This window comes from Oryctolagus cuniculus, chromosome 17 (assembly GCF_964237555.1).
Source record: "Oryctolagus cuniculus chromosome 17, mOryCun1.1, whole genome shotgun sequence".
NCBI classification, from domain to species: domain Eukaryota; kingdom Metazoa; phylum Chordata; class Mammalia; order Lagomorpha; family Leporidae; genus Oryctolagus; species Oryctolagus cuniculus.
The window spans coordinates 41681956-41788749 of record NC_091448.1 but is presented as its reverse complement, the minus strand read 5'-3'; the positions used below and the strand labels follow the sequence as shown (position 1 = coordinate 41788749).

General features: G+C 49.9%; 3 protein-coding genes across 36 annotated transcripts; 2 read left to right on the top strand and 1 right to left on the bottom strand.

Annotated features, from left to right (window-relative positions):
- The first annotated feature begins 3095 nt into the window (after positions 1 to 3095).
- Positions 3096 to 47365, top strand: RHBDL3 (rhomboid like 3). Of its 2 annotated transcripts, XM_051824656.2 has the most exons (9): positions 3096 to 3522; positions 4868 to 4891; positions 19298 to 19456; positions 21430 to 21654; positions 26648 to 26796; positions 29842 to 29954; positions 35727 to 35827; positions 42376 to 42436; positions 45137 to 47365. In XM_051824656.2, the coding sequence occupies exons 1-9, from the start codon at positions 3412 to 3414 to the stop codon at positions 45406 to 45408; spliced, it is 1215 nt and encodes a 404-aa protein (XP_051680616.1). In that variant the 5' UTR covers positions 3096 to 3411; the 3' UTR covers positions 45409 to 47365. The 2 variants fall into 2 exon arrangements, with proteins under 2 accessions (XP_051680616.1, XP_051680617.1); XM_051824657.2 differs by lacking the exon at positions 4868 to 4891 and having other exon boundaries at positions 3271 to 3522; positions 45137 to 45556.
- Positions 47366 to 50768: 3403 nt separating this feature from the next.
- C17H17orf75 (chromosome 17 C17orf75 homolog) lies at positions 50769 to 64048 on the bottom strand. Of its 4 annotated transcripts, none has more exons than XM_051824658.2 (10): positions 63797 to 64048; positions 63102 to 63182; positions 61118 to 61243; positions 60114 to 60257; positions 58264 to 58321; positions 56370 to 56489; positions 54651 to 54715; positions 54396 to 54532; positions 53607 to 53710; positions 50769 to 53080 (listed from the first exon to the last, which is right to left on the bottom strand). In XM_051824658.2, the coding sequence occupies exons 1-10, from the start codon at positions 63934 to 63936 to the stop codon at positions 52865 to 52867; spliced, it is 1191 nt and encodes a 396-aa protein (XP_051680618.2). In that variant the 5' UTR covers positions 63937 to 64048; the 3' UTR covers positions 50769 to 52864. The 4 variants fall into 4 exon arrangements, with proteins under 4 accessions (XP_051680618.2, XP_069917189.1, XP_051680619.2 ...); XM_070061088.1 differs by having other exon boundaries at positions 50769 to 52990; XM_051824659.2 differs by lacking the exon at positions 56370 to 56489 and having other exon boundaries at positions 63797 to 64009.
- Positions 64049 to 69539: 5491 nt separating this feature from the next.
- On the top strand, positions 69540 to 96155 carry ZNF207 (zinc finger protein 207). Of its 30 annotated transcripts, none has more exons than XR_011383583.1 (17): positions 69540 to 69717; positions 71090 to 71216; positions 74776 to 74914; positions 76024 to 76194; positions 76323 to 76398; positions 76881 to 76928; positions 78031 to 78101; positions 80574 to 80731; positions 82158 to 82250; positions 83251 to 83493; positions 84489 to 84648; positions 84798 to 84981; positions 85200 to 85282; positions 88473 to 88527; positions 92769 to 92831; positions 93338 to 94955; positions 95610 to 96155. XR_011383583.1 is itself a non-coding variant. In XM_070061080.1 (13 exons), exons 1-12 carry the CDS (start codon positions 69677 to 69679, stop codon positions 84956 to 84958), a joined length of 1488 nt encoding a protein of 495 aa, XP_069917181.1. In that variant the 5' UTR covers positions 69540 to 69676; the 3' UTR covers positions 84959 to 84981; positions 85200 to 85300. The 30 variants fall into 30 exon arrangements, 9 of the variants coding, with proteins under 9 accessions (XP_069917181.1, XP_069917182.1, XP_069917180.1 ...); XR_011383582.1 differs by having other exon boundaries at positions 92766 to 92831; XR_011383580.1 differs by having other exon boundaries at positions 92766 to 92831; positions 93338 to 95804.
- Positions 96156 to 106794: the final 10639 nt, after the last annotated feature.

The window sequence follows — 106794 nt, the reverse complement described above, 5'->3', positions numbered from 1 at the left end:
GACAGAGAGAGAGAGAAATCTTCCATCTGCTGGCTCACTCCCCAAATGGCTGCAATGGCCGGAGCTTCCTCCAGGTCTCCCACGTGGGTGCAGGGGCCCAAGGACTTGGGCCATCTGCTACTGCTTTCCCAGGCCATAGCAGAGAGCTGGATCAGAAGTGGAGCAGCCGAGACTCGAACCAACACCCATATGGGATGCCAGCACTGCAGGCAGCAGCTTTACCGGCTACACCACAGCACTAGTCCTGGACCCCACCACCGCCCCTGCCGCCTTTCAAGGCTCACCTCCACAGCGAGCTCCTACCCCTTAGAACTCAGTTTGGCCCTTTGGAGTCTGAACCGCCCTGCCCCAAGCCCTAACCCTGTTCTGCTGTGACTTAGCATGACACAGGTGGGGAGGGCTTACAAAATGAAGGGCAGGCCGGGAATGCCACTCAGCCTTGCTGTCACCCCATGCTGGACCCCAGGGCTTCTCCCAGGGCAGGAGTAGGGCCCATGTGCAGCACACCCCCAGGCACCTGTGACTGCCTGGCCCACAGCAGCCATTCAGGGACAGTGAGCAGACTCCACACCCCTCGCTCCTGCTCCTCTTCCCCCAACTGGCAACAGAAGGTGCCAGTCCCTAGGCTGTCTTAGATGGAGAGGACCAAAAGCCATTAGCTGTCCCAGCACCCCCCCCCATTCCTCAGAGGCTCCAGGCTTGGTTCCCAGCCCCAAGTCCCACTGTCTGCTGGCTGTAGGGTGTACCTAATTGCAGATTCCCTGGGGCCAAGGGATGGGGCGGGCTGGCTGGGAGGCTCGACAGTATTGAGGACCCCAGGTGGACAGGGTGGCCTCTGGTCTGCAGAGGACGTCAGATGGCCGTCCTCCCAGCAGCGGCCAGGGAGAGGGAAGCAGTCTCCTGCAGGGGGATTCTGGGAATGCTGGCTGTCGAGGAGGGGCAAACTGCTCTGGGGCAGAGGAGGAACGAGTCGCCCTCCTGGGCACTTCTCAGGTCCTGCTCTCCCCTCATTCCAACTGCTGCTGCAGTCCTGCCCTTTGCCTTGGAAGGCACCCACCTCCCATGTCCCTGTGCTCAGGCCATGATTCTTCCTGTCCAGCCTCTGAACGACAGCCACAGGGACCTTTTCTTTTTTAAGATTTATTTATTTATTTGAAAGACAGAGTTAGAGAGAGACAGAGAGACAGGTCTTCCACCCGCTGGTTCACTCCTCAATTGGCTGCAATGGCCAGAGCTGCGCTGATCCAAAGCCAGGAGACAGCAGCTTCTTCTGGGTCTCTGACGTGGGTGCAGGGGCCCAAGGACTTGGGTCATCTTCTACTGCTTTCCCAGGCCATAGCAGAGAGCTGGATCAGAAGTGGAGCAGCCGGGACTAGAACCGGTGTCCATATGGGATGCTAGCACTGCAGGTGGCTTCTGTCTTTATTCACTAAACCACAGCGCTGGCCCCCCAGGGATCTTTTCAAATGCTGCTCTCTGCTCACCGTCCTTCAGTGGCTCCCAAATGCCCTCAGGATAAAGTCCAAGCTCTTCTCCACGCCCCTTCCAGGCGAGGCTCCCTACACTGAGCACCTTGCTCTGGTTTCCAGCCAGGACAGGTTGCTGGCGGTTTGCCTCCCATGTGCAGGCCTGGCCATACCCCATACTGTCCTCTCTGTTTGGAACGTTTCCCCTGTACCTGTCCCCAATGCCTGCTTCTGGGGCATATCCCTTGGGACGCCTTCCTGGACCTGGGAGGACTCCATCCACCCCCTGGACCTTCTCTTGAATCCAGCACTTATCCTTGTGCTGGCCATCTTGCCACCCCCAATTAAGCTGTTTCTGGAGGGCAAGCTCTGGGTCTTATCCATCTCTGCATTCCCAGTGTGGCAGCACTGGCCTGTCCCAGGAGCCTGCTGAGGCCCTTCCCCTGCAGGCAGACGCCAGAGTCGGACATGTGGCTAAGCGCTGCTCCTGGGCTGGGGAAAGGGCAGAGCCCAAATGGCACCTGGGCAGAAGGCTGCAGCAAAGCCAGCGCCTCTTGTGTTTTCAGAATCACACCCCGTGCAGACAGTTTTATTTACAAGGAGATCTTGGCAGGATCTTGACTTGTTAGTAGAGTAGGGGTGGGGGTTGGGTGGTGGAAAACAAAAATAGTTGAGCCCGATCACACTTTCTGAATCCGCGATGAAAATCGGTGTCTGCAGCGAGCTCCCCTAATGAGAGTGGAGTGAACGTCCTTTCTTCTTGCTGGGTGGGCCGGCCACAGGTCGGATGCCGCCGCTGGGGTCCTGTTCGTTCTGGGAACAGGAATTGCAACGTTCACTCGGGCAAACAGCCTCAGTTTTCGAGAGGCAAAGGCGAGCGTGTGGGTGTGTGGTGGGAAGACTACGGGCGCAGCCTCGGCACGGGCTGGGAACCGCAGGGAGACAGCCTCTGGCCCCGGAGGCGGCTCCTCCCAGGGGCTCTGGCCTGTAGGAAATGCAGCTCCCCTAATCTTGCGCTGACTTCCCTCCAGCGGGCTTTAGTGCCTTCACCGCCTCTCCCAGCGCGGGCTCTTCCCTGGGCTAACCTCTGTCCACGTGGCAAGGTGCAGCCTGGGCAGTCCTGCGGCTCCGGGTGCGGGGAAGACAAGACGCGGGGTTTGGGACCCGGGATCCCCCAGCTGACGTCTCCCGTCCCTAGCTAGGCCTCCCGGAAGCTCCCGGGACCTGAGACGGCGGCGCACGGGGATCTCGGGGTGGGGGTGAGGGGTCCCGGGCCCGCAGCACCCCCCCCCCCCGTTAACCTCGACCTTGCCAACGCGATGAAAACCTCGCTTCTGCCTCCTTTTCACACTTGCCGCTTCCAAGTGCTCATCAGGCAGATGGGAGACAAACCCAGGCCCGGAGTGGACGCCGCTGGTTCTGGGTGGGGGGTGGGCGACGCAGCGCAGTCCCCGAATCCGCCGCTCCAGGGACCGCGCGGCTCGGACCGCTGCGGCCCCGGCGGGGGCGTGCGGAGTGGCGGTGGGGGCGGGGGCGTGCGGTCCCGGCGAGCAGCCCCGCCCCCGCCCGCGCACCGCCCCGAGGAGTCCGCGGGGAGGAGGAGACTCCGGCGCAGAGCGGGGGCCGCGGGAAGCGGGAAGGGAGCGCGGGGACCAGCCGGGCCGGGGCCGGCCCAAGGGCGCTCTCGCCTCGGAGCTGGGCGCGGGGGCCGGGGTGGGGGGCAGGCGGAGGCCGAGGCCGGCGAGAGCGGAGAAGTTTGGCGGCGCTGAGGCCGGGCGTCCCGGGGCTGCAAGCAGGCGGCTGCGGCGGCGCGGGGGCCGGGGCCATGGGGGCAGGCGCCGGTGGCCGGGCTGGCGCGGAGGCGGCACGGCGTGCACCGAGCCCTGCGAGCGGAGCGGTCGCCGAGGCGCAAAGTTAGCCCGGCGCCCCGGGACCCTCCTCGGCCATGGGCGAGCACCCCAGCCCGGGCCCTGCAGTGGCCGCCTGCGCCGAAGCGGAGCGCATCGAGGAGCTGGAGCCGGGGCCGGAGGAGCGGCCGCCTGCCGCGCCAGAGGACGTGAGTGCCCCTCCCCAGCCCGGGCAAACTTTCTAGGGGGCGCCGAGGGTAGGGCCGCCCCCGCGGGGCAACTTGGAGGCGTCAAGGTGACGCGGAAGCGCCCGGGATTGGACGGGTCCCCACGGGAGGGAGGGGCTGCGGGCCCCGGGTCCCCGGAGCGCACGCGTCACCCCGGCTCGGGCGCCCACGGCTTCCCTGCGGGACACAGGCGCGCCGCTGCGCCGGGGACTCGCCGGCCGCGAGAGCCCTCGCCCCGTGGCTGGTGCAGTGCCCGGGACACGGCGTTTTCCCGCAGAGGCAGCCGCGTCACAGCCGTGACTCCCCCCCTCCCCCCGCGACCTGCAGGCGCCGCAGAGTCCCCGGGACCCGGCCCCGCAGATTGCACTGGCGACCCTCTGCTCCGCCCCGCGCCAGCCTTGTCGCGACGTTGGCTGCAATGCAAGCTGGCCTCTGTCGCCGAGCCGGAGCAGGGAGAGGAGTGCGGGCAGCAGGGTTTGCGCCTCGCGAGGGGCCCAGCCCGTGTCAGTGTGGGCGACGGTTCCCGGCGCGGGGGGGGGGTGTCAGGAGGGCTTCCCCGCGGGCTTCCCCGCCATCAGCCGCTTGGGTCCCCGTCGCGCCCGCCGTGGGAGCCGGCCCTGAGCACTGGGGTGTCTCAGCTGCTCCCTCCTGGAGTTACATGCACACCGCAGTGAAAGGCGGGCAGACCCCCCATCCTGCCCATCTCTCCCCCAGCGTCGTGGGGCGAAAGCGAGGCCACATCCCGCAAGCTACGACCTAGCCCAAGTCAGGGCTACACAGTGGGGCCGGCGGTTTATGATTTTCTCTGTTTTCTGCGGGTAAACCTGTCCCTGCCTGCCTGCCCTGGGCCCCTGGTAGAATCACCTGTTCTCAGCACCTCGACTCAGACTCGGAGAACTGCCTGGTGTCAGTAGGGAACCTCCATCCCCCATCTCCCACCCCAAGCCCTGAACAGCCGTGCGGGCTGAACGTCCCGAGGAGGGGTCTCTGCTGCCCACACCTGGGGCGGACCTCAGCTGTCGGTAGCACAAGTTACTCCAGGCACCTGGCCGGAGGTGGGCGCCTGGAACTGGCGGTTTCACCGCGGGTCTGCTCGTCCCTCGGCCTGCGGGTCCGGTCTGCGCCCCCAGCCCGCACCTGCGGTGCGTTCCCTCCTCTCTCGCCTCGGGCACTCATTTGCCCAGCTCTTCCCGGGTTCTCCCTGGGCTCTGCGGGGCAACAGCTGGGGGGCTAGGTCAGAAGCCTCAGGGGGCTGCCGAGACCTTGGTGACCACTGTGTCTCTCTTTCTCTCCTCTTCCTCCTCTCCTGCATGGCTCGCTCTACCAGCACTGGAAAGTCCTGTTTGATCAGGTACGTGAGCGGTTAAATCCCCCCGCCCCCCCCGCCTGCCTTCCGGCCCTGCCTGCCTGCGTGGGCTTCCCCAGCTCTGCGCTCCTGGGGCCGTGTGGCGAGCCGGGGGCGTGGCCTAGTGCGTCTTGGGCGGAGCCACGCCCCTCTCCAGGTGTCTGGCGGAGGCGCCTGGCTACCCTAGAGGGTCTTTCTCTCTGCAGCAGAGCGGGAGGAACGGCACCGTGTGTGTTGAATGCCTGGGAAGCGCGCTGAGTGCCAGGCGATTGCAGAGGCGCGGGGCAGGGCTTGGGTCCGCCATGCGTCTCCTTTCCCCCTCCGTCACGGGTCCCTAGCCGTGCTGGAGTCAAATCCCGCCATCCTTGGGGGTGACTCACAGTATGGGCTCCCTTGAAGGCTGACTCCATTTTTTAAAATTCTCTCATGGGGTAGGGCAGTGCTGAGAGGTTGCACGTGGGAAATGGTTTATGGTTATTTGCAGTGTCTGAGAACCCGAGGGGTGGGGAGTGGGGGCGGGGTTCCAGGTGTGGCCTTTTGAGCCTGGAGATGGTCATTTGACCTTCAGATGCTTCTCTGCTCTGCACTCCTGTGGGGCGCCGTTGGCATTTTCTTCTTCCTGTCTGTCCGCTGGCGCGGAAGGAGAGGAGGCGGGCCAGGTCCCAGTGTGGGGTGGCAAGCACCGCCTCCCCGGTCCAGGGCGCGGTAGATGGTGCCCTGAAGTTAGTGCGGCTGGAAGAGAACTGGCATGAGTCGGGCTGGAGAGGGAAGTAGAGCTGAAGAAGTGGCTCGAGCCAGGCCTTGGCTCGGGGTGGGGGGTGGGGGGTGGGGGGGCTTTGGAAGCACTCTGGGAGACCGGGTTGGAGGAGCGGTGGAGTGCGGGCACTGGAGGCAGTGCAGTGAGCCGAGAACGAAGAAGAGCTCACTGGGGCTGGGTCCTGAAGGGAGAGGGGAGGGAGGGAAGGCTGGCAACAGTGGCAGCTGTGGCTGGAGAGGGCTTCAGTTTGAGGAACCCGGGAAATGCAGGCACTCAGAGGGGCTGAGACACATGCTGGGGGCCTGGCCTGGCTGTGGTTTTGGAGGGGCACCCACTGCTCCTCTCGGGATCGGATGCAGCCTCTCTTCCCTCCTCTCCTGAGTGCCGCCCACTCTGCCTCCTGCTCCCAAGCCCGCAGCAGCTGCTGCCCTGACACGGGAGCTGGAGGGAGCCGTGCCACTGCCGCCGGGCTGCCAGCCCCGCGCACCGCCTGCTGCATTTAGCACCGGGACCCAGAACACAGCGTATCGTTCCCTTCCTTGCTGTGTCTTTCTCATTTGGGCGATTTTCCCTGCCAATTCCTATCTGTGTTTACATTTTAAAACAAACCGAGTGACTAGAGGAGAACTTCTACTCGGAACAGTTTGGAGCTGGAGGAAGCAGAGAGAATGCATAGCCCCTATATCAGCTGGGGCACCAGAAAATCCAACTTCTCCCAGTGGATGGAGGACCTGGGTGTCAGAAGAGCACCCCCGCCCCCGCGTCTGGGGAGACAGACTTAATTCTAGGAAGAACTAGCAAGCCTTACCCTGGACAGTTTTCTCTCGTACTAAGCTTTTCCGATAGCTACCCACCCCCCACCCCCCGTCCCCCTGCCGCTGTGTTTATCTCTTTTCTTTCCTGCCATCAGGCTTTGGGTTTAAGGAGGCTCGCTGCTGAGCAGGGCTGTCGCCATGACAGGTGTCTGGGTCTTCTGCGTCCATCACCGCTGCTTGGTTAAGCCACCCCCCATTTTCCCCCAGGAGACCTAAAGGAAAAGTGGGTCTGAAGCTTCACAGACATCCGACCTCAGAAGGCTGAAACCTTTCGTCCTTTCTGCCTCTCCCTCTAGACCTGACAGTTGGATTTGGTGACGGATAAACGGGCGAACTTGGGGAGGAAAACCTGGCTGGGGTTCCAGGCAGCTTCCCTTGCGTTTGATACAGAATTAGGCAGCCTAGATGAGCCCCGCTGTGGAGAGGGATCCGACACATGTCAGAGTCCCCGCAAGCAACGTGGGGTTCACCTTCTGGAGGTCAATGACCGGGAGGCTGGAATGAGCCAGGGATGTGCCCGTGTCCTTCCTGGGTCAGAAGGATATAGGTGGTCACCCAGTCTCAGCTGGAGCGGAGGGCGGTGAGCCCAGTCCCGTGGAAGTTTTCCCTGAGCCCCTGGCATTCTGGCACCTGCATGGCCAGCTCGGGCAGGGGCATGGCAGGGCCACCATGCCGTCCGTCCTCATCTGCTCCCAGATCGCAGGAAACCATGGGGTCCATGTGTCCGTTGCCCTTTTTTTTTTTTTTTTAAGATTTTTTTCCCCTAAGATTTATTTATTTGAAAGGCAGAGTTACAGAGAGAGGGAGACAGGGAGAGAAAGAGAAATCTTCCATCTGCTGATTCACTCCCCAGATAATTGCAACTGCTGAGGCCGGACCAGGCAGAAGCCAGGAGCTTGGAAGTCCATCCAGGTCTCCCACATGGGTAGCAGGTGTCCAAGGACTTGGGCCATCTGCTGCTGCTTTCCTGGGCGTATTAACAGGGAGCTGAATTAGAAATGGAGCAGCCGGGACTTGAACCAGCACCCACAGGGGATGCTGGTATCTCAGGCAGTGACTTAACCCACTGTACCACAACCCTGGTCCCTCTGTTTTCCTAGAGGAAATTATCTCCTCATATCATGAGAATCTTGATGGTTTTCCTAAATATTGGAAAGTTGACATTACCATAAATACGAATGTTGTTATAATCTCGTGCTGTGGTTTACATGTCTTCTTTTTCTGTTACTGAATCTGTTGTGCTTTTCTTGTATGGTTCTTTTGGTTGCTTTAGACCTGACACAGTTTTCTTCCTCCTTTTTAAGATTTTTATTTACTTATTTATTTATTTGCCAAGGAGAGACAGAAAGGTCTTCCATCCACTGGTTCACTCCCCAGATGTCCACAACAACCTGAGCTGTGCTGATCCGAAGCTGGGAGTGTCTTCCAGATCTCCCATGTGGGTGCAGGGACCCAAGGACTTGGGCCATCTTCCACTGCTTTCCCAGGCCATAGCAGAGAGCTGGATCAGAAGTGGAGCAATTGAGACAAACCAGTGCTCACATGGGATGCTGGTGCCACAGGCGGAGGCGTAGCCTACTGTGCCACAATGCCAGCCCTGCTTTTGTTTTGTTTTGTTTTCCTTAATTTGAAGGGAAGGGGGAAAGAGCATGCACATGTGCACACATCTGTCTGCTGTTCACTCCCCAAGTGGCTACCACAGTTAGGGCTGCGCCAGGCTGAAGCCAGGAGCTTGGAACTTGATCTGGGTCTCCCACGTGAGTTCAGGGGCCCAAGCACTTGGATCATCTGCTGCTTTCCCAGGTGCATTAGCAGGGAGCTGGGTCAGAATCATAGCAGCCGGGACTTGAACTGATGTTCACATGGGATGCTGGCATTGCAGGCAGTGACAACTCACTGTGCCACAAAGCTGGCCCCAGCCTCTTTTCCAGCTCTCGCAAGTGTGCCCTTCTACCTCTTATGACTTTTACTGTGATTAAAAACATCACAGACAGGCCAGTGCCGCGGCTCAATAGGCTAATCCTCCACCTGCGGCGCCGGCACACTGGGTTCTAGTCCTGGTTGGGGCGCCGGATTCTGTCCCAGTTGCCCCTCTTCCAGTCCAACTCTCTGCTGTGGCCCGGGAGTGCAGTGGAGGATGGCCCAAGTCCTTGGGCCCTGCACCCCATGGGAGACCAGGAGAAGCACCTGGCTCCTGGCCGGCCACAGCGCACTGGCCATTGGAGGGTGAACCAACGGTAAAAGGAAGACCTTTCTCTCTGTCTCTCACTGTCCACTCTACCTGTAAAAAAAAAAAAAAAAAAAAAAACCAGACTATATATTTTTGAAATTTTTAAAAAAAGATTTTATTTATTTGAGAGGTAGAGTTACAGACAGAGTGGGAGAGATGAGAGAAAGATCTTCCGTCAACTGGTTCACTCCTCAAATAGCTACAATGGCCAGTGCTGAGCTGATCTGAAGCCAGCACTTTCTTCTAGGTCTCCCACGTGGGTGCAGGGGCCCAAGGACTTGGGCCATCTTCTACTGCTTTCCCAGGCCACAGCAGAGAGCTGGATCAGAAGAGGAGCAGCCAGGACTTGAACTGGGGCCCATATGGGATGCCGACACCACAGGCAGAGGCTTAACCCACTACGCCACAGTGCTAGCCCTGCAGACTCTGTATTACACCTGGATCTTATTCCTGTCTAGTTATGCTGGCCTCCCATCCTAAGAACCCTTCTGCTGCCCATTGACAAATGTTTTTTTGGTGAAATTTTACGGGGCACTGGACTTGTTTCTGATTTCTGACCTGTCCCATTGGTACTTGTAATATTGCTCAGGTCATGGACCCTCGAGTTGTTGCTGGATGTTTGTTCAATAGATTTCTTAAAAGCTTCTCTTTTTCAAGTTAGCTTTGATAGTCTCATTCTCAGGTGCTTCTTGAATCCCGGGGAGGTTTGATCCAAGTCCAAATAGTGGGGCTCTGGCAGATGCGGGATTGGAGTCCAGTTAATCCCCAAAGGGCTTCCTGGGTTAAAAAAACCATCTCCAGGCTCACCCTTAAAAATGTCTCAGCCATCTTCAAATGCTTACTGAGCAGGATTTGGAGCAAAGTTCTGGTTAGTCCATGAAGCATAGGTGCTCTCCAGCTTCAAAGAGCGAGGGAGAAGACAGGCTTTGCAGAGCCGCAGGTTAGGCCACTGTTGGGACATCTGCTGCCGTGTCAGTGCCAGTTAGAGTCTGGCTCCGACACCTGCTAACGCAGCAGGTGCAGCAGGCGATGGCCCGAGCGTTTGAGTTCCTGCTGTGCACGAGGGACACTCTCCTGGAGCTCCTGGCTCCTGGCTTCTTGGCTGTAACAGGCATTTGGGGAGTGAACCAGCAGATGGAAGCTTGGTCTGTCTCTCTCCCTCTCTCTCTCCCCCTCCCCTCTCCCCCTCCCCCCTTCCCTCCTTACCCTCTTCTTCTCCCCCTCCCTCCTCGTCTCCCTCTCCCTCCCTTGGTCTCTCTGTCTTTCTCCCTTTCCTTTTCAAATAAATGAACAAACACATAAATCTTTATAAAAGAGGGGCAAGAAGGAAAAGGAAGAAGTGAAAGTGACATGTGCCTCCCTTCTCCTCTTCCTGCTGAGAGCGAGCGTTTCTCAGATGCTGGGAACGAACACCCCGCTTTGCTAATCTCCCGAAAGGAAAGCAGGGAGGTGTCAACAGCCCCTCCAACCTGACAAACATGTGCTACACAGAACGTGGGGCGGCCTAGGTGAGCTCCTGGGAGCAGGACATTGGACTTGGAGTCATAGACCTGGCTCCAAGTCGTAGTGACTTTGTGATGGGAACAATGACATGAGCTTCCTGAGCCTCAGTTTCCTCCTCTGTGAAATGGGGGTGACAATCCTGACCTCCAGGGTAACTGTGAAAATGAAATGGATACCTCGCCCTGTACCTCGTTCCCAGCCGGCACTGGACAAGCGTCTCTTACCTGGGAATCAGGTGGCACAGGGGCCCTCTGGGGAAGGTGGCTCCCTGAGAAGTCCTGCTTGCCCTCCCCCCGTGGCCTCTCTGCCCACCCCTCTTCTCCAGGCTGGAGGCCTCCCCTGGGCCTGAGCCTGAAGCCTGCCTCATTCGTAGTCCCGCAGGCTGGCTTGGGGCTGCTGGGAGCTGACAAAAGCCTCGGCTGGAACGGCTGCATGGATTAGTGAGGGGCCAGAGGAAACACCTGCCCCGCAGACAGTGGTCGCAGCCCCCAGAACAATTGAGTCAGCGGCACAGCGAGGTTCCCAGCGAGGGACAAAGCCATGGGCTAACCCGGAGCCCTCGCTGGGGCTCTGTGCCCCCAACCCCCTGGGGGCTGGAGATGCCCCTGCCCCAGTGATGCTGGAGTGAACCCTGTGAGCAAAAAGCATCCAATAGCACTTGGGCAGGAGGGCCGGGGGCCCCAGAGCGTGCACCTGCTGACTGGCCGTGGGACACAGCACAGGTACCCATGTACTAGAGTGAGTGGCAGGTCAAACTCCAGCCCTGGGTGCAGTGTCCCGAGTTGAACGCCCTCTCCAGTAGGTCCCGACCTGGACTGCCACACCCACGTTGACCTCTTGGCCGCTGAGTGGCTGCTGCCACCTCGAGAACCGTGGGTTCTCAGAAGACCCATAGCCACATCTTGTCCCACTGGCTCGTTTTGCAGGCAAGGGGACAGGGCAGTGAGCTTCTGAGGTTCCTTGGGGGAACCGTTCCTGAGCTCCTGTGTTCCCCCTGCAGACCCCTACTCGCTCGTGTGCTGCTCTGAGTGATGACCAGGGCGGGGTGGGGGTGGGGGTCCTTCAGCAGGGTCCCATGTGTGTCGATTGCCCGCCCTGCTCCAGCTAGCTGTGGGGTGATGGGCCAGCTGGGCCACCTCTCCAAGCCTCGGTTTTCTCCTCTGCAAACCACTCTAGAAGGGTGGGACCCGGCGCAGCGAGTAGTGAGGTTGCGTGTTGCTGGGATTTACAGAAATAAACACCGCTCTCGGGACAGGCACCGGCATGCAGCGGACCTGGGTCTCGCATCATCGTCCAGTTCACAAGCCAGTCCCTTCCCCGCGTCAAGCTGCCTTCTCTGGGGCAGACACTGGAATGCTGGGACTTTCCAGAGAGAAAGGAGAGGAGTTCTAGTTTTTGCACAAAGGCTGCCTGAGGAGTGCCGGTGCCCAAGTTGCTCCCTCTGCTCACCTGGCCTGTGTGCCTGCCTGTGCAGGTGGACGGTGAGAGCCAGGTGTCTGGGCAGCAGGTGCGTGGGGCTATACGTCTCAGTGGCCACCAGACCTGGAGTGTGGGCAGTCGTGAGCGCAGCCAGGACACTGTCTAGTGTTGCAGAAACGAGTCGGTGTGGTCCTTGAGCTGTGAACAACCAGGGCGACACCCAGCCCCAGCCCCCTGGCTTTGTGAGTTGGGAAATATTTGAGGGAGTGAACTCTGAGTGTTTACTGTGCACATCTGTGTCTGTCATCTCGTTTTGATTTCCCAGCAGCTCTGTGAGTTGACTCATGCTGTCCCCCCTTTATTTATTTTTAAAGGTTTGTTTATGTATTTGAAAGAGGGAGGGAGGGATCTTTCATCCACTGGTTCACTCCCTAAATGGCTGCAACAGCCCAGACTGGACAGGCTGAAGCCAGGCTTGGAACTCCATCCAGCTCTCCCATGTGGGTGCAGGAGTCCAAGGACTTGGGCCATCTTTTGCCACCTTCCCAGGTGCATTGGCAGGGAGCTGGATTGGTGGAGCAGCTGGGACTCGAACCAGTGCCCAAATGGATGCTGTGCTACAACACTGGCCCCGTGCTGTCCCCACTTTAGATAGGAGACTAAAGACCAAGTGGAGGGCCCGCCCAAAGACACAGGGTAAAGAGGGACCCCTGCAGCCGGTACATTGGTCCCCAAGGCTTCTGGTGGCTTCTGAAATGATGAAGTGCAGGGCCCCTTCATCCCGCCTGTCTGTTCCTGGGCTGTGTCCTGTGCCCCTCCCCCACACATCTCAGCTCTGTTTTCTGGGGGAACAGAGGGGCTCTTTGGTGGCTGCCAGGAGAAGCAGCAGGAGGCAGGGGCTTAGGCTGCTGGGGAGAGATGGGGCAGATGTCAGAGCCCCTCCCTGCTCACACAGGCTGGCTGCTCCCTCCAGGCTCCTGGGCCTTATGGCCATGACTCGGCTCAGTCCCCGGGCAGCCTTGTCCAGCTGGGCCAGATGAGTCAGCATGGGCAGCCAGCCTTTGTGCTCCTGGATACCCAAGGGTCCTGCCTCTGAGTCACAGCCGTCGCCTGCCCCCTCAGCGCCTGCGATGTGACAGAGGCAGGGGCACTGCCTGCTGGGAAAGGGGAGCCAGCTGTGTGCTGCCAGGTCTTGGGGTGGCCCTGGAGGGGGAGAAGCAGGGCCTACCTGCCGGGGTGTGCTCTCAGAAGCGTGAGGGCCGGGGCCTGGTGGGAAGAGGCCGTCTCCCACCCCTCATTGCCCACCTGACCGCAGCTTCCTCCATGCTGGGGAAGGCCGGGGTCTCTCCTTCCCCTGCTCTCTGGGGTGGAGAGCTGGGTGGTTTTCTGGAAGCATGCCCATTGTGCAGCATCTCTGCCTGGGCTCGGGCCAGGAGGCCCGCTTGTCTGCTGGGGGAGGAATGCGCTAGCTCCCTAATCAGCCTGTTGGCCCCAGAGCCTGGGCTCAGCTCTCTGCCTTGGCGAGAGGAGAGAGGCCCAGGAGCGCAGCTGCAGGAGTGGTGCGCCCCCGTCCTGGGGTCCCCAGGGCTCCCCCAGCTGCCAGCACACGTCCTGGCCACATCCAGGGCAGCAGGGAGCATCAGGAGCCCTGGAGCCTCCGTTGGGGGGGAACTGCCCCTCCCCTTCCTACTAAGGCTTGCAATCTTTGAACGTGCACTCCTAGGCCCACCTTAGGGCGGGCCAGACAGGCCTGGTTCTCCTCACTCAGTGTCTCAGGTGGTCACCCAGCTCTGAGCACCTCAGTTTCCATGTCCGTCAAGTGGGACTGCTCACACTCGCCCTAGGGGTGATGTGAGAATAACAACAATGGCCGTGTGACGCTCAGTCTTGTAAAGAGAGAGAATGGGGTGGTCTCCTCGGTGGGACAGTTGGCGGCGTCATGTGCAGGAAAGGACAGCTGGAAGAGAGAGTGCTGCTCCCATAACTGGCCGCCTGACCCTGGCAGCTGCGCCCGCACCTAATTTATGGGGCTGTAAATAACTGTGAATGGGCCAGAGTTCCCTGGTGGGCTCTGCCTAGAGGGGTGGGGGCGGCCAGGCGGAGCCATAAACCCTTGGGCAGCTCAGAGGCCGGGTAATGATGCAGGGAGCCCCGCGGATGAGCCTTGGTAAGCCCCCCCGCAGTGGGGAGGGGCGGCTGTGCGCACGCCCAGAGGTTTCCCAGGGCACAGAGGACACAGCGGGGATGGGAGCCTCTCCTAGATCCCGGCTCCTACCTTCTAGACCTGAGGGGTTTTTAGCAGGATGGTAACTGGTTTGTGGGTCCCAGGTGCTGCTTTTGGGGTCCTTGCAAGTGCCCATGGACCCATCAGATCCAGCAGGAGGAGAGGGGCAGCCGGGACCAGACACTCATTTGCCGTGGACCGACAGCTTGTGTGGGTCACACATGCATAATAGATGTAAAGTAAGCATGTCCCCCTCTTCCACTTAGGCTCCCTTGCTGCCGGCTAAGTTCCCGAGCCCTGGCCCTGCGGCTGGCCTGCAGCCTGGTGGGGAGAAGCCGAGCTGCTGTCCCGGGTGCTGAGCAGGCAAATCCCTGGTCCCGTGGGGTTTGTTCCCTGTGAGCTCAGCTCGGCAGCCCCATTAGGCTGGTCGCTGATGCTTCTGCCTCTTCTGGGGCCGGGTGTCCCCGGTCAACCCTTTGGCTGGGCCTGGACTCTGGCAAAGTGGCCCTGTGCCACTGCCAACCTGGGGGTGAAAGGCCGGTCGCAAGCCACCAACAGAGAGGCTGCGCTTCAGCAAAGGGCAGTAGGAGTCTGCCCTGCACGTGGGCGCTTTCCCCACAGCACGCTCTGTGGAGGTTGCCCGTGGAACGGTGCCACGGTCACACGTCCTGCGAGCCGGGAGCCTGCTGGGCTGGGCGAAGCCAGACGGCGTCTCCTGGCTGCGGCTCTGTGCATAGTGCCCCTGCAGAGGGGGCTTCCCAAACCCAGGGGTTCCACAGAGCCCACGCAGGGAAGTGCTGTGCTCCTACAACAACTGAACACCACAGAGGAAAACCGGGGGAGGTGGAGAGGGGGTGCAAGCCTAGGGCCAGCGCACCCAGTGGAGGCAGCCTGAACTATTTCCGTCTGCGCTGTTGTCTCGCGCTCTGACCTTGAACTACTTTCTTTTGTTCTCTCCACCTGTTTCGCCATCCGCACTATGAGCGTGATGCCTGTGCCCCAGCTGATCCTCAGTGACTGTTGTTAGATGAATGGGTGAGAGGGAAGGCTGGACTGTGACAAGCTCTGCTTGGCCACCACAACCTAAGGATGGGAGACAGCAGAGACTCCCAGCCCTTCTGCCCGAGCCTCCGACCCTCTGCACTGGTTACAGGCTGTTCAAACTTGGGCCGCTTGGCTCTTGGTGCCTCAGTTTCCCCCTGTGAACTGGGCTAAGAATAGTTGTGTGAGCTTCACGTGGAGGGGAGGGGACTGTATACTGTGTCAGCCAAGCTGGGCCACTTTGAGAGAGAGAGGGAGGCACTGTTAAGAATCACGCTGGGACGAGAGGCCTAAGCTGGCATGGTCCCAGGCCAAGCCGGGCAGGTGACGAGCTGAGGCTCCAGGGCGTAGCACGCACTCCACGTACGTCAGCTCTCCTGGTGAGGGGGTTCAGCCTGACAGCAAGCGCAGGTCAGTGTATATGAACAGGCTCAGCGTGGAGCTGCTGTCCTGCGGAGGGGTAGGGGCTGCTCAGAAATCCCCTCCTCACTGCCTCTGGCCCTTGGCGGCCCCTCCAGCTCCCAGGACTCTGCAGTGTGGCTTCCGGCTCTCCTGGACCGTGATTTATGATTCCCTGATCTGCTGCCCATCTCAGCTAGTGTCAGCAGATCCCCCTGACAGCACAGACCTGAGTGGTCCCAGCCCAGTGTCAACCCTGCCCCCCATGCAGAGCCACCTCATTCTGACCCCAGATTTCCTCTCTGTATCCTAACTGTGCCAGGATTGGGAACAGATCAGCTGCCTGCCTGGGCTGGGTGGGTTGTGGGTTGCTCTTTCCATCCCCCGTTCCCACATGGTTATTGATATGCATGGGCTAAGAACCCCCTTACACCTGCCTAGGCAGGGACAGCTCCTACCGATCAATGGGAAAACTGAGGCAGCAGCTGGGGGTGGCCCCAAAGGGAAGCCTGGGGATCCTTTCCCCAGCCTGGGTGGTCTAAGTGTCCAGGGCCAGCAAAGGGAGATGGTTCGTGTTTGTGAGGCCTCAGGCTGGGCAGGGTCAATGACCCAGAGGATTAGGGGCCAAAGAGCTGGGTCCAGGGCTGGGGCAGCGGGAGGGTGGGGGATTAACGGGCTGGCTCCTCCCTCTGCACCAGTGTCCTCCGCGCAGGCTGAATGTGGACTTGGCTGCCCCCTCCTCAGCCCAGTGCTGGGCCCTATTCAGGAAGCAGCTGAGAGGGTGCTCCCTGGCTCCCCTCAGATCAGTCCCAGGCAGGCAGCCTCAGGAATGCCCAGCCCAGACCTTGTCCCAAGGGCGCCCCACGGCCAGAGTGGGCAAGTCCAGGGCATGTACCCCTGCGGTTGGGGGAGGACCTCCAGCACTTTGCTCACGAGGAAACCCTATGCATAGGTCTTGTTTCAGCAGACTCCTCCCCCTGCCCAGGCTGCGAAGGAGGTCTGAGAGCAGGGTGCACTCCCCGAGAGGGCGCCCCCGGCTGTGCAGGAGCCTCACCCCTCACCCCCGATCTGAGTGAGGCAAGTGGAGCTGGCCCGTGCGAGCCCCTGTGCCCTAGTGAGCAGCTGCCCCGTATCTGCTTCGTTCCAGGGAAGGGTCACAGCTCGAGCTGCTGGCCACAGTGACACAGTGCTGGTGTGTGGCGGGGCGTGGGGTTTTGCCTGTTCCTTGCTGCCCCTGCCTGTGCCCCACAGTCTCTTTCAGGGGTTCCTGGATCAATGGCACCTGTCTGCCTCTGGCTCTCTGGGGGTCTCTTTCTCCCTTTGTCTCCCTCTGTTTTCCCCCCTTACCTTCGGTGCCCCATGCCCATTGTCATTTTCTTCCCGGGTATCTGGTGGTGGTCACAGTGGGGTCCCGTGTGCATTTATGGAGCCAGGGCAGTCTCTCCTTCCCCCCAGTCATCCAAGGGAGTCCCTGAGGCCTCGTCATTAGGGTAGCCGTGACCCCCCCATTGTTGGGCCTGTCTGGCCCTGGCATGAAAGGTAGAGCTTTGGCAGAGAACAGAGACTCGGCTGGATTCCAGCTTGTTCTCCGCAGTCTGGAGGCCGTAATGTGCTTGGGGCTGGGTGGGCAGGCTGTGGAGGGGGCGGGGGCTGGAGGAGCCACAGGGCAGCCCTGTCACTAGGACAACAGCAGGGATCCTGGATGGGGACGGGGCCAGGGAGGAGAGCAGGTGGCTCTTTGTCTGGAGCTGATCCCACCCCCACCCCCACCCCACCGCCCTGCCAGGCGAGGAGGCCCGTGGGAGGGGATTGGTGTGTGTGCTCCCAGCGCAGGCAAAGCCATGGGGCTTCCTCCCCCATACAGGGCACCAGACCTGTCCCCTACAGGCTTCCCAGGATGAGCCCCCCGACACACACACACACACATGCTGGCCGCATGTGAGGGCCATGTGGGACCAGGCAGGGCCAGGCTGGTGCGTCCCTGGGGTGGAGCGGGCAGGAGGGGCCCCTCACTGGCTGCCTTTGCCTGCTTCCCTCTGCAGGCTGGGTTTCCTAGTCTGAGCGCTGACAGCTCAGAGCTGTCGCTGCGGGGGGCTCGTCCCTCCTCAGGCCGCCTGTGTGCAGCAGGGCTGCGAGCTTCCTGGTCGGCACTCACCTCTGGTCCAGGAGGCGGTGGTGGGTGATGTCACGGCAGCGCCAAGCTGCCTGCAGGTGGAATCCTGGCTCCGCCACGGGCCAGACCGGTCACCTCGGCTCTCTGTGCCAACTTCTCCGTGCCTCTGTTTCCTCAGAGTCTGCTAGGGACTCTTGTTGTGGGGCTCGAAGCAGCAGTGTATAGAAAGTACTTAAGCAGTGTTTGACCCCATGAGAACACTAAGCAAAATTAGGTGCTAGTATTCTTCTTTAAAGAAGATTTATTTATTTATTTATTTATTTGAAATGCAGAGTAACAGAAAGAGATGGAGAGGGGGAGAGAGAGATCTTCAAATCACTGGTTCATTCCCCAAATGCTTGCAACAGCTAAGTCTGGTCCAAGCTGAAGGCAGGAGACTGGAGCTTCATCCCGGTCTCCCACATGGGTGGCAGGAGCCCTCATTGTGCTAAGAGCTGCCGTCCCTGGCACATGAGCAGGAAGCTGAATTGGAAGTGGAGTAGCCGGAACTTGAGCTGGCACTAGTATGGCATGTGTCACAGGCGACGGCTTAACCCGCTGTGCCACAACGCCCACCCCTGGGTGCTTGTTCCCACGTATCTTTCCAGGGGCCAACATTGTGGCCTAGTGAGTTAAGCTGCAGCTTGTGGTGCCAAAATCCCATGTGAGCACTGGTTCAAGTCCTGGCTGCCCCACTTCTGATCCAGCTGCCTGCTAATGCGCCTGGGAAAAGCAGTGAAAGATGGCCCAAGTGCTTGGGCCCCTGCACTCACTTGGGAGACCCGGAAGAAGCTCCTAGCTTTGGCCTGGCCCAGCCCTGGCTGCGTGGCCATTTGGAACCAGCAGATGAAGATCTCTCTCTGTCCATCTGTCTCCCTGGTTTGTCTCAGAAAGCTGCGCGTACAGTCCACTTCCTCAAACAGCCCCTCTGACCTCTGCAAAGGGGCACTGTGGCCTGGCTTTCCAGCCTCTCTGTCCCACACTCGTATCTTCCCGTGCCTGCCTCTGAGAGCTCCCGTGTGAGCCACGCAGGCTGTTTCCTGGCAGGGGTGGGGTGGGCGTTGAGTGGACTCTGTGGGAAGATGGCAGAGAGGTTAGAGAGTTAGACCCTGCCCTCCCTAACTGACCCGATGGGGCTCCTCACGTTGATGCGTGGCATCGGTGTGTCCACGTCTGTTCCCCTCTGAGCTGTCAGGTGTGTGGTGACGTAAGTGCCAGCCACGTCTGGAGGAGCCTTCCTGAGCAGGGCATCTGGGCAGTGGGGCAGGGTGAGCAGCTGTCTCCCCACCCACACGAGCAGAGCTGCAGAGAGTAGAAGGGGTGACACGCACTTGCACACGCATGCTCATGGGCACACACGTGTGCATGAACCTATGCACGGCGCCAGAGCAACAGAGCAGGCCCTGGCAGGCCTGAGCACATGGATGCTTGTGTGAGTGCAGGCCTGGCTGGGGGCAGGCCGGGTGCAGAGGACTTGCCAGGTTGGGCTTCCTGCGTAGGGGGCGGGGCCTCCGAGGGTCCACCCCTCCCTCCCTCCTGCCTTGCCTGTCACCCTGGAAGGTTTCCTCCTCCAGTGTCCTGCGGCCAGGCCCCAGCAGCTCCTCTGGGTCAGTCCTCCTCGTGGTACCTTCCACTCCTGCTTTCCTCCCTGCAGTCGGAGCTGGGGCTGAGGCCACGGCTTTCCTCTCTCCCTGCCCCCAGGGCGGTTGGGTTGGGCCTCCCTGCAGGGCCCCTGGGATTGTACATGGCTGCCCGTGCCCTGTGAGGCTTCCCGGGGGCCTCGGCAGGGTCCGTGACCCCCGCTGGGCCTCTGTTGGCAGAGGGGTGGGGGCCGGGCCCCACTGACCCTGCTGCTGTCGGCTTCTCCCCCAGTTTGACCCTGGCAACACGGGCTTCATCAGCACTGGCAGGTTCCGGAGCCTCCTGGAGAACCACAGCTCCACGCTGGACCCCCACAAGAGAGAGGTGCTCCTGGCCCTCGCCGACAGCCACGCCGACGGGCAGATCTGCTACCAGGATTTTGCCAACCTGGTGAGCGCTCGGGGGGGGGGGGGGCCCTCGCCACTGGGAGGGGCCTGTGCCGGGCTGTGGCTTAGATGCGTTAAAGGGATATGGGTGATGAAAGGTCTGCTGGCCCAGAGCTTTGAGAAAGGTGGGGCTTCAGCAGGTGTCGAGGTGCCACAGGGGCCACTTTCTCTGTCTCTCAGTCCTGCCACCCACCGAGTCAGCCCCTCCTCAAAGCCCCTGGTCCTTCCGCGCCCTCCCATTGTGGCAGCAGAGAGGCAACAGTGGTTCCAGCCCTCGCACCCTTGGCCTACACCATGCTCACAGAGATCTACTAGGTCAGTGGGAGGTGCTGATTGACTCAAACCAATCTGTACCTGGTCCCTGCAGCGGGGAATGGGGGTCCCACCAAAGTGAGGTTATTGTGAGTGGGAGAGGGGCTGGAGCGTGCCTGCCGGCAGCGGCCTTGGCTGTCGGGCTCAGACGGGAGGCCCCTGAGTCCCGCCCAGGGGTCTGGTATCTGGGAACAGAGACCTCTCCTCCCTGAGGGTTAATGCTGTGTAGTTTCAGGGGCTGCTGTTGGGGAGGGTGTCAGAATGAGGTTCACTGGGCTGAAGCAGGCGGCGTTTCACCCACTCTGGGATGGACAGGGCATCCACTGGTGAATACGAGCAGGGTGAGCGCAGGGCCGCAGTCTTCTCATGGCTTCCTGTTGGTGAAGTGGAGACGCCACTTCCCTTCATGTCCCCCAGGAAGGCGTGGGAGGGAGACGAGCTGTGTGAGGTTCCCCAGGCGCCTAGAATTCAAAGGCACCGGTGATGGGGCAGCCGGCACCACCTGCACCTCTCGATAGGCCGTAGGAGCTCTCTGGTGCCAGGGATGCAGAGGCTGCAGAGTTGGCTTAGCGGCCTTAGGGCTGGCCGTGGCTCCGGGGTCGGCAGGCCCGCAGGGAGTGTAGGGTCAGCAGGCCTGTAGGGGTGGAGGACTCAGGGAGCAGACCTCGTGGAGGGCAGGGGACAGCTGAGCTGAGGAGAGGCGGTGGGGACAGTCGGGATCCATGGGACAGGCAGCGGAGGTGAGCTCCGTGACACAGTCCGAGCCCCCAGCCAGCACGCCAGCCCGTCTGTTGCAGCAAGTCACCGTTCCCAGTCTCGGGTCAGAGAGAGGCACACGGGCCAGGGCATCTCCCCTCCAGCCGAGGGCCTGGTTGCTGCCGGGATTGCTCTGTTCACGTTCGGAGCAGGGTTCCTGTGGAAGGCGCTGCCCTGGAGAGCAGGCTAAGAGGGGCTGGCGAGGGAGGCAGCTGCAGGTCGGGCAGGGCCCTGAGCTGAGACTGCTGCCTGCTTTCCTTTTCTTTTTTTTTTTTCTTTTTCTTTTTTTTTTTTTTTTTGACAGAGTGGACAGTGAGAGAGAGAGACAGAGAGAAAGGCCTTCCTTTGCCATTGGTTCACCCTCCAATGGCTGCCGCGCTGATCTGATGGTAGGAGCCAGGCACTTCTCCTGGTCTCCCATGGGGTGCAGGGCCCAAGCACTTGGGCCATCCTCCACTGCACTCCCTGGCCACAGCAGAGAGCTGGCCTGGAAGAGGGGCAACTGGGACAGAATCCGGCACCCCCACCGGGACTAGAACCTGGTGTGCTGGTGCCGCAAGGCGGTGGATTAGCCTAGTGAGCCATGGCGCCGGCCTCTGCCTGCTTTTCTATCTTAAGCGCCTCTGTCTGGCATGTGGCCTGGTAAGGAGGCTGGCGTGTTGTTGGCTGTTCAGTAAGTCATGATGGACAGGTGGTGGAGGAGCACACGGAAGGGAGTGCTAGGCTTCCGGGAGCTCTCCGTGCCTCGGTTTCCTCACCCCATAGAACGCGGGTGCTCCTGGTCCTTGTGTAACAGGCCGACCATGGCAAGCCTCAGATGAGCCCCTGAGAGGTGACGGGGACGCACTGTGGCAGAAGAAAGGAACTACGCCCCGGCCCTGACCTCTCCCCGCCCGGTTTCCCTCGCAGATGAGCAACAAGCGTTCCAACAGCTTCCGCCAGGCCATCCTGCAGGGCAACCGCAGGCTCAGCAGCAAGGCCCTGCTGGAGGAGAAGGGGCTGAGCCTCTCACAGCGGCTCATCCGCCACGTGGCCTACGAGACCCTGCCCCGCGAGATCGACCGCAAGTGGTACTATGACAGCTACACCTGCTGCCCTCCACCCTGGTTCATGATCACAGTCACACTGCTGGAGGCAAGGACGGGTGGGGGGGCGGGGAGGGCATGGAAGGAGAGGCCCTCAGAGGCCGTTGGTGATGGGGGGAGAGCCGGGTGGGGGAGGGGCAGAGGGTGGGGGGGCAGCTGGCGGTGCCCATCAGTCCGCTTAGGGAACCCAGCGTCGTAAGCCTGGACTGCAAGCAAATTCCAGGGTTGTCGCTTGGAGCAGTGTTCACTGCAGTGAGGTCCCCTACAGCCACCAACGCCAAGCCAGTCCCTTGCGCTGCTGGTTCCCCCTTCTCCCACCTGCAAAGTGGGCATGAGTTGCCAGCCCGCCGTCTCCCCGCTGCCTCCGTTTTCGGTGAGGATGGCTGCTTGTGCTTCCGCAGCTCACAGGTGCCACACGGGTGCACCTGGGAGGGAGCGTTCGTGGCCGAGTGAAGGTGCGCTCGGCATGTTTTTCAGGAACGTTCTCCCCGTGGGGAGCCTCCTGTACCCTTCCCCTGGCGGGAGGGCCCCAGAGGGGCCATTGGCTGCAGCTCTCGGTCACGTGTGCTGTCTACCCCAACTCCAGCTCCTGGTGACACGAGCCCGGTGACCACCTCCGCACGTGTTCTCCTCAACAGGCTCGGGGAGCTTTGTGACACCTTCTTCTCCATCTCCCTTTTGTCCCTAAATCTGAAGAGCTAGTGTGCGGTGGGAGCCCCTGCACCTGTGGCCGTGGCCTTGTCCAAGTGCCTACTGCCGCAGCTGTTTGAGATGTTCTTGGCCTCCGCCCTCAAACGCGTGCTGTGATGGTCTATTTATTAGCTGCTCTTTGAGGACCAAGAATCCCAAGGTGCTGTGGAGGCTGCACTTGCTGCCAGGCCACCGCACGGTGTCAGGTGGACAGAATGGCTCCTCCGGGAGCCCAGGAGCGTACAGCTGCCTGGGCCTGAGCCGGGCCCTGGCTTAACCCAGAAGGCTTTAACTGGACACTAATTATAGCTTTCTCTGAGTGCGTGCCAGGCATAGGGCTGGCTGTTTGTGTACCTCATCACTTTAGTTTTTTTTTTTTTTTAAGATTTATTTATTTATTTGAAAGGCAGAGTGACAGAGAGAGGGAGTTAGATCTTCCACCCACTGGCTCATTCCCCGAATGACCACAACAGCTGGTGCTGGGCCAGACTGAAGCCAGGAGCTCAGACCTCTATCTGGGCCTCCCACGTGGGTGCAGGAACCCAAGCACTTGAGCCATCTTCTGCTGCCTTCCCAGGCACATTAGCTGGAAGCTGGATTGGAAGTGGAGTGGCCGAGACTCAAACCAGGTACTCTGATGTGAGTAGCTTAACTTGCTGAGCCACAAAGAGTTTTAAATATTTTATTATTTAAAAATGTTTAAATTTATCTATTTGAGAGACATGCAGACAGAACTCCCATCCTCTGGTTCCCTCCCCTGAACGATCACAGTGGCAAGTGCTGGGCCCAGCCGAAGCTGGAAAGCAGGAAGTGGATCCAGATCTCCCAAGGACATGAGCCACCCCTGCCGCCTCCCAGGGTGTGCAGTAGCAGGAAGCTGGGATTTGGAGCAGAGCGAGGACCTGAACTCAGGCATCCAAAGTAGCAGCGTGACCATTATGCCAGATGCCTCCCTTTATCACTCTTTTTTTTTTTTTTTTTTTTTTTTTTTAAGATTTATTCCTAGGCCGGCGCCGCGGCTCACTAGGCTAATCCTCCGCCTTGCGGCACCGGCACACCGGGTTCTAGTCCCGGTCGGGGCGCCGGATTCTGTCCCGGTTGCCCCTCTTCCAGGCCAGCTCTCTGCTGTGGCCAGGGAGTGCAGTGGAGGATGGCCCAAGTGCTTGGGCCCTGCACCCCATGGGAGACCAGGAGAAGTACCTGGCTCCTGCCTTCGGATCAGCACGGTGCGCCGGCCACAGCGTGCTGGCCGTGGCAGCCATTGGAGGGTGAACCAACGGCAAAGGAAGACCTTTCTCTCTGTCTCTCTCTCTCACTGTCCACTCTGCCTGTCAAAAAATAAAAAAAAAAATATATATATTTATTCCTTTATTTGAAAGGCTGAATTAGAACGGGGGTGGGGGAGAAATTGGTCAATCTGTCAGTGGATCTTCCATCTGCTGAGTCACTCCCGAAATGGCTGCAACAGCTACGGTTGGGCCAGGCCGAAGCCAGGAGCCTGGAACTCCATCCGGCTCTTCCACGTGGGTGGCAGGGACCCCAGTGCTTGGGCCATCTTCTGTTGCTTTTCCAGGTACATTAGCAGGGAGCTGCATTGGAAGTGGAGCAACTGGGACACAAACTGGCGCCCATATGGTATTGCCATCATTGCAGGCAGCAGTTTAACCCCCTGTGCCACAGAGCTGCCCCCCACCCCTCCCCCACATCGCTTTTAAACTTCATGGCTGAAGCCTAAGCACTGGTGCCCAGCTCCACGTAAGGAAACTGAATACCAAGGAATTCAAATCACTTGTCCAAGTCAGTCCAGAAAGGCTAGCCTTTGGGTCCGGATTCGTTCAGAGTTCCAGAAGCCTCAGCTGTGTAAGCTTGAATCTAGAAGTAACTGGAAACTTCTCCAATAACGGAAGTCAGTGTCTCAAAACCCTGCGCTAAAGCCCAAGCAAGGCCTTGTTTTATGTACAGTTCTGTAACGTGATTCTCAGATTTCACAAGATACGACAGCTGGCAATCTGGCAGTGAGGGCAGTGGCAAAGAAAATCTAAGAGCTGATCTGAGTTGTGGAGAAACACAGGATTCGGGCCATTTAGGGAAATGAAAGCCTCATCTTTTAGCTCGTACAGCCCAGGTCCGTACTGAGACCTCCTTAAGCAACCACGCATCTGACTTGATCTGATTAAGAACACAGGGAGAGGGGCAGGCGCTCTGGCTTATGACAGCGGAAGCTGCCCGTTAGCACACCCACCTCCCACATCTGCTCTCAAATCTCGCCTACTCTGCTTCTGGTCCAACTTCCTGCTAATCCATCCTGAGCAGTAACAGATGATGGCTCAAGTACTTGGGCCCCTGTCACCCACGTGGAAGAGCCGGATAGAGTTCTAGGCTCCTGGCTTCGGCCTGGCCCAGCCCTGGCTGTTGCCGGCATTTGGGATGTGAACCAACAGATGAAAGCTGGATCTCTCCCCCCTCCTTCTTCTTTCTCTCTCTCTCTCTTCCTCTCCTCTCTCTCTCTCTCTTCCTCTCTCCCTCCCTTTGTCCCTCCCTCTCTCCCTCTCCCTCCTTCCCTTCCCATACCCTCTCTCCCCATCACACCTCGCCTACCTACCTTTCAAGTAGTTGAAAATAAATAACACTTTTTTAAAGAAAGAATACACAGACACAAGTGATACATTTTAGAAATATTTACAGAAAAAAAAAAACTAAGCTAAAATAAATGCCCGTTTAGGATTTAAACATGAACGCCTGAGTCATCTGCAAAACCCATGCCTGGGGAGTGTTGTTGAGGATGTGAGGAATTGGAAGGCTGTGCGCTGTCGGTGGGGCTGTAACAGTGCAGCCGCGATGGAAAACAGTCTGCCCCCCTCACAGAATTAAACAGATTCACCATGTAACCCAGCAGCTCCACTTCCCAGTGTACTCCAGAAGACTTCAAAGCAGGAAATCTTTGTGTGCCCGCGTTCGTAGCAGCCTGATTCACGATTCTCAAAAGGTGGAAACTGCCCAAGTGCCCATCAGCAAGTGGATGGAGAAGCCAGATACGGTCAGTGCTTGCAAAGGAATATTATCCAGCCTTAAAAAGGAAAGAAAGTGGGACTCATGCTGCAGCGTAGAGTACACGGAGAAAACGGGCCAGTCACGACCAGACACATGTTGTGTGATTCCCACGCGCGCGATCAGGCCCTGACGGGAGGTGATTCACAGAGGCAGAAAGCAGAACAGGGGCATGGGCTGGGGGGAGGGGGTTGTGGGTTCTACAGTGGATGCAGAGCTTCAGTTTAGTCGCGCTGGCATTGTGGCATAGCAGATAAAGCTGCCACCTGCAGTGCCGGCATCCCATCCAGGCGCCCGTTCAAGTCCCGCTCTCTGCTATGGCCTGGGGAAGCAGTAGAAGATGGCCCAAGGCCTTGGGCCCCTGCACCCAGTGGGAGACCTGGAGGAGACTCCTGGCTTCGGATCGGCGCAGCTACAGCTGTTGTGGCTATTTGGGGAGTGAACCAGCAGATGGAAGACCTCTCTCTCTGTCTGTGCCTCTGCCTCTCTGCCCTTCAAATAAATAAATGTCTTAAAAAAAAAAGACACTAAAGGAGGTGAGTGGGTGGAATTTGGTGGCACCAGCACAACAGCGTGAATGCACCGAATGCCACCGAGTGTCCACTGGAGATGGTGAAGCTGGCCCGTTTGTGTGCATCTCACCAGTTATTTTTAAGAATCCACCTGTGTAGGGCACCGTGGTGCAGTAGGTTAATCCTCTGCCTAGGGTGCTGGCATCCCATATGGGCACTGGTTCTAGTCCCGGCTGCACCTCTTCCAATCCAACTCTGCTGTGGCCTGGGAAAGCAGTAGAAGATGGCCCAAGTCCTTGGGCCCCTGCACCCATATTGGAGACCGGGAAGAAGCACCTGGCTCCTGGCGCAGCTCCAGCCGTTGCAGCCATTTGGGGAGTGAACCAACGGAAGGAAGATCTCTGTCTCTACCTCTCATGTCTGTAACTCTCTCAAATAAATAAATAAAATCTAAAAAAAGAAAAAAAAAAACTACCTGTGTAGAATGTCATCCCACAAGCAGGTGAGTGAGCTGTTAATGGAATTAAAAGTTGAAAATCCTCTAAGCCCCGCCCGCTGGGGAAGAGTGGCTGAAGAGACCAGGTGCCCACCTGTGACCACTGGAGTTTCTGCCGCAGGTACTCCAGCGGAAGTGGGGTGAGGGGTGCCTGCATGCCACGCGGGGTGCCGGCTTCCCCCCACTGTCTGAGAAGAGAAGACTTGCGGGGGAATTCCCAGGCCGGCACACGAGGATGCCTCCTGGGCAGTTCCGCACCTGGTGACAGGCCTTGCCCGCCCTGTGCTCCCCTCCAGGTGGCCTTTTTCCTCTACAACGGGGTGTCCCTGGACCAGTTTGTGCTGCAGGTCACCCACCCTCGCTACCTGAAGAACTCGCTGGTTTACCACCCACAGCTCCGAGCGCAGGCGTGGCGCTACCTGACCTACATCTTCATGCATGCCGGGTGAGTGCCGGGCTTCCTCACCCCACCCAGCATCCCTGTGGAAAACTGTTCCGCGCGACCTGGATCGAAACGTGGTTTTTTAGTCTGTTTTCATCTACCTGGGTGCAAGATGGGAGATGGTTGCTGGAAACTCACCTAATAGCAAAATGCACAAATAGTTGTTGAGAGTATAGGGGGAAGGGAAAATATAGGGAGGAAAATGTAGAAAACCAGTGGTAAGGTCAGGACACACACGCACACACACACACACACACACACACAACATGGGATTCTATGTACTTCACAGAAGTAGGTAGAAAAGTTGTTAAGAGCTTCCTAGTAGCCAAAGCGAAGAGGGACATGGAATCCAGCCACCAGCTTTGTTGTCCGAGTGATGCCCCCCAAACCAAGTAAGAGGTGAGCTCACTGGAACCCCATCCTCCCTGGGGGCCCCAGTGCATGGTGAAGGTGTCCTTGAGGTGCTCTGCAGCAGCTGTGTTACTCTGACAGAGCCCTGGAGCAGAGCCCCTTCTCACTGGTGCCTCAGGATAAGAGCCTGCCAGCTGGTCAGGTGACCCTGGGCCTTGCTGGCCCTGGGGTTGGAAGTGGGAATGGGAGCCCTGTGGCCACGATGGCCCCTTCATTCCTGTTCCCCAGCAGAAAGACCTACGTGAGCCTCCCTTCCTCCTGAGCTCACAAGCAGGCGCCAGCGGCTGGGGCGAGCGGGCGCTTTAGCGGGAGGAGACGACTCCGGGTTGCTGATGAGTCTGCTCTGGGCACAAGGGGCCCCTCGGGCGGGGCTGCTGACCCTGCCAGTTCATGCCGGGCTTTGAACTCATGGGACTAAGGAGAGAAGGAGGGCTGTGGCCTGCTCTGGCCTTCTCAGGAGCCAAGGCCTGAAGGCAACAGAAGCAGGGAGCATCCCTGGCCAGGCTGCCCAGTCCAGGGCTGCCCGTAGGGCGGGACCACCTGCCTTACAATCGGGACTACCACCCTCTGACCTCCCCCCGGCCCCTCCCAGTGAGGGATGGGGGTGGCCGCAGCCTGCTGGAGCTGGAGGCAGCGTGCCGGCCACGGAGGCCCGCAGGTTGGCAGTGGGTCTTTATCCAACAGTAGTTTCCGATGGGGTGGAGGCTGCTGGGGAGGGTTCTAGGAAGGTTCTCCTAGGTCTGGCTGTTGAGCATGGGGCTCGTGGCTGGTGTGATGAAGACAGGCTCACAGTGGACAGGAGAGAGAGACAGCTGGCCAGCTCACAGGGAGCTCCCAGCACAGTGTCTGGCTGCTCAGAGGCGTGGGAACCTGGAGTCACCGGCCGAGGGAAGGGAGGGCACAGGCTGGGTCCTCCCTGGCCTCTTCTAGTCTCAGGCTCTGAGGCCAGAAAACTAGGGCATAAAGCCAGAAACCCTCTAAGTTCCCTCTGACAATGCACCTGTCTCCCAGCTACCTTCCAGTGAATTTTTCTGACAGTTCTATTTGAAAGTGTGCTTATTTATTTGAGAGTTAGAGAGAGAGTGAGCTCCCATCTGGTTTGCTCTCCAAATGCCTACAACAGCTGAGACTGGTCTAGGCTAAAGCCAGGAGCCAGGAATTCAATCCAGGTCTCCCACGTGGGAGGCAACAACCCAACTCCCTGAGCTGTCTCTGCTGCCTTCCAGGGTGTACCTTAGCAGGCAGCTGGGACTTGAACACGGGCACCCAACACGGGATCCTGGCAACCCGAGTGGCATTTTAGCCACTAGGTCAAATGCTCTCCTCTCACACTGCTAGTACCTTATAGAATCTTTCAGCAAGTACAATTAGTGGAAGGTGGAAGATTCCAGCATGAGCTGAATTCAGGACCCGGCCCAGTCCGTCAGGGTGACCTTGCAGGTGCCCACGTGGCCTCCAGGCAGGTCCTGAGCCTGCATGCCAGGAGCAGAGCTATGACCCCACTCCTCCCACCCCCCCAGCCAGGGCCCAGTCCCTCTGGTCCATGCTGTTACCCTGTGACTTAAACCGTCCCCAGGGAGCTGTCCAACACCGTAGGTTCAGTTTAAATAAGATAATGGACGTTAAAGTGCTCTGTAGACATGAAAGCATCACATTGATTTAGTCATAACCCTGTTCCAGTCCTTCCTGGTAATACACGCACTTGGCTAGACACTGCACGCTTTTATGGCAAGGTCTGGCCAGAGGGCTCAGTGGCGAAGGAAAACGCTCACAGGATGGGAGAGCCTGGAGCCCTGTCTCCCACCCCGGGAGTTTGGGAGCCGAGTAGCTCCGGGAGGGAGGAGAATTTTGGGGCGATCTGAATTACTCACTTCTGGGAGGCCCCTTCAGTGCTTGTGCTTGTCTTTTTTTGTTTGTTTGTTTGTTTGTTTTTGACAGGCAGAGTGGACAGAGAGAGTCAGAGAGAAAGGTCTTCCTTTGCCATTGGTTCACCCTCCAATGGCTGCCGCGGCCGGCGCACCGCGCTGATCCGATGGCAGGAGCCAGGTGCTTCTCCTGGTCTCCCATGGGGTGCAGGGCCCAAGCACTTGGGCCATCCTCCACTGCACTCCCGGGCCACAGCAGAGAGCTGGCCTGGAAGAGGGGCAACCGGGACAGAATCCGGCGCCCCGACCGGGACTAGAACCCGGTGTGCCGGCTCCACAAGGCGGAGGATTAGCCTAGTGAGCCGCGGTGCCGGCTGTGTGCTTGTCTTAAGAGTCTCTTTCTTTCACATGTGCTGCAAAGAGCCAGAGCCACCACATGGTGTGCCAGGCAGATGAGAGACCGGGGCCGTGGTCCCAGCTCAGCCACCAGTCAGGGCTCCTCGCTGAGCCTCAGCTTCTCACGTGTTTAAAAAAAAAAAAAAAAAAAAAGGAAAGAAAGAAGGTACCCAGTGGGTCTTGACTGTGGTTCGTTCTGCTCACTGTGGCAAAGGCAGGCACTGCCGGTGCCCACCCTGGCCCTGTGTGCTGTTCCTGTCCCCATCTCCCAGGTGATCCGCCTGCATCGTCCCGAGATGGTGCCGTTCGCTGTGGCGTCCCGGGGTAGGGCGAGTGCGCAGTGGACGGATGAATGAGTGTGGTTTCTGTGTCACAGGATCGAACACCTGGGACTCAACGTGGTGCTGCAGCTGCTGGTGGGAGTGCCCCTGGAGATGGTGCACGGAGCCGCCCGCATCGGGCTTGTCTACGTGGCCGGTGTGCTGGCAGGTATGCAGGTGGGCCTTCATCTGTGGGGTCGACCCACAGGGTGGACCCCAGGCTTCCAGGGCATACAGAGGACCCCCGACATCACCAGAGCTCCTGCCTACTGGGGTTGTGCCCCGTGGCAAACCTCCCCGCCTCCCCAGGGGCTGGAAGGGGGCTGCCGCCCACAGAGGAAGGGGTGTGATGGAACGGGCAGGGATGGAGTCTCCATCCTCCCGCCGCCCCGCTGTCACTGGCTGAGCCTGGGGTCAGTTCCTGGGTCTTTTCTTTTTTTTATTTTTATTTTTATTTTTTTTTTGACAGGCAGAGTGGACAGTGAGAGAGAGAGAGACAGAGAGAAAGGTCTTCCTTTGCCGTTGGTTCACCCTCCAATGGCCGCCACGGCCGGCGCGCTGCGGCCGGCGCACCGCGCTGATCCGATGGCAGGAGCCAGGAGCCAGGTGCTTTTCCTGGTCTCCCATGAGGTGCAGGGCCCAAGCACCTGGGCCATCCTCCACTGCACTCCCTGGCCACAGCAGAGAGCTGGCCTGGAAGAGGGGCAACCGGGACAGAATCCGGCGCCCCAACCGGGACTAGAACCTGGTGTGCCGGCGCCGCTAGGCGGAGGATTAGCCTAGTGAGCCGCGGCGCCGGCCCAGTTCCTGGGTCTTTTCTTGCCCCCCCCCCCCCCCCCCGAGAGGGGACTGCTGAGATCTGCCTGCAGAACTGTTAGGAGGCAGAGCAAGACGGGCGGGTGTAATTCCAGCACTCTGCAGACCGTGCCAGGGGCCAGCAAGACCTCGTGGGGGCTCCTGAGGTGTGCGTGCAGCCCGGTGTGCTTCCCAGGCACTGGCAGCTCCTGTATCCCAGGGGAGCTCCTGCCTCCCCCCGGACCAGCCACCGTCCCCTTGACTGCTGACAGGAGAGTCTGCCCCATCTGGGTCCAGGGCCTCTGGCTGGCTGGGCACGCTGGGGCCGTGGCAGGTGCTCAGCGCCTGCCTCTTCCGCCCCTCCCCCACGCCGGGCTTCTGTGCAGAGGGAGCTGCCTCGTGACGCTCCCAGCTTCACCGCTGGCTTTTTTAAAACAAGGTTTGCCGCCGCAGCTCTTCAGCTTGACAGCTGGGCCCAAGGGAGCTTTGTGTGTATGTTTAAGTAAGATCTTAATCCTTTCTGAGTGGCATTAAAGTTGTCGTCGTGAGAGCCGGCCAGCGCCGGCCTTGTAAACAACAGTCAGGCAAGGACCCTGGGAGGGACTGAAGGGGTTTCAGAAATCGGAAGGGAAGGGGCCCTCTGCCCCGACGTCAGGCCGGTCCGTGAACCCTGGGCTGGGAGATCCACCCAGCACTCTTGCCTCCGCCATGTGCCGACGTTCAGAACTGTGGCCACCTTGGACAGCACCCCGCAGCCTCTCCCCGGATCTCCATCTCCACATCCTGTAGCCAAGGCCTCCTGAGCGTCCCTGTGTGCCAGACTCGCTCAGCCACCCACACACCCCCCCGCGTCTGGTGGCTGGGGATTGTTGGCTGCGTGTTCCGTACCTCGATACCCGGAGTCCCAGATGTTAAATGGCGAGCAACAGGGAAGCCACTCGTAACACTTCCATCACCCAGGAGTGCCGGTAGCCTAGAGCAAGGTGCGGGATGACTCAGATCTCATCGGAGCCAGATGACACGCAGTGGGGAGACTGTGCAGGCGTCACGGCCCGTGGTGCTGATGCAGAGTGGGGAGGTGCGCTCACAGAAGCGGGGGCGAGGCTGTCTCAGACGGCCAGTGGCGTGTACCTTTCTGAGTCATCGATTCAGACCAGAGGACACTCTGGTCACTGCATATCACGTCATTGATCACCAACACTGAGGTGATTGATCCGCTGGCTTGCCTCCTCAGAGAGGGATGCCCGTTTGCAGGTGGCCGGAACCTGGCACGACAGCCGGGAGATCCCAGTGCCCTCCGTGTGCAGGCTGAGTGTCATCATCACGTTCCTCTAGGCAGGCAGGACGCCTGTCCACCTTGTGCAGATTCAGGACCTGGGGCTTAGAGGCCAAGGGCCTCGCCCGCCAAGACACCGCTCGCCAGCACTGCAGCTGGGTCTGGGGTCTAAACGGCTTCCACAGTGTAAACAGAGCGAAGAGGGAGACCGCTCCCCTCGGGCAGGTCATTCATTGTCAGCGGCCACGGGAGGCCTTCGCAGGTACCCAGCCCTACTTGGGTCCTGTGTGGTGAAAGGGGTCTAAACCAAGGCATCACGTCTGGCAGCAAGGACAGGTAAGCCCTCCTGAACAGCTGCCACGCCCCAGGCGTGTGACAGAGGGCTCGCGTATGTGATCACCTGCGTTCAACAGAGCAGTCCTGTGCAGTGCGTACCAACACCCCGCCTCACGGGCGGCTCAGAGCGGTGCAGTGGCCTGCCCGAATTGCTCAGCCAAGAAGTCACGGGGTTGAGGGGGAACTGTGTGATTCGAACCAACGCTTGCAGCCAGCTTGTGACTGGCGTAAGCTAACGATTCTATGGCTAACACCTCAGTGCCGTAACATCCAGGGTCTTAGATGCATCACCAAGTTTCATTATAGATTATATAGATTTTAGGCCACAGGTGTGTCCCCCAGGGCCCAGCACATGCTAGGTGATAAGTATTTGTAGAACAAATGAAAGGATGCATGGTAAAGTTACATGGCTTGAAAGTAGGAGTTCTGTTGATTTTCATTTGGGTTTTTGTTTTGTTTTGTTTTGTTTTGTTTTACCTCCCAGGGAGGTGTTAGAGAACACCTGGTTGAAAACTGGGCTAAAATTATCACAACCCTGCATGGCCTCACAGCAGTCATGAGTTTATCCGTGGCCTGTCAAGGACCCAGGGCTTGTTTGGGGAAAGTCACAGCCCTGAGTAAGACCAGGCCCTTGGTCTGTGTGGTGCAGAGGTGTGGGGCGACAACACACCTCACTGTTCTCTCCTAGTCCTGTGCGCCCACGGCCACTGTGGATGTTACACTGGCCTTGTGGCACTGTTGCCCGTCAGGTCCCTCGGACCTCTAAAAGGGGTCCTGCCTGCCCTGGCGCCCACCCAGGAAGGGCCTTTTTGCCATACTTATATCTGCCCATGCACGTGTCTGTCTGTGGTCTCCCCAAGTCCTTCTTGTCCAGGGCTCCTCTGCAGGAATTGGAGGAAGCCTTCATGCCACAAAGCAGGGCCAGTGAGTGCAGGACGCAAGCCCCAGCCCTGGATCTTCTGTGAAGACCCAGACCGTGGCGTTCCTGATCTGGAAGGGATGCTGGGGGTCCCCTCCGTGGGGAGCCAGCTTTGCCCCCCAGGCTGCATCTTCCTTCAGCCAGAGCTGTTCCAGGTGCCAGGGGTCTCCGGAGGGTTTCTTTAGCAAAGAGAGTTCTGGAGGGGGCATTTGGCACAGTGGTTGAGAAGCCACTTGGGATGTTCACGTCCTGTATCAGCCTTCGGGGTGAAGTCTGGGCTCTGCTCTCAGTTCCAGCTTCCTGCCGACACAGGCCCCAGGAAGCAGCAGGCGATGGCTTGAGCGCCACCTACCTGGGAAACCCACCTAGGAGACCCCACAGAGGTCCTGGCTCCCGGCTGTAGTCTGACCCAGCCCCGGTTGTTGCAGGCATTTGGGCAGTGAACCAGTGGGTGGGAAATTTCTCTCTGTTTTATCTGTCTCTCTGCCTTTCAAATAAATAATACGTTTAAAAAAAATAAAAAGGAAGAGAGGGTTCTGCTGCTGCTCCAAACTTGGAGAACCTTAGAGCTCCTCATTTCACAGAGGTCAAAAGCGAAGCCCGAAGAATGGAGGGGTTGCGCCCAAGGTCACACAAGTAGGCAGCCACGCCCCTTTTCCATATTTCTGCCACAGTCCCAAGCTGAGCCCTGGGCCTCAGGTCCACACTGCAAACTGAGGCTGGGTGAGCGAAGGGTCAGTGTCTGCATGGGCTTGACCCTAGCGGGGCCCCTCCCTGCCTGGGGGCTGACCTGATGCCTCCTTTCTGTGGGCCACGCTGGGCTGGAATGGGGGAGCCTTGCTCTGTGCAAAGGCAGTGAATGAGCCCGGGCGATGCAGCTGCCTGAAGCCTGCCTCAGTGAGCTGAGCGTGGGAACTCTTTGTCATGCAGATCCCGCTGCCGACTTGTTTGCCTCCCTGGAATTTTTTTTTCCCTTGTTTGCCTCCCTGGAATTTTTTTCCCCCTGTTATATATGACTGACCCCATGGCCAGGCCATTAAAAAAGAAAGAAAGTTATCTGACAATAGATCAATACCTAATTAAAGCCAGAGGGATGCCTGAAAGGGAGAAGACAGATTTGTGGTTGCCCTGGCAGGGCAGGAGGACTTGGAGCCCTGTTGGGGACAGTTTGGGTTTTTCTCAGCGAGATCCTGTCCCCGTGGAGACCAGGATTGCTCGTGGGGCTCGCTCCCCTGAAGAATCTCAGTGGTCAGAGAGACCTTGAGTCAGGTGGGGACTGGCTCTGTTACGGGGTGGGGGCCTCACATCCATGTCCTTGAGGGGGGCCTGGTTCCTGGGCCAGCCCCCACCCCTATGCACCCCCGTCCCTACAGACGCTGCACAAGTCGGCTTCCTAGTGTCCCTGCTCTCTCTAATTGGCCAGCGTGCGCCTGCGGGCATCTCTCGTGGCGGTCGGGGCCAGCCGCCTCCCGGCCTCCAAGCCCTGGGCTCTACCTCCTGGTTATTTTTAGTCTCCTGTGTCCTTCCCTGGAAGCCAAAGCATTGATCACACTTAAATGAGACCAGAACAATAAATTTCCCATCTCTTCTCTGCCCAGCCTCCCTCCCAGGACAAGAGTTTGTCATCCCCACGTCAACAGTCCTCCACGTCCTTTCCCCCAGAGGGCATGACATCACTGCTCGCTCTTCCCAGAGACTTTTCAAGGACGTTCTCCCTCCACTGACGCCCACTCGAGAGGGCCTCTCGGCCTCCTGAGACTTAGGCTGGCCGGAGGAAGCGGGGGGGGGGGGGGTGGGGGGTGGCAGAGGCAGTGATGGAGGACAGCGGGGTTAACCTCTGTGCCCATTTGGGGAAGGCTGCTGGAGAGGCCAAGGGTAAGGGCTTTGTCAAGGACATGGTGTGGGCGCAGGCATCTGGCCGAGCAGTGAAGAGCCTGCGTGGGGTTCCAGTCCCCACCTCGCTCCTGATTCCGGCTTCCTCCTCACGCAGACCCTGGAAGGCAGCAGGTGATGGCTCACGTACTTGGGTCCTTGCCACTCAAGTGGGAGACCCAAATTGAATTACAGGCTCCTGGCTTTAGCTGTTGTGGGCACCTGGGGAGTGACCCATTGGGTGAGAGAGCGCTCCCTGTCTGTCTGTCTGCCTTTGCAGTGAGCTCAGCTCTTCCGACCCAGGGCTCTGGGCTGTTTCCTGTCTCCATGGTGAGGCTGCTCACCCCTCGCAGGGCTGCCTCAGGGCTGAGGGCTGAGGGCAGAGGGCAGAGGCAGCTGGCTCTGCAGTAACCGGCCGCTGCTGTTCTCCTTAGCACTGCAGAACCCACCTGAGGCCAGCACAGTGGCGGGTGGGCGGCCCAGATGGCAGTCTGAGTTCTCCTTTGGGCTGCTCGCTTTCCTTCCCTGAGCCTCTGTTCCCCGTCAGTGAAATGAGGTTGAGTCAGACGGTTCAGCCATGAATGAATCCTCTAGGAAATCCATGGGCATCAAAGCAGGAAGAGAAGGAGCCTCTCGCTCCAGTCTTTCCCACGGCACCTGCAGAATCCCAGCCTGGGGCTGGGGCTGGGGCCGAGGACCTGAGTCCTGGAGCCTCTACAGGTCTCCCTGTCTTTCTGCCGCAGGGTCCCTGGCTGTGTCTGTGGCTGACATGACGGCGCCCGTCGTGGGCTCTTCTGGAGGGGTGTATGCGCTCGTGTCTGCCCATCTGGCCAACATCGTCATGGTGAGCACCTCCTGTTCCCAGCACGTCTGTCTCACGCGCCCCTCGGCGGTCCCTGGGCCTGGGTGTCCATCTGCTGGCACGGCCCCTCGTGGGCCATCAGGCAGCAGGCTGACCTGCGGGCGGCACGGTTCACGCACGCTTCTCCTGGGGTGGGTCCCTTCCATGTGCAGTTCATTTTCTGCCGTCCTGGCCATGGCCATGAGGCTGTGAATGTGTCCTCCTTCCTCTTCTTTCCCATCCAGCGACTTTAAAACGTTTAAAATTTGACCACTAGACCTTGAAGATCATTTCTTCAAATAGGAGAGGAAGGGCTGAGAGGTTAAGTGATGTGTCCAATGTCAAAAGTTTGTGGCAGAATCAGGACTTGAACCCCCATCTCTCGACAGGCATTCACGTGTTGTAGCCCTGCACCTGTCACAGGGGCAGCACCATTTGATTCCTCACACTCCCTGTACCTTTTCCTGAAAGGCAGTGCAGTGTGATGGTCAAGGGCGTAGCCATGGAGCCTCCTCAGGATCCCATCCTCACTTCCTGAAGCGTGACCTTGGACAAGGCATGGAACTGCTGTGTGCCTCTGTTTCTCATCTGTGAAATGGGGTGAAATGCAGTGAGTGCCATGGTGTGAAAACAACCACCTCATGTTAACTCCATGCCCCTCACAGAAGAGGCCAGGCTGGGCTCAGAGCAGACAAAGGCTTCGGGGCGAGCGGTTGGGTTGACTCTGAAAGGTTGTCGGGGCCGCAGGTGTCTTCCGCCATCCCTGCCTTGGCCCGGTGGATGCTGGGTGAGTAGGGGCTCAGGCACCAGCTTTGGAGTTCTCTGTCCTTCCACGTCATTGGTCCCTGTCCTACCCACCCAGCTCCTGACAATGTGCTGTGACCATTGTCAAAGAGAACAGGGAGAAGAGGAGGGGTGGGGCTGCAGTGCCAGAGTGCCCACACCCACAGCTGGCCTGAATTTTGACAAGTTCCCATGAGCGAGCGCTCGGGGGTGGTAGAGAGCGCGGGAGAACAGAACGCGCAGGTCTGAGGGCAGCGTGTGTGCCTGCGTTCATGCACACGCAGTCAGCCTGCTGAGCCCCAAGAGCGCAGGGCTGCCTCGCCCGGCCCTGGTAAATGGGTCATTCCTATCAGAGCCACCTCTTTTCCCCAGACACGGCTTTCCCTCCGAATTCTGCTGCCTCCACTCCCCCTCCTCCTGCCCCAGTTCCTTTCAGCCGGGCAGGAGAGGCTAACCTCTTCCCTCCCGGCCCCCCAAGATGTGTGTGGCAGGGGGAGGAACTACACAGTGAAGGGGTGGCACAAACAGGAGTCCACGCAGGTGCTCTGTCCCTACCTGTTGCCACCTCCTGGGACACAGCCCTGGTGCACCGTGAGCTCCCTGGTGAGGGCAGACTCGGTGCAGGGCACGCGGTGCAGGTGGCTGTGGAAGCAGAGTTGTTTGGAGTTCAAGTCCCCTGGCCTGTGTGCACACAAACGGTCCCATCTGAAAGCCAGAGACTTCCCAGAGGCAAGCAGCGCTCCTCTGCCAGCAGGGGACCCTGCAGCCCCCAGAGCAGGACATGTGGGTTGCCCTCCTCCAGAACTGCATGCTGGTTAGAGAAGGTATTTATGAAAAAGTACAGAAACCCTCATTTTCTCACTGCAAAGGCCAGTTTCTCTTTATGCGGAGGCCACCTTTATGAAAAGCAGCCCAGTCTGAGCCACTCAGACATGCGCTGGCTTGAACTGTAGGATGGGGCCATTCCTGTAGGCCAGGGCCACTGAAACACAGGTGACTTCGTCCGGTTCTGCCTAAAGAGATTCAAGTCCAGAATGAAGATGTGGGGCAGGCACACACAGAGAAGAAGGCAGAAGCAGCCTGGACAATCAGGAGATCTGGAGTGGAGTCGCCATCGCCTCTTCGTAGCTGTGACTCTGTCATCCCTAACTCCTTGGGGGCCTCAGCTCCCTCCTCCGTGGTCAGGAAGGCACAGAAGCGGGCCTTCCACTGGGAGGTCACCACCCTGCTCACCCACGTGTGTGTGTACACATTTGTACATACGCTTCGCTTGTATGTAGAGTTGTTTGTAAATTCTGCCAGAGAGATACAGAGTCAGAAAAACGGATTCTTCTTTTTGCGTCAGATACACCCGAGTGTTCAACACTTGTGTTCTTGAGACTTTTAAGCGAGAGATTCTTTCTTGAGTGAAAATAGATCTTATTCTCTCACAAAAATGCATGGAGTTTCCAAAAAGCTTGAAGGCATTGAATTCAGAAGATCTTCTAATGAAAGATCTGGGATGCAGAAAGACCTACAGCCAAGACCTCTTTTAAATGCTGGAGATACAAAGACCCATATATAATTGAATGATTTAGTAACTGCCCTCTGCTGGGGCCAGAGTTCCCGTTTTGAAACACACAAGATGTTACTTTACAGTTTGCCCCATATGGTGGATGCTGCTGTAGAATGTTTGAGATCTGAATTTTGGCAATGGAACCACATTGTCCAAGCCCAGGAAAGGACAGTGGCCTCTTAGGTCTAAGCCACCTTCCACGTTTCCTCTGCTGGGTTCTCCTGCAATTGTTCGAGATGAGAAACACTTTCAACCAGGGATGTTTGAAGTTGTGTTGGAATGGAAGCTCCCTGCCCGGGCTCTAGGCTCTCAGCTCTTATCTGGTTGGGTGAGCAAGAGGCCGAGGGGGCTGGTTTCCGGTGGTTGGCTGTCTCAGCCTGTGAGATTCTGGGAGAGAATGAAATTAAAGAGGCTGCAAAAGGTTTGTGTTCCCCGTAGGCCTTTCCACCTTTCTAGAAGCAGCAGTGCGGGCTGAGGTTCTGTTCTCTCCTGTTGTTTCATTGGCAGGAATAATGTGTCAGGCGGCTGGTGGGAAGGGGTGACTCGAGTTTAACCCTTTGGCTGCTGGGACACTGTCACTTGCTGACCCTCGCTCGGCTTTGGGGGCAGCTCGGTCAGCCAGCGTAGGCGGATGGGCTGTGACCTTGTCTTGAAGCGTGGTGGACAGCGCTGGACGGGGAACCTCTCCGCCTGCCACCTAGGGTTCGTCCCCCTGGCTCCTCAGTGCCTCCCTCCCTACACAGCAGGGCAGACGGCTGGGCAGGTACTGGTGAAGCTGGCCTGCGAGCTGCTGTGGAAAAGCCGGAACCTGTGGCTCTGTCCAAGGTCGTTCAGATGCAGAACTTATCAAACAACTCTGGGCCGGCACTGGGACATGGCGAGTAAAGCCACCGCCTGTAGTGCCGGCATCCCATATGGCGCTGGTTCCTGTCCTGGCTGCTCTGCCTCCCATCCAGCTCTCTGCTAGTGCACCTGGGAAGGCAGTGGATGATGGCCCAAGTGCCTGGGGCCTTGACACCCATGTGGAGACCCAGTTAGAGTTCCTGGCTTTGGTCTGAGCCAGCCTGGGCTGTTGCAGTTATTTGGGGAGTGAACCAGCAGATGGAAGATAGCTCTCTCTCCCCTCCACATATACACACATTTCAAATACGTAAAAAAAATCTTAAAAAAAAAAAAAATCCTAGATAGAGCCTTGAGTGAGCATGGACCATGGACATGGGGCAACAGCTAAAGGAGACAGCGGTCAGTACAGTCCAACTTTCTGTGCCTGATAACATTACAGAGAGCACGGTGAGAGACACCGTCTTCAGATAAGATGTTCACAGGTTTTTAGAAGGAAAAGGGATATTAGAATTGTGCTGTATCATTTTTGTTAGTAATTGTAGTAAATGCACATAGCATGAAATTTACTGTATTAATTCTCAGCGTGCAGTTCAGTGGCCTTGAGCATATTTGCATTTTTTTAAAAAAGATTTACTTAGGCCGGCACCATGGCTCACTAGGCTAATCCTCTGCCTGCGGCGCCGGCACCCCAGGTTCTAGTCCCAGTTGGGGCACCGGATTCTGTCCCGGTTGCTCCTCTTCCAGTCCAGCTCTCTGCTGTGGCCCGGGAGGGCAGTGGAGGATGGCCCAAGTGCTTGGGCCCTGCACCCCATGGGAGACCAGGAGAAGCACCTGGCTCCTGGCTTCAGATTGGCACAGTGCGCTGGCCGTAGCGGCCATTTGGGGGGTGAACCAACGGAAGGAAGACCTTTCTCTCTCTCACTAACTAACTCTGTCAAAAAAAAAAAAAGATTTATTTATTTATTTTGAAAAAGTTACAGAGACAGAGGGAGAGGCAGAGCTTCCATTTGCTGGTTCCCTCCCCAGATGGCCACAATGGCCAGTGCCGGGCCAGGCTGAAGCCAGGACCTTCATCATCTGGGTCTCCCGTGTGGGTTGCAGGGGCCCGAGCACTTGGGCCATCTTCTGTTGCTTTTCTCAGGCCATTAGCAGAGAGTTGGATCAGAAGTGGAACAGCCAGGACATGAACCGGCGCCCATATGGGATGCCGACACTGCAGGTAGTAGCTTTCCCTGCTGTACTACACTGCTGGCCCTAACATTCACATTGTTGTACGACCATTGCCACCATCCATCCCCAGGACTCTTCATTGTGCAAAAGTGAAACTGCACCCATTTGGCATTAGCTCTCCACCCCTCCCCCTTCCTGGTCTGCGTAAACACCGTTCTACTTCCCACCTGCTTCAGCTCCACTACTCTCCATAGCTCACGTGGGCACAGAGTATCTGTCCTTTTGTGACTCGCTAATTTTACTTAGAATGGTGTCAGGGTTCATCCATGGCGTGACCTGTGTCAGAATTCCCTTCCTTTCTTTTTTTAAAATTTTTTAAATTTTATTATTTTTTTTAAGATTTATTTGAAAGAGTTACAGAGAGAGGTCTTCCATCTGATGGTTCACTCCCCAGTTGGCCTCAACGGCCGAAGCTGTGCCGATCCGCTTTCCCAGGCCATAGCAGAGAGCTGGATGGGAAGTGGAGCAGCTGGGACTCGAACTGGTGCCCACATGGGTTGCTGGCACTTTAGGCAAGGGCGTTAACCTGCTGCGCCACAGCGCTGGCCCCTCCCTTCCTTTCTAGGAAGGAATCCCATTCCATTGTGTGTCTACACTGTGTCTCCTTTATCTGTCTATCCAGCCACCCATCTGTTGATGGGTGCTCAAGTTGCCCTTGGGAATGACAAGCATGGATGTCCCTTAGGGAGAATTAGGATGGACAGGCAGACGTTGAGGGAGCACAGTCCAAGGAGCGTTCTCAGAGAGAACCCTTCCTTAATAGCCCTCCGGGGAGATGGCCGGCGAGCTGCACAGCCGGGGCAGGAGGGCCAGCTCCTTGGCGCCCTCAAGGAGAAGATGGCCCAGCGGGTGGTTCCCGAGGTTCCTGTAGCCTAGGCTTTCAGTCTGGGCAGAGGCCGAGGACTACCCACTGCCAGCAAACTGAGTGGGCTTGGGCCGGCTTGCTGGGTCCAGTGCAGGGGCCGACTCCTGTTTTCTCCCCGCCGCCAGGCGAGGCTCCTCTCTGGGCAGGTGGCAGTAAGGTGGCGGTGGCATCCAGCCATCTGCCCCTCAGCAGAGAGCAAAGGCAAAGCATTCCACCTACAGAGGCTGCCTGTCACCCCCTCTCCTGGACACGGTGGACTGGTGGGGCTGGTCAGCAGAGGGTGATGGGGAGGAGGGACGAGGCGGGCAGGAAGCCAGTGCCACGAGGGTTTCTCCTGTGTGGTGGCTTCCCTGTGTCCGGCTCGCTCGGCCGAAGCCTTTGCCTGTTGTACGCGCATTCAGCGTCTGTTTCTGAAGCCTCCAAGGCGTGCGAGACACGTCCTGGAGCTGTGCCCAGGCCAGGCGCAAGGCGGACAGGGAGGCGGGAGGGAACAGAAGCCGCCAGCTGTGCCCGGCGCCTCCGTCCGCGTGGCCGACGTGTTCCCGGAGGATTGCAGGCTGCTTCCGTGTCTGTGTCACTGGGAGCATGCTCTGAACGGCCTGCAGGAGTGCCCCTCCAAGGAAGCCCGTGGCGAAGTCTTTTGTAAGGGTGGCTTTTGTACTCTGTTTATGTGCTGTGGAGGTTGGGTTTCGGAGCTGCTTGGGAAGAGGGATTGGTTTGAAAGCGATCCACCCTGCCCAGACACCCTGTTCCGCCCTTCCTGATTCCAGCCCCGCCCAGTGCTGTGAGGATCCCATAGGGAGCCCTCTGTGATGGGACACTTCTGACAGACCCATCTTCAGACATCCGCTTGTTAGAAATGGAAACTTACCCAGAGCTAAAGCAAACCTCTCTCTCTTCCTCTCTGAAGTCCATCCTTTGAGTCTTCTGCTCGCGGTCTACACGAATGTGCCTTTCCTCGTGTTGACTCACTGGCTGCTTGTCCACAATGACCTTGACCTCTGAGTCTCGCCTCTGGGGGCTTCCCTTCAGAACCCTGGGGCCCAGCAGCTCACGCAGTGCCCAGGGGCTGCCTGTCCCTAGGGAGGAGGCAGCGACTCTCCCTCCCCAGCCCGAGGGCTTTGAATAACAGCCTCAGCTTGCCGCTGCCCGGAATCACCAAGCCACGCGGGTGTGTTCTCTTACTGAGGACTCCTGGAAGATGGCGTCTTTCAGAGTTTGGACTTGCTGAGTGGAGCCCTCGGCCCCTCACAGACCTCTCTCTTTCTCCTCTAGAACTGGTCGGGCATGAAGTGCCAGTTCAAGCTGCTGCGGATGGCTGTGGCCTTGATCTGTAGTAAGTACCGAGGGCCGAGGGGTGGGCTGGAGAGCAGGGAGTCTGGCCCCAGGCCCTGGATGGAGATACAGAGGTGCCACACACCCTGCCCACTAGGGACTTGTGGTCAAAATACAATGGGGTTGGGAGGAGTTGCCAGTGATGGGTGAGATAATGGGGTCTGCTCTAGGTCAACTGCTTGTTGATCCAGGATTTGCAAACAGAAGAGCGCTCAGTGACCTGCGCCCAGATCAGGAAAAATACTTTCTTAACCTTTTGGGTCATAGAGTTGGCCTTTTGAAATCCCCTGTTTAAAAGATTTTTCCCCCTCTCTTTTTACTTATTTGAGAGTGGGACAAACAGAGTACACCGGTCCTCCAGCTTGTTCCCCTAGTGCCTGCGAGGTCCCCCAGCTGGTGCCAAAGCCAGGAGCCAGGAAGTCAGTCCGGGTCTCCCAGGTCAGTGGTAGGGACCCAAGTACCTCCTTTCAGGCTGCATATTAGCAGAAAGCAGAAACTAGGACCAGAGCCAGGGCTCGCACCCAGACACCCAGCATATGATGCAGGTGTCCCAACTGGCATCTCAACCATTGCACCAAATGCCTGTGTATCATAGGCACGCACGTGCGTGCGCACACACACAAATCTGCAGTTTAAACAGCTTCTCCAACTGTAACTAACCCCTGAGCCCCCCATGGACAGGTTGTGGTGAGTTGAAGGCCTACTTGGGAGAGGTCAGTTCTCCCCAGGGGACATTTCAGTGTTAGTGTCCAACAGGTGTCCCCCAGGCTGACAGGGTACAAGAGGGCAAGGTGCGGCACGAAACAAAGACATAGATGGGTGCAGGGGCATCAGCAAAACTGATGAGTGAGGCTTGGGACCATGCTTGGCGGTGAGGACAGGAAAAGGCAGGGAGACCGCAGGAGCCAGATCCAGGCTGGCTGTAGATACAGAGGGAAACAACACACTTCATCCTGGATGGAGAGTTCCCTGGGGGGAAGTTTGTGACAGCCCGGAGGTGTGGGAGACCTGTCAGGCTGCACTAGGGGTGTGCGTGTGCAGGGGGTGAGATCAGAGGCCAGCGGGCTTGTTTTGCGATGGGAGGGGCTGGCTCTGAGCAGAAGCAGAGGGTGGGAGGAGAGACGTGGGAACACACTCAGGAAGAGGGTAGCCCTAGGGGTAACTTAGAGACAGAGTGAAGTTCCGTGGCTGAGGGCGCTCAGCCAAGGGGTGACAAAGCCAGAACTCAGAGCCAGCCCGTGCCATTCCTAATGCCCACACTATGGCTGCACTGACCAGTACCGCCTTGGTTTCCCCGCCTGGGTCAGCAGCCCACTCCGTGGGTAGCAGAAAGACAGAGCCGGCACAGACTTGGGGCTGCACTGTAATTCACTTCCACCTGCCTTGCCTCCTACCCCGTGACTTTCAGCAAGTCAGGCCTGCCCTTCCCTCGCTGTGGGTACCTCTGGATCTGTGTCCTGGAGTTGGTGGAGGACCCTCCAACCTTAACACCTGTGGGTTCTCAACCAGGACACGGGGCTCCACGGGGTTGGGGCAAGGATGAGTGTGGCTTTCTTGTCTGCTCAGCTCAGAGTTTGTTGGGTTTTAAAGAAAGAAAAAGAAGCATGTGTCTGTTTGCTTAGAAGCAGTCGGAGTCTAAGATCACAGAAATGAAAAGGCTGGGCTGGAGCTGGGACTTCCTGTATTAAACCCGGGCCCCCGCCAAGCAGAGGCAGGGAGGATGCTGGGGCAGGGGTGGGCCAAGTGTCCGTCCCCAGCCGCTCCTTTCCTGCCATCTGTCGGTCATCCTTGGGGTTGCAGGATGCAGACGATCCTTGAGGGCAGTGGTGATTCTGTATCCCTGGGATGCTCAGAATGAAGAGAGGCCCGCTGGTTGGTTAGTTGGTAACTGAGCTGGTACAAAAGTCCACTCAAAGGCCTTTCTCTCAATCTGTCACATTTGCCTCGGTCTCCTCATCTGAAAAATGGGTACAGGAGTCCCTACCCTCTGTGTTCTCTCAGTGGTGAGTAACAAGATGACACCATTTGCTGGCACCTGTCCTTGCGTGAGATGACCCCTTTGATCGGCCAAGCCAGGAAGCTCATGAAAGGAGGATGGGTTGGGCTGAGGACGTGTCAGGACGTGCTCGGCCATGGCGGGGCCGGGGCTGTCCCGTCTTTGCCCTCTCTCCAGCCCTCCTTTCTGCCCATGTGGGCCTGGCTCCGAGTGTGAGCTATTACACTGGGAATGCGTCAGAGACTGTAGCGTGCTGGGCACACACTAGGTGGTAGTTTGCATTCTCCTGGTGCAGCCCAGCGTGGTGAGGCTGAGTCTTGCTACAGATGCACGCCTGGGGCAACTGAGCCCCGAGGACTCGCCACGTGAGCACGGAGAGGCTCCATGGGCTTCTGCCCGAGCTCTCCTTCGGGCCTAGGGCACTCTTCAGGGTCTTCTCAGTCTTCCGATCGCTAAGGAATCCCCTTCCATGTGCCTGGCATTGCTTTCTGTCACCTGTGCCCCTGCTGGGTGCAGCTGTCTGTGAAGCTGCCTTCGGTCTGTGCTGTTGGCTGCTTCAGGGTCAGCCCTTGGGAGCGCTGGGGGAGCAGAGACTTGCCGTCTCGACTTCCGCAGCCCAGGGAGCGTGTGAACAGGTGGGGGGCAAGGCCTCCCTTGCCCGGCCAGGGGCCCCCCTGTGACTTCTCTCCGCTTCCTCCCTTGCAGTGAGCATGGAGTTTGGGCGGGCGGTGTGGCTCCGCTTCCACCCGTCAGCGTATCCACCGTGCCCTCACCCGAGCTTCGTGGCCCACCTGGGAGGCGTGGCCGTGGGCATCACCCTGGGTGTGGTGGTCCTGAGGAACTACGAGCAGAGGCTGCAGGACCAGTCGCTGTGGTGGATTTTCGTGGCCATGTACACCGTCTTCGTGCTGTTCGCCGTCTTCTGGAACATCTTTGCCTACACCCTGCTGGACCTGAAGCTGCCGCCGCCCCCCTAAGGGGCTGGAGGACAGGCAGGGGAGGGGAGGGGGAGGCAGCCTCCGGAGGGAGCCCCTGCATCCTCGTCGCATCGGCAGCTCAGCAAGGCTGGGAGAACACTGGAGGGGAGTCTGGGCGGCTGCCAGGTCTGCGCTGAGACTGGGACACCCGAGGCTCCACTCTGAAAGGCACTGGTGGAGAAGCTGGCTGAGCCACTGTCGCTTTTCTAGGCTGTTCCGATGACATGGTGACATCAGACCAGGGTGGGGCCAGAGGGCTCATTGCAGGTTCCCTCCTCGAGCTCTCCCCTCCCCCTTGTCCCCAGAGATCCTAGGAGGCATAAGGCAGGCCAGAGGGGGACAGGGCGGGCAGGCTGCCCCAGAGAAGCGCAGCCCAGCCTAGTGTTCTCTGCTGAGAAGAGGGCCTGGAGGCAGGTGCTGGGTGTGGCCTCCAGTGCCTGGGCTGGGTGGAGGGCGACATGCTGGGGGCTGTGCTGTAGGCCCCACTCATGCCTTTGGGGGACTCAGCAGCACCCCAGCAGGGGGAATAAACCTCATCGCAGGTTCCACCCCAGGGAAGACCCGCCTTCCAGAACTTCCGCTCTCCCCCCTTTCTTCCTGAACACTGATGTCTCACCCCAGCCTCTGCCCTGCCTTGGTTCTGAGGTCTTTTCCTTCTCCTCCGCCCTGATGCACCTGTGTGCCCCCACTTTGGCTGTAGAGACAGAGTTTGGGGGTGTGCGTGTGTGTGCTGGACAGGGCAGCCTGAGGAAGGCAGGGCCTGCAGAGGAAGTGCACTGGGGGAGTCTGCGAGGGAGGGGAGCAGCCTGGGGGCAGGAGCAGCGCGATGTCTGTACCAGACATCCCCCTGAGCAGTGCACAGCGGCGGAAAAACTGACTGTGCCCTCCAGGGACCCTTGCCACGTCCGGCTCCCCGGCTCCTGTTCCCTCTGGGATGGCCCTCCTGTCTGGAAGGGTTCCATTCTGCCTCCCTTAGAGGACACGGTTTGGCAGTGCAAGAGAGGCTGGGGGGATGTCAAGGCCACGAGTCCATTAACACTGGGGGAGAAGGTGAAGGGAATTCCATTCTGGGTGGAAAACCTGGCTTCTAGGGACTTGGGAGGAAGCTGGAGATGAGAGCAGCCCATAGACTCGGAGTGTGGGGATGGGAGGGGACGATCAGTCCACCCACCCCTGTTGCGCGGGTTGGGAAAGTAGGCTGAGGGAGTGACCTCCGAGCGGGTGCTAGCCGCAGGCACCGAGCGGAGGGTGTGAGGAGGAGGACCTTGGACAAAATCTCTCTTACGCTTTTTCCTGCCCTGAAGACTTGTAACTAGATGGGCGTGATGAGTTGTCCCTCACACCCCCCACTCCTCCTCCTGGCCTGGGAGACAGAGGCTGGGCTCCTACAGGAACAAGGGCTGGAGTGTAGGGACTGGTGCTCACTGGATCCCTGCGTGCAGCAAGGCCCACGGTCAGCCAGGCCAGGAGTTTGGAGTCCTGGGACACTGGGACTTCTGTCCCTGTGACTCCACGGGAACGGGCAGTGTCCCTGCAGGCCATGCTTTACCCAGCACTGAGCAGGTGACCGGATCCCCACGCGGGGCTCCTTCCCTGTCAGCCTGCGACCACGGGGGCCCAGGGTAGGCAGAGCGGCTGTCTGTGCTCTGCTTGCCTTTCTCTGCCTTAGTGAGTGAGACTGAATAGTGAATGGGGGAGGGGGGGCAGGCGGAGATGGAGAGAGGCAGACGAGAGAGCCAGCTTCTTAGGAGGACACTTAGGCCTTGAAGCTAGGAGCTGAGACTTGGGTAAGGATGGAGGAGGGGCTGCGACTTTGCTGCCTCAGCCAAGGGCTGCTGCGGCCAAGGTACCGCCCCTTCCTGGAGGGGCGGAGACACCAGGTGCCCTCTGGGAGGTGGGGCTGCCCCTTGGTCTGAGGCCTGGGGAGAAGTTCGAGCAGCCCGCCCCCCCCCCGGGCTTCTGAAGGATGCCTGGTACTGGGAAACCCTGCCTGGCAGCTTCCGCCCTTGTGAAGTCTGTGCTTAGAGACCAGGGACACAGGAGGGGCCTGGGCTCCAGCAGCCGCCAGCCCCAGCTGCTCCCCGTGCCCGCACGTCCCAGCAGGGCTGCAGAGTGGGGACAGCTGCCTGGCTTCAGAAGACCCAGAGCCAGGAGTCCTTGCCCTGGCTGGCCGCAGAGGCCGTGTCTTCAGCAGATCCCTGGGCTTGGCCCTCCCCAGCCCTAGCCTCTCTCACCTCCTTGGTCCCTGGCTGCACTGGCGAGCACAGCAGGTGTGAATCTTGAAGCTGGTGGGGCGGCATGTGGGGGCCTCTCAGCCTCGGCTCGCGGAAGCAGAAAGCAGCCCTGGGCTGGCTCCCTGTTGCACAGGCCAGGGACCGCAGAAACTGGGGAATGGAAAAGGAGCCTGCAGACACACACGTAGCGACGCCATCCTGTCCTTAGGAAAAGCTCTCCACCAGGCTCTCTAGCCAGCTAGTAGGGTGCCGTTTCCATAAGAACCGTCCTCACCAGGGGTCGGGGGAGTCAGCGCTCACCCAGCCTGGCTCTTGCCCCGATCCCTGGGTGCGGCGGAGGCCTCTCCCCATCCCAAGCTGGCCGCAAAGCCCCCGCCTCCTCTGCCTTAGAACCTCCTGCCCAGGGCCCGTGCAAGGGCAACAAATGAGTCGAAACATGTGGGTTTCTAAATATTTTTGTATGGTGTACATTCTGTATATTTTTGTTGTAACATTATTTGAGCACAGATTCCATTAAAGATTTTTTTTAAGCCACTGGTTAATCAAGAAGTGACCTGAAGGAGCCTGATGCACCTGGGGCTGGGTCAGGGTGGGTGGGAAATGCGGACGGTGATGGTGGTGGATCCACGATTGATAGAACACACGGTGGGTCTTCCCAGCTCAGCAGTTCTTAATCTTTCTGGAATCACTATTTTTTTAATTTTTATTTATTTATTTTTAGATTTGTTTGTTTGAAAGAATGAGAGGGAGAGACAGATCTTGCCTCTGCTGGTTCACTCCCCAAATGGCCAGAACAGCCAAGGATGGAGCCAGGAACTCAATCTGGGTTGCCCACATGGGTGTCAGGGGCCCAGGCAGTTGGGCCGTCTTCCACTGCTTTTCCAGGTGCGTGAGCAGGGAGCTGGATGAGAAGCAGGGCAGCCAGGACTTGAACCCGCGCTCTGCTAAGGGTTGCTGGTGTCACAGGTGAAGGCTTAACCCACTGTGCTGCAACGCCAGACCCTCACTGAACTCTTGAGGTGGTGTTAGAAACTGATTTCTCTTCCCCAAAATATTTGCATATACATAAGATAGGTCTTTCTAGGGGCTGTCACCATCCTGACTGTGGAGTAGGTCAGAAGTGATGGCTGGTGCTTGGGGAGTGAAACCCTCCAGCTGGCTCCGAGTGCACGCGGCCTGGGAAAGTGAACTGTTTCTGCTCGTTTTTCTAACCCAGTAGCAGACTCAGTTTTGCCATTCACAACTGTTAAATTTCCTTTTGAGGATTCAACTCCCCTGTTAAATTCAGCAAGGGCATTGGTTCCGGAATGTACTTTCACTTTAATTTCCTGCATATCATTTAAAAATAGTTCTAAGTGCTGCAGAAGCCATCCCAGAACAAACTCGGAGTGCAGTGCAGGCAAAAGGTCAAAGAACCCACTTGTATTTAGAGCGTGGAGAGCTGAATTCCCCCAAAGGAAGAGCCCCTGGAGCACTGGTGGGCGGGGTGGGTTGCAAGCCCCTGTAACCTGAGGCATTTGAAGGCAGCCCTGGGAGAGCCACAGGCTATTCAGTTAGCCTTGACCGCCTCCCACTTCCCTTTTTTCTGCTCCAGTTCCTTCCTATTGCCGGTGCCCTGGCTCACTAGGCTAATCCTCCACCTAGCGGCGCCAGCACACCGGGTTCTAGCCCCAGTCGGGGCGCCGGATTCTTTCCCGGTTGCCCCTCTTCCAGTCCAGCTCTCTGCTGTGGCCCGGGGAGGCAGTGGAGGATGGCCCAAGTGCTTGGGCCCTGCACCCCATGGGAGACCAGGATAAGTACCTGGCTCCTGCCTTTGGATTAGCACGGTGCGCCAGCCGCAGCGCACCAACTGTGGTGGCCATTGGAGGGTGAACCAATGGCAAAGGAAGACCTTTCTGTCTCTCTCTCTCACTATCCACTCTGCCTGTCCAAAAAAAAAAAAAATCTTCCAGTAACTCAATAAGGTGTTCACTAATAATGTAATTAAAAAGACAATCTACTGCATACCTACTACCTGCTGTGCACTGGGGTAGGCATTTTTGGAGCTTTTATTAAAATCACTTTTGAAAGGCAGAGAGAGAATCTTCTATCTGCTGGTTCACTTCCTAAATGCCCACAAGAGCTAGGGCTGGGCCAGGCCAAAGCCAGGAGTCAAGAACTCAGTCAGGGTCTCCTGGGAGGGACCAAGTACTCAAGTCTTCACCTGCTGCACACACTGGCAGAAGGCTGGAATTGCAAGGGGAGTCGGACTCAAACCCCAGAACTCCAGATGGGATGCAGGTCTCCCAAGCAGTATCTTAAGCTCCATATTGAATGCCGGCCCCTTCACAGCTACTATCTGTGAAGTGGGTATAACTATCCTCATCTTAACACCCGAGGGCAAGGTTTAGAGAGAGTCACTTGCTGACATAGCTAGATTCACACCCGGCTGCTGGTTCCTGCCTTCAAGCTCTTGGTTCTTGGGCATCTGAGATTTCAGGGACACTAAACAACAAATAGACAGGATCTGGTCTCATTGCACCAGGGCCAGGGCCACGCAGCAACAGTGGTGAACCGTGGCACACTGTCTTGGAGTTCACTTAGGAGCTCCACCTTGCCAGCCCTCCTAGAAGTGGTGGACAACAAAACTGTGGCTGCGGATCCAGCCCTGCTCTCCAGGCTAGCGTTTCTGCGTGTGTGATGTAGCCTGCGAGGCACAGTTGGCAGTGACAGGGCCCAGCTGCAGAGGCTTCATGGGAGCCAGCAGGGGCTCTGGCAGCAGAGCAGCCCCCAGTCCGGGAAAGTGAGGCTTGTGTCAGCGGAGCCTGCAGGCTCTCCTGGCATCTGGTTTAAGTGATGCTCCGGTGAGGGACAGCCATTCTGTCATTGTTAATAATGAATGAGGGAAAGGAAGCGGCTTGGGTTATTGAGTTCTATGGTTTTCACTTCCCTGGACAATGAATAAAACATTGTGATGGAAATTGCTCTGAGACCCTGTCTGGTGCCTCCTGCAAGATGCTGGAAGGTGTATCCTAGCAGGGGGTTGGATTTTCTTAGTATGATGAGTATAATTTCCCATACAAAATTGTTAGGGATTAATAAAAATGTCAGACTTGAGAATTGAGCTCATTAAGTAAAAATGATGCCTTCATGAGAAGTTAAATTTTATTATTACAAATATAATTACAGGTAAAACAAACCATTCTTGATACATGACAAACATACATCTGTGTACAGCACGTAAGTAATACATAAATTTATTCCATATCTAGACATCCATTTTTAAACTTTTTAAAGTTTAAAGGTTAATATGTTAGGATATTAAAATCAGAATAGAGTATGCTGGAATCATAAGTTCTGTTCCTTATGACAAGATATTCAATGCCAAGACACTTTTTTCTTGTTTATAGTACTGATATGCAGTATGTTACATTCTTATGATTTATAGTAGGTAATACATTTATTTTTATTTATTTTTACATTTACTTTTAAATGCTATTTACAACATGGACTCTTGAATGACATACAAATGTGAAAATGAAAAGGATGTTTTCCAGACTCAAAATGTTGATGTCCTTATGTTGCTTACTTAAAAACTGATCTTCAAGTGGGCAACCAAGTGCATTAGACAGATTCAAGGATAGTGTCACAACATTGCTGATTTCCCAGTCATCCTGAATTTAATGCCATTTAAAACATGCTACTTAGATTTTTTTCTACACTCCCTATAATCCCAGTTATTGAAGTTTGAAACCACATAAAAGCATTTGCGAAGATCCTGAATTGTACTTCTCGTTAAAGGAAAAGAAATGGCTCAGTGAGTCATGTCCCTAGATTTACGAGAGAAGGCAGAGGGCATCGTCACTTTGAAAGTAAAAACTCAGCACTTCATGTGAATTTGGATCCCGCTGAGAGAGGATTCCTCAGTTCTACAGGCTTGTGTTCCTCTGAGCATCCCGAGGGCAGTAAGAACACAAGCCTTCTCATCTTCTAAACAAAAATCATTATCAAAAAAATTCGCTATGCAGCTAGGTAGAACAAGCGTGTGGGGCTGCAGTCGGCTTCCTTGGGAACCCCCAGAGGCCGGCAGAGGGCGTTTTCTCTTGACTCAGTAAAACAATCTGAAGTTTGTCACAAATGCACAGAAAAACAAAGTCAATGACTGACAGGAAGAACTGCTGTTTGCACCACTCATCCTATAGTTTGCTTGTAATTTATATGCTTTTTTTTTTTTCAAGATTATTTGGAAAGACAGAGATGAGAAGTGATCGGCTGGTTCACTTCCCAAGTGGCTGCAACAGTCAGGGCTGGCTGAGTCAGGCCAAAGCCAGGAACCAGGAGCTTCATCTGGGGCTCTCATGGCTGCAGGGGCCCAGGCACTTGGGGCATCTTCCACTGCCTTTCCCAGGTGCATTAGCAGGGAGCTGGATAGGGAGTGGAGCAGCCGGGACTCAAACCAGTGCCCTTATAGGATGCTGGCATCATAGGCAGCAGCTTAACCTGCTACGCCACAACACTGGCCCCAGATTTATATACTGTTTCTTAACACTCTTTAAAAACTCCAGAATTTTCATCTAGAAGAAAAAACAATCTACAGGCTCTCGGCAAATACCTATGAACAAAGACAAGTGCTGATGGGGCCAATCCACCAGACACAACGTTGTACCTTGAAGGTAGTACATCTATTTTTAAAGCTCACGTAATTTCTCATACACTCATGATTTATTTGCATATTGACATAAAAGCTGGCATCATCATCCATCTATTGTCAATCAGATGAAAATACGTATCAAGCACCCACAGGATGCACAAGTCCATCTCCAAAATGGTGTAGTGGTGCTAGCCTGTCCTAAAACTAGTATTCCATTTTTTTTTTTTTAAAGAAGCTACAATCCATTGAAAGAATTATATAATTTTTTCTGGGAAGAGAAGTTGCTTGATACTGTAACAAACTCCTGAGAAGCCACAAAACCACCTCTGAAGTTTTTTAAGCAACACTTTCCTAAAGTCTAGAGCTCAAGGGGCTGGTGAAACACTGAAATGCTGCAACTAGAACACAGCTGGGCCTCGGTGAAGACATTCCTCAGATTTTCCTATTAAGTTCAAATGTCAAAGTACAAAAGGAGAAAGAATCTGGAATGTTTCGGATGATCTTCAATAGTAATCCTACGAGCGATGATAACAACTGCAATTTCAAACGCCGGAGCGTGACTGAACGACTTCATGACACAGCTAAAACACGATCAAAAACTCTGGGCAGGAGCTTCTTTCATGAATTCTTCAAGGACAGCTACCACATTTTTGGCTTCGGGCATTTCTTCATGTTCCACTTTGACAATCTTCAGAAGGATGTCTCCACTACCGCAGTTCTTTAGGAACATGTAACATTTAAACAAAGCATAATGATTCATTTCTGCCTGCCGAATAAACCTCTTCAAATTGTTTGTGTCTTGTATGGCCTAGAAGAAGATTATGCAGTTAAATATGTGTTTAGTGAGATAATGAGGAAGCCTGAAAAACCTCCTATCCAGCTGAGAACTTAACATATGCTGCTGAGATGTTTGCTTTTATTTAAAATGTTCCCATTGTTTTTATTGCTAACATGCTTTGTCCTTGGTAAAACACAATCCATTATGTAAAGTAAACATACTTTTAAAATCACCTAAACAAAGTGACAACACTCCCCTCTGCCCTATCAGAATTCTGAACTCTAAGGCAATGAACCCTTTTTTTTGTGCTTTGCCACTAAGATAAGTCATAAGTTGTAAGATGAGCAGGCAGTGAACCCAATTTATTGGAAATGAAATTGCATGTATGCAGAAGCTACTGAAACATGAAAGGGAACGCCTGCTGCTGCTCCCAGTGCTGAGGACGTCCTATTTAACAGGCATTACAGCTGTCAGCATACTGTTTCTCTGCCACTGGCACCAACTAAGATTCAGACAAACCCTGGATGGGACACTTGGCCCACAGCCGAACATTTACCTTTAGTTTAAAGTTCTCCAGCACTTGTCGGAAGAGGAAAGGATTACCCCCTTCAGCGCCGTTTAAAAAAGCCTGCATCCACTCTTCACAAAACCGATTGCTTCCTACAAAATATTTTAGAGAAGTTAAACAAGAAATCCTACAAAGCTCAAGATGGTACTTCTTTATGGAGACCCTCACAATGAATTATTTAGGGTTTCTGCAAAGGCCTAAAAAATAGTGTGCTCACACATGGCGAAGACCCAGCAGAGTGGCTGAAGCCCCTGTGTGCCCCTTCCTCATCACGTGTTCCTCCTTTCCTATCAGAAAGAATCTTCATTCTCACATATTTCTTTAAACTTGTGCCACATCCCATTGTATCTCTCAGTCCCATATATGTTATTTTGCTTTTCTTTAACGGCTGTCTCCCTAAGTTGTATGTCTGAAAGCCAACACAATACATGTAGCTTTAGTTCACTCCCACCGCCTGAAGATGGCAGTTTATCAATCTCCTATTGATAAACATTTGTTTTCAGCTCTTTCCTGTTTCAAATAATACCTTCATGAACATCCTCATGTCTGTCTCCTTGTGCACATGCTTAAGAGGTTCTATATATACCTAGGAGTGGGACTGTTAGGCCTGAGGAGAGTTCTGAGTTTGCAGAATCGCTGTTGTTTTCAGCAAGTTTGGGATGGCTGTGTAGAACTGCACAAGGCAGGAAGGCTATGTTTCTAGCATTTGTCCTCCGTGCAAAGGTGGTCCTGGGATTCACGAGGGCTCGTGAGGCTGCGTCAGAGCCTGTGGCTCACCTGCATTACGGAATCGTGGCTGGGAGCCGCTGCAATCGATGACCACACACCTGTGCTGCTCCTCCGTCATAGCCATGCACAGAGATGTCATGGTGCCTTCGTGAATAAGTCCCTGAAGACTGGCCACACTCAGAAACCTGCCACACACACAATACTGCAGGATGGGAAGGAGACACAAATGCACTCTGCACGAGGAACTGACGACCGGAAAGCTCAGTAGGAGATGGCAGAGGTTCCCCTCTGCACACACATTACCTGTTAATGTCTCTCTTCGTTTTCTCATCTGAGTCCTTGACTTCCACAGGCGTGTAACTCAAAGCCTGGGAGAGAGAGAGAAGAGCCTGCCTGACACATGTTCTCATTTTCCTTATGGAGCAGCCACTCCTGACTAAATGTTACCTTCCCAAATTACTATCACACTACACAGTGATTGACAGGCCTCGCCTCATGCTCTCCACAGCTGCCTTCAGAGGCTGCTCACTAACTTTTTTTTTTAAATTAAAGTTACTTAGGAATTGTTTTTCTTTCAAAATGTCTTGGAAATAACAACTCTCCAGATCACTTCACAAAGTAATTATTTAAAAGTGTGTTATGCTGGAGCGGGCATTTGGCATAGCAGTTAAGTTTCCACTTGGGATGCCCGCATCCTATACCGGATTCCCTGAGGTTGAGTCCTGGCTCTGTTTGCAATCCAGCTTCCTGCTAATGTGCAACATGGCAGGCAGTAGGGTGATAGCTCAAGTAGTTGGGTCTCTGCCACCCAAGAAGGAGTCCTGGATTGAGTTCTGGGCTCCTGGCATGAGCCTGGCTCAGCCCTAGCTGCTGTGGGTATTTGGGAACTGAACCAGCAGATGGAAGATATGTGTCTGCCTGCCTCTCAAATAATAAAAATAATTTTAAAAAATCCTGTTAGGAAGACTCAGCCAGTATTTGTAATTCAAGTCTCACTTGGTAATATAACTTTCAGGTTCTGAGTAAATAAAATATCTATTTTTTTAAAAAGATTTATTTATTTAATTGAAAGGCAGAGTTACAGAAAGAGAATGAGAGACAGAAAAGTCTTCCATCCACTGGTTCACTCCCCAAATGGCTGAAATGGTCAGGACAGGGCCAGGCTGAAGCAAGGAGTCATGGGCTGCTTCTGGGTCTCCCACGTGGGTGCAGTGGCCCAAATACTTGGGCTGTCTTCCACTGCTTTCCCAGGTGCATTAGCAGGGAGCTGGATTGGAAGTAGAGCAGCCGGGACTCGAACCAGTACACATATGGGATGCTGGCACTGCAGGTCGTGGCTTTAACCCACTGAGCCACATGCTGGCCCCAGAAGTAGTCTATTTTGATAGCATAGCTAGAATGAATATTCACTGGTGGGAAGAGGGGTGTGCAAGGTTCAGAGAAAATGAATATACCTCTGAACTCTAAGTAATACAAACTTGGGGCCAGCATTGTATAGTAGCGGGTAAAACCACTGCCTGAGATACCATGATCCTGTGTGGGCACTGGTTCATGTCCTGCCTACTCCACTTCTGATCCAGTTCCCTGCTAATCGCCTGGGAAAATCAGTGGAAGACGGTCCAAGTGCCTGGGCCCCTGCCACTCATGTGGGAGACCTGGATGAAGTTCCTAGCTCCTGGTTTTGGCCTGGTTCAGCCCTGGCCGTTGTGGCCACTTAGTAAACCAGTAGATGGATGATCCATCTCTCTCTGCTGACTCCCAGCTCCCTAATAATGTGCCTGGGAAAGCAACAGAAGATGGTCCAAATACTTGGGCCTCTGCCACCCATGTAGGAAACATGGATGGAGTTCTAGGCACCTGGCTTCTGCCTGGCCCAGTCACACTGTTGGGGCCATTTGGGGAGTGAAACAGCAGATGAAAGACCTCTTTCTCTCTCTCTCACTCCGCTTTCCAAATAAATAATAGAAACGCTACCAAAGCAACTCTGGCTTCAGGAAGTGCTCTTGTTTGGACAACACTCACCGCATGCAGCAGAAAGGTAAGCTTCTCCTGGAAGAGAAGAACGACCCTTTGGATGGGGCACACCACGTCCTCAAACCAGCTGCTCAGATAGGACTTGATGCCCTTCTCCAGGCCCATTTCCTAGGTGAGGAGATGACATCTGCCTGAATAGAAGCTGGTGAACATAGCAATTTACTCACCATACACTTGACTGTGAAAGAACTGGGATAGACATCTCCTTTTTATTTATTTTTATTTTTTTTAAAAGATTTATTTATTTGAAAGTCAGAGTTGCACAGAGAAGGAGAGCAGAGAGAGGGAGAGAGGGCTTCCATCCACTGATTCACTCCACAGTTGGCTGTAACGGCTGGAGCTGCACTGATCTGGAGCCAGGAGCTTCCTCTGGGTCTCCAGCAGGGTACAGGGGCCAAGGACTTAGGCCATCTTCTGCTGCTTTCCCAGGCCATAGCAGAGAGCTGGGTCATAAATGGGCAGCTGGGACTCGAACTGGTGCCCATATGGGATGCTGGCACTGCAGGCACCGGCTTTACCCTCTACACCACAGCAGTGGCCCCAACATCTCCTTTTTATAACCTAACGCTACCAGTGAGGGCTAGCATTATGGTGTAGCAGGTAAAGCCACTGCCTACAACGCCGGCATCCCATATGGGTGCCGGTTCATGTCCTAGCTGCTTCACTTCCTATCTAGCTCCCTGCTAATGCACCTGGGAAAATCCGTGGAGGATGGCCCAAGTGTTTGGGGCCCTGCCACTCACATGGGAGAGCCAGATGAGGCTCCTGGCTTTGGCCTGGCCATTGTGGCCATCTGGGGAGTGAGCAAGCAGATGAAAGATGTCTCTAACTCTGACTTTCGAATAAATAAATTTTTCAAAAAAAAAAAAAAAAGGAATTATATTTATTGGGCAGGATAGGGATTAACCCTGCACTAAATTTCTTTAAATCCACAGAGAATTCATTACATAAAATGAAAAAGACTGAACTAATAGAGTTCTGTGCTCTTTCTTGCTTGGGAAGAGTTGGGCATTTACACGTCTATCTTCCCCACTCATTGTGCACTCATTGGAGATACTCTCCAATAATCCTTATTTCCCGAGCACCTGTGTCTGAAACATTAGTGTGAGCTGCTTAAGTGCCCAGTGAATGACTGAAGTAGAGCATTCATTCATATTCAAAATATGAACAGGAAAGGATACAAATAGCAAAGTGCAGGTGTCAGAATGCTACCCTCGGCACCTCTGGCTTCTCTCTGGGGCCTAGTGTCACACAGGAAGAGCTCCCCCAGACTCACGCGCCTGGCTCCTTCCTTCACTAACCTCGCCTCCTGCGGTGTCAAGTAAGTACATGGCAAGTAAAAAGAACTGTCACTGCGTGTGACAGGAAGTCAATCTAGGAGTTATGACTTCAACAACTGCTGCATGCTGAACGCATAGTTTTTAAAAGGTTGGGGTAAAGTAGTCAACATAGATATATCTAATTCATAAAGAATCGATTAACGGAACGTTTCTAAAAATCTTTGACATGGAGTCCAAAGACAGCTAGACCCACTGGATAGCATATCTCTGGGTGCCAGAGGCCACACGGACTGTTTGTAAAAGGACTAGAATGTAAATCTTACAGGCCTAGAAATAAGAAAGCACATCCTCTTGCTGACCAGCCATTCCATGAAACAGAGTGAATTTTTTACAGATAGAAAATCTCAGGAGCAGTCCAGGGAAATTTTTGGCACTTAAAGGACCATGTTCCCTGCTTCCCTTAAAAATCACCTGTCTGCTATCCCACAAGGTGGCAAGTTTTCAGAATTTAGGTATTTTTGTGTCTACCTATGTGATTTGCCAGATAGAGCAGTCACAGTATGTTAATCATTTCTTTAAGAACTATTAATCAGTCACCTTACCTCACAGGTCATGTCATTTTTAAGTCCTTGAATGTACTTGTCCAATTCAAGCCTGAAAGTATGTTCTTAAGGAAGCAATAAAGGATGAATAATCAAGATAATGTTTAATCTCTACCAGAAATGTAAAGTCTCTGAAATAATGCAAACTATACATTAAAACAAGCCAAGGATGGGGTAGGCATTTGGCCTCATGGTTAAGAAGCCACTTAAAATGCCTACCTCACATGGGGCCGGCGCTGTGGCTCACTTGGCTAATCCTCTGCCTGTGGTGCTGGCATCCCATATGGGTGCCAGGTTCTAATCCCGGTTGCTCCTCTTCCAGTCCAGCTCTCTGCTGTGGCCCGGGAGGGCAGTGGAGGATGGCCCAAGTGCTTGGGCCCTGTACCCCATGGGAGACCAGGAGGAAGCACCTGGCTCCTGGCTTCAGATCGGCCCAGTGCGCCGGCCGTAGCAGCCATTTGGGGAGTGAACCAACGGAAGGAAGACCTTTCTCTCTGTCTCTCTCTCACTAACTCTACCTGTCAAATAAGTAAAAAAAAAAAAAAAAAAAAAAAATTCTACCTCCCAAACTGCAGTGCCTGGCCTCAAGCCCCAGCACCCCCAATTCCAGTTCCCTGTTATGCATATCCTGAGAGGCAGCAGGTGTTTGAGTCCCTGCCACCCACATGGGAGACCTGGATTGAGGTCCCAGCTCCCAGCTTTGGCTTGGCCCTGTCCCGGCTATTGCAGGCATTTGGAAAGTCAACTAGCAGATGGGAGCATAGCCATATTCTTTCCCTCTCCTCTCCCCTCTCCCCTCTCCCCTCTCCTCGCTCTTCCTCCCTCCCTCCCTCTCCCTTCCTTCCTTCCTTCCTTTCCTTCTTTCCTTCTCTCTCTCCCCCTCCCTACCTCTCTCCCTCCCTCCTTCCCTTCCTTTTCCTCTCTCAAATACAATTTTTTTAAAAAACTTTTTGAAAGGCAGAGTGGACAGTGAGAGAGAGACAGAGAGAAAGGTCTTCCTTTTGCCATTGGTTCACCCTCCAATGGCCGCCGCAGCCGGTGCACTGCGGCCGGCGCACCGCGCTGATCCGATGGCAGGAGCCAGGTGCTTTTCCTGGTCTCCCATGGGGTGCAGGGCCCAAGCACTTGGGCCATCCTCCACTGCACTCCCTGGCCACAGCAGAGAGCTGGCCTGGAAGAGGGGCAACCGGGACAGAATCTGGCGCCCCGACCAGGACTAGAACCTGGTGTGCCGGCACCTCAAGGTGGAGGATTAGCCTAGTGAGCCGCGGCGCCGGCCTCAAATACAATTTTAAAAAATAATAATAAAACCCAGCCTAAGTGAAATAACCATATTAAGGTATGACATTCAAGTAAATATACAGGGGTAGAAAATCTTTGTGGAGGTTGGAAGTAATATCCCTCCACTTGCCTTCCCACATTTTTCTATCCTCAAAAACCAAGGAGGGGCTGGCGCTGTGGCGCAGTGGGTTAACACCTTGGCCTGAAGCGCTGGCATCACATATGGGTGCCATTTCGAGACCTGGCTGCTCCACTTCCGATGCAGCTGTCTGCTATGGCCTGGGAAAGCAGTGGAAGATGGCCCAAGTCCTTGGGCCCTTGCACCTGCATGGGAGACCTGGAAGAAGCTCCTGGCTTCGGATCTGTGCAGCTCTGGCTGTTTCGGCCAACTGGGGAGTGAACCATCGGATGGAAGACCTCTCCCTCTCTCCCTCTCTCCCTCCCTCCCTCCTTCCCTCCCTGCCTGCCTCTTTTCTCTCTATGTAACTCTGACTTGCAAATAAATAAATAAATCTCAAAAAAAAAAAAAAAAAAAAAAAAAAAAAAAAAAAAAACTAAGGAAAGGATATAGCTCAAGTCCTTTTTCAGACCCTCCTAAAAAGCAGACCACATACTCTGAAGGACTGTGTTCAGAGTCCAGTGTTGCTGTTTCAGGAAGCAGGTTTTCTTGTTGGAAAAGGCAATAATAGCAACCAACTTGGTACCCTGGGGTTCTAGAAAAATAAAGCAAAAGGTAAAATGTATATTTTGGTAATTCATGCCTCTAAATTTGAGGACTGCTCTGACCCCTGGTTGTCTTGATCTGGCAACACTGTTGGACTGCCTGCTAATTCAGAGCTTCCCAGAATTCTCAATGGTTTACTTGGACAGCACTGGAAAATGAATTTATATCCTGAAGGGCTTTGGTTGAAGCGCCTCCTACCAGGCGTGAAATTTCTTTAAATTCTCCTGTCTTTTGTGAAACTTCAAATCTCACTCTTGTTCATAGCACACCCATGTTTACATTCAAATAAGCATGCTCCCTCCCTCCCCCAAACCTTCACAGATCACTGCTGCCTCAGGCAGATGGGCTGTGTTTATCCTGTGGCCTCCTCTTGAGCCCTGCCTCCCACCCCTGAGGGGATCTGTATGCCGACTTCATCTCTGAACCAAAATGCAGCAATTGAAGAACTCCATTGATATAACTGGCCTTGTGACCTGGGGCGAGCCACTCAACCTTGCTGAGTTTCTTTCCCCATCTGAACATGGAAGTCAGAGTGTCTGCTGCACCCCAGCTTGGTCGGGGAAAATTGCATCGGAGTTTGGGAAAACACTTCACAAACTTTAAAGTGTCCAGGTTGAGTTCTGTGAAATCACTCTTCTCTTCCAAGTACAAAACTAAAGTTCACTTGGGTGCCAGAGCCTCTGCCACTCCACTGGGTCTGTTCCCCATTTGTGTGGGAGGCCCAGTGCTTGGGCTGCAAGAGAAGCAAGACTGCCGGCGCAGCAAGAGCCGATCTTCTGGAGTTGCTTGTCACTTCTCACACTGAACTCAGAAATACACACTCAGGACACAGCACATTTTTACACGTACCTCAGCTCCACAGATGCAACATTACCCAGCCCTTCAAAGACCGCTCCCTTCGAAAGACGCTTAGCAATGAAACTGCGCAGCTCCGGCTCCACTTCTGATGGCAGATTAGTGTCCACCAAGGAGAGGCTGGACGGAGGAGAGACACACGTTCCTTACCAGCGGACTGGCGCGTTCACACCCGTGAGTGAAACAGGACGAACCAAAGCCAGGGGCTCTTTTAAGACCTTGGGAAAGCTGTCTGCCTCCCTGCTGGGAGGGCTCCTAGGATAGTGTATCACCAAGTATGATCCCTCTCATCAGGCAATGTAAAAGAATCGCATCTTTCTCGCTCACTCTCTCCAGCAGTGATTCCCTCGGAACCCCCAATCCACTGCTCCTATCTTTTCCCCAGCCCCTCAAGTTTCTTATCGTCTCACTTCCCTTCTCCTCACTCAGCTTAAATTCTACGGTCAGTCATTATAATGGCACACCTGCACACATCATTTTCTTTCAAGTTACCTGAAGTATAATTTCCAACTAAAAAAATTGTGTGCCGTACACATTCTCCTCCAACTGCTCTGCTGCTTTCATTTCACTACACCTGCTTAGCAAACTTCAGCCTTGTTAGTCCCGCGCTCCACCCACTTGCACCTGTGTCCAGTGTGGCTGGCTACACCCTGCAAACACGGTACCTGATCTCATTTCCAGCCACTGGTCATCAGCCCCAGGTGGGCGCTAACAGCTGCCCAGTATCACTACATTTCCTGGTTCACTCTCTCTTCTACACTCCTACATAACCTCCTCTTTCTCCTCTTTCCTCAAACTTCCGCCTACCTACGACCCATGAAAAAACACACCAGGTTAGTATTTCAGGTTTAGATTAGATTATAAACAGAATGAAGAAAGAAAAAGGTCTTCTATCACCAAACTTCACAACAAAAATAGGAACCCATTATTTCTCAAGGTCTTTTGTTTTATATTATGGAAAATTTCAAACACATAAAAAGTAGAGAGAATGGTGTGATGAGCCCACATGTACCCACCATCTAGTTTCAAGTTATCAGTTCACAGCCAATCCTGTTTCATCTGTGCACACATGATGTTCCCCACCCACCTCAGATTATTTTGAAGCAAGTCTCAGGCATCATTGCATTTCTCACTATGTATCTCTAAAAGATGAGGACTTTAAAAATATACACACGGGGGCAGGTGTTGCGGGTCAAGCCACTGCATGGGATGTCCACGTCCCATGTCAGAATGGCACTTTGCGTCCCAGCTACCCCACGCATCAGAGCCAGCTTCCTGCTAATGCCCCTGGGAAGGCAGCAATGACCCAAGCATTTGGATCCCTGCCACTCAGACGGGAGACTCAGATGGAGTTCCTTGCTCCTGGCCCGCCCCTGGCTGTTGCAGGCATTTGGGGAGTGAACCAGTGGATGGAAAAATCTCTTCCTCTGTGTCTTTCCCTCTCTCTCCATCACTCTGCCTTTCAAGTAAATAAATACTAAGAAAAACGGGAATATACACATATATAACCACAATACTATTATGCTACCTGAAAAATTCCCTAAAATCATCCTTTACCCATTCAGTGAACACAGTATTTTTTGTATTACATCCTGTTTTACATCAAATGTCAGGATGCACTGATGCATCCATTGAATAAATATGGATTCAATGTCTACGCTGTGCCAGGCACCAAAGCACAAGGCATGGAAACATCAAGGAACAAAAGAGCCAACCCTTGCTGGAGTTTACATTCTAGTGTATGGTACAGGAGCCGCTAAATAGTCAAAGAGCAGCAACATGATATTGAATATTTCACTGGAGTTCCAATTAAGAAATTCAGACTAATTCTCTCTAGCAGATCACCAGGGGCACTGTCAGGGAATGAATGAGTCAGGGGAGGACGAATGGGTGGTTTGACTCAGTGAAGCACCGTGGAAATACCATAGCCGCTGACATCGGCTGGCAAAAGCACAAGCACGGGTTACGCGATTTTTACCTGAAATCATCACCAGAGGGAGTGTCTGCGTTTGTGCCACCTGGGCTTCCATCATCACTGTCCCCTCGTTGCTGTGCCAATCTGTAAGCCACAGAAGCAATAATAATGCTGTCAATTTCGGGTTCCAAATTAAGGGGCGTATGAGGGCCTCATCCGGGGGAGGGGGCGAGGAGTCAACTAAAAATACTGCAAGGTGGCAGTGCCCTCCTCTGACAGTGCTGTCAAGAGCCCCTCTCTCAGGACATCTAAGGGATGCAGAAAGGTTTAACACCCAGCACTTTGACAAAACTCCTCTTAAAAGAAAAACCAGACTTCACAACGCCAACAGCCCCAGGAACAGTCAGCCAGGAGGAAGGAAAAGCCACAGAAAGGACAGGGGCTGGGGGTGCGGGTGTGTGGCAGAAACGGGGCTTGTGGGGAGATCATGACAGGAAGGCCAGAGGCTGAGCGTGCAGGGCTGGGCACTAAACCAAGAGTAGGGGCGAAAGGCAGGGGCTGAGATGACACGTGGACAGATAGCGGCCACAGGGCTTGAGGCCGGGGGGCCCTTCAGGCCAGAGCCCTAGGCTGGGAGAGGAGAAGGTGCAGCGTGGGCGCTGCCAGGCCGCCGGGCCAGGGGTGGGGTGCCGGGCTGGGGGGCAGGACCCGGGCGGGGCCGCAGGGGCGGCCAGGGAGGCCGGGCCGGGCGCCCGCACCTGCTTCCGCGGTAGCTGTAGAGACAGTAGTGGCTGCTGGGCGGCGGCTCGAGTCTCCGCTCCTCTGCAGGGCCGCCCTCCTCGCTGCTCTCCAGCTCCTTTTCTTCCCCATCCAGCGATTCCTGCAACGAAGGGAGCATCTCGCCGGCCTCAGAGCGGCCCTGTGTCCCCGTCAAACCGTTCCCCAGCTGCCGTACAGTCCTCGGTGGCTGGGCTCGGCCCGCCCCCGGCACTCGCACACCTGCGTTCCGCTGCCTTCCGGGGTCCTCGGCCAAGAAGCTGGCGCGGAAAGCAAGCTTTTCTCCTTGCAGGGGCCGGTGGGCGCTCTTGAGTTCGCCCTTACGGAAAAGCTTTTACCATTTGTTTTTAACTCATTTTTCTCTAACGGCTATCGTTTGAGACTTCTGGAAGACTTCCTTTATGATAAAGGAGCTAGCCCCTGGGAAAGAGTGAGGCCGGCTCTCTTGCCTGCTCTGGGGCGCGCGCGAACACGCACAGTTCGATCAAAGGTTTGAGAATTAAACCAACAACAAGTGAAAGACTAGGAGAGCCATAGAAACTCTTGAGGAAGGTCTTTCTAAACTAAACACTAAGGAGCCATACGAGAAAACATTTAATAACTATGACCACATAAAAACTAGACATAAATAATTATGACCATAAATAACTAAACAACACAGATGACAGAGAAAATATACTCGAGATGGAGAGCATTCAGTCATCAATAGGCAGCAACAGCAACAAAAATGTAGTATACAGAAAAAGAAAAGTGAGGAATACATAGTGCTTACTAAAAATTTAAAAATGATGAAACACTGTTAATGTTTCCTTTTACCCGGCAAATAAGCAAAGACTTAAAAGTTTGATAATACCCTGTGTTGGGGCATGTGGGGAAGCAAGCACTCTCATAAATGGTTGATAGAAACAAAATTAATACACGTTTTGGAAAGAAAATCAAGAATATTAGTATTTCAAATGAACACACATTTTGACTTTTGTTAGAACACCTGGAACATCATCAGATAGGTGCATTCACATAAACTTGAAAATACATGAGTCCAAAGATATTCCTCCCAGCATCATTTGTAATTCAAGACTAAATACAATCTGAATGTTGGTTAATAAGAGATTTATTAAGTAAATCATGGCATTTACAAAAAATCCACATCCTAACTGTAAAATCCAAGAATATGTTACTTGGCATGCAATGGGGGACTTTACAGGTGCGTTACATCAAAAGTGGTGAGTCTGGAACACCATCCTGGATTATCCAAGTGGACCCAATGTATCCATTCACAGGGGTTCTTGTGAGAGTGAGGAAGGAGACCAGAGAGGAGAAGATATCATAATGAAGGCCAAGATGACCAGAGCTGGCTCTGCGGCAAAACGCATTAAGGTAGTGCTGGCATCCTATATGGTCTTGGGTTTGAGTCTTGACTGCTTCACTTCTAGTCCAGCTGTCCGCTAAGCAGCAGAAGATGGCCCAAAGTGCTTGAGCCCCTGCACTGATGTGAGAGACCCAGCTGAAGCCTGACCCCTGCGGCCATTTGGGGAGTGAACCAGCAAGCAGATATCTTTCTGCCTCTCCTGTCTGCCTTTCAAATAAACAAGTAAACCTTAAAAAAGGAGCAAGCAAGCCGAGATGAGATGAGAGGTTTGGAGTAATGTGGGACCATGAACCAAGGAAAGCGGGCAGTCTTTGGAAGCTAGAGAAGGTGATAAACGGATTCTTCCCTGGAATCTTCAGGAGCATCTTAGATTTCTGGCCTCCAGAACAGTAAGCTAACTTTTACAATCAATTGTGTTGTTTCAAACCATACAATAGAATGTTACTCAGTAATGATAACAATAAAAGAACTAACATGCAACAAGAATGAATCTGTAAATAATTATGCTGAGTAAAATAAGTCAGTTCAAAAAAGAGTGTGTGTACTGTGATTCCATCTATAGGGCACATGGAACCCTAGAAAATGAAACATAATCTACAGTGACAGAATGAAGAGAGGTTGCTGGGGGAAGGAGCACGGAGGAGCAAGAGGGAGCAGTTATGAAGGGGTACTGGGAAACTATTGCACCAGATGGGTACAACCACTACCTTGATGGTGATCATGGTTTCATGAGTATACACAAATGTCAGCACATCACATTGTGTACTCTGAATATGTGCAGCTCACTGTATGTCAGTTATACCTCAATAAAACTGTAAAAAAAAAAAAGGTACTAAAAGGTATATACTCAAGTAATACACTGTTCCTTGCTTCCTCATTTCTGAGTACAGCTTCTCAGAAGCAATTAATTCTTTTGTCTGTTTATGCCTACATTTACCTCCATTATTTCTACAGAATATGCTTATACTGCTATTTTTTAAAAAGATTTATTTGAAAGTCAGAGTTGAGAGAAGGAGACAGAGAAAGATATTTTCCATCTTCTGATTCACTCCCTATGTGGCTGCAACGGCCAGGGCTCCCAGGCTGCCACTTGTGTTATTGGCCTCCCATATCAAAGTGCTGGTTGGAGTCCTGACTGCTCTGCTTCAGATCCAGCTCCCTGCTGATGCACCTGGGAAAGCAGCAGCAGATGGGCTCCTTATATCCTCATGGGAGATGTGGATGGAGTCAGACCTGGCTGTTGCAGCCATATGGGGAGTGAACCAGCGGATGGAAGATCTCTGTTTCTCTGTCAGTCTGATTAATTCATGAGGGCAGGGCCTTCTGAAGGGGAATAGTGATTTCATAAAAGGGCAACAGGGAACTAACTGCCCTCCTGTGCTTTCACCTTCTACCACACAAAGACACAGGAGGAAGGCCCTCACTAGACACCAAATGCCAGCACCTTGAACTTGGACATACAAACCTGCAAAACTCTTTAAGATTTATTATTTGAATACCAGAGTTACAGAGAGAATGGGAGAGAGGGATCTTCCATCCACTGGTTCACTCCCCTGATGGCTGCAATGGCCGGGGCAGGGCTAGGCTGAAGCCAGAATCCAGGCGCTTCTTCCTGGTCTCCCATGTAGATAGCAGGAAACACGTGGACCATCCTCCACTGCCTTCCCAGGTGCATTAGCAGAAAGGTGGATCAGAAGCACGGCAGTGGAGATGGGAACCAGCACCTGGTGTCGTAGGTGGTGGTTTTACCTGTTATGCCACAATGTGGGTTCCCCAACCAGAACTCTGCGAAACACTGTTTCTTTGGTAAGGATTTACTTATTTATTTGAAAGTCAGAGTTATAGAGAGGGAAAGAGAAAACAGGAGAAGTAGGTATGTCTTCCATCCACTTGTTCACTCTGCAAATGACCACAGTAGACAGGTCTGGGCCAGGCTGAATCAGGAATTCCTTTTGGGTCTTCCACGTGACTGCAAAGGCCCAAGCACTTGGGCCATGTTTGCTGTTTCCCAGGTGCATCAGCCGGGATCAGAAGTAGAGCAGCTGGGACTCAAACTGGTGCCCATATGTGATATCGGGGTTGCAGGTGGCAGCTTAACCCACTGTGTTACAACTCTGGCCCTATATATTTATCTTGTATCATGAATCCTGTTGAATTCCATTAGCTATAATATTTTTTTACTACAGCTCCCTTAGTACTTTGCACATTTCATATATCTCATATATTAGTATGTGTTTGCTACAGTTGCCCTAACAAAGTATCAGACTGAGGGGCTTAAGCAACAGGAATTTATTATCTCTCACTTCTAGATGCTAGAAGTACAACTGATGTCAGTGGGGTTGGTTCCTCCAGAGGGTTCAGAGGGTTGTGGGGGAAGGATCTGTTCCAGGCCTTTCTCCTTGGCTTACAGAAAGCTGTCTTCCTGTGTGCCTCTATGCACTAATTCTCTCTCTCTCTCTCTTTTTTAAACATTTATTTATTTGAAAGGCAGAGTTAGAGACAGAGAGAGAAAGAGATCTCAATGCTGGCCCCACAAATTCCCTCTTTTATAAGGACACCAGTTTGGTTAGGGCTCATGGTCATTTTAGCTGTTTATCGCTGAAAAGAACTTCTCTGCAAAGAAGCTCACTTTTTTTTTTTTTTTTATGATTTATTCAATAGACAGACAGAGAGAGAGAGATCTTCCATTTGCTCTAGTTCATCCCGCAAATGGCCAAAACAGCCAGGTCTAGGCCAGGCTGAAGCCAGGAACCTAGAATTCCATCTGGGTATCCCACGGAGCTACAGGAGCCCAGGCACTTGGGCCATCCTTTGCTTCTTTCCCAGGCACACTAATTAGCAGGTAGCCAGCACTCAGGGTGCTGGCCTCACAGGTGGTGGCTTAACCCTCTGCCTACAGTGCTGGACCCCCTTTATTTCCTTTTCAATCTGGATTCTTTTTTCTTGCCCCATTGTTCTGAACAAATCTTCAGCACAAGCACTGAGTAGAAGTGAATGAAGATCTTTTTCTCCACTGGCTCACTTTTTTGGTTTTTGGCTTTGGCAGGATGCTTGGTACTATGTAGAATTCCCTTGTATAGTTGTTCATGTTTGGAAGAATTTATAACTTCCTGTACCACTACCCTACTTCAGAATATCTTTTTCTGTGGAGACCAGGGTTATACTGTCACATTCTCACTAACTGCCTTTCTCTAAGCCCCTGCCAATGTACAGTCCACACTGCAGCCAAAGAGGTATTTCTAAAATACAAATCTCCTTCAGCTTTCACCCTTGTCAACTATGTGATATTTGGGTAAATTATTCTAGCTCTCTCAGCCTGTTTGATCTGATCTATACCAGCACGCTGACAATAATGGCGCCACATCACAGACTGGAGGAAAACCTACCACAACTCCTGGCCAACACTAAGTGCTCCAAGGATGTCTGCTCTAATTTTTGCCCCTTAACAGCGACACATAACATTACTAGCTCATGCTATATGCCAAACCGCATTATGCAGCCGGATGAAGTTTAAGTGCTTTGCCCAAAGTCAGGCCGCTCGGCAGGGGCACTGGTTGGAATCAGAACGCAAGCACTGGACTCTTAGCCACCTCTTATTTGCATTGTTCTCCACTTGCTATCTTAAAACTCCACCGTGGCTTCGCAGAGACCTCAGCACAAAACTCAAGTTGCCAGAATGTTCTAGGAATGCGCAGGGCTTCCCCTTTGCCAGCCTCCCCAAGCTTCCGTATGAGCGCCAATCCCACTGGGGGCCCAGGCTCAGGGACCTGCACCTTCTGCTCTCTGAGTGAGCTCTCCATTCAGCCCCTCGCGGCTTCCTCCACTGACCTTCAGAAAAGCTTTCTCCGCACCCCGTGACTGCCAAGGCGTGCCAGGCTTGCGCCGCTCTGAGGTCCTACCGCACTGGCCACACTGCCTTGTGCTCTGCCACCACTGAGCTACAAGGCAGACTGTCACTCTCTTCCGGTAGCACGTAGTAGGCACATTACCAACACCTACTGAAGGAAAGAGTCACCTGGGCAACTAATAAAAAGTTCGGCGCTATTTCAATTGTCCCTTACTTGCAACGTGCTTTTAATTACCCTGGTAATTCTCTTTCGCTCTCTATTTCTCCTTCAATTCTAACGCGTCTCGTTGTACCTAGGTCGCCGGATCCGCTTTCAAAAGAAACCCGCCGGGAGCAGGCGGACCGGAACCAGCAGGCACTGCCCGCCAAGGCGGGCGGGACCGCCTAAGTCGACAAGATGGCGCACGCGAGGCCCCACCCACTCCGGGAGGCGGTCTGCGTGCTGCGACCCTCCCTGGCCTGGCCCCGCCTCCCGCCGCAGTGCCCGACGGGAGGCGGAGCCGCGAACGAGGGTGTCGGCCATTTTGTGTCTGTTTCCTGTGGGACGCGGTGGGAGCCGTTGGGTCGCGGAATTGAGCGCTCTTTTTCGCTTCGTTTCTCCTGCTTCTTCCTTTTTCCTTTCTGCTTTGTCGGTAGAGCGCCGTCATGGGTCGCAAGAAGAAGAAGCAGCTGAAGCCGTGGTGCTGATATCCTTTGTGGTTCGAAATCGAGGCCGGGCCGGGGCGCGGGGTGAGGCGGACCGGGAGGCCTGGATGTGGCCTGTGGCGGGGAGCGTCCGGGGTTTAGGCCTCGCGGTGGGTGGCGTGGTGACTGGAGTAGGGTCGGGGAAGGCGTCTCGGGAAACGAAGCCCGTGGGCGAGAGGCTGTGGCGGTTGTGGGTCGTGGGGCTCCATGACTCAGGCGGTTCGAGCCTGGTGCGGCTGGCGGTGTGGGAGGCGGCCTGGACCCCTCCATGAAGGGCAGTGTCCCCTCAGGACTGTTCGGCCGCGCTCCCAGTCGGGTGGTGATTTCTACGAGGGACTTTCCTCGAGTGTAATGCGGTGATTGGGTCCGTGGAGGATTCGGGAAGGGCTTCCGGACTTATCCGCTTGTAATTTTTTTTCTTTTCCCCTTGCGGAATCGGTGCTTTAGGAAAGGCAAGGTAATCAGCCCTAGTTTTGAGCCACCATCACCGCGCCCTTCTTTCTTTTTTTTTTTTCCGGCCTGACGGAGAGCTATCTTATCCAGCCTCACCCCAAGGTGCCTTAATCTATTGGAAGCGTTTTATTTGGCAGAGTTTTCTGTGTTCGTTTCCCAGCTTTGTAGGACTTGGGGGGGGGGGCTGTTTTAATAGGAAATGGTATCCTTTCAATGAGTTTCCCGGAAGCGTTAATGGACTTTTCGTAAAGATTTCCTTACACCTAAAAATGGGTTTGTTACGGAACTGTTTATAATAGTTAAAAACCAGCTTAAAATCGATCACGAATTTTGTAGTGTTCTTTAACGATTATTTAAGTAAGAATCAACAGCTTGACTGAACTCATTTGTGAGTTCAGATACGTTCCTTGGCAGCGTAAATTAAAATGAAATTGCACACAACTTTGTGGATTGTCCATTTGAAATTATGTGTCGTTCACAGCAAAGTTAATTTTAGTTCTAAATATTGGTAAATTTTGTAGGTTTTTTTTTTTTAATCTAGTGAGTTCTGTCTTGAAATCAGTTTTGTTGTGACATAAATTTGGGGATTTCTTATCATTGAAACTTTCTATCCCTAATGCATTTGTAAGTATTTAACACAAAAAAACCTAACATCTCTGTTTAACACAGGAAGTTAATAAAAGTATATTGCTGATCACTGAAATGTGTTTAGGATGATGAAGAGGTGCTTCTAGGAAATTTAAGATACTGAAATTATATGGCAAGTGTGATCTTTGTGTAATGAATATCAAAACCAGATTTTTGTAAAATACTGTTTTGGTTTTAGTTGACTACATGTTATTTCTGTTCCCATCATGACACACTACGGACATTGTCATAGTCCTTGTTAAGTTAGTTTTGTACCTTAACGATATTGATCAGGTATTGTAACAGAGATTTTGATGATGAGAAGATCCTGATACAGCACCAAAAAGCAAAGCATTTCAAATGCCACATATGTCATAAGAAATTGTATACAGGACCTGGCTTAGCTATTCATTGCATGCAGGTAAGTGATTTTTATCTGTTTAATTTTTGTTCCCTTGTAATTTCAAAACATGAAAGAAGAATCTTAAATTTTTCCTTCACAACTGTAGTTTCTGATTTCTTACAAAAGATAACCAGCTAGCTTTAAAAATGTTTTTATAGTATTAAAATTAAGAATGTAAATTGGCTTTTTTTTTTAAGATTTATTTATTTGGAAGGCAGAGTTGGAGAGTCAGAGAGCTATGTTAGTTCACTCCTCAAATGTGGCCTCAATGACCAGGGGTGGGCCAGGCCAAAACTAAGAGCAAGGAACTCCTTCCTAGTCTCCTACCTGGGTGGCAGGAGCCCAAGCACTTGCGCCATTATCCGCTGCCTTCCCAGACACAGGAGCAGGAAGCCGGATTGCCAGTGAAGCAGCTGACACTGCTGTAAGGGGTGTTGTCAAAAGCAGTGTCTTTTTTTTTTTTTTTTTTTTTTGACAGGCAGAGTGGATAGTGAGAGACAGAGAGAAAGGTCTTCCTTTGCTGTTGGTTTACCCTCCAATGGCCGCTGCGGCCGGCGCGCTGCATCCGATGGCAGGAGCCAGGTACTTCTGGTCTCCCACGCGGGTGCAGGGCCCAAGCACTTGGGCCATCCTCCACTGCACTCCCGGGCCACAGCAGAGAGCTGGCCTGGAAGAGGGGCAACCGGGACAGAATCCGGTGCCCCGACCGGGACTAGAACCTGGTGTGCCAGCGCTGCAAGGCGGAGGATTAGCCTACTGAGCCACGGCACCGGCCCAAAAGCAGTGTCTTAATCTGCTTCAATTAACCACTACAAAAATGCTGGCCACTATACATTTATTTTTAAGCATTGTGTTCTTGCTTTCTACCAGTGTATGCTGACATTTGGGAGTGAAAAAGGGCAGACAAGATACGTTTCTCTGCCTGTCAAATTAAAAAAAAAAAAACTTACATAGATCACTTTTACTCCAGTGACACTTAGATTTTTAAATTAAAGATTAAAAAATTCCATTTCCTCAGTCACATCACAACCCTGTTTGCAGTGCTTGGTAGTCATCTGTGAGTAGTGGATGACTGTTATATTGGGATAATGTAGACATAAAGACAATTTTCATTAATCACAAAAAGTTCTTTACAGGACAGCACTGTGCTAGGTACAGTTTAAGGTGCTGGGTATACAAGAGAGAATAAAAGTCTTTGCCATTGTGAAGTTTAGATTGATATTGTGGAAGAAAGCAACTTATAAATACTTAATTTTATGTTATTACATGATACAGAAAACTAAAACAGGTAGGGGAGCATAGGGAGGGTCATGAAGTAATTAGGAAAGACCTGAATAAGAAGTTGACATCTGAGCAGATATCTGAAAGGAAATGAGGTAGACTGTCTGGGAAGCATCGAATGGAAGGCCTTCACGTCAGGAATATTCTAGAATGAAGACAAGAGGTAGCATCTGCTACTTTATGTAAGAGGGATTGCTGTATATTATAAGCATAAAATATATTATAAGCAGTTGTTTATGCAGGTCTGGAGTTCAGTGAAGTTGGAGTTGAAAAGAGAAATTTGGGAGGATACAGTGAAAGAATGGCTAGTTTAAGCCTTGATACTAGGTGTTCTTTAGGCGGTATGGTGGGAAGGGAAAGAGGTCTCTGCCCTGGGTCACTACCAGCATTTAGGAGCCAGAAGATGAGAAGAGCTCATCCAAGGAAATTCAAAGAAAATAAAAAAGCAGTGTTCTGGGAAGCCATGAAGTATTTCAAGGAGTGAATAATTGAACTGATTTCAGTGCTGGTGGTTTATTTTGACAGTCAAATGCAAGTGAGAGGGCTGAGATTGGATTTAATCAAGTTGAAGTCATTTGTCACTTTGGCAAGAGTGATTTCTAGAATAATGAAGACTAGGGAAATTTCATTAAAGTGCTTTGAAAAGAGCAGGAGAGAAAGTAGAGGCCCTCTTTAAGGAGTTGTGTTCTAGAGAAGAGCAGAGAAACGGATTGGAAGCTGGAACATTACATGAGAAACTGTTATTTTCATTTTTTTTTTTAATTTTTTTTTTGACAGGCAGAGTGGACAGTGAGAGAGGGACAGAGAGAAAGGTCTTCCTTTGCCGTTGGTTCACCCTCCAATGGCCGCCACGCCCGGCGCGCTGCGGCTGGTGCACCGCGCTGATCCGATGGCAGGAGCCAGGAGCCGGGTGCTTCTCCTGGTCTCCCATGGGGTGCAGGGCCCAAGCACTTGGGCCATCCTCCACTGCACTCCCTGGCCACAGCAGAGAGCTGGCCTGGAAGAGGGGCAACCGGGACAGAATTCGGTGCCCCGACCGGGACTAGAACCCGGTGTGCCGGCGCCGCAAGGTGGAGGATTAGCCTAGTGAGCCACGGCGCCGTCCTGTTATTTTCATTTTTAATTGACTAAGTGCTTTCATTTATGCAGTCTTATTTTCACAGCAACAGCATGGCAGTTATATCTTACATACTCTAGTTTTATATATGATTATCTCCACAGAACATTAGTAAGTTAGCTCACCGCAGATTCTCAGCAGTTCCTGCTCCTATTCTTTCAGTCACTGATGACTATGTGACTTCTCGTTAGGGATCTGTGAAATACAGTTTTGCCTGTACCATAATGGGAAGATTTTAAGCAAATCATTTTCCTGTACTTCCTGGTATCTTTATTGTTGCCTTATCTCTCAGATGTGAAGATTAATGAAGTATATGTCTTTAAAGAGTATTTAGAGTTTCATCTGTAGTTATCAAGAGTGGCAACATTCTAAAAAATTTGGAAAGCAAAAGAATTAAGACACTGGTTGAGCAGTTATTAAGTAAGTGTTTTTCTAGCTTGAGTCTAGCTAGGCAAAATTTGTCCAGGTTTGTGGGTTGCACATGTTTGATCAGGCAAAAACTGTACAGTGAAAAAATGGTCCTAAATCAGTGAATGTTTTCAGAGCCTCTTTGTGGCTCACTAAATAAATTCAAAGCTATAAAGTAACAGGATTGTTATTATGAAAATGTTAAATGCCGCCAGGAACTGACTAAGCTAGGAACTAATTAGTTGTGGGTGACACTAATTGTAGCTTACAGTTTGTAACTACAGTCTTGCCTCAGGATCTGTTCTTGGAGAATTAACTTTACTAAGTAAATTAAGATGATGTTTCATGGTTTTAGTATCTGTGAATTTGGGTACAACTAGTGATCTGTTGTAATCATTTGGACAGTCATAAACTTGAAAGATTATTGAGTCTTTAGTATATGTTAGCCAGGTCTTTTTTTAGGCTCTGCTTCTATCCTGCTAATATGAACCTGTGGAGGCAGTTCAGTGTTTTGGTCATTGCCACCAGTATGGGAGACCTGGATTATGTTCCAGGTTCTTAGCTTTCATCTGGTTTTGTCCAGTCTGACTGTTGCAGGCATTTGGGGAGTGAACCAGTGGATGAAGGATCTCTTTGCTGTCTTTATCTTTCTCTCTGCCTTTCAAGTAAGTAAAAGTTTGTAAAAATTTAAAACTTGGGCACTCTTATTTACCTAATGGAAGATTTTTGTTTTTTGTTTTTTTTTTTGGGGGGGTGTTCTTTTAATGTTAGGTGCATAAAGAGACAATAGATGCTGTACCAAATGCAATACCTGGGAGAACAGACATTGAGTTGGAAATATATGGCATGGAAGGTATTCCAGAAAAAGACATGGATGAAAGACGACGACTTCTTGAACAGAAAACGCAAGGTAAAGATTAAGATTTATTTGTTACACATTTTTACTTCTCAGGTACAAATGTAATATTAGATGATAGATTTATTCAGAATTCTAAACTTTTGAGTTCTTTTTTTTCTTTATATCTTATGGTTATTGCTGTTGTTTAACTTGGAATTTGAAGCTGTGCACTATCCGGCTTGGTAGAAGCAGTTACTTTAAAAAAATTATTTAAAAAATTTTTTTTATTTGTTTGAAAGACACAGAGCCATCCTGGATCACTCCCTATATGCCCAGGACAAACAGGGTTGGTCTGTACCAGGCTCAAGCCAGGATTCAGGAGCTCCACCTGGGGTTTCCACATGGTTCCAGGAACTCAAGTACTTAAGCCATCCTCTGCTGCCTTTCCAGGCACATTATTATCAGGAAGCTTAATCAAAAGATCGTGGCTGGGACTCAGCCAGGCCCTCCAATATAGGATGACTTAATGCATTGCACACTGCATGCACCCCGTGGAAGCTGTCAACCATACATGAATTGTTTCAAAAAATTTTACAGAGAAGCCAGACCTTCATTGTTAGCCTTATTGTGGTGGAATAGAAAACTGCTTTTAAATAACAGGATAATGATTTTTCCTTCCATAGGGTAGGGAAAGGATGTTAACCTCAATTAAGAAGAGTAGTTTCAGCCGGCTCCGTGGCTCAGTAGGCTAATCCTCCACCTAGTGGCGCTGGCACACCGGGTTCTAGTCCCAGTCAGGGTGCTGGATTCTGTCCCGGTTGCCCCTCTTCCAGGCCAGCTCTCTGCTGTGGCCAGGGAGTGCAGTGGAGGATGGCCCAAGTGCTTGGGCCCTGCACCGGCATGGGAAACCTGGAGAGGCACCTGGCTCCTGGCTTGGTATCCGAACGGTGCGCCAGCCGCAGCACGCCAGCTGTGGCAGCCATTGGAGGGTGAACCAACGGCAAAGGAAGACCTTTCTCTCTGTCTCTCTCTCTTCACTGTCCACTCTGCCTGTCCAAAAAAAAAAAAAAAAAAAAAAAAAATCTCATGAGCTAATTGCACTGAAATATACTTGAATGTAGAATGTCCTAAACTTTATTAGATTTTAGCTCTATGGGAAGAGTTAATTAGAACTTTTTTAGCAGAGAGTCAAAAAAAGAAGCAACAAGATGATTCTGATGAATATGATGATGACGACTCTGCAGCTTCAACTTCGTTTCAGCCACAGCCTGTTCAACCTCAGCAAGGTTATATTCCCCCAATGGCACAGCCTGGATTGCCACCAGTTCCAGGAGCACCAGGAATGCCTCCAGGTAGAGCATAAGGTTTCTTAAAAGTTAACATTCTTAGAACTTTATTGATATGATGTAGAAGTAATACTTTCTGTCTCAAACTCCTTAATGCTAATTTGTAATTTTTTTGTTGACATTCTTAATTGTAGGCATACCTCCATTAATGCCAGGAGTTCCCCCTCTGATGCCAGGAATGCCACCTGTTATGCCAGGCATGCCCCCTGGGTAAGAAAACTCTTAATTGCCTCCCGGACTTGTGCCTAGTAATGATCTTTTTCAACTTGAGTGTTATGTGAATGAAATACTACTTTCTGTTTTTTTGTTTCTAGAAGGTATGGGCTCTGTAAGTTTTAAACTTGTCTAATAAAGGGGTCACAGTTAAGGAATACATATTTGCCTTTGAAGACAGTAGATTTTGGGTCTCAGGGTGTATATAGGCAACCATCTGCTTCAGTTGCTTTGGCAGTAATTAAAGTGGTTGTAGGTTTGAGTTTGAGGTTTCAGAACTCTGACACTTTGTGGTTGTGACAAGAAGCAAACTCTTGTAATGATTTATTTGTTGAAGCATCAAAAACATTTTATATATGAGGTGCTCTTGCCCATCACTTTAGCTTAAATATTGTTGGATTTGAGAGGTGTACAATACACTTTCCCACTGTATTTTGAAAATCACAGTTAGATTTTGATTTTGTCATACATTTTCACAGATTGCATCATCAGAGAAAATACACCCAGTCATTTTGCGGTGAAAACATGTAAGCATCTCATTCATAATGTAATTCAGGAAGTATAATCATGATGTCATTTTTTGTGTGTGTTTAATGATATCTATTCAGTTGACTTCAGAAATTTTCTGAACCTTCCTAAAATTTGTAGAATTTGCAAGCTGATTGACACAGGTCTCTTAAAGGAAAGAATAGAACATATGTGAGGGAATAGTAACATCCATTAAAAGCATTTCTAAATGGTCTTAAAAGTAATGGGACCTGGCAATACCGGTTAGTATTTAAGGGAATATTTTTAGTTTGGCCAAATGACATGCTTATTTTTTAATTTGATATCTTTCATTTTCTGAAAAAGCAAAAAATTAAACATGGACAAACTTGTAATTTTTTAAGTGAATTGGATGCTGATATTTGAAGGTGAGCACATGTAAGGGAAAGAAATGTGAATTAAAAGTTATACTGTAGTGTTAGGTAGCTATTCTTGGGAAAAAAATGATCAGTTTAATTTTAACTGCTTAATTTTGATAGTAGTATGTTCTTGCCTGCTCCAGAACAAAAACATCTTACTCAATAGTGTACGTTTATTTATTATTTTCCTTTTGAAAAGTCTGTCACCTCTAAAATAGATTGCTTCCTTTTTTTTATAATCTGTGTGGATATTTTCCAAGTGGAACCAAAGGTGATTTTTGCTTTTCAGTTACACATGTTTTAGATGAGGCCTCCTGTACACATTAAGGGAAATACGGTACTTCTCAATGACTTTACATTTTTTTTGTCAACAGACTGATTTTTTTTTTACTGGTAAACCTAAGAGTTTGCTGGTTTGTAGAGGATTTACTTTTTCTTGCCATAATTGTACATAGTTATTAGGTTACAAGCGTGATCATTTGATAATTGTGTGTAATGACCAAATCAGGGTGATTAGCATTTACCTCTCAAGCATACAACAAAGGATTTATTTTGATAGGATTGCTGTAGTGTGTGGTTGTTCTTTCAGCTCCATTGATTTCAACATTAGAGGTCAAACTGATGTCTTTTATCTAGTATTGTTTCAGGCTTTAGCCAAACTATTTTCCAACGATTTCTATTAGCAATTAACTTCAGTTGTCTCTTGATATTTGCTTTCTAATAGAATGATGCCGATGGGTGGAATGATGCCACCTGGACCAGGAATACCACCTCTGATGCCTGGTATGCCACCAGGTAAGACATACTAGGCAGTTTCCTTTTAATATGATAAGCTTTATTCTGTTTCTTTTGTTGTTGTTGTTTTGACAGGCAGAGTTCACCCTCCAATGGCCGCCACGGCTGGCAAAGTGATGAGGAAGGGGAGATTTTCCCATGTGCTGGTTCACTCCCCAAATGGCCACATCTGGGTCTGGGCCAGGTTGAAGCCAGGAGCTAGGAGCTCTATACTGGTCTACATCGGTGGCAGGGGCCCAAGCAGTTGGGTTGTCAGTCACTGCCTTCACAGGCACATTATCAGAGAGCTGAATCGGAAGCTGATTAGCTGGGACTTGAACTGGCACTTAGGTATGGGGATACACTTATGGTGCAAGTAGCAGTTTATTCCATTCACTCCCAACACCAGCCCCAAAGATTACCCGTGTCTCTTTTTTTAACTTTAAACTTCGCTGACCTTAACTTTTTTCCCTCAGAGATGTCATTCAGTGATTCTGGGATGGCTCAGACAAGAAAGAATGTCAACAGCAATGTGCTTTGAAAGCAAAATAACTTCCCTAGAAAATCAACATATCACTGGTCAGGAACAGATGTAGTGAAACCCTTAATTGTGAGGGAACCTGAGAAATCAGGTATTTTGACATTACAACCTATAAAGTAGGAGACACAATGTGGGGAGAGGGATTTGGTTCCCTAAGTTAAGTGTGTCACATGAGACCTACCTATTGCTTTTTATTGAAATTGTAAATTTTTATATATTTACTTGAAGGGCACTGAGCTCCCATCTGCTGGTTCATTCCCTAATGCAATAGATGAGACTAGGCCAGGCAAAGCTAGGGATTCATGTGGATTTCCCACATGACAGGGATCCAGGAATTAGAGCCACATCCTATGGTGTGCATTAGCAGGAAATTGGACTTGCCCAGGGAGTCAGGACCCCAGCCTTGGCTTAACCCTAGGGCAAAGCCCACCCCCCTGCCACTCAGCTATTTTATGCTAATACATTTAGTTTACATAACATAGCATATTTGGAAGTATCCAAAGGAAGTTGAGACCAAACAACAGCTGAAAAACAGAAGCAGTGCTAAGGTCAAGTCATTGCCAGTGCAGCCTTTAATTTATAAGAAACAGCTCCCCACGGGATTCTGTCCCGGTTGCCCCTCTTCCAGGCCAGCTCTCTGCTGTGGCCCGGGAAGGCAGTGGAGGATGGCCCAAGTGCTTGGGTCCTGCACCCCATGGGAGACCAGGATAAGTACCTGGCTCCTGGCTTGGTATCCGAACGGTGCGCCAGCCGCAGCGCGCCGGCCACCGCGGCTATTGGAGGGTGAACCAAGGGCAAAGGAAGACCTTTCTCTCTGTCTCTCTCTCTCACTGTCCACTCTGCCTGTCAAAAAAAAAAAAAAAAACAAAACAGCTCCACATGCATTATGCTTTGGGATATGTTTTGGAAATTTAAAGAAATATTCTATAATGATTTGATGTTCATTTGATAGTATGAAGCAGAAGGTTTTTATTTTTATTTTTTTAAGATTTATTTATTTGAAAGGCAGAATTATAGAGGAGGCAGAGAGTTCTGCATCCGCTGGTTCACGCCCTCAGATGGCCGCAATGGCCTGAGCTGTGTCAATCTGAAGCCAAGAGTTTCTTCTGGGTCCTCCATGTGGGTACAGGAGGACTTGGGCCTCTTCTACTGCTTTCCTAGGCCATAGCAGACAGCTGGATCGGAAGTGGAGCAGCTGGGCACCAAAGCCTTACCAGCTGTGCCACAGCACCAGCTTCATAGTACAAGTTCTTAAGTTGTGTAAAGGAAATTTGAAGAATGCATGAATAATACGTTTATAAAAATTTATTTAAAATGATTAAAAGAATCACTTGGAAAAAAATTCCTAAATTTATTTGAGGGGCCCGTGTCGTGGCCTAGCTGGTAAAGCCGCCACCTTCAATGCTGGTATCCCATATGGTCGCTGGTTCTAGTCCAAGCTGCTTCACTTCTGTTCTAGCTCCCTGGTAATATGCCTGGGAAAGCAGTGGAAGAGGGTCCCAAGTTCTTGGGCCCTTGTGCCCACATGAGAGACTCAGATGAAGCTCCTAGCTTACGTCTGGCCCAGCCCTAGCCATCGTGGCCATTTAGGGAATGAACCAGCATACAAGATCGATCTTTCTGTAACTGTGCTTTTGAGATAAATAAAAGAGCTCTTTAAAAATTATGTGAGAGGCAGATAAACAGTGCACTCATCTACCAGCTCAATCTAAAAGATTATTGAAATAATAATTCTGTATTTAAATGTTTGCTAAATCAGTAGCATCACAGTTTCTAATGATGTCTTCCACTTACTATGAAGTGATAAAAGTGAAAGTTTGATTCATGATTGTTGGAAGGGGAAAATGACCAAGTGTTTTGGACTTTATTGGATTTGTTCAGTGCATTAACTTTGTAGTATAGAAGTATTTTTTTCTGAACTAAATGTTTCAACAACTTAATTTCTCCTGCAGGTATGCCTCCCCCAGTTCCACGTCCTGGAATTCCTCCAATGACACAAGCACAGGCTGTTTCAGCACCAGGTATTCTTAATAGACCACCTGCACCAACAGCAACAGTCCCTGCGCCACAGCCTCCGGTTACAAAGCCTCTTTTCCCCAGTGCTGGACAGGTAAGGTGAAATTCTTGAAAAGGAGTGCACTTACATTTAAATTTAAATGTAAAGTGCAATAGTTTATAGAACTCTTTGAGATTGTCGTAGGTCAATTTTTTGTTTACATAGCTTTAGTACAATTTACTAAAAAGTAATCCTTCCTCTTCATTATTTAGATACATTGATTTCCTCTACTCATAAAAGGTTGAATGGAGCAGCTGAGTATTATTTTTGCATAGCTGTGAACTTTTTTAGCTTTAGTTAGAAATTAAAGTTTAATTTCTTGGGGCTTATTTATTAAAGATTTATTTGAAAAGGAGTGTCAGAGAAAGAGAGATGTTCCAACTGCTGGTTCACTCTTCAGATGACAACAATGGCTGGGGCTAGGCCAAGCCAGGCCTAAGCTAGGAGCCCAGAACTCCATTTGGGTCTCCCACGTGGGTGACAGGTGCTCATGGACTCAGGCTGTTTTCCTATGCTTTCCCAGGTGCATTAGGGAGCTGGACCAGAAGTGGAGCAGCTGTGACATGAATTGGCACCCATACAGGATGCCATCGTCACAAGCAGTGGCTTAACCCATAACCCCACTCTGCCACAACCCTGACCCCAATATCTTGGTATTTAAACACATGATAATGTTTGGGAGTCCTACATTAATCTGCTGAATTTAGTGGAATGAGACCAGAGTCAAAGATGACATTCTAAATCATTTCTTGGGCTCTTCCTCTAGTTAAGAACAGTGATAAGACCATATTGTAATCTCACTGGAAGAGCATTTTGTAATGACTTTTGGCCTAGTCACACTTGTATTTCCTAGTGGTCTTGTATTTAAAACTTATATAAAACTCCAAAACAAAGCGAAAGATGTTTGTTATATAGTATGAGCATTATGGTTGAAACCTTTGCTTTTTTATGTTTTATTTAGAATTAAGATTAGAATGTGTCTTTTAGATTATCCTTTAGATATTTCCCTTTTTCAGTTGTTTTTATTTCCTATTTATGCATGCTAAATTAAAAACATTATATTTAAATACCTTCTAATATTAAGTTAAGCTTTTGTGGAGGGTGAAAATTCTGTTTATTGAGATGTTCAATTTTTTTGACAAAAAATCATACAGAATTGAATTGAAATGTCAGTATTAATGCATTCTTACTGTCAGCTTAAGGTGCTGTTCTTGAAATATCAGAATGTAAAACACATTAGTTTTTTTTTTAAAAGAAATTATGGTTAACTACATTTATTGGTATAGAAATTTAGAAAAAAATTTAGGCTGTTGCTTTCACTTTGTTGTAAATGCATTAATTGCCAGCCTCTAAGTCACAATTGATTGCATTGAATTTTGCATTTACAAAGATGCAATCTATACTAAAAAGTCTACCACATGGCTTATTTTCAACCATTTGTTTGGAGACTTTTCATTGTTTCCTTTCTTTTATGCTACAGATGGGGACACCTGTAACAAGCTCAAGTACAGCTTCATCCAATTCAGAAAGTCTGTCTGCATCTTCTAAAGCTCTGTTTCCTAGCACAGCACAAGTACGCAGGAAGTTGCAGTTTAAAATTGTTAAAATGGCTTTATAACTTAACCCTTTGGACCCTACTTTAAAACTAAATCATTCCCAAAAATGTTTAGTTTTTTAAATGTAAAATTAATGATGCTAATGAAAATTTCAAGTGGTATTATAAAAATTTGAATTCATACTAACAACAGAATGTACCCTAAACGCTTATGGTTCTAAAGGGTTAAAAGCATGTAAGCATTAAATACCTTATAGTGGCCAATGATTAGCCTGATGCATGATTAAGCTATTTTGATTTATACTGTGTAATGCATCAATTCGATATAAGGAAATTTAGTGCTCTGCACTTGGTTCTAAAGTTGACCTAGCCTACATGTTTAATGTTTGGTGTTATGAAAAGTAACACATTACTGGTAATTTTTTACTTAAAATATCCTTCTAAATTAACCCTTTTGTCTGTTAAACATCTGGCCATTGCTAATCCAGAGGGAATTGTGTTACTATGTATAGAATACTTCTAAAGGACATACCCGTGTGTCACTGTTGATACTAACTATTCATGCTATATTTAGTAATGATTTTGTTCAAACTTGTACTCTGTAGTTTTTAACTTTATTTTTTGAACTGTTTATTATATTAATTACTTTATAAGCAACTGATTTAGAACACTAAAAATACAACACATGCTATTCTGGTATGTGATATTTATTTCAGCAGTCTGGAATAAATAAGTACAAAATATTATGAATTATTGATGAGGTAGACATCTGAGAACTTAACATTTGCTATGTCACTTGATTCCACTGCTGTGATGAGACTTTAATTCAGCATCTTTTGATATTCTTAATGGGTTACCTTGAATTTTGTGGAACATTATCATATATTAATATAACTTTTTGTTTTAATTTTATGTAGTTTTGTTCTTTAATGTGGGTATCTTGCTTGTAATTTAATCTGCTTCTAGATATTTGTTTTAGGGTTTTGAAGTTTTGTTAATCAAGGATTGTATTTTACAGGCTCAGGCAGCTGTCCAAGGACCTGTTGGTACAGATTTCAAGCCCTTAAATAGTACCCCTGCAACAACTACAGAACCCCCAAAGCCTACATTCCCTGCTTACACACAGTCTACAGCTTCAACTACTAGTACGACAAATAGTACTGCAGCTAAACCAGCGGCTTCAATAACAAGTAAGCCAGCTACGCTTACAACAACCAGTGCAACCAGTAAGTTGATCCATCCAGATGAGGATATATCACTGGTAAGTATTTTTTTTTTTTTTTTAATCTTACTAGCAGCGTCTGGTTGAAAACTGTTGTAGCATCTTGTCCCTTTGAAAAGTGTTAATTTTACTCAGGTGGTCTTACCTGATTTAATAATTGCTAGTGACTTTTACTGTCCTCATTTATGCTTTGGTCTTTGATGCTGGTCTTAGATGCTATCCCCCCTTCCATATAAAGACAGTGAATTGGGTTCTTACTCCTTTTTTTTTTTTTTTTTTTTTAAAGATTTATTTATTTATTTGAAAGAGTTACACAGAGAGAGGAGAGGCAGAGAGAGAATGAGTTCTTCCATCCGATGGTCCACTCCCCAGATGGCTGCAACGGCCAGAGCTGAGCAGATCTGAAGCCAGAAGCCAGGAGCTTCTTCTGGGTCTCCCAAGTGGGTGCAGGGGCCCAAGGACTTGGGCCATCTGCTGCTGCTTTCCCGGGCCATAGCAGAGAGCTGGACAGGAAGCGGAGCAGCTGGGTATTGAGCCTGTGCCCATATGGGATGCTGGTGCTTCAGGCCAGGGCATTAACCTACTGCGCCACAGTGCCGGCCCCAGGGTTCTTATTCCTTTAAACATCATTTTTAGCTAGAAATAAATTTGTGTATATAAATTGAAAAAGGTACATGTAAGGTGGAATTTCCAAATCCCTGGAAGCCCATATAAAGGAATTCATTTGCTATAAGGAATGTTTAGCAGTCTGATAACAATATTTGTTAAGTAGACAGTTTACTGCTAAAAGAATTTATAATTCTATGAAGATGTTAGTTATGCTTCAAGTATATAAACAGGTGAGGGTTGTTTTTTTATTTTAAGGCATCAGGGTTTTAGAAAGTTGAACTTGTTTGTGTGGTCAAGTAATTTTTAGGGAAGTAAAGAAAAAAGTTTTAAATTGACTTTATAAATAAAAGTTTTAGATGCTAGCCTTTATGCTTAATGAAGCTCTGCATTCAGATTCTTAATGTTGTGCTTATTTTTATTCTCAGGAAGAGAGAAGGGCACAGTTGCCTAAGTATCAACGTAATCTTCCTCGACCAGGGCAGGCTCCCATCGGTAATCCACCAGTTGGTCCAATTGGAGGTATGATGCCGCCACAGCCAGGCATCCCACAACAACAAGGAATGAGACCCCCGATGCCACCTCATGGTATTGCTCTTTTTATTTTTATTTTACTTACTGAATTCTTTTGAGTATACACGTAAAATATGAACTTTATCTACAAAATACATTGTATTTTGAAGTATAGTATATACCCAACTCAATCAATTTTTTTGTGTTTTAACTGTGTTTTTTAGGTCAGTATGGTGGTCATCATCAAGGCATGCCAGGTTACCTTCCTGGTGCTATGCCGCCATATGGGCAAGGACCGCCAATGGTACCCCCTTACCAAGGTGGGCCTCCTCGACCTCCGATGGGAATGAGACCTCCTGTAATGTCGCAAGGTGGCCGTTACTGATCTTACTTCATCCAGTCTAATAGGTTTGGAGATTAAACCTTTTCTCAACTTGTGCTGTTTATATAGCCAAGCTTCCGTCAATAAGGCTTCATTGTGACTTTAACAAACATAATCTTCCCAGATACCAGGAACTATTGGACATTTATTTTACATGGGAAAAAATTATTTGGAATAATAAAGCAGGAACTTTTCCTGAAGTTGCAATTTATACTGTATGGCTTCTTTTTCATGTTTCATCTAGGTTTTTAGAAGTGAACTATAGTAAATTTGGTTCGTTAAATTGTGAAGGCGCTGGAATTACATGAACATACCACCTTATTAAAGGCAAGTTCTGTAAGCTTACATTGCTATTTGTAAAGTTATGCCTTCACAGCATTTCTAATGCTGTTGGACTTCAGGTCCCCAACCTAGCTTGGTGAGGGCTGTAACTGTTTCCAAGTACCTGTACATTGGAAGTCTGAATGTGTAACAATATTTAATGTATTTAGAGTTCCTCATGTTGCAGGGTTTAAGAAAGCTGACCTACGAAGGTCATGTGACTTTTCTGTACTGTTAAACTTCATTGTAATAAAATGAGAGAAAAATTCATGCCTTTTTATTCATAACCCAGCTGTGGACCACTGCCTGAAAGGTTTGTACAGATGCATGCCAAAGTAGATGTCCACATAATAAAATTCATAGTTTCCAATGCAGTTTTTCTATATCACTGGATTCTGTCTTTGAATTACAGGTTTTTCCTTAGCTGCATGTCCTAAACTGAGTAGTATATATAGAAATGTATGTTAATGGTTTAGTTAACAGAAAATCTTTGATACATATGAGTCATTATATAATGGGTATGAAATCTTTATATTATGTCATCTTTCCACCCTTTATGGTGTCAGTTGATTTCAGAAGTCATAGGCATTTAAAATGTAAACCTTAATACTTTGGCCTGCTGAGATATTTAGAGCCTAGTGCCAGACTTGTTCATTTTCTTCTGATTGCTTCGGAGCCTTGAGTACTGCATGGACCTCAGAAGCTTTTTAGGTGCAAACTTCTAGAAGCTTAGGTGCATGCAGTAATAGTTGCTTGTGATGATAGTGGGTTTGTATGTGTCCTTAGTGTAGTAATGGGAATCTAAACTTGCCTCTTTTAAGATGTTTAAAAGATGGATTGGCAGTTTACAAATTTATATGTCCCTGAAGGATTTATGTTACTCATTTGATTGGGTGGGTACTTTCTGTTACTAAGACGAGATAGCTTTACCGTTAAACATTTCATCCATGGTAATTTTAAATGTTAATTGTGTTCCTATATGGAACTTTTCTATAGAGATGATTGCTCTTCAGCATTTTGAGTTGTGAGCTTTTGTAGAGTTTTTTTTTTTTTTTTTTTTGCAACTTTTTCTGGTCTTTTGCAATATAGTTTATGATTATTTATGAATAATTAATATGAACTGAAGTTGAGTTCCTAATTCAGAGTTAAGAGTTAGAAGAAAATGCTAACATTTCTTTTATGTGAAAGTAGATAGCATATGAAATTAAAGTTTTAAGGAAAACCTTCAATTTTAGGAAGATAACTACATTGAAAAATGTTTTAACCATTACATAAGTGTATTTAAATGACAGGTACAGTTGAAATATTAAAGAAACCATTATAAGTATTATAAAAGGTGAATGTTCTTTTAAATTTGATATTTTGCTGTACTGATTTTATAGCTCCTGTGGTACCAGTGAGGTGCAAAATTTTGCATCTGTACATGACCATTTCTTCCTTTTGCCTGCAGCCAAGTTCCACACCCCTTTGTTTACTGAATGCTTGCCCATCTATAGAGTTTTGGAATTAACATAATGGTTGAGTTGTTTAAAAGGCAGAGAGACAACAGATAATCCCATCTGCTGGTGGTCTCCCCATGAACCTGCGACAGCAGGACTGGTCTAGGCTAAAGCCAGGAGCTGAGAACTCAGCCTGGTTCTCTGCAATGTCAGGGACCCACTTAGTTGAGCTATCACCTCTTGTCTGCCAAGGTACAGACCAGCAGGAAGCTGGAATCAGGAGCAGAGACAGGACATGAACCCAGGCACTGCAACATGAGATGCCACTGACCCCAGTGGTGGTGTCTTGGCTGGGAGGCGAAACACCTGCTCCAGCATATAGTTAAATTTGTCTGATGTACACTTAGATTTGTCAGCACATTTTTCATACTTCCCAGGAAAAACTTGCGTAAAATGTGTTTTTTTTTTTTCCTTTAAATTGTGTTATTTACTTGAGAGAGAGAGAATGTGCCCATCCTGTGGTTCACTCCCCCAAATGCTGCAGCTGCCCTGAAGCTGGGAGCTGGGAACTCATGTGGGTAGTAGGAATCCAGTTACATGGACCATCACTGCTGATTCCCTGAGTCTGCAATAGCAGGGAGCTGGAGTCAGGAACACAGGCAGGTATTGAGCCCAGGCACTCTAATATGGGATATGGGCATCCCAACAGGTATATAAATGGCTAGGCCAGACAATTTACCCTGTGTTAAATCTTAAGGTACAAATGACACAGATAAATTTAGAATGGTTGAACAGGAAATGGTGTATCAGAGTGGAAGAGTGTCTTCTGGTAAGGTTTTTTGCTCTTCAAGGTCTTCAGGGAAGAATGCAGCTTTAAATTTAAATGACACTAATTGAAAGTGCTAATACACTTGAAAAATTAGCACATAGTTTATGTTCTGTGGCCGTATAGCTCACAAGTGGTGCCCATTTAGTATATTTAAAGTGATTTTTGCATGCATTCAAGCATAATTAAGCTTCTAGAAAATAACTTACCTAATTGCTTCTGGGGTCCATAGTGTAGTTGAATAACGAGTAGAGCAAATTACATAGGAACAGTTAATTCTTACTTTGACTTACGATTTCTTAAGTAACAGATGAAGTTGAGTCAAAGTGAACTTAAGCTGTCCCCACTGAAGACAACTCTTGGGACCTGATGTATTCAGGCACACATTGTGGTTGCTATAATTAATGAAGTTGTAAGATTAATAGGGCTGGCAGCTATGGCTTTACCTTCTGTCTGCTGTTCTGGGACCACTCTTTAGAAAAACAAAAACAACCTAAACATTTTGTCTGGCACTAGTTTCTATGGTGTAAGTTTTACTATTGTATGGTGGAAATAAGACCAGCAGATGAAGACCAGTGTTTTGAATGGCTGCTGGAATTACCATTTGGTTTTGAATACTTAGTATTGTGGTAATCTCACACATTTGCCATTAGCCCTGGGGGAAGTACTCATAGTGGACTCATTTCTCTGATGAAGTTATGTGTTGAATTCAAACTCAGATTTATTTGGGGGAGGAATTCCCAACAGAATTAAGTATGGGCTCAGAATGGAATTGCAGTGGACAGTAGTTTTGTTTTTTGTTCTTTTTAAAGAGCTGCTAATTTTTTCCTTTGCTTGCTTGATCATTGGGATTTTTTAAAAAAATTAATGCATGTCTTTTAAATTAATTGGGTAATGTTTTTCTAAAATTAAAATTTTCTTCTTCCTATAGCCCTGCCATAGGACAGGCTGAGGCTGAGTCTCAGTGTTGCCCTGTTCAGTCTGAGGCAAGTGGGATTTATTTTATTCCTTATAGGGGCTTTCACAGCTTTATAGCTGTTGGATATTTATGTCCCCAAACTTGCAGCAAGTTTGGTGAAGGCCCCTAAGTTTAATTAAACTTAGGATTTTTATACTCTTTTGGCAGAGAAGGCTCTATATTAATATTCACGTTTGATTGTGGTGTTAAAGAACCTAAATAGAAGCTGTTTGATATATAATCTCATGTAATTTACTTTGTGTTACCTGATAATTAACAGCCTCAGTAAAGCTTGTATTACTATAATTGAAGAACTTTAGTAAATTGACAAAATTTGATGTTCTTGATTTGGAGGCATGAAATGTTTCATTCAAATTTTCCATTTTCATTTTTAGGAAAATCTTACTGGTTATTTTCTCCTCAGACTATTAAATTTAACCTCAAGGATTTTAAGTTTAATCATTGGAAATGCCCCCTGGATACTGAAATCTGCATTCTTAATCCCAAGCTTATGTATTGAACATTAAGGTTGAGAGGTCATCTGGAAATGCTTGTGATTTTAATATTTTCAAATCTCACCACATTAGAGCAAATGTTAATGTAGAGCCCTGTGAAGAGTGGGAAGGTGGTTGTGTGTGTGTGTTGTGTTTGCGCGCACGTGCGCACACTTGGGTGGTATGTACTGGGTAGACAACACATTTGATAGAATAAAAGGATAATAAAAGAGTTTGGACCTGTCACCATGGGTATATTACTAATGTTCATGTGACCAAAAAATTGGATCATGTGATAAAGTTACTAGCATATTAAGCTATGGTTTTATAACATTTTGAGGTTCATGTTCAGCCTTACTGAGCATTGTTTGGGGTGTGTGTGTGTGTGTGCGTGCGTGTGTGAGTGAGATAGAGAAAGGTATCTACATTTGTTTCCAACTAAAATTTACTTTGATTTGGTGAGAAAGGCTGTAGGTATGTATGTTTGTAGGGGGTAAAGAGATACCAAAACATAAACCTGGATTATATTTGATCCTTTTGGTGTTTGAGCCCCATCCTATGTAGTAGCATTTTTCTGTGAACGATAACAATTAACATACAGTACAACATTTAGCAAATACAGTATTGTTTTCTATGTGATTTTCATTTTTGAAAGCATTTAAAAAAACTTGCATTAAATATATTCCAAATTTTGACCTGTTTAATAGATTGTATTATGCTTTCCAATGTAACAGATATGGAGAATGATTTATATTTTTTAAAGGGATTTCTTTTCTATGATAAAATACATCACTGAATATTTTATAACCTCAATAATTACACATTTTAAAGACTCCTTAATTGGAGATCTGTTTGCTGTTGTAGCCATCGTTCTCCAATATATTGACATCTCTTCAAGCTTGTCGTAATTAAAATGTAATTAAAATAAGCTCTTACCTGCTTGAATACTGGGAGAGGGAGGGATTTACTCATGGTGGCATATTGTGTAGAGGCTGATAGGGATACCTTATTTCAGATATAGCTTGGCATTTTTGTAGTTCTGTGGCTCAAATACAATTTTGAGAATTATTGTAATAGATGTTAATGTCCACTTGTGAGACTTGATAAGTGAAAGAAAATGAAGTGACGTCTTTACTGAGGTAAAATTTGGTTTGGTAAGCTGATGAAAGATACATAAAACACTTAATGTTGGTTGAAGGGTAAATAAAAATTTAACATGAACTCTAAAATTTCATATAAATGAGGTATATTTTTTAAAGGCGGTATATTATTTATTTACCTGTGTAATATTGAATAGTCTTTGATCATCCTTCCAAAATGAAAGATAGCAGCTTTTAATGGAAAAGTCTTTTGAAAGGAGAGGTCCAGTGTAAGCAAACATCCTCTTAGTTCACTTATGCTAGCTATCTCATAACCCTTCTTTCTCAGTGTTTTGTTTTCTGTTACCAGAAATATTTAAATGATAACCTTTTGTTTTTATAGCAAAAGAAATCATCTGACTTTCCTATGTGATATCTTCTCAAAATAAGCACTTACTTCAACAGTGTTTTATGGTCATGCACATAGTAGAACCTGAAACTTTTGTAATTAATGCTAAATTACGATACAATTGTAATGTAAAACTCCAAACTTAAGTTCTTAGGCATCCCAGTTAACAGATCTAATTCAAATGAACCCAAAGGAAATGGAAAGTGGATTTTTCATTGAATTTTGATTTCTTTAATATGGTACTATTTTTAGACATGATAAATGTACATATTCATAAGATGGTTTTCCAATGTTTTAAGCCGTAAAACATCCATCATTTTTAGTGTTCTTGGCATTTTTGTTGGAAAACAGATTAAAGTAGCATTGAGAAAAAAACCTTTTTTTTTTTTTTCCAGTAAGGCTCAGGAGAGAATTTTTTTTTAATAAAACACTGATTTTTCCTACTCTGGGCTCTATACATTGTTTAATATTTTGATCTTGAACACTGATTTTGGGGGAAAAAGTGCCAACTATTTTGAAAATTTTGAAGTCTTTAAAATCTGTTCACTCAATCTCATGTGTTCTCAGATAAATTAGCTTGCTAAGTAGTGTGTAGAAGTAATATTAAAGCATAAATTTGCAGCCCAAAAGAGGCCTTCACAGAAGCTAATTTGAACTTTTAAATACTTATTTATTTGAAAGGCAGGGAGGTCTTCCATCCACTGGCTCACTCCCCAAATGGCCGGAATGGCTGGAGCTGGGCCAGTAACGGAGGTTGGAGCTTCTTCTGAGTCTCCCACACAGGTGCAAGGGCCCAGGCACTTGGACCATCTTCCACTGCTTTCACCGGCAGTAACAGCTGGGTCGGAAATGGAGGTGCCAGGTCTGGGACTAGCACCCAGTTGGGATGCTGGCACTACAGGGGGTGGTTTTACCAGCTACACCACAGCACTGGCCCCTAATTTTAACTTTTTATTTGAAGCAAATTGAAATATAGAATAGAACAAGATTGTTTCATTAGATAAACATTCATAGCTAGGTTCTGTGGGAGGCATACATTATGAGATTACGTGCATTAAGTTTGATTGAATTAAGATTGAATTAAGTTTGATTTAGCAAACTGTCTTAATGATTCACTGCATGGACTCCACCCATTGATTTTAAATGCTATCCTGGTGTAAAAGGTAATACAGCACAGCTTCAGTAATGGGCTGTGGGTTTTTTCGGGTTTGTATAATGCTATATTTATAAAAACTTGAAGATCTTTTGTTTTTAACAAGGTTAGAGAATCTATGTCTTTGCTTTTGGTTTCTTTTGAGGGACTGGCCTTGAAATTAATTTATGCCCAACTTGGATAAAAATGAAGGAAGTTTCCCCAGTTCATTACACATACACCATTAGTGATTATTTGGGAAAGAGACCACTAAATAATGGGCTTAGACTTGACTTAACTTTAAGTGTAATAAAAATAATAGCATTCCTACGCATGGTTTGCATGTAAATATTTCATTATATCATATAAGGTAGAGGATTCTAAACATTTTATTCATACACAGTTTAGCAGGTTTTTTTTTTTTTTTTTTTTTTTTTTTTTTTTTTTTTTTTTTTTTAAGATCTGTTTAAAAGAGTTAGGGAGCAATGGATATCTTCCATCTGCTGGTTCATTCCCCAAATGGCCATGACAGTGTGCTGGGTGCTGGGCTGAGACTGGGAACTCTATTCTGGTTTCCTTCATGGTGGCAGGGGTCCAAGCACTTGGCCATCTCCCACAGTTTAGCAGTGTGCTAAGCAGAGATGAAAATGAATAAGATTTGCAGTATCATTCCCTAGGCTGCTTAACTACCAGATAGACCAACAGAAAAGATAATCAACAACAGTTCAAAGTATCTAGTGTATTAATGTGCTTCAAGAAGTAATAGAATTTGCTTGTCAGTTCATGTTTAAAATTGAGAATCTAATAAAATCCAGTTTTGTGAAAACTGAATTTCTTCTGTAGGTGGGTCTACATAATTTTAGAAATTACCATGTTTAAAATTACATGTCCACCTCTTTAGGGTACTTACAATTTTTATCACAGTTCACATATGGGAGTACAACTGAGATGTGTTCAAGAGATTCATTGTTAAAGCTCATTATGACAAGGTCACTCTAAATTTAACAGCCAATGTAAGATAATTTTTGTTGATCTTAGGGAAAGATTTTAAATGTATTGATAACAGACTCTGAGGAAATTTAATGCACATTGAATTTTTAAAGTATGGATTGAACTCCTCAGTTTAATACAATTTGTGTTTTTGTTAACTAGCAGCAGAATTTCAGCATTTGCTACTTACTGGTAGAGAAGAAAAATCCCACAGCCCTGCCAGTACAGGTTAGTTTAATCTGTAAGTACCCGATGTTCCTATTTTTTTCAAACATATCCATATAACCCACACAAGGAAGAAAGCTGTGAATGTGAGTATAATAGATTCATTGGAAAGTTTGAAACACAGTACCTGGGCCAAAGTAACTCTAGGTTTGCTAACCTCAGTTGTAATAAAGGTGTAATACTGTTCCTTTATTATCTGGTTGTGGCTGAATCTAGATAAATTTGTTGTGCATTAAAGGCAGAGACAGTGAAAGTTTTGATTGGCTGTTACCTTATTGGTATATAATATGGAATTCAAGCCTTTGGATCCAGGGTCTTAAGCCACTCATGGTCGTTCTAAAATTCACCTTTTAGCTTTTCACAGTATGAATCAACGTAAAAGTGTAAAAAGCATTTCCTCACCTCTGAATAGCGAATAGATAGTATAAGCTAGAAAATGTTTACACTACATTTTTGTTTTTACATGTTTTTAATAACATTTGTAAAAAAAATCCGTTTTTTTTGTTCAGTTTTGTAACTATGGCCTGTTGTACCACTGTGGGTTCATTTTACTTTAAGAACAACAGATTTTACTGTACTCATGACAGCCGACTCTGCCGATCAAGAAATCTAGCTGGATTCTTCATGTAATCCTTTTGAGGGACAGTGACAGTGTAACAGGTTGGAAAAGATACTAACGTTTTATTACTGTTTTTTGTTTGTTTTCCCCAACATTATTGTTTGAACCATCCATGAGAGATTTCCTTTAACCTTTAAATTTTTATGTTGGCATAAACTCGGAGCACAGAGGAACAAGGAGTAAAGCATACAATTTAATATCTACCACCCTGAGCTATCCTATTCTGTAGCATTAATGCTAGTATGTGTGGCCTCCTCTTCACCTTAAGTGTAATCTTGTCCAGTTTGACATGATAGAGCTGTGACCCTAGCTCATTTTACACTGTTAATATGGATGGTGGTTAGCCCTAGTGAGAGTAGCTCATCTTTATTTTATATGAAGTCTTTGTGTCCATTAAATTTAACCTGGATTTATCAACTGATAATAAAATATTTTACAAGATCCATTTGTGTTTTCTTAAAAAATTGCCCAAGGGCTTAAGTTTTATTGCCTTTCACAGTTGATTCTATGTAAGAAATGACATAGGTACACAGTGGAAATGGTTTTCCTTAAAACTATCTCTTAAAAAGCTGCCTTCTGGTGAGTACTGTTTTATATTTTTATATCAATATTTTAAAATGAACTAAAACAGGACATGTTGATGAAAAAAATGAGCAGTCTGAATTTCTGCATCTCCTTGGGTATTACTTGAGTCAGGAATATTAAATAAAGATGGTGATTTTATTGCCTGACATTTTCTTGCTAATCCTGGGTCACTTTCTCTCCTTCACTGAACTGATGGCAAAAAATGTTTCTTTTAGGTGAGATGGAAATATTTTTTATTCCAACTAGCATTTAAGAAAATGTTTTAAATGCTTAAGGTTTTCTTTTTAGTTGACAGCCAAAAAATTTTTTCTCAATGCTTCTTATTCACACATTACATAGGTATGAAATTAAAATATCAGAACATCTTTCTGTTCTTGTTACAGACTTTGTTGCAGTGTTTCATGAGCTGTTAAGCTGGGGTTGGGATGGAAAGAGGGTTTACTAAAGCTGATCATGCAAACCAGGTGCCTACAGGGTTCTCTTTGAAACATCATAGTTCCAGGTGTATTGTTTCTTTAATCAATTAAGCCCTCCACAAACAGCTGGGTTAGAAATACCTGATTTCTCAAACTGGGTATACCAGTGAGAATTAGTCTCTGATGTATTTCTTAGTACTTCATTACCTTCTTTTCACTTTAACGTGGATTGTTCCCTCTGTAGTTTTTAGCTAGCCACTTCTTAGATAATGTCAATACTTACATACCCTAAAGGTATTGTATTTCCTGAACTAGTAATGAACAATCAATTCTGATACTTGTAGTAGCACCAATAGTTTCTAAAATATGAAGTTAATCTTGAGTATGTGATACAGTAATGTATTCTTCTAGATAAGCGTTGAACAAATTATGGACCCTCAGTTAATATGAAGTAAATTTCTAAGAAACTGTCCTTTCCTAGCAGGATAACCAGACAATGAAAAACTGGTAAGTATTTAACTTCAAATGCATGTAATAGTGGTGAAACTAAGTAGCCAACTTTCCATAGTTTGAGATAATATTTAAAAGTGAGCAAGAAATCTTGACATCTCCTTTGGAACTTAATGTATATACGTCTAACATTTTTACAAATTTACACAGTGATTAAATGGAAATGTACCTTACTCATTTTTAATTTTGTTTGAAACTTTAATTACTAATTTTATATTTCAAGCTTTTTTTAAGCTTAGAATTGAGTGGCTGATAAAATCTTCAAGAATTATTTAAATGTTCTTTTAAAATCCAGTGTTAACTTCCAGTTTAAGTCTTCTGTTTTTCAGCTCCAGTTAAAACTGACAATAGGCAGCTGGTCAAAATGGGGGAAAAAATCTTTATGCTATTTCTGGAATATTGTAGAAGGCAGTGCAAAACAGTAAAAAGGTGTTAAACCAAGACTTGATTTGAATTAAAGCAGTCCTTTTTAAATTAATTGAGGAAAAGGTGATGAAATTTGGGAGTCTCTTCCCTCCCTGGGGTGTTGTATTAATGAGAAAATAACAAATGAAAGCTAAAAAATGAAAACTTTCCTTGCTCTAACAAGACAGATGATTTATTTCTGAGAAGTAGATCTATTTCTTGCCATATTGTAGCATTTCAATTCAGTTTCCAGGTTGCACTTGTGCTGTTAAGGAGTGAAGAGCAAGCAAGGGATATGATTGTATGTGATGGTGAGGACCTGAACAGAGCACACAAATGGCCAGACTATGCTAAGCAAAAGTCTAGTAATGTTTCTTGTAAGTAAATGACTTCACTAAAAAATAGAAATAAAATGCTAGCTTTTGTTTACCAATGAAAAAACCTAGTGTTTATTTCAAAATAAAAATTTTCTTACATGAGTGATAACTAATGCATCTCACACTTTGATGGGTTTACTTGGTTAAGTATCTGGAAGCTTGTGCAAAGGACAATGAAGTAGATAAGCACATTTATATACTTCATGTTTAATTTTCGTCTGCTCTTGGGATTTGAGAAGAGATACTTTCTGATCAGAAGTGTCTTTGTTTTCAGTTATACAATGGAACACTTTTTCTTCAAAGATTATTAAAACTCAGCCAGTTCTGGTGTGTGTGGGGGTGCCGCTCCTTCATTTGTTGGCAAATCTTGAATGCCTGTTGTTTACAAAGATGAATAAATATTTTCTTTATGATACTTGTCTGGGCCCATTTTATTTGTATTGAGAATAGTTTGAGAACTAATTAAGACATCACCTGTCCTAAGCGGTTTTTGTCATGCCCTGGGAACTAAGTTACTTTTGACCAATACAGTGTTTATATAGGGGGAATGTATTTTAGACAGTCTGGGCATATTAGGTAATGTTACTTGAAACATAGACTGAGCAAGCTGTATCCTGGCAGTTTGGAGCAAGCATGACCTTGAGCAGGTTACTTCTCAAATGATAGCTAAATCTTGCCTATGTAAGAAACAAGTTACCATCTTTAGAATTTCGAGTATGGCCTGGTGTTTTTTTTTTTTTTTAAGTGCTTGTCAGCTATCATGTATGTTTACCTGAAAGAGTTAACAGTACAGGTTTTTCAAAATTTAATAGAAAATGTGTGTTGTGTAAAAACTGAATTTCAAAATATTTTGTTTTAAGATTTCATCCCATTTTTTTTTCTGTAGGCTCCCCAATTATCTGCGTATCTGTTTCTTTTTTAGATTATAATATGAGAGAGGGTAGGGGGACGGTGTTGGCATAACAGGCAAAGCCACCACTTGGCTGGTGGCTCTGGTTCAAGTCCTGGCTGCTCCACTTCTGATCCAGCTCCCTGCTAATGTGCCTGGGAAGGCAACAGAGGATGGCCCAAGTGCTTGATCCCTTGCACCCAGGGGGATACCTGGGAAAAGATCCTAGCTCCGAGCTTCCACCTGGCCAGTGGCCATTTGGAGAGAACCAGTGAATGGAAGGTATCTGTCTTCCTCTCCCTGTGTCTAGCTGTGCCTTTCAAAGTAAGACACAGCATCCATTTTTTGGTTCACTCCTTAGTAGATAGTGTTGCTGGGCTTGGGCCATGCTGAAGCTGGAAACCTGGAACCTATTGTAGGCTCTCCCCTTGTGGGTGGCAGGGATACAACCAACTAGGCCATCACATTCCCCCAAAGATCTGTATTGGCAGGAGTCTTAGAACCAGGAATGGAGCTGGTACTGTAACTCAAGACACTCTGATAGGGGGACATGGGCATCCTACCTAACTGCAGCTTAATTTGGCAAACACTTCCCCCTTTCCTACTTTTTTGAAGGACCCTCATACATGTTGTGGTAACCATGTCGAAATCTTAGGCAGTTGACTGAAGTCCTAAAAATTTTACTTAGTAAATTTTTTAAAAGCCTGTTGTATGCTCAGGTACTATTAACATGTACAGATAGAGGAGTCAGGAAATGTATCTGAAAGGACCTTTGGGTTGATTTAAGAGCCAGCTTGGGGGCTGGTGGTGTGGCATTAGCAGGTAAAGCTCCTTTCTGAAGTACCAGCATCCCAGAGTACCTGTTTGAGATCTGGCTGCTCCACCACCAGTCTAGCTCCTTGCTGTTGCGCATGGGAAAGCAGTAGAGGATGGCTGAAGTGCATGGACCCATGCACCCATGTGGGAGACCTGAAGTAAACTCTTGGATTTTTGCTGGCCCAGCCCAAGTTGTTGGAACCATTTGAAGAGTGAGCCAGCACATGGAAGTTTTCTATGTGTGTATCTGTAACTCAAATAAGTAAATCTTTATTTTAAAAAGAACTAGTTTTATGGAGCTGGTGATGTCAGCTGTTTCAACAGTGGCACGTCATGGGTGCTGGTTCCTTCTTGGTTGCTCCGTTTAACATCCAGCTCCTTGATAATGTGCCTGGGAAAGTTGCAGAAGATGTCCCTGATGTTTGGGTCCCTGCTATGCACATGGGAGATCCAAATGGAGTTCCACGCTCCTGGCTATAGCCTGGCCAGTGGGGCTATTTGAGGAGTGAACCAGATGGAAGATGTCTTTGTCCTCTAATACTGCCTTCCGATTAAATATGTGGTTTTGTTTGTTTGTTTTTTTGACAGAGTGGACAGTGAGTGAGAGAGAGGTCTTCCTTTGCCGTTGGGTCACCCTCCAATGGCCGCTGCGGCCAGCACACTGCCCTGATCTGAAGCCAGGAGCCAGGTGCTTCTCCTGGTCTCCCATGTGGGTGCAGGGCCCAAGCACGTGGGCCATCCTCCACTGCACTCATGGGCCACAGCAGAGAGCTGGCCTGGAAGAGGGGCAACCGGGACAGAATCCGGCGCCCCAACCGAGACTAGAATCCGGTGTACCTGTGCCCCAGGGGGAGGTTTAACCTATTGAGCCTCGGTGCCGGCCTAAATGTGTTTTAAACATTTAAAAGCCAATTTTCCAAAATTTTACTGAGTAGCCATTACAGGCAGAAGGAATAATACATGCAGAGACCGTGAGATTTGAAAAACAGCGTGTTCAGCAAAGAGAAAAATAAGGTCTGAGTGGTGATGGATTGAGGGGAGCCTGTGTGTCTTTGTGTGAGATGATTGAGGATTGGGGAAATCACATAGAAGGTGGTGCTTTGGAAGGCTGGCAGATGGTGAGTAGTGGATAGCACTTTATGGTTCCACATTCATTCTACAGGATGGGCAGTACAGGAATCAATGCAAGAAGAATCTGGCTAAGAAATTTAAGACTAAGCAGTATGAGTTACTGTGGCTGTTGGAGATGTTACATTATGCCATAATATATTCTGGGAAAAACTTCAGAAGATGGGTCAAGTGTGTACTTGGTTCCACTATTCCCACATGGGAGATGACGGAAGAAGCTCTTGGCTTTGGCCTGGTCCAGCCCCTGGCAGTTGCAGCCATTGGGAAGTGAACCAGTGGATGGAAGAGTCCCTTTTTCTATAGCATTGCCGTTGAAATTAAATCCATGAAATCCTGGAGAGTTTATTTTTCCTTTACACGATTAGGACCATACATGATTGATAAGGGTTTCATTTAAGAAAAGTCCAGTAAGACTTTGAAAGGCAAAAATTAATTTAAAGTCCTTTCTCAGTCTCAGTAGGACGAATACAATACTAATAAGATGAAAGTGCCCCCCAAAGAATTCAGGTTCGGAGAGGCAATTTCTTTTGCAATGTGTCAGGGGGTCTGTGGCATTTGGAAGATTGTTGGGTAAGTGGTAAAACCCAAGAGCAACTTGAATGGTCTTAAGAAAGGTCATTAAGAGTGAGTGTTAGGGCCGGCGCTGTAGTGTAATATGGTGAGCCTCTGCAGTGCTGGCATCCCATATGGGCTCGTGTCCTGGCTGCTGATCTAATCTAGCTCTCTGCTATGACTTGAGAAATCAGTAGAAGATGGCCCAAGGTGCTTGGGTCCCTGAACCCTCGTGGGAGACCTGGAGAAAGCTCCAGGCTCCTGGCTTTGGATTGGCCCAGCTGTAGCTCTTGTGGCCATTTGGGGAGTGAACCAGTGGATAGGAGACCTTTCTCTTAATTACCTCTCAAAAATGTTTTTCCTTTTTTTTTTTTTTTTTTTTTTTTTTTTTTGGAAAAATTGTGGTATAGGGCTGGCACTATGGCACAGCAGGTTAAGCTGCCATCTGTTGCTGGCATCCCATGTAAGTGCTGGTTCTAGTCCTGGCTGTGCCCCTTCTGATCTAGCTCCTTGATAATGCTCCTCAGAAAGTGGAGGATGGCCCAAGTCCTTGGGTCCCTAGGAGACCTGGAAGAAGCTCTTGGCTCCTGGCTTTGGTCCAGCTGATTCCTCGTTGCAGCCATTTGAGGAGTGAGCCAGCATATGGAAGATTCTGTCTCTAACTGCTTTTCAAATCTTTTCTAAAAATGTGTATTATGAGTAACTTCAATGGTCTTCAGAAAGTTCATTAAAAATGTTTTATGAGAATGTGTAATGATTTGCACTAGCCAGGAGCCAGGTGCTTCCTCTTGGTCTTCCATGCGGGTGCAGGGACCCAAGCAGTTGGGCCATCCTCCACTGCCTTCCCAGGCCACAGCGGAGAGCTAGACTGGAAGAAGAGCAACTGGGACTAGAACCTGGGGTGCCGGCTCCACAGGTGGAGGATTAGCCAAGTGATCCATGGCACCGGCCCATTGTGTGAACTTTTTGAAGTGATAAGAGTATGTGAAAGAAAGTTGGTAGAGAATGGGTTAAGGTCAGTGGAGGCTAGAGTGTAAAGGTTCTTGAGCATATTAGGAATTGTTTCTTCTAGAAATTGGAGGTTTTTTTTTTGTTTTGTTTTGTTTTGTTGTTGTTTTGTTTTGTTTTGTTTTGTTTTGTTTTTAGTTGAAAATCAGTTACAGGGGCTGGTGCTGTGGTATAGCAGGTCAAGCAGCTTTTGTCAGTGCCAGCGTCCCATATGGGAACCGGTTCTGGGTTTATGGCCTGAGCCAGACCCTGCCATTGGAGGCATTGGGTAATGAACCAGAAGATGGAAGACCTGTCTCTGTAACTCTACCTTTCAAATAAAAAATCTTTTAAAAATAAAATTGGGGAGGCAAGACACATCCATTTGCTGGTTCTCTCCAGAAGTGGCTAACTGGGTTGAACCAGGCTGGATCCAGGAGCTTCATCCATGTCTTGTGTATGACTGGGATTCAAGTACTTACTGTTTTTCCAGGCCATTAGGGAGCTGGATCAGAAGTGGAGCAGCTGGGACACAAACTGGCACCTACATGGGATGCCAGCATTGCAGGTGGCTGCTTTATCCACTGTCAGTTCCTAGTTTTTAATTTTTCATTTTTTTATTTGAAAGAGTGATAGAGGAGAGACAAGTCATCCACCTACTGGTTCAAGCTCCAGTGACTGGCCACAGAAGCTAAGTCTGGGCCAGGCCGAAGCCAGGACCTAAATCCTGGTCTTCTGCATGGGTGGCAGGCAACCAACACTTGGGCTGTCTTCCACTGCTTTTCCATGCACATTAGCAGGGAACTAGATGGGGGGAAAAAAGGCAGCTGGGGCTTGAACTCATGCTCTGACGCATCATAGGTGCAGCCTAACACACCAGCACAGTGACACTGGCACAATTGGTTGTTCTGAAAGGTCTCCCACCCACTGGTTTGCTTCCCAAATGCCCACAATTGCCAGGGGCCCAGGATTCTAGCCACATGTGCCACCATGACAGATCTGAGTCTTTGCACTGCCTCCCAGGGTGTACCTTGGCAGGAAGCTGGAATTAGAAGCTGAGTCATGTCTTGAATCCAGGCACTCCAATGCAGGATGTGGTTGTCCCAAGCTGTGCCAACCACACCTTTGCTGTTGCCTTTGTTGTTGGCTTTTAGCATAAAAATCTTGAATGGAGCTGTGGTTTATGGACTCTGCAGTAACAAAATCAGTGTCGCCATGGGTAATCACTGTTTTCTTTATTCCAGTAACATGGAATATTAGGGCTCAGAAACTAATCAATCCTGACATGGTGAAGCTGAAACCAAATCTCTTCTTTGACAATGCTGGCTTAGTGTGTGTATTTTGGAAACTATACTTCAGGCCTTTATTTTCCTTGATCACTTACAGATTGTAGTGCCTCCCTCTTGTGCCATTTTGCCCCCATTACAGGATATTGTTCCCCCTTCCTCAAAAACCATTGTTAGGCCCACTTAATTCCTGTTTCATAGTAATTGAACTCCCTTTTATCTGAATTCTTCATGGAACCTTCCTGAAACCTGATTGTCCACAAAGGTTACAGGTTCTAACACTATTGTGTGTGTACTGTTTATTCTTATGTGTGTGTGTGTTTGTATAATATTTTTTTTTTTTTTGACAGAGTGGACAGTGAGAGAGACAGAGTTTAGAAAAGTCTTCCTTTACTGTTGGTTCACCCTGCAGTGGCCGCTGCAGCCGGCGTGCTGCAGCCAGCACACTGCGCTGATCCGAAGCCAGGAGCCAGGTGCTTCTCCTGGTCTCCCATGCGGGTGCACAGCCCAAGGACTTGGGCCATCCTCCACTGCGCTCCTGGGCCACAGCAGAGAGCTGGCCTGGAAGAGGGGCAACCGGGACTAGAAACCCGTGTGCCGGTGCTGCAGGTGGAGGATTAGTCTATTGAGCCGCGGTGCCAGCATGTATAAAATATATTTTAAGGTTATATTGAGAGAGGCTGGCACTGTGGTGTAGCAGGTAAAGCCGCTGCCTGCTGTGCCGGCATCCCATATGGACTCCTCCATTTCCAATCCGGCTCTTTACCATGCCCTGGGAAAGCTGTAGAAGATGGCCCAAGTCCTTAGGTCCCTACATCCACATGAGAGACCTGGAAGAACCTCCAGATTCCTGGCTTTGTGGCCATTTGGGGAGTGAACTAATGGGTGGAAGTCTCTCACTCTCCTCTCTCTCTCTCTCTATCTCTCTCTATCTCTGCCTTTCAAATAAATAATTTTTAAAAAGTTATATTGAGAGAGAGAGCTCACTGTTTAATCCCCAAATTCCTGCAACAACCTGAACTGGGCTGGAGCCGGGAAGACAATCCAGGTCTCGCATGTATGTCACAGGAACACAATTACTAGAGTTGTCACTGCTGTCTTCAGTGTCTGCCTTGGTGGGAAGCTGGAGTCAGGAACTGGAGCTGCACAGCAAGCCCAGGAAGTCTGATGTGGGGCCAGTTGACTAAACATCCATTCCCTCTTCCCAGTTTCTTGTACTTGGAGTTTGAGAAGTAGAATTAGCTCATTATGTAAAACAAACCAAGTCAACATTTATAAACAAGCCTGCTCCATTTGACTTCATTGTATCTTCCACCTCCCTTCCCCGCTTTGGTCTTCTGAGTTGGAGTACATTACATATATGGTAAGTGCTTGGTAAATTTATTGAGCAGGGGCCAGCGTTGTGGTGTATTGGGTTAAGCAGCTGTTTGCTACATGGAGTCCCATATGGGTGCCAGTTCCAGACCTGACTGCTCCACTTCTGATCCAGCTCCCTGCTAATGTGCCTGGGGAAACAGAGGAAGATGGCCCAACAGTTTGAGCCCCTGCACTCATGTGGAAGTCCAAGATGAAGCTCTGGGCTCCTGGCTTCAGCCTGGCACAGCCCCAGCCATTTAATGAACTAGCAGATGGAAGATATTTCTCTCTCTCTCTCTCTAACTGCCTTTCAAAAAAAAAAAAAAAAAAAAGTGGATGGTTAATACTTTCTCTGAAGCAGATTGGATATAGTGCTGTACTACTGCAGATAATCTCACAGTCTTGCCAGTTGGTGTGTCTACCTGTCACTACCTGCTATCACCACACACACAGTTGTCTGGTGACTTTGCTTTCTATTTCATATAGATTGGAGAAGCCAAGGTCCAAGTATCAAGATACCATGTCTATGAATAATCCACCTGTGCATGCCTTTATACCTTGAACTTGGTGCTTGTTCTTTATGGCCAGTCCCTTTGACTGTACTGTGGAAACCCCTCAACTCCTGCTGCCATAGAGGTCTCTTGATCCCTTCTGTGTTCTCTTCAGCTTTGCCTGTTTCTTTCTTTTGATGATTTCTATTAATTCAGGATAAGTTTGGTGGCTGGAAGTGGTGGAAGAGGTTCAGAAGCAAGCCTGACAGGTCTTCTCAAGACTTCCCTGTTTTGTCAGATCCATCCTAATTTGAGACATGCTTAACTTTCTTGCCCCTTCTGGTACTTACTTGAAGCTCTTGATTCTCACTGCCCGAACTCCTCCCCTTACTTTCAAGGCATGTAAACTTCCCCATAACTGCCAAACTTTGGAGATGATTTTCTCTTACAAATCCCTGAGCCTAGGGGCCGATGCTGTGGCATAGCAGGGTAAGTCGCAGCCAGCAGTGCCAGCATCCCATATGACTGCCCGGGCAAGTGTCGGCTGTTCGACTTCCAATCCAGCTCCCTGCCAATGTGCCTGGGAAAAGCAACAGATGATGGTCTAAGTGCTTGGGCCCCTGCACCCACATGGGAAACCCGGAAGAAGCGCCTGGCTTCATCCTGACCCAGCTCTGGGGATGGGGATTTTGGAAGTGAATCAACAGATGGAAGATTGGTCGGTCAGTCGGTCGGTCTGTCTGTCTCTCTGATTCTGCTTTTAAAATAAGTATGTAAAGAAAAAATTCCTGAGCCTCTATGATGACCTTCAAAGTTGCTTTCTTCACACTCGTGCTCAACCAATGATGCCTGTACTGGGTTCTTGAAGGCAGGACTGTGTCTTGTTCATTCATAAAATCTAACATGCATCATGGTGCTTAAAGAGAGATGCTTAATAATTGAATTTTCACTAAATTGCCAGTAGTGGGTTAATCAATTTCATCCAAGGACAGAGGTCCAGAGAGACATCTCCTTTTATTTGGACATTTATGCAATTTAATCTTGACTCAGTCATGCATTTCTTTTGAACAAGATCTTTAGCTTAGATACTTAGTGGTTAGCTAAAGAATAACTCCAATAGCAAAGGTCTCCTTGACAGAGCTGTTGTGTGTGTGGGGGGGAGTGATTTGTGTTTTTTTCATAAAGATTAGAGTCTTTGAACAGCAACTTTCTATGGAAAGTCAGAAAATAAAAAATTCTTGTTTCCTGCCTGTGTGGTCAAAGATTAGTTCTATGAGCTGGCGCTGCGGCTCACTAGGCTAATCCTCCGCCTTGTGGCGCCGGCACACCGGGTTCTAGTCCAGGTCGGGGTGCCAGATTCTGTCCCGGTTGCCCCTCTTCCAGGCCAGCTCTCTGCTGTGGCCAGAGAGTGCAGTGGAGGATGGCCCAAGTGTTTGGGCCCTGCACCCCATGGGAGACCAGGAGAAGCGCCTGGCTCCTGCCATCGGATCAGTGCGGTGCACTGGCCGCGGCGGCCATTGGAGGGTGAACGAACGGTAAAAGGAAGACCTTTCTCTCTGTCTCTCTCTCTCACTGTCCACTCTGCCTGTCAAAAAAAAAAAAAAAAAAAAAAGATTCTAGCTTGTAATAGAAGTAGGCTGTACTGGAGATTGCAAACAAAAGCATAGGAGAACCAGACAGATAATAAAAATGAGTAAAAGAAGCCAGGTGGAGATGGGTGAACTTATGACTCTGAGTGAGCCTCATCCTGTGTTTATTACTTGGCTGTGGTTTCCAGATTGTAGGTTTCTAGGGAAGCTGGAAATCCTTCAAATTTGACCAAAGGTAGTTTTGAAATCAGAAAAGACCCCCTAAAATTTACACTGAAATGTGACCTGTTAAAGTTCCCTAAAAATGCTATCTGGGGTGCCACATGTGCTAACAGAATTTGGGGTGCTTTAGGATTTCACCACGGGCTTAGTACTAAATCCCCGATATTAATAAGCCCAAGAGGGTTCTTGCCTAATATTTAGAGAAGAATTCTAAATACCGGCACAGATAAATGCGGCAGCATGGTACATTTTGGGCTTCTATTCAGTGAGAAAGATGCATAGGAGAGTGAGAGCTTTATTTAATAGGGAGAGGTAAACAGGGGTTCATACCAAGCACCAGGAACCAGCGACGTGGAAGAGCATCTAGACCTGTATCTGGGCTAGGAAGCCTAGAGCACATGGCCCGAAGGCTATGCGCCCTGGAGGCGCGGGGCTACAGCAAGCCCCCTCCTGACAAGAGGCCAGGGAAGAAGAGTGGCCCAGGCCAGGGAGTGGTTAATTAACCTGATTGGCTGGTGGGCACCCAGGTGTGGCCAGGTAGGGGAAAGAGGCCACACAGGAGTGTGGCAAAGGCGTGGTTTTCCAGTTCACAAATTAACAATTTTAGCCTGTATGTCTGCCTACTTCAGTTTGATTAAAAACAAAACACTGTGAATCACACATGCCTAAAGGCCGTTTCCTCTTGTGGATCATCCGAGTGAGATTTCTTGGGATTGGAGCCAATGTTTGTGGGAATTTATATCAACAATAAGAAAGCAGATAGTCTCAAGAAGATGTGGTAATGGACAAAATGTGGATAATCGGACAGTGCAATGGGCCATGATGTTGGGAAAGAAGCAGTGGAATACACTGGTGGGCTGGATCCGTCACTGGCCAGTTGGCTGCAGGTTGCAGGTATGCATCAACAGAGGAATTTGTGTTTGGCATCAGGGTATCAGTTCCTAGAAGAACTCCAGGGTAATGAAATATCACCAGAGACTGAGATCACAATTGTAAAATCTCAGGGGCCGGTGTTGTGGCACAGCAGATTGAGCTGTAGTCTGCAATGACTACATCCCGTATCAGAGTGCTGGTTTGAGTCCCTGCTGCTCCACTTCCAATCAAGGTTCCAGCTAATACTCCTGGGAAAGCACTGGAAGATGACCCAAGTACTTGGGCCACTGCAACACATGTGGGAGACCCAGATGAAGCTCCAAGCGCCTTGCTTTGGCCTGGCTCAGTCCTGGCATTGAGGCCTTTGGGAAGTGAACCAGAGAATGGAAGATCCCTCCCCCCTTTCCTCCTTCCACCCCCTCTTCCTCTCTCTGTCATTTTGCCTTTCAAATAAATACATCTTTTTTTAAAAATGTAAGCTTTCAGAACAACATTTTAGGATGGGGAGGGCCTATCTTGGAAGTAGTCAAAATAGGTAAGTTTATTTCCTTGGGTTTGAAGAGATTATTTGACTTCTAATTCAGAGTGCCTAACACCTACTGAGCAAAAAATGTATGTTACACTGAGTAGTTCATCTGATGTCATTCTCAGATCAAAGCTGTGATCACTGTCAGGTGTTGGCAAAGCGTGTGTCAATCATCACTTTCTCAATAAGCAAATTGTTGTAAGACAAAAAGGCAAACATTTATTTCATTAGTTCATAATTACCAAGAACACATAATGTTTTATCTGGATTCCTAGAAACTCATATAAAGTTGCACTGTTCCTTTTATGAAAAGAATTGTGGCCCGGCCACCGTGGTTCT

Bases quoted from the DNA above. Each gene is read 5' to 3' on its own strand.
- RHBDL3 (XM_051824656.2), top strand. From the start codon at position 3,412: ATGGGCGAGCACCCCAGCCCGGGCCCTGCAGTGGCCGCCTGCGCCGAA. The intron at 4,892-19,297 runs GTACGTGAGCGG...CTTCTCCCCCAG, and splicing joins GGAAAGTCCTGTTTGATCAG to TTTGACCCTGGCAACACGGG. The intron at 21,655-26,647 runs GCAAGGACGGGT...GCTCCCCTCCAG, and splicing joins TCACAGTCACACTGCTGGAG to GTGGCCTTTTTCCTCTACAA.
- C17H17orf75 (XM_051824658.2), bottom strand. From the start codon at position 63,936: ATGCTCCCTTCGTTGCAGGAATCGCTGGATGGGGAAGAAAAGGAGCTG. The intron at 63,183-63,796 runs GTGCGGGCGCCC...TGTGGCTTACAG, and splicing joins TACAGCTACCGCGGAAGCAG to ATTGGCACAGCAACGAGGGG. The intron at 53,711-54,395 runs GTGAGCCACAGG...AATATTTTGTAG, and splicing joins GCCACGATTCCGTAATGCAG to GAAGCAATCGGTTTTGTGAA.
- ZNF207 (XM_070061079.1), top strand. From the start codon at position 69,677: ATGGGTCGCAAGAAGAAGAAGCAGCTGAAGCCGTGGTGCTG. The intron at 74,915-76,023 runs GTAAAGATTAAG...GAACTTTTTTAG, and splicing joins TCTTGAACAGAAAACGCAAG to CAGAGAGTCAAAAAAAGAAG. The intron at 83,494-84,488 runs GTAAGTATTTTT...TTTTATTCTCAG, and splicing joins CAGATGAGGATATATCACTG to GAAGAGAGAAGGGCACAGTT.